The 144,179-nt window shown below is 41.3% G+C and overlaps 2 protein-coding genes and 1 pseudogene across 2 annotated transcripts; 2 read left to right on the forward strand and 1 right to left on the reverse strand.

Moving 5' to 3' along the window:
- Positions 1-31,851: 31,851 nt before the first annotated feature.
- Positions 31,852-99,306, reverse strand: LOC147904711 (G-type lectin S-receptor-like serine/threonine-protein kinase SD2-5; annotated as a pseudogene).
- Positions 98,959-101,668, forward strand: LOC147904712 (putative galacturonosyltransferase-like 7). Its single transcript, XM_087388039.1, has one exon. It carries the CDS (start codon positions 99,685-99,687, stop codon positions 101,188-101,190), a length of 1,506 nt encoding a protein of 501 aa, XP_087244165.1. The 5' UTR covers positions 98,959-99,684; the 3' UTR covers positions 101,191-101,668.
- A 40,844-nt stretch (positions 101,669-142,512) lies between these two features.
- G4 (UbiA prenyltransferase family protein) lies at positions 142,513-144,079 on the forward strand. Its single transcript, XM_087395238.1, has one exon. It carries the CDS (start codon positions 142,524-142,526, stop codon positions 143,679-143,681), a length of 1,158 nt encoding a protein of 385 aa, XP_087251364.1. The 5' UTR covers positions 142,513-142,523; the 3' UTR covers positions 143,682-144,079.
- Positions 144,080-144,179: the final 100 nt, after the last annotated feature.

Here is a 144,179-nt window from a genome sequence, read left to right on the forward strand (position 1 = left end):
AGGAAACTCCTTTGGCTTTCACAAAAAGAGTATGTTACAAAAGTATTACAGCGTTTCAATATGGAGGGGGGGAAGGCAGTGAGTACTCCATTGCCTCCATATGTGAAACTGAGTCATACAGATAGTCCCAAATCAGATGAGGAGAGGGCCATGATGGCCAAGGTTCCTTATGCATCAGCAGTTGGGAGTCTTATGTATGCTATGATAGCTACTAGACCAGACATTGCATTTGCAGTGGGAGTTGTTAGCCGGTACATGGCTAATCCAGGAAAGAGGCATTGGGAGGCAGTTAAGTGCATCATGAGGTACATGAAGGGTACCAAGGAGATGTGCATTTGCTTTGGTAAAGGAGACATGCGTGTACTTGGGTACACAGATTCAGACTATGCAGGGCATGTGGATAGTAGGAGATCCACTTCTGGTTATGTGTTCACCTTTGCAGGTGGTGCAGTGTCGTGGATGTCTCGCGCACAGAAGTGCGTTGCTTTGTCTACCACAGAGGCTGAGTATGTTGCAGCCACAGAGGGTTGCAAGGAGGCTATATGGCTTGATCGACTAGTGGGAGATTTGAGGATTCATACAGGTGTACCGACATTGCATAGTGATTCCATGAGTGCTATTCAGCTAGCACGGAATCCGGTCTTTCATGCAAAGACCAAACACATTGAGGTCAGGTACCATTTCATCAGGGAGGTACTTGAGGACAAGCGCATAGAGCTTGTCAAGGTTCATACAGATGATAACCCTGTAGATATGCTGACGGAAGAGTCTACCTAGTCAGCGGTTTGAGTATTGTCGTGTATTGATGGGCATTGGATAGTATGCTCACTAGTTGTTCTCCCTTAAAGGCACATTGTCCTTTAAGTGGGAGGTTGTGGGGGTTAAAGGTCACTGTGCCTTAACCCTGGTTATGTACAATACTCAAACACATATATAAATGAATGAAAAAGAAGATTAGGGTGGTTCTGCACCCACTAAAACTTGTGTGGCTCTCTGTCTCCCTCTCTATCTCTCTCTCTCCTTCTTCCATTCTTGCTTCCGTTGTGAGCACTCTCACCTTCGGGACCAGCCCCTAGACTTGGACCCTCTTCTTCAACGCGCACAGTACGATCAATACCCCATTGGATGCCTATGAGGGTTGCTGACACTCCACCACCTCTGCGAGGCACCTCGAACCATTCTTAGTTACAGGTAGGTGATATTCCTACAGGTGTAGATGTGGTTGCCCTAGTCCCCCCACCTGGCATATTTGGCAGAGTTTGAGATAGAGGAGGAGTTTGTACCCTCTACCTTGGGGGAGTTGGTTATTGGGATTCCGTTGGACGAGAGTTCCCCTCTGCTGGAGTGGGTTTTCTTTCACCAGTTGATTTCCCTCCACTTGACAAGAGGACGCTTTCATAGGAGAGGATTTTCTCCACCACCAGGTTGGGTAGGGCCTTTCACCCGCTGTAGGTAGCTGATTCACAACCAACTCCATCCAGGTGTTTCAGGTGGCCCCATTGATATCCTTATGCTCCAAGAGCATAAGCTAGATGGTAAATATTGTGCCAAGTCAGGTAAGCTTCTTTCTGGCCATAATTTTTGGTCACCTGCCTTGGGCAACAGGGGAGGCACTTGCATTTCTATCTCTTCTTCAATGCTCCCCTTGGTCATTGGACACGGAGTCATAGTCCCCTCTAGAGCACAGTGGGTTATTTTGATGATTGGTGGGTGTAAGGTTGGCTTGCGGGGGGATCGTGTCCTCCTTTGGAAGGAGTTCCTCTCTTGGTCACATATTGCAAATTGTTGGATTATTGGGGGTGATTTCAACATGGTTGAGATGCCTTCAAACAAAAGAGGGGGTAGGGAAGGTGGCATTCACTCCCTGGAGAGGGCAGCATGGGATGCCTTCCTTTTTCATTTCAGTGGTAGAGATGTCTACTATGTTGATGCTTTTCACACTCAGCCACAGTCTCTTCTATTTTCTTGGTCGAATAGGAGAGTAAGGATGCCTATCCACGTGGATTGATAGATTTTATGTGGATGATTGGGCACTGGACAGAGGTGGGATAGTATGCATCAGTGCTGGGGTGTCCACTTCAGATCATATTCCGATTGTTTTGGTGGTTTCAGAGCCTCGAGCGAGAGGCCTCTCTGCCAGTATCAGAATTCCAAATGCCTTCTATGCAGAGGAGCGCCTCACAGAGGCAGTGCTAAGGATTTGGGTTTCCACCTACAGGGTGGGCAGTCGTCCCCGTCAGATGTGGCTGTAGCCCTCACTAACATTAGCAGCTTTTATCATTCTGTTGCTAGTATTAGGAGAGATGAGATTCACAGGAGAGAGATTGCCATTCGACAGCAACTGGTAGCTCTTCAAAGAGAAGAGCAGAAACGTCCACAGGGGACATTGACGATAGACGGTTCACTACTGACTATTGCTTCTCATTGGGTTCATCTTGTATCTCATGGCTCAGTAAGAAGCAAGAGTGAGTTTCTCTTTTCTCCAATGGAGAACTGTACAGAGCTACAAATTCAACCACTACAGAGTTACTGTGGTTAAGGAAGCTTTTGCATGAAATTGAAAAATAGTTTTAAGGCCATGACAGTAAAAGCAGCAGTCTATATTACTGAACTGACATCAAAATCTCCAAGCTTGCCACCAACTAATATAGAAGCAAACCTAAGGCCATGAGCGTTGTGTTGATTTATATCCTATGCAAGGAGAAAAGTCTATCATTTCTAATCATCCAAATAGCCCCTCCATCAAAATATACATTAATTAGATGACTCTTGAGGTGTGATGTGTCGTGATGAGTTGAAGTGGGCAACCGTGTTAATTGGCTGGCTGTTGGTGCTTCAGTTGGCTGATTGTTTGTGATCTCTATATGAAGAGATTTTGACAATAGCCCAATCCTTATTTCCTAGCGTACCAGTCTATTCCAGCTTCTGGCCATCGCTACAGGTCTTCTGTGGCAAAGCGATTGAGATCTCACCTGTTGATATCAACCAGCATCAGTCATATCCAGCCTCTGTCTTCATATCTTGCCTATAAGTACTTACCATGTTGTATGTGCTTGTCGCATCAGCAGATGGGTAGACCCCCCTTGTGTATGCGTTGTCAGCTTGCAGAGGAATCTAGCAAGCATTGTTTATGGAGCTGCCCCAGCTCTAGAGTGGTTTGGACAGGTATCTTCAGGTTGTTCTCACATGTTACATCCGAGTCCACATCCGAGTCCTTTTTTATGACATGGGGCGCTGCCCTTTGGGGGAGAGGATCTGGAGCCTTTACTCTCTTTGAGTCAAAGCCAGGAGACCACGGTTTCTTCATGCAGCGTCGCTAGAGACGGGGTCCCACAGAGGCCAGCATCATGGAGCCGCAGGATTTGCTTTTGGTACCTGTACCGACTCAGGATTCCCTGCCTACTTCAGCTGCAGGGTCAGCCTGGGAGGTGATTTCCAGCATTACCCTATGTCGGATATGGTGTTCGCGATGTTCTTTTGTCCTTGGGGGCCATTTATGCACAGAAGCTGACACTCTCGCTTCCATTTGGGTGGAGATTATCTTCACTCTCAGGAGTCAGTGGGAGCGGTGTATAGGCACCTCTTTGGCAGCTCGTGGGAGACTTGTATCCTTCATGAGGACATGGGACTGCTCATTTTTTTTTCATTTGACCCCTTTTGGGATGTGGTGGCATTTTAAACCACCACCATGGCTTTTTTGCCACATTGTTGAGGCGAGGGATAGAGTACTTTCTCTTCCACCTGTTGTATGATTTGTTTTGATGAATGGAATATATCACTCTTCTTATTTTAAAAAAAACACCGTCACACTGGATATCATGCTCTGGAGTGCCTAGTGCACCCACACCTTGGGCTCATCATTTCCCACTGAGACCCTGCAAAAAAACATTCATAAGCTCGAAGAGTTTTTTACATCAGAGTAGATTCTTTTTATAAAAGGGTGCTCACAGATCCCAAGATTAGAACTATTTGACTATGTGCAAGGCTAAGTGCCTAGCCGCAAGCATGCAACAAGTGACAAACGTATTTACATTTTTAGTCACACAATGGATTTCTTAAAAAGGCATTGGAGAAGCTAGGATCAATTGTTTTGAATACAAAGAAGAATGATTTCTTTAGGACACACTATGTCTACTGAGGGAATTCGAATTGACCCCAAAAAGGTCAAGGGCATGATTGAATGGCCAATACCCAAAATCATACTTGAGTTGAGATCCTTTCTATGCATGTGTAGTTATTACCGAAGATTCACTGAGGACTTTGTACAACCTGATTTCACATATCAACAAGAGAGTTTTGACACAATAAGGAAAGTAGTTGCTCAAGGGCTTGCAAAGCTGTAAAAACAAGAATGGAGAAGAGTTGTGAACACAAGAGAACATGAAGTGTACACAAGTAAACTCCAACTGTTCAACCAAATGAAAAACAAGTACTTGGTATATATAGTCCAAGTACTAGAGCACACAAAAACTCTAAAATAGACTAATAAGTCCTAGTCTATCGTACACCACCATATCATTGTATGTATCTCTACAAATCCCCCCTCAATGATATGGCTGAAATGATTTGGAAGCACCTACAGTACCTAAAGTACCATGGTTGCACAAATTCATCCACATGTGGATATAGCAACCTGTAACCGGCTTTAGAACACTAAGGGCAATGTATTGTCTCTACTATCTCAATAAGATGAGAATATAGCCAACTTAATTGATTGCCTTTGTTCACAAACCAAACTCAAAGCATAGAACTTCATTGCATAGCATCAAGGAACCGAAGACAAGGGAGGCTAGAATGCCCCTACTCAGAAACATAGAGAGTGACACCTGTTGGCCCCAACACTTGGCACCCCTTGCGATATTTATTTAAACTAGTTAGCTCAAAGATACAAAGGGACTCCCTTCAAGAGCTTAACCGTAGGTGCAACCCAGTACAACGCCAACCCGTGTTTGTGCTAGTGACCAACTCCCAGTGCTATTACCTTGGTTCCTTTCAGTAGACATGCATAATCACAAGTAGACCAGTCTGACAGCATCCCAAGCAATGCATTACCCATTTCCAAGCCATTATCGAGACCAAGGCCAACCACTGCACCCCCAGGGAGAGAGTATCACAACCAGTGCCCCAATCCTCTCCCAGGCCAACGGCAGGGCATCCAACCTAGTAGGAACTCAATAGGAATGGCTGTAGCAAAGAGTGTAGAAGGAAGATGAGAATTCAGCCAATAGAAAGAGCCTGTTTCAGCCTGAAACAACTCCAGAAGTAGGATGAGAAGCAGACAGCAAACTCTAGTAGGAGAGAGCTGCCTAGGAGTGTCTTCCAACACCGAAAAGATTAGAGAGAAGTGCATCCAACAAGCTGTAGCAAATCAGCCAAGAATGCATCCACCAAAATAGTGTTTTCAACCCACAAACAGCCCCATTTTCACTGCGCCTTGCACCAAGCAGGAGCAAGAAGAGAGGCGCCCATGAATATGGCTTCAGATGTAGAAAAGAAGAACTTTTGTCACAAAGAACCTCGAAAGCAGCCTCAAAAGTGACCCAGAATGAAGGCGTCCAGGTCCCGGAAGCATGCCAGTGACAGAGGGCACCAAGGGGAGGAGAACTGTCGCAAAGGAAGCATGAAATTTCAGTTCAGCAAGGACAGGGAGAGCTGCAGAAATTTGCCACGAAGAGAATGAGGCTGGCCTGGTAGGGGTGAAGCCTCAAAACAGAAAGGAAAGCCAAGGAAGGGATCCAGAGCCTTCCAGGGGCTTCCAGAGGTGACACAAGGCAAGATAGGCCACCAACAAACACCTAGACAAAATGAGGCGTGGGATTTTTAATGCCCCTAGGGGGTCAGATGGCACACCATGACCCTAATTCAAAGGAACCAATGACCCTATTTTGAAGGATCTCTAGGGGGTCCATTTTTAAAGGATGACCCCATTGAACCAAACCAATGACCTTAGAAAATGAAACCACTCTAATATAGCAATGCAACTTTGGCTATCACAAAAGATCTGAGTTGCATCACCATCCTATGCATGATGCAAATCATGCAAAAGCTTCCTTAACCACACACATTCCATAGTGGATGAATTTTCTGAAAGATCTTAGTGGTAGGGAGAGAAGCAAGCTAACACTAGGAATGGAAAGGAAAGATAACAAGCATAATGGAAATTAAATGGAAAGAAAATGAAAGCAATGGACAAGTACTCACATGCTACCAAAAGAGCTTGATGTTGACTGATATGAAAAGACTCAAGACAAGTACAACACTATATGGTGTGACACTAGACTCTAGAAAGCCATACCACAATACATCCCCCCTGGCTTCATAACTGGACTTGGTAGGAAGCCACACACTCATAAAGGACATAACACATCATTTGAGGAGGACTATCCAAGGCTAAGAACCTTTATTGATTGAAGGATACAAGACTCATTATTACAAGCATTTTTGGGGGACTACCCAGGGCAGAGTACCCAAGCGCACACAGAAATAGATTAGAAACAAAAGTCCCGATCATCAGGTACATAGACCTTTGAATAGAGAAAGAGAGATCTGATGTTGACAGTAAGAGCATGAGTCTGTGTCAAAGCATCATCTTCTTCTTTGTCTTCACTTGTTGCAGCCCCAACCAAGTTGACATGATCCTTGTGTTGTTGCTTGGCAAGCTTCTGGAAGTAGTGATCCTCGGTGTCACCAAGTGTCACGAGGACGTGAAATTATGGGACTTTTGATTTGCGACTCCTGTAATTTGTGCGTGACTACCTTGAGCCTCTGGGGCGTAAGGGTCTGGCCATGGAGTGGGACATGGGAAATTAAAATTCCTAGTGGGCCCTTGGAAATAGTGAATGTGCACCCAATTACTAGGCAATTGATTCCTAGGGCCAAAGTGTGCAACAGGGGGGCCAAAGAGTGGTGCAATTAAAAAACACTGCTTTTTGGAGCATAGGGCTTTAAAAGGGGGGAGGGAGCCCTTCTTTTAGAGGTAGTTGGCCAAATCAGTTCCAAAGGAGCCAGATCATTAGTTGGAGCTGCCAAAGCCTTCCAGGTGCTACTAGGGAAATTTGTTTTCACATAGGGGCCAGTTCTAGGTGATCACAATTGATCCAGGAGTCTGTTGCAGGTGGCGATTTTCGCCAGGGTGTCTCTTCCAGTTTGCAATTTGCTTTTGGGCTCTTCCAGGTTGTTCCAGGTGCCTGCAATTGATTCTAGGGCTATTCCGAGAGCTCTGGACTTGACCAAGCTGCTCCGGGTGAGCTACAACTTGCTTTTTTAGGATTTCAGGATCTGCAAGAGATTTCGACTTGATTTTCTAGAGCTTTCTAAGCGTTGTGGCTGGTTTTAGTATCTTTCCAAGCGTGGGTGTTCTATTTTAGGCTGCTTCTAGGTAGAATCAACTTATCTCCACATGATCTAGGGTTTTCCAACCCAGGTGACCTTTCTTCTGTGGATTCTGCATAGAAGAAGGCTTGTCTTTGCTTGCTTTTGCTGTTCCCTGATTGGTTGCTGGCTAGTTATTGCATTTGGGTTTCTTTCCTCATGAAGAAGGGTTGATTTATGCTGTTGGCCAGTGGGCAGGGAGGATATAGATTGAGGCAACCCGCTAGGAAGTGTTTGGTTGTTTGATTGCACCAAAGTTTAGTTGTTGAGGGCTTTGTCTTGCAATTGTTCAGTCATGTTTGGCTGGTTGGGCACTTGGTTGTGCGATTGCTGGTGTGGGGCAGACAGTGGATGCTATTGGGGTCTCTGTTGCATACTTTGGTTGGCTGAGGATATTGGATTGTCTAGTGATTGGATGCCATTTACCGTTTGAAGTTGAGCAGGAAATTATAGGGTGGGCCGAAGGAGGAGTCTGCGGGCATTGCTTTGCCTATGGTGCAGCTTCCTAGAGACCTTTGTAATCAGCCGCTTGGTTTCAAATGAATGTTAAATAAATACCGCAAGGGGCACCAATGTTTGGGGCCAATCGGTGTCCTTGTTTCTGAGTAGGAGCGCTCTAGCTCCCCTGTGATTTGTTTTGTGGTGCATATTTACTTGTCTATTTACTGTGTATGCTATAATTAAGTGGATCCTACCACCCTTTACATTGTTTTGAGGCTGGTTTCACCAAGCTTCCCACAGTGATTGCATTTGAGAGGCTTGAGTTTGCCTTTGCCCTTGGAGTACAGTACAGTGGAGTCCGGAGTGTTTGCATACCATCTTTCATGATCAATAAGCATAGAAGCCATATCATGATAATCCATTTGTGTCACACGCAATGCTGGTATGATCTCCCAGTACTTAAGATTTTCCTCAATGCTCGAGAGGAGCACAGCAACTTGATCATCTTCCCCTACAGGGGTCTTCAGACTAGCAAGCTGAGTGACAAGGGATTCCATATGATTCAAGTGAGCAAGAAGAGAGTCTTCATGCTTCGTTTGTAGCTTGAGGAATTCATGTCTGAGGAATACCTATGAATTGATGATTTTGTTGCCGAACAATTCTTCAAACTTAGCCCATAAGTCGTGAGCAGTGGAGTCAAATCCGAAATGATGAATAGCATCATCACCCAATTTCAAACCAATGAGAGAAAGAGCTTTGTCATTTAGATTCTCCCAATGTGCAATTTTCTTTTCATCTGATTGTGGCCTTTTCTCCTTGCCACGCACAACATGCCACACTCCATCTTTCATAAGTACAAGATGCATCTTTGCTTGCCATGTAGGGAAATTCTTACCATTAAACTTCTCGAACGAAATGGTAGTTGATTTGGAAGACTCTATGGCTGAAAAAAAGTAGAAATGCAAGTGTAACTATGGAAAGAGCACCTTGATAAGTTCTTCATGATCTGGAGCAAGTCTAGAACTTCTTCATGGCAGACAGAAGTAGAAGGACAAAAACTGTAACGTCAACAGAGCAGCTCCAAGAGAATGATAGGCACCAAGTTGCAGGCAGCAGCTCCAAGAGAATGTTGGGTAGAAGGAGCAAATGCAGCGCTGCAATCGAGGTTGGAGCAGCTACTGTTGGTGATAATCCCAAGACAAAATGGTGAGGGCAGGAGCGTGTCTAGCGGGTAGGCTATACGGATAGGCGGGACTGCACGAAAATAGTTCATATGGATTGTACAGCCTGTACGGCCTACTTACAGTGGGCTGTACGGCCTGCTTATAGTGGGTTGTATGGCCTGCTTGCAGCGGGCTGGAGCAGTTGGAGGCGAAGCTACCAAGATGGCTAATGGCGAGGCAAATGAAGAGACCATTGGCGAGGCATTTTGGGTTGAAGAAGGGGTAGTTGCTCGCAAGGTAAATCAGCTCCAAGTTAGCTCCCATTGATGAGGCTTGGGTAGGAGGAGAAGAGAGCTCAAGGAAGAAGAGAAGAGGGCAACCTTCCAAGGAGGATGAGATAGAGTAGCTTCATTGGCCTCCCTCACCTCAACCTCTTGGAAGGGAAATGGAAAGAGAGAGCAGGGCTAGGAACATGGCTCTGATACCACATGAAAGATCATAGCAGTAGGGAGAGAAGCAAGCTAACAGTAGGAATGGAAAGGAAAGATAACAAGCATAATGAAAATGAAAGCAATGGACAAGTACTCACATGATACCAAAAGAGCTTGATGTTCACTGATATGAAAAAACTCAAGTACAACACTATATAGTGTGACACTAGACTCTAGAAAGCTAGTGTATATGGGATAACTCCCAATATGACACATGGCATGTCTAGAACTCACTAGACTATAAAACACCCCCTATACACTTAGAACACTCATTTTTTACTCACTTTGGCTTCGTATTCCAACATTTGCAACTTTTTATTCTGCTTCCCTGGAGGAGAGAGACATGCAGTCTTGCTTCTTACTGAGCCATGAGATGCACGCTGAGTCTAATGAGAAGCAATAGCCAGAAGTGGACCTGCAATCATCAATGTCCCCTAACCAATCTGAGTCAATGAAGCCAGTCCATAATTCAGTCCATAGGAAAGTGTACCCTGTACATATCTGAGAACCCTCTTCATTGCATTCCAATGTGTGACTATCGGACAGCCCTATGGCATAGGCAATGTCTGGCTGTGTGGAGCATAAGAACTTCACCTACCGGGCTGTTACGCTCAAGTTGAGGCAACATGACCTCGAAAGGGTCAATCGACATTTTCCTTTATAAAGGATCAATGTTTGTATTATATTTATTTGGGCTTCATCTAAATGGTCAAAGGGGTTAATGTCAAGGTCGTTGATGAGGGTGACAAGGCACTAACTAGATGGATCTAAGGCTATGGGTCTTAAATGCATTAAGTGTGGAAATGTGCCTAGGGGCAAGTGAATAAATTGATATCCCAAGAGAGGGGTAGTAAAGATGCATTTAAGAGGTACCCTAGAATGAAGACATGTGGCATACTAGATCCATCTAGGGAATTGGGGCTTGGTGGAATATGCAAGCAGGAGCTTTCACATAAGAGTGTGTTCTGATGAGTTTGCTACCAGGCTTGGAGGATTTCTGAGTGCCTGCCTCGTGATTGATCCAATAGATTGGCGTAATGGAACAAGGTTATAGCTTAGGGACTGTGTCATTTAGTATCAGAGCGTTAGGTCACAAAGGTGCAGGAAGGCTTGGCTAGCAAGCTCTCTATGTATGAACGTGTGAATGTTCTCCAACTTCCAAGCTCAAGCGATTTAGAACACTCATGGAAAACGGGTATGCAAATATTGGTTCGGAAGGTTTGAACGATGAATTAAATCTTTGATATGGCGATAGATGAAGGCACCTGCATTGGGAAGCCAGAGGGGTGATGTCGAGATTAGCTTGAAAGGGAGATGATCGTAATATACACGGCTGCAAGCAGGAAAATCCAGACGTGAAAGCTTTGTCCGCTTTAAAGGAGGGTGCGATGGGTAAAGCGTATCAAGTGGTTGGAATTGTTACCTCAAATATGCACGATGCCTGCGTAGTGTGCATCTGAAAAAGAAGCTCTCTATCATTATCCACCTTAAGCTTGAGCAAACGTTGAAAGGTGCAGACCTTTGTGATCTTGTGTTAAAGGATGGAATTAGCCCTTCGTTGACAAGCCCATTCATTTTGTTGATGTCACGATTGATGGCTGAGAGTAACCAAGGTATTGCGTTTAAAAAAAAATTACGTGTGCCTCAAAGTTACCTGTTTCAGGTTGAGAGCCTTGTGGAGAGCCTCTCAGACCATAGAGATTGCATGGGTGCAGGAGTTCACGACGTCATTATAGTAATATATTAGTGGTGGTTGGTAAACTCATTCGTGATCGTCGTGATTAACGGATGCTATGCCCACATGGCTGTTCATCGCTTCATTGTACAACTCAATGCACTAGCCTTAGTCTGTTGGGAGCCTCATGTGCAGTAATAAAAGACAAGGGGAGTGGCTTATAGGGGAATGGTTTCTAAGATTGCAGATATTTCCCTAGTATAGGGAAAATATATTCATTTTGGTTCTTAGCTATTTTCAGTTGATGGTTACGCCTGTTTAGACACCTTTTGTGGTTGTGAGATTGAAAAGCAGTTTGTAAATACACTTTATTGTGGTGTTTTATTTATTTATTTATTGTTTAAAAAAAACACACATCGACCTAAATGGAAGTAGAAGAAGAAGCTTCTAGGGTGGATCCCGTAGAGTCGAGAATCCAGCCAACCCCGCAAGTGTCACGCCCACCAGGCCATACACTATTTAGTAGAATTGCATTATTAAAGGATGCCTTGCAATAGATTTTAGCTCAACGATTGCAAGCAAATGTAGGGCAATCCGAGCTTAGAAAAATGGTTTAGAGTATGTCTGATAGACCATCTCGTGAAGAGAAGGGTAAAGCTTCAATGGAGCTTGAATCTAGTGTTCATACGGTCGAGCCTAGGAGGGCTAAGGTGCCTAATATTGCCAATTATAGGCCAAAAAATTATTATGGTCAGATGTCTGACCGTAGTTCCGATATCATAGAGACCTGGTTACACAAATGGAATGAGGCCTTCGCCATTTGTGAAATCAGGAATGATATGAAGAAAATCCGCAAGGCCACCCATATGTTTAATGAGGCAGTGGATAGGTGGTGGATAAAAAAGCAGAAAGATGGAGTAGCATCCACTGCTTGGGAGGGGTTTAAAAAAGAATTTAGAAAACACTTCTTACCTCCTGACAAAGCATCCCGAGCTTGGGATCAGTATCGAAACCTTCGTCAGAGACATTTATCAGTGGTGGAATACACTGATAAGTTCAGAGAAAGTGTAATGAAAGTTTATGAACCTCTACCTCAGTCAGTCCAGGTAAAATATTTTATCTTTGGACTGAATGATCGGATCAAGAAGCAAGTTTGGGCTAAGAATGCGAACACGCTTGATGAAGCGATTGCCATAGCCCTAAACTATGAGGATGCAAAAGGGAACAGACCAAGTGGGTTTGTGCAGGTTGGGACTCAATATGAGTACCCAAAGAAAATTGGGATTAAGAAGAAGTGGATTAGCAAAGGGAGTGCCTCACATTGGAGTGAAAAGAAAAGTAACACCAATGGCAGCCTGGGTTTGCTCGAAGTCTTCTTTGAACCCAAAGCAAAGAGAAAAAGCGAGGAGAGAAGACTTGTGTTTTCGATGCCTTTAGCCTTATCAGTGGAAAGATTGTCCATGAAACAAGGATCGTCGAATGGCTGAGATGGTGATCTCAGAATGCGACGTGGAAATGGAGGAGAGTCCCAAAGCAAAACAGATGCAGGTTCAGCTAGTGGGATCTTCTCAAAGGTCAGTACTTGTTTTCTTATATGTGTTTATTGCTAAGCTTGTAAAAAGTGCACCTGATAATATCATATCAAAGCCCACAACAACAGGTATACAACCTTTAACGATATGGAGTTAATTAAGATGAAAGGGCAAGTAGCCAATCATGACGTCATTGTGTTGTTTGACTCAGCGTCAACGCACAATGTAATTAACTCCAAGCTTGTAAAGAGGCTGAAATTAAAGACTAACCCATTTGACTATGCATATACAGTCAGAATGGCAGATGGAAGTTCAACTGAAGTATGGGACAAAAGGGTTACCCAGTTGGAACTTCGAATTCAGGACTATGCTGAGAAGCTTGATTTTGAAATGACAAAGCTTGCTCACGCAAACATAGCCCTGGGTAAGGCTTGGCATTCTAGGAAGAATCTAGCTATAGATTGGAAAAAGCACATTTATCAATTCAAGATGAATGATGTGCTGTATGTCTTGTGAGGTGAAAAAGATATACCTCAAGGACTATTGGTTTCCGTAATGGAAGTTCGAAAAGCTCAAGAAGAGTTTTGGTTTCTTTTTACAGCATCGGTAGAGCTGATTGATGGTCCTTCATCTAGCACTGATGTTACCCAAAATCGAGAGATGGCTAAGTTGGCTGATCAAATAGCAAAGTAGTTTCTGATTGTTTTAGGGATGAGTTACCTTATGGGTTACCTCCAGAGCGGAATGTTCAGCATAAGATTAAAGAAATCCTAGGGGCAGAACCTGTAAATAGACCTCCCTATAGGTTAAGTTTTATCGAAGAAGCGGAGGTACGAAGACAACTGGAAGAATACCTCAAGCTGGGGCAGATTCAACCCAGTTTCTCACCTTTTGCTTCGCCAGTGATATTTTTAAAAAAGAATCTGTAGAAGCTGTACCCACTAAAAACAAGTGCCCAAAATAGCCTCAAGCTATGTAACACTGCAAATGAATAATGTACCTTGCAGTGCACTTGCAATATGGGCAAGAGAAGGTCCTAAAACTATCCTGGAACTTAAAAGAGTCCAGCTCTGAGCAAAAACGCCGAAAAAAAGCCAAAAAAAGCTCGGAATCTCCTTTTGACAAGTCGTATGGACTTGGAGTCGCCTCCTAACAAGTCGTACAGACTCCTGGCACTGTCGCACAACTATCCATATAGAGTCATACAGCCGTACAGATGTCTGTACAGCTATATGGATAAATATTTGCACGATTTTTTCCCCGCTCGAAATGGTGTGGACAGGTTTGTTTGTTTGCAGGCGGTGATAGGACAAAATCTGTATCAAGTTTTTTTAGCACTGTATATAACTGTGAGTAGGCACATAGTTGTACACATCTAGGGTAGGTGTGGGCTTTTGGCATTTGTAGATTTTTCTTTCACAAGCATGATGGAATGATGTATATTTTTTTGAGATAATAAAGTATGTTTTGCAGGGACTTCATGGGAAATGATGGCATGCAATGTGGTTGTACCAGACTTCTAGAGCAAGGGTGTCCAATGTGTGGTCAAGTGAAATGTTTTTGGGGTCATGAAAATCAAGTCATGAAGGGTTTTTTAATTATATTTTCCTAAGTCAATGTGCACCTGCATGTTACGGGAATTTGATATGCTTTGGTGTCCATGTCAAGGGGCTTTTCATGTGTGTGTACGGGGGTGCATGCAAGCTTTAATGTGCATGCTAATGTGTGTGGGAATTGTGTGACTAAAGGTCCAAAATGTGCATTTAATGTGATTTGGGAGAAATGTCTTGAGAGTGGTAAAATGTCACTAATGAGGTGTTAAATTAGGCTGAGGTGGCTGGACTGATTAGGAAGGCACCCTGCTCATGGAAAGGTGGCTACGTGATGGATGAAGGGAGGCTTCTAGTCAACGAGCTGGATGTAGATGAAGGTGATAGCTTGCAAGAGGATTCGAGAAGGAGTTCATGGGCACCTGGAGGATGATCACGTAAAGAAGGGGAGGAGAACGAGGCTCGTATGAGAGAGAGGCTACTAGGCAGTGAGCAGAAGAGCTTGGTAATAGTGGAGGCATCACCACATAAGAAGCGAGAGGACCTTGGAAGAGAAGGGAGCTTCATGAGCTCTAAGATCAAGGGTAGCCTTGCATCGGGTGACGTGCGTGGGTTGAGGGCTGGAAAGAGCCGTACGAGCTTTGTACGGGGTACGAAGGAGGTTGGTATGGGCTGATGCAGGGGATCGTGTATCGGAGGAGCAATTGAATGCCAGCTAATACTGCTGATACAACGATGTATAGACGGACATTAAATTCTGTATGGGCTGGTATGAAATCTCAAGTGTGGGCTTTGTATGGGCTGCAGTACGAGGGTGTACGGGCCCTAATTGCTTATTGGTACAAGCTGGTAGTACGGTGCCTTGATTGTAGGCTGAACGGGCATGTACGGGTCATTAAAGATGTCTTCTATGAGCTATACGGATGATGGTCGTCATTAAATGTAGACTATATGGATTACTGTGCATGGTTGTACGGGGTGTAAGTACCTACTGTCGTATGTATGATTGTACGACTGCTTGTACGGTGAATTTACCTGCAGATTTACAGATGATTGTACCCGCCAGTTCTTCTTTTGAACAGCTTGTGGGCTTGGGGGTCTTGCTGGCCATTGAGTAGTGGGATGTGGGTTCATAGTATTCTGAGGCTGACTATTTTCTGAGTTTCTTTTTGGGGGGAAGTTCAGTTCTAAGTTCAGTCTATTTTCGGGCTGGTTGTCTTTCCCCTCTTTCAAAGAGTCTGTGTGTGCTCTAGTCAGATTGTGTGGGAGATTGACTTGTTATTTGTGTGCTCTAGATATCTACTCTGGAACCTGGTTCATAAGCTCATCATCTACGAGCCCACATTGCAGTTGATCCCTATGAAGTCTCTCACCTATCTGATGTGGTGAAGTACATAATTCCTAGTTAGCTTTCCATATTTTTCCTTATCATCTTTTTTGGCGATCCTGCTAGGGACAGGAGGAGTTTTGAATTGAGATTGGGTACTCAAGACAAAACGGCCCAAAAGAATTGGCTGGGGAATGTTGCTTGAATTTCTGTGTGGTTAGGGATTGAAACTATGAAGACAAAGCCTCGTATGAGAGTGATTCATTGTGAGTTATGTGGGGAGTGTGGACACGAGAGAGATAGATGCCTTGATGTTGAAGTTTGGGTGATACGTCTCCGTTCTAAGGTTTGAAAGGCTTTGAAAAAGAGTTCTTCCCAGTCAGATGCACGGTAACATTCTTCCCAGAAGAGGTTGGGTGGTATTTCTGGTTGGAAGTGTGTTTGAGAGAAGTCAATTAAGAGGAGAGATGGCTCATGAATTTCCTCGATTTCGCGGGTTGCCCAATGAAGACCCAGAGAGATTTTTAGAGTTCTTGGAGTTTATAGCTCTTATTAAAGGCAGGAATGCTCCAAAAGTTCTTCTTCAGATTCTATCCTTTTGTTTGTTAGGAGAAGCGAGAACTTGGCTGCAGACTTTCTCTACAAGGATGCGTGATGATCAGGGTGCTCACAGAAACCCGACTTATCTAGAGGTGAGGACAGCTTTCTTGGACAGGTTTATGTGTGTTAGAGATCCTGATGGCATTTGTAGGGAGCTATGTTTATTGCAGCAACAGCTGACTCAGATAGTGGATGAGTATGTTGGTAAGTTCACTGTGTTGTGGAATAAATGGCAGGTGGCCTTATTACCTGAAGTTCCTCCCAAAGTTATAAAAAAGGATAGGTTTGTTGCTAGTCTGAAGTCAAAGATTAGGATAAAGATTGAATGTAAAGAGCTGGTCACTTATGAGGATGCTCTCAGGGTAGCAAAAGAGAAGGAGAGGAAGCAGATAAGATTGTCACAAATGATGCAAGAGATGTCAATGGTTCAGCATGTGCCTGAAATTATATCTCATGTGAAGCCAGAAATACGGAAGCCTGAAGTCAAGAAGGAGGAGAATATGAAAGAAGAAATTCATGAAATGTCGAAGCTTATGAAGAGTTTGAGTTTGAACTTGATGAATGGTAGGGGAAGAGGTAGATCATCAGGTGGTTATGGTAGAGGTAGCATGCCTTCTTCAAATAATTCTGGTCCGTGGCATGCAGGACGAGGTTAAGGGTCATTTGCACCTTATGTCCAGTGCTTTAACTGTGGAGAGTGGGGACATTACAGCACACACTGTGATAAGCCTCCTCATGCTGGAGGTGATGTTTATCCATTGCCAACAGGGTTGAATAATAGGGTGAATGATCATAGTGTAGAAGTAAAAGATGCAGGTCAACCTAGTACCTTTGGAATCTGTAAAGCCACTATAGAAGAGAAAGGGAAAGGTAAGGCAGTTACATTTGGCTTGTTGGAGTTCGAGAGATGTCATGCCATTAGGGAAGAGAGATAGAGAAGAGGAGGTTGGTCCGAGTGCAAAGAAGGGGAAGCAATCTGAGGAGATGATGACCTACCAAAAGAAGAAGAGCAGGAAGCCTAGAAGGAAGTACAGAACTGCAGATTATCCCATGGGGAAGGAGCAAGGAGATTATGATTTGGTGGAAGATCTTTCAGTGAGGAAACCGAACATTACATTTTCTCAAATGATTAGTCTATGCCCAAAGCTTAAAAAAGAATGGAGGTGGGCTATAAATCCAGCAAAGAAGAACTCTCATAAAGGTACAATTAAGCTGATGTCTGTCTCAGAGTTGCTGGATCTTTTACCTGCTGTAGAAGCCTGGCATAAAGGAAAGGGTTTTGGAGAGGCCTATATAGATGGAGGTGCATAGATTTGTGTGATTACCCAAGCTTGTGTGGAAAGATTAGGATTGAAGATATCCCGCATCTCTAGTTATCGCATCAAAATGGCAAACCACTCCAAGGTGAAGACTTTAGGGATAGTACCTGGTCTAGAGGTTGAGGCATTCAGTGTTTCATGTCGAGTGGATTGTCATGTAATGCCTGCAAGGTTGGGAGCCTATCCTTTGATTCTTGGAAGGCCGTGCTTGAGGAAGGCAGGTGCAATTCAGAATTGGCAAAAAGGAATCTTTTCAGTACATACGAATGGGAATAAATTGAATTTTGATATGGTAAGCAGGGCTGAAGTTCCAGATTCAACAAGTGAAGAGGAAGAGAGAAGTGAAACCAGTAGTGAGGATGAGAGTTCAGTGACTTTAGAAAGTGATGAAGGAACAATAGCATTGGTGGATTTGGTAGATGAGGAATCACAGGTGGATTTTGTGGGAGCAACAGGGTTCAGTGAGGAAGAAGTGGATAGGTTTGAGGTTATCGAGGATCTAATACAGCCCAAATATTCTCAAGAATCAACCCAGTTGTTGATTGAGCAATCATTGAATCCTGATCTCAATGTTGAGGAGAAAGAGGGATACTTGAAGATGTTGCAAAAATACCCCAATTTGTTTATCACTTCTTATGAGGAGATTAGGGGATTTAAAGAAAAGCCTCTGAGGATTGAGCTGAAGGAAGGTGCCAAACCTATTTTTTAAAAAATAAGGAGATTAAGAGAGATGTGCTGAAGGAAGAAGTGGATAAGCTTCTCAAGGCAGGAATAATTTATCATGTAGTTCACTCTGATTGGATAAGTCCTGTGGTCATAGTGCCAAAAGGTGTAGACAAATGGAGAGTCTGTGTTGATTACAAACCTCTGAATGCACTGACAGAGAAATCACTATCCTCTTCCTTTTCTGGATGATATTCTTGAAAAGTGGCGGGTCATGAAATGTACAGCTTGTGTGATGGATATTCAAGGTACTTCCAGATAGCCATAGCCCAGGAAGATCAAATCAAGACTAATTTCATTACCCCCTGGGGCTGTTTTTGTTATAGGAAAATGCCTTTTGGAGTTACCAATGGCCCCTCACACTATCAGGAGAATTCAGATCTAATTTTATCACCCTTCCTGGATAAATTTTGTAAAGTGTTTATTGATGACATCTATGTGTACAGTGGAAGAAGGGAGCACTGTGGAAAGCTGGATCAAGTATTCTATGAGATTGATAATAATGGTGGTCAATTAAATCCTGAGAAAACTCAGTTAGCTCAGACCAGCATTAAAATATTGGGGCATATTGTATCTGAGAATGGATTGAGCCAGGTAAAGTAAAAGCTTTAGTTATGCTATCCTCTCCTGAGAATACCAAGCAGTTGCATACCTTTCTCCAGAAGGTGAAGTATCTGTTGAGATTTATTCATATGTTATCTGAGATTTTGTATCCCCTTCAGTAGGTGGTAAAATCTGAGCCTCTGAAATGGATGGTTGAGAGTGAAGAGGTGTTTGAGGCAGTTAAGGAATCCTTGACTCATATTTCAAGTGTAAAGCCACCAGATTATTCCAAGACTTTTTATGTGAATCCGTCTGTGGGACCAGATGCTATTGGTGCTATTCTTTTGCAACAAGGAGAGGGTTCCAGATATATGAGGCCAATCTACTATTCTAGTAGGGTGAAGAGTGAAGTAGAAAGAAAGTATTCAATGGCTGAATTCGTCTTGGCTAGCCTCTTATATGCCTGTAGGAGATCTCGGTCTTATCTATTGTCCAGGCCTTTTGTGGTTCTCACCTCATGTTCACTACTGCCTCATATGTTGAATAGTACAAACATCTCCAGGAGCATGATTAAATGGATGTTACAGGAGTACTCTTTTACCTTCTTGGTTGAGAACTCTACCAGATCTTCCTTGGCTGATCTCCTCACCTATAAAGAAGGACCTATTTTAGTTGAAGATGTGGAGAATAATACTGACATGAATGAAGAAAAAGTGTTAGAGTCTGCATTTGTTTTACACTTTGATGGATCTTACAAAAAAAGTTTAAATAAAAGTACATGAGGAATTGTCATTTATGATCCTAGAGGAAATGAGATTCGAAAAATGGGAATTCAGCTTAAGCCAATAGTAATAATGAAGCTGAATATGCAGCCCTCTTCGAAGGTTTGAAAGTATGCATTAGTCTGGGTATTAAGAGACTCATGACTAAGGAGATGCTCTGTTGGTTGTGAAGCAAATTTTAGGTGTCTGGAAGGTTAAGCATGTTCATCTGAAGAGATGGATAAGTGCAGTGAAGAAACGGTTAAATCAATTGCTTGGACACTCCAACATATTGCAAGAGGTAAGAATGTAAATGCACATGATGCTGCGCAGGAAATTACAGCAGCCTATGTTGATGTAGTAGGAGTGCAGGAACCCTTATACAAAGGAAGGGAGACATTAGCTTGTGAGGAAAGCTTCCTGTTAACTAGTAAAGTGCCTAAAGAAGTTCCGAAACAAAGAAAATACAGATTTATTAAAAGATGTACTTCTTATTTTCTGATAGATGATGTTCTTTACATGAAAGGGGTTGTGCTCAGAAGAATTCCCTGGCATGAGGAAGTTTTTCATATTTTACAAGCTAATCATGAGGGAGTATGTAGAGGACATTTTTCTTTCAAAATCATGCTAAGGAAAATACTTACGGAAGGATATGTGTGGCCATCCCTCCAGAGGGACATAAGACATTGGTGCAAGTCATGCCTATAGTGTCAGCAAATAAGTAAGAGGATCTTACATCCAGAACTCAGAAATATCATGCTTGCTTATAATATTTTTGAGAAATGGGGAATAGATGCCATCGGTCCTCTACCCATGACAGCCAGGGGAAATTGTTATATCCTGACAGTTGTGGATTATTTGACGAGATGGGCTAAAGCACGAGTAGTATGGGCTGTCAATGCAAAATCTGTATGTAAGTTTGTGTATGAGGATATCTGATGTAGATTTGGTGTACCATTGGAGTTGCTTTCTAATAGAGGTCCAGGTTTCAGGAGTGAACTAATGGATTTATTATGTGGTAAGCTGAGGATTAAACACAGATATGCAAGTCCATATGACCCTCAATGTAATGGGATGAATGAAAAATTTAATGGTTTGTGTACTAATATCATGGGAAAGATCATGAGAACCTATGAAAAGGAGTGGGATCTTGCTTTGCACTGGGCTTTATGGGGTTACAGAGTTGCAGTAGAAGAAGGCACCCAATTTTCACCATTTCATCTTGTTTACGGGAAAGAAGCTCTGTTGCCCTTGGAAGTAGAAATTCCTGCATTACAGATGTTAATGAAGATAAATGAGGATTCAAATTCTACTTTTTAGAACCGGTTATTGGATTTGCAGGAAGTACAACTAGATAGACAAAAGGCGGTGGAACATTATGCTTTAGTTCAAGAGGAGAATCAGAAGAGAGCAAACAAAAAATTCAGGGATAAGAAAATCAAGGAGGGTGATCTAGTTTTAAGATACATCAGTAGTCTAGAATCTACCTTCAAGAAGAAATTTGTGACCAAATGGGATAAACCTTTTCGTGTGACGAAGAAATTCAAAAATGGATCATATCAACTTGAGGATTTGGATGGTCAGTAGCATAAGAATAGAGTTAATGGTTTCAGATTAAAGAAATAATTTCATAGGATCATGAGTGTGGGCAGCTGTGGACCTGCTGTGATGAAACCAGATAAGCTGGAAGACCTCATGGATGAGGATATCTCTGAAGAAATGCAAATCTTATATCCCTCTATCTGCAAGACATGAATGTCTGCAGACTTGGGGATGGGCAAAATGATAGGACAAAATCTGTATCAAGTTTTTTTAGCACTGTATATAGCTGTGGGTAGGCACATAGTTGTACACATCTAGGGTAGGTGTGGGCTTTTGGCATTTGTGGATTTTTCTTTCACAAGCATGATGGACTGATGTATATTTTTTTGAGATAATAAAGTATGTTTTGTAGGGACTTCATGGGAAATGATGAAATGCAATGTGGTTGTACCAGACTTCCAGAGCAAGGGTGTCCAGTGTGTGGTCAAGTGAAATGTTTTTGGGGTCATGAAAATCAAGTCATGAAGGGTTTTTTAATTATATTTTCCTAAGTCAATGTGCACCTGCATGTTACGGGAATTTGATATGTTTTGGTGCCCATGTCAAGGGACTTTTCATGTGTGTATACGGGGGTGCATGCAAGCTTTAATGTGCATGCTAATGTGTGTGGGAATTGTGTGACTATAGGTCCAAAATGTGCATTTAACGTGATTTGGGAGAAATGTCTTGAGAGTGGTAAAATGTCACTGATGAGGGCAAATTAGGCTGAGGTGGCTGGACTGATTAGGAAGGCACCCTGCTCATGCAAAGGTGGCTACGTGATGGGTGAAGGGAGGCTTCTAGTCGATGAGCTAGATGTAGATGAAGGTGATAGCTTGCAGGAGGATTCGGGAAGGAGTTCGTGGGCACCTGGAGGATGATCACGTAAAGAAGGGGAGGAGAACGAGGCTCGTATGAGAGAGAGGCTACTAGGCAGTGAGCAAAAGAGCTTGGTAATAGTGGAGGCATCGCCACAGAAGAAGCGGGAGGAACTTGGAAGAGAAGGGAGCTTCATGAGCTCTAAGAACAAGGGTAGCCTTGCATTAGGTGACGTGCATGGGTTGAGGGCTGGAAAGAGCCATACGCGCTTTGTACGGGCTGCAAAGGAGGTTTTTACGGGCTGATGCAGGGGATCATGTATAGGAGGAGTAATTGAATGCCAGCTAATGCTATTGATACAGCGACATACAGACGGACATTAAATTCCGTATGGGCTGGTACGGAATCTCAAGCGTGGGCTTTGTACTGGCTACAGTACGAGGTTGTACAGGCCTTAATTGCTGATTGGTATGGGCTGGTAGACGGTGCCTTGATTGCAGGCTGAACGGGCACGTACGGGTCATTAAAGATGTCTTCTACGAGCTATAGGGAGGATGGTCATCATTAAATGTAGACTGTATGGATTACTATGCATGGCTGTACGGGGTGTAAGTACCTGCTGTTGTACGTACGGCTGCTTGTACAGTGAATGTACCTGCAGGTTTACAGATGATTGTACCCGCTAGTTCTTCTTTTGAATAGCTTGTGTGCTTGAGGGTCCTGGTGGCCATTGAGCAGTGGGGTGTGGGTTCATAGTATTCTGAGGTTGACTGTTTTCTGAGTCTTTTTTTGGGGGGAAGTTCAGTTCTAATTTCAGTTTGTTTTCAAGCTAGTTGTCTTTCCCCTCTTTCAAAGAGTCTATGTGTGTTCTAGTCAGATTGTGTGGGAGATTGACTTGTTATTTGTGTGCTCTGGATATCAGCTCTGGAACTTGGTTCATAAGCTCATCATCTACGAGCCCACATTGCAACTGATCCCTGTGAAGTCTCACCTATGTGATGTGGTTGTAACTAAATCAAGGTGGTATGAGTGGTGTCAATGTGTGAGGCTGTTGTGGTGGCATAAACTTTGTGACCGTTGGCAGCTATCAACAGGTGTAGCCCACAGCAATCTCCAGGGTGTAACCTTGTGATGAATAAGTGCCACAGTCACTCTTATGAGTTGTGCATTGGGTCTACTGAGCATGGAAGGAAGGTCCCCTTATGTGATATGTGCCTCAATACATTGATGAGTCTAGAGTGTCTTGACTCTAGCTCGGGTCCTTGCAGCCACTGCCTCCTTGAGTCCTATTGTTCTGTGCTGTCTGGAAGGACTCAATGATCATGCTCTGAGTGGAGTCTGGTTGTGTGTCATGATCTCCCCTATAGTCCCCAACCAACCACTCCTTGTGTCATACGACCTCATGGAGGAAGGCTGCCAAGCATCTCTAGTCTGGTAAGGACAGAAAGCTGGGTAGGGATCCGAAACTGTCTTTGAAAAGACAATGATACTAACCTCTAATCTCGTAGTACATAGGGCATCTAAAAGAAAAGAGAGAGAGAGAGAGAGAGAGAGAGAGAGAGAGAGAGAGAGAGAAGGTGCAACAGATTAGGGAGAACGAGTAGATGTAGTAGAGCAAGAACCTTGTAGTATAGTAGCTATAGTAGAGCAAGGAGAGTAATGGGTGTAGAAGATCAGGTGTAGTGGAGCAAGAATCTTGTAGTATAGTAGCTATAGTAGAGCATGGAGAGTAGTGGGTGTAGAAATCTAAAGAGCAGGTGTAGTGGAGCAAGGATCTTCCAATAGTGCAGTGATCAAGGATCTTGCAATGGACATTTTACATTAAAGCAACTAAAATAGAACAAGAAGCTTGCATAAGAGTAGCATGTGTAGTAGAAAAGAAAGAAAGAGTTATTAATGTCTATAGAAGGCCTCATGGGCCTATGGGCAAAGTACACATCAAAAGAGAAAAACTACTAAATCTCCAAAGAGAGATAGTGCACAAGGCATCTCCTAGAGAATGCATAAAGCAACTCACAACTATTATAGTGCATACCTATATTTTAATACTAGCATAGTGTGACCTTCATTACATCAGTGTAAGACTGAGTCTCCTTGGGCTTAAATTTGAATTCTCTAATCAATGCTTGTCCTTCATGGTAGACCACTCATTCTCTTGCTTTCCTAGTGTCTTTCAATTTACTGAGTTCAATAGATCTTTTCTTGAGCTGAGTGGCAGTGAGCTCCTCAGATATCCATATCTCTATGCCCCTTAGATTATTTGTTCGTTGGAGAATCTTGACCATTTCTGCCTTGTATCTAAAAGAAAATTTGTCCCTTTTTGCTGAATATTTCCACTTATGGTATCTTCTCCTTAAGGTAGTCGATTTTGTCTTCTATGTAGGTCCCTACAACTAGGCAGCCTAGCAACCCTCCCACATGCAAGATCAGTTTGTTGGCTTCTCTGGTTTTCTGCTCTTTCACTTCCCTATAAAGATCAACTTTATTTACTTTGCTGTTTACATCTGCCGTCATCTCTTGTTTCAAGGACTTCACCTAAGTGTTGACCATTTTCGGCGATTTAAAACCAACTGTGGTGTTGGTGGAGAGGCATTATACTAATGCAGCACCTCCTCGATGACCTCTTGCTTTCCATTTCCCCCATGTCGTCGACTTTCCTTTCCAAAGCTGCAAGCCAAAGATTGAGCTCTCCAACTTCAAACTCCAAGTAGTAGAAACTCTTGTGGATCGAGGGGCTTCAATTTCTTGATATGTTTTCGCATATGGGCTTGTGGACGGGGCAAACATTTGACATATGAGTACAAGGGCCTCACAGGGGTGAACATCTTGATTTTGGGCATCTTGGGTGTCGCCATATTGGCGTGTGTAGACTAGATACCCCCTCCTTGCTATAATCAACCCTCGAGATGGGCTGGGAGGTTTTAGCCCAACCCAAAGTTTCCCCCCCCTGACTTATGCACTTGAAACTAGCCCTCTCTACTAGCTGTTAGTTGTTCTCCCCTGCCCATGATGTGACATACTGGTGGTTTGTCTGACCCTAAACCCGGACCTAGAGATGTGCCTCGACTAGAGCTGCACTGAGACCTAGGCCTGTTGGAGGTTCCGTGACCTGAGATCCGGGTCTGCTAATGCATGTCACACTAAGCGACGCTTCTGTGCACCATGCACACTAGGAGAAGCAAGAGGGAGGGAGATGGGAGGGAGAAGGAAGACAAGGAGGTAGGGAGGGAGCTTGCAAAAGAGTATCTAGTAGAGTAAATGTAGCAAGTTGTTAAAAAGAAGGTACAATAATATAGATGCAGCACCTTGTAGTAGAGAAGATGCAACAAGTAGAAGCAAAGCATGTGTAAGGAGTTACAGTAGTGCTACAAGTTTAATGGAGAAAGGAGATGATGGACCAGAGCAGAAGAGCGAGGAGGGGCCAAAAGTATAGCACGCCAAAGTAGGAGTAGCCTAGAGAGGATCTCGTCCAAAGAGGCCCACGAGGCTTTAAAGGAGAGGGTGGAGCTACTCTAGGACAGATGCAAGTGGGAGAGGGCTTGTGGAGTATCAACATGGGTTAAGGAGGAGGCAAGATGGGTTGGGTTGCGCCTTGTGTAAGAGGTGTAGCTAATGGGCACTCTCCTCATGAATGCCTATGTGCCATCTCAACATGTCATTGGCCCACAAAAAGAAGCATTCCCATTGGTCCACCTCAAATCCCTCCCTAGTCCCTAAAGACTAAGAAACACTGATTTGAGGCCCTTTTGAGATCCCAAATCTCCCCTGATGAATACATTTAGTATAAAGTTACATATCATGTGCGCTCCTCTCTCCCCTATTTCCTCAACATGGCATCAGAGCCCACAGTTTCTTGTACTTGCAAGATTTGCACTAGATCTTGTGCAATCTTGTAGCTTAGGCAAAGTGCTATACTTTTGCTTTTACAACACCTTGATCTAAGCTTCCTAGTTCAAGATATCCCAATTTGAAGCATTCAGCTTCTTGTGCTATGAGATTTCATCAATTTGACAGTCAGAGAGTTCCTTTTTTCGTATTTTGCAGGAGACCTCAAGTGGAGGATCCCTCATGCACTCTGAGTATAGTTCCTTGAGCTTTGAAGCCTTCAGAGATTTCTTGTAAAGTTCAAGCACTCCAACTACTAGCCCTCTTTCAATTTTGACCTTCTGCAAGCTTTCCATTGACAATTCTCAAATGATAAATTGAATTGCATATCAATGCTTGTAATTCAAAGTCCTCAAACACACTCAGTTTCAACTTTGAATGCATGCAAATATCATAAGAAACACCCATCTCCTAGACACCCCATAGACTAAGACCTAGCTTGCATTTATAGGCTTAGCTCTAGCTCTCTTTGGCATTTGATTCTAACTTTAGAAGCCATGCCTATAGCCTGTTTTTTTATGTTTTTCCTAATTGTTGGAATGTAAAATTAGGTGCCCAGTTTTAGGCCAAAAGTGTCTAGCTTATGGAAGGTGATTCCTTCCTATTTGACCACCATGAGGTGCTCTAGTTCTCCACCCAATAGTCCAGCACACTCACAGCCATTTGTGCTCTCCCATATCGCTGATTTTTCTAGGCCAACTCCCCTAGCCTCTCCGCCCCCTCCCGTATCCTCTCCGCCCCCCCTCCCATAGCCTCTCTGTAGCCTCTCCGCCCCCTCGCCGTAGCCTCTCTGCCCCCTCCCGTAGCCTCTCCACCCCTCCTCTCCCGTAGCCTCTCTCTCTCCACCCCTCCCCTCCCATAGCCTCTCCGCCCCTCCCCTCCTATAGAATCTCCGCCCCCCCTCCCGTAGCCTCTCCGCCCGCCCCCCCCTTCTTGCCCTCCGCCCCCCTTCCCGTAGCCTCTCCGCCCCTTCTCCCATAGCCTCTCCTAGCTGGGCTGAACCCCCAGCCCAACTAGGGGGTTAGCTCAGCCAGGGGGTAACAGGAAATATGGCCAGCAACGCATGGCCCAGCCTACCTTCCTCCTCTTCACATTCCCTCTAACCCCGAGTTGGGCTAAACCCCCAACCCAACCCAGGGGTTAGGTTAAGCCAGGGGTTCATCATACAACCAACTATGGATTGGCCTACCCTCTCCTCCAAGGCCCCCTCAACCCCCTCAACTCCTTCAACATCCACCAGGACTCGATACTCTATAGTTGCAGCCATGACACCCTCTCCATACGCACAATCCTACCCTCTCCTCCAAGGCCCCCTCAACCCCCTCAACTCCTTCAACATCCACCAGGACTCGATACTCTATAGTTGCAGCCATGACACCCTCTCCATACGCACGGAATTACCAACAAGAAGGCTCAAAATAGCCCATCCTCGGGCAACAGGATCAGATTTTTTATCTGTAGCAGGTAGTGAGAGAGCTACGATTGGAGCTAGCAGAAGTAAAGGCCCGACTTCACATTGTGGAAGGGCCTAGTAAGCAGGCAGTAATTGATGAGGCTGTAAAATCTTGTAAGGATTCCCCCCCTACCCCGCAGCTAGTCTCTACAGTCAAAGATCTTGTTCACTAAAGTACAAACTGCTAGGAAGGAAGTGTTTGTGGAAGTGGACAACAAAGAAAGTAAGTCTGATATCCAAGCAAAGATTAGAGAACACAAAGCTAGATGTGATAATGCGCTAAAGATTAGAATAGGGGGGCTCCCAAAAGATTGGTACAAAGAGGAGGATACATATAGTGAAATATTGACAAAGATCAAATCAAGTTTGCCCAACATCGAATGGGTGAATGATGATGAGCAAGATGATGACGAGCTTCTATTTTACACTATAGAGGTCATGCAATCCTTACACTGAAGTCAAAAGATATGCGGATCAAGCTTCTTCGACAATCTTACAAGCTGAAGGGCACCAAGAGGAGTTTTTCTGTTGCCATTGTTACATAGCTATCTGGCAAGTACTTCACGAGCCTCCACATTCTTGCTGTCACCTCTTTTTTCTCAACCTTTGACTTTTGTGATAGTAACAAAGGACCTTCATAAGTAACCTCACCCTTCTTGTATGCACTGCAAACTGCCACAACTTGCTTAAACACCTCATTAGGTCGAAAAATTATACTTGTGTAGTCAGCATATCCATCTCTCGCTACCTTGAAGCTTGTGAGAGATTCTTTCTGTCTTGACTTCCCTTTAGTACAACTGCACTTAAACATGTATAAAAGTTGACTAATGTGTCTGCATCCGCTTTTGTGGTAGTTCTTTTCAAATGTGTTGCTGGAGAACCAAGTGTAGTCCATAGATTCCTCGCTTTCATTAGGATTTCAGATGTTGAGGTTATCTTACGTTTTGTAAAAATATTATGATTGAGCCTTTCGGACTCAATCAAATATTTTGTTTGACGCTTAAAAATGCATATTGTGGCCATATAAAAATTGAAGGGAAGAACCTTTGACATTTGCTCTGTAGTGAGCCTTCTTGAGTCCCTTCCTTGTCTAGCAAGTTCATTACAGGCATATGCATATTGTTGACCATCAATTGGCTCAAATTTACAATGCAGCAAGTATGGATAGCAGAGTAGCTTACACAAACCCAACTCAAGATTAAGGCAACTGAATTAGCTAAAGTCAGGGCTACCAGAAAGGATGGAAAATGGGTAGTTTACCGTGAAGGGGTAGCACTAATCAGAGAGTTTAAATCAAAACCAAAAGACTCTCAGTCTTAAACTGATGTATGGTTGTTTACTCTCCAGAATATCATGTAGGTACTCTAAAATAATTGGGATTGCTTTTTGTACTTCTTGGGAGCAACCATGTGCCCTCCCTAAAGCAGATGTACTAGAGGGTTTCTTGCTATCCCATAGACCTTTTGGTTTGACTAGTTTAATATACCCAAAAGTTTTTAGCTAGGATTCTCATCAGGACAATCCAAGGCATGTACAAGTTATTCCAATCTAATCTATCTATTTTCTAGAAAGGTATGATCAAGAAGAAGTTGCCTTCCTTGCCATTGTTAGCAACACTAAATAAATATTTGCACTCCAAGGGATTAACACAACTCAATGAATAGGCTTGCATGCACATCTAATTCTTAATAGAACACAACTTGAATCATTGCAAAGACGAGCAACATTTGCAATACAATCCTACAAAGAGTACATAGTAGGAGGTCATCACATCACGAATTGGGAGACTAGTTGACTTAAATCTTTATCTTTATGATTGTTGTACCGAATATGATCTACTTTATGATTAATGATGTATTGCATATGATCTATTTTATGTAAATTTATACCTCGATAGTGCATTGCACTTGTCTATGTAAGAATGTATGCATTGCGTGAGCAAAGTATCACATCATGATTTTATTAGCATGGTGATCTGTACAAGTAAAATCTTCAGTTGACCAACCTATAGATGTGTATGAATAATCTATCATAAGTAATTCCTAACTTATGTATAAGAAGAATCTTGAAACCTTGACAATATAAACATCCATGGGTATTATGAATGTCATGTATGTTACACATTGAGGCTCTTTTGCTTTCACAAGAGTAACCTTTTAATACTAGTTGGAAAATCCAAATTTGAATGTGCAAATTGTCATTATCATTACCAATATCTCCTTTGAGGCACTTCCACTACAAACAAGTATAGGCTTTGAGCTTGGTTAGCATGTCCTCATGGAGAGCTCCATTCTAAGGAGTCTCTTCTTCTCGGTCGACTCGTCGGGCTCTTGGCTCTCCCATGAGAGTCGATGGAGATGACCCTTGGAAATAGCATATGGACATAGAGAAGGCAACATCGTGTTTATGGGTCTCTACAATTGATTGGACCTAAGCTGCTAGTTGTCCTGTGAAGAGGCGCAATCCCTAGTCAATGGAAGATGATAATATAGTTTCGGTTTAGTGTACGTGTTTCTTTTATGATGTTTGTATTAGCCTTTGTGGCTTATCTGCAATCTTGTAAGAGCAACAAGCCTGGTTGGGTTGGAGCTCCTTTTAGTGAGAATAATATCGTCTTTTGTGTGAGAGTTCTTGAGTCATTTTTTTTTTCATTTTGGTTCTACAGAATTAACATGCACTAAGTCTTTTAAGGTAAATTAGCCATTAGTGGTCTCAGAGCGGAGAAAGAATCTTTGGAAGACTTACACATGTCAAGATACTTGAGCCTGAAGGTGATCACTACTCCGAAAAAGGTGAGGAAGCTCAGGTTGAAGAGATTCTCGAAGTCGGCACTTGATATCTTGGCAGAGGTGTGCTTTCCAGTTCGATTGAATCCATTGTGTTTGTGAGATGGATATGTCATATAAAGAGAAGTCTAGACTGGTATGGCTTTGCTTACCTTCAATGGTAAGAATTTTCCATCATGGCAGCTTGCCACCCGCCTACTACTCATGCAAAAGGAGCTTTGGGAGTCGTTGCTAGAACAGAGAAGAAGCCTATGGGAAATGCATCAGAAGTAGAGAAGAGTACATGGGAGATAAAGAATGAGAAGGCAATTGGCTACATGGGACGAGAGCTCTAGGTCCCAAGTTTTTTCACCACCTCGATGTGAAACTGGCAAACGTTGGAGACTCTATTTGGGTCCGTATGAAGCAGTCAAAAGCTAACTTGAAACAAGGTCTCTTCGATCTAAAGATGCTCATGGGAGAGAACTTGGGTATGTTTCTGAATAGGATGCAAGCCTTGCTCAGGTAACTAAACGAACTAAACAGAATAGTTTTCTTGTATCCATGGTCTCCTCATTTTGGCCGAGGGGGGGTATGTAGGCTTTGAGCTTGGTTAGCACGTCCTTATGGTGGGGAGCTTTAAATCAGTTGAAGGGGTCAAAAATGAGGTGACGATATGTGACACGTGTTAAGTTTTCATGCAAACTTCTACGTAGTTCTACGAGGTGTTCTATTGTCATTCTGAGGAGTCTCTTCTTCTCAGTCGGCTCGTGGGCTCTTGCTTCTTCGATGAGAGTTGCTGAAGATGACCCTTGGCAGTAGCATATGGACACAAAGAAGGCAACATTGTGTTTGTGGATCTCTACAATTGATTGGACCTGAGCTACTGGCTATCATGTGAAGAGGCACGATCCCTAGTCAGTGGAAGATGATCATATAGTTTTGGTTCAGTGTACGCATTTCTCTTATGATGTTTGTATTAGCATTTGTGGCTTATCTGCTATCTTGTAAGAGCAACAAGCCTGGTCGTGCTGAGCTCCTATTAGTGAGGATAATATCATCTTTTGTGTGAGAGTTATAGAGTCATTGTTTTTTTCGTTTTGGTTCTACATAGTTAAGTCTTTGCATGCACTAGTTAAGTGTTTTAAAGTAAATTAGCCATCAACAAGAACAAATAAACTTGAAGGCACTTGAAACCCACCTAGTAGTGACTTTATTTCAATGGTGGAGTATTGCTTCAAACATCACTTAGCATAAATATTGTTATCATCAATGGCAAGGTGTGAATTATTTGAGTGGATTATTGATTTAATTGAAGCTCTTGTGTTTATAAATTGCCACATCCCTTTAGTATGCCTCATCATGATTCACCATGCACTTATCACTTTCCATATGCATGTGCATGCTTACATTATATTTATCACACGTCTCATTGTTCATCCCCACAAGACAGGGATTGACTACATGTCTTGACGGGTTTTTCTTTTGTGGAAAAGAAAGTATTTATATTGATTTGCTTGAGAAAAGCAATGCACCCTTAGGTTATAGCCTCAACAAAAGTTGGTACCAAAAAAAACAATTAAATTTTGACTAATGCATCATGTGCCATTTTAAGGGGTTCTTAACCTTTGTAATCCATTCATGTGATGTGGGTCAACCTCGCACAACGAGACATGTTAAAGAGTTATGAGGCTATGATTGAAGTTTTGACCTAAAAAATGGGAAGCATAGATAAAACCACAACATCATGTAGTGCATGAAAAAAGGTATCTGCTATGCATGATGGAGAAGAAGTGAATGCATTTGCATATTCCCGGATTTAGAGATCCCTTGTTACTCCTTGGGTAGCAAGTCACCTTGCAGACGGGTGAAGAGACATCACTCCAGCTCTAGCTTGTAAGGCTACTTTTAATGAAGAGAGAGTAATGATGGGGGTGAGAGCTTCCTCAATTTGGGTTTGGGCCAAATGGGGAGTAGGTACTCTGAGAGCAAACTAGAGGCCTTGAAACAAATTGGACAAGTGAATTGGGGCACTCGGCCCTCTAGCATGTGGATCACTGTTTCCATTGAGGGCCTGTGTTTTGGATTCTCAAGAACACACAAGAAAGTTGTCTTCATCACCAATCTGGCTTGCCCCATCTCCTCTTCAGTCTCTACCCATGCTATGTTCCTTAAACTAGCCACTTGGCCCTCTTGTGCCATTTGATGATAGAGCCAAGATGGAAAGTAGAGCTACTCTGTCTATGTGAATGAGGCCCCCATGTTCCTACTGCCTGCGAGTATTTCCAACAGCTGCTTCCCATAGCTAAAAACATTGCATTTCTCAAATATTACACCTCCTTGCATCAGCCACTTTGGGGTCAGGTAACTTGGTGTGCCTCTGATGGTGGTCACCACATGGGTTTCCTCTCTTCTCATGAGCCTACAAAGCCCAAAGTCGAAAACTTTGGCCACAAAATCTTCATCTAAGAGAATTTTTTGAGGCTTTATATCCATATGGATGACAGTATCATTACATGTAAGTAGGCAAAACTTCGTGCTGCTCCGAGGGCTATTTTGAATCTGCACTGCCAATTCATTGCATTTTCCGATGTGTAGAGCCACTCAATAAGGGAGCCATTTGCCATGTATTTGTACACTAGAAGCCTCCGTGAGCCTTGAGCACAAAACCCAATCAAATCAACCACCTCCCATGATCACCACTTCTGCTTGGAATTCCTTTATGCCTTGCCACAAGCTCTCTAAGTGCTTCACTGCCACTCTGGTTCCATATTGCAGAACGCCCTCATACATAGTGCCAAACCCACACAAGGAACTTTTGACCAATCTCTATATAGTGGACTCTTAACAAACTAGGAAATTAATGGATTTTCACTAGATAGAATTACTCATTTTATCCTCTTTATATAGAGAATTTTATTTCCCATATAGTTATCTAGGAAATGCGAGTTCTTATATAGAGAATGAAGTTGATTTTTCCTTTCTTATATAGGGAATTTGATAACCTATATAGTCCCGTCTAGGAAATTTGTGTTCCTATATGGAGAATGAGGTGAATTTCAAGTTTGCTATATAGGGAATTGTGTTTCCTATATAGCCCACGTATATTGCTATCCAAGAAATGTGAGTTCCTATATAGATAATGAAGTGGATTTCAAGTTTGTTGTGTAGAGAATTGCATTTCCTATATACCCCATGTATATTGCTATCTAGGGAATGTGAGTTCCTATAAGGAAAATGTACTTTCTACAATTCCTATATAGGAAATGAGTTCTTTATCTTGAAAATTAGCAAGAATTTATATTTTCCTATGTATTAAATTTGATTATCTATATGAAATGAGCTGTTTATCTAGAAAATAAGAAAGAACATTGTATTCTTCATGTAAGAAATTGTTTAAATTTTTTAATTAAAAATGAGCATTAAAAAATAGGAATATGTTTAGCATCTCTATCTGTATATTCTTAAAATAAAAGGTGCCACATGGAGAGCAACGGATAGACTTCTCCTTGTCCCTCCATGGGGCATGCAAATTTCCATCATCCACTAAGCCATCTATGTGCTGCGCATCCAAACTACCATCGTAAAATGAGTCTATTACCGAGAGCCAAGGCAACATTGTCCTGGGTTCTTAGAGTGATATTCTTTGTGTTTCTTGGCATAAAAAATTATATGCTCTCGAGCTCTTGATAGATGCATTCACCTCATCCACCATTCTCTCTATTTGTAAACATCCATTCCTAGACTTCCCCCGACTCACATCTAAATCGAATAGTGTCTTCGACTTGAAATCCCATTTCCCTTTTCACCATTTTTGCTATCGGTCATTAGCACATTTTCTAAATGTACTAAAGGCTAGAATGCAAATTCATGATAAACGTTGAAGATGCATGAATCCTATTTAGAGTATGTAGAAGCTGAATTGAAGGGAATATACATTGTCACTGATCCATGGCCTTGAGCTCAATAGAAAGTACTAGGGACATCAACTTTGTATTGGATGGTGGAGAAGCCACAAGTAATGAAACAATGATCATGCACTTCTTTCAAGAAAAATGGCTCAACCACACCCATGTCCTAGGAAAAGAGATGTTGAAAAAGTTGAATTGTTTAGTTTTATTCCATTCATCCTCCAGCACAATTTAAGCTATGGCTCATGCACAAATGTGGAGATTGTAAGGGACATTTTTCCAATATTTCAAAGCTATGTGTAGTAGATATAGGAACTCACTGCATCCTTAGGTAAGCTAATTGGAGCAACGAAGGGAGGTTCAAAGGTAACTCAAGATGTAGCACTCAATATTTTGTCTTCTCAAACAAGCTTGGGTTGCCGGTAGTAGGCGAATCTCAATCGATGAGGGATTGATAAAGTCTTCAACACCAAGGTCCCTTGAGAGACCAAGCAGTTCATCACTGCCCTTACCTGGGATGGGTGTGTAGCAGTGAGGAGAAGTGTGGCAAAAATGTCACTATTCATATCCAAACCAAAGGATAGTGGATATAAGCAATAAAGCATAAAACATTATCTAGGCTATTGATTTGGTTGCGAGTTTCTATCCTCACCATTTTGGATCTCATTGGCTCTTGAAGGGCACCCACATAAGAAGAAAGGTACCATGGATCTCACAACTTCGAGTGCCCCATGAAAAGAGAGAAAGGTACCATGAGCTCATTTGGTGGTTTAAGCAAATGTTATCGATATCCTTGGTATTTGTTTTCCTTGCACTGCCAATTTACCTTCATATACAATAGATCTTGAAGGTGGTTTTGTATTGAAATCTGCAAGGTACTTTGAAGGTCTCAAATCATAGGTGTTGTTTTATGCTTGCAAGGTACTTCCAGATTTTTGCATTAAAAGAGATGTGAAGAATGTATATGTGGTTTCCTAGAGAAAATTAGGTGATGTACTCAAATCTGCAAGGTACTTTAAAGGATCTCGAATTGCCATAGTGTTGTTTTGAAGCTTGCAAGGTACTTCCAAATTTTTGCATCACAAGAGACGTGAAGAATATATCTCTAGCTTCTAGGAGAGAATTAAGAAGCATAGTAGAAGCTCTAGTATCGCCAACATGCCCTCTCCCTTTTCCTTCACCATGCCCACTATCTCCATTTCCTTTACATCATCCTTTTGCCTCCTCCCTTGATCTCCATCACCTCAAGTGTAACCTCAAAGAAAATGATGTTGCTTCCACCTTGACTCAAGCCCTCTCCATGAGCGGGTAGTAAATAAAATGATGCACTAATTTTGCATGTACTTGAAAAGTTCCAATGTCCACCAAACACCAAATATGTGGCTAGGAAGGTAGAATATCCAAAACTTACATGTGCATCCTATTATGTGAACAAAAAATATATTGCAATCTTCAACAATGATATCGGTATCCAATCATCCCCCAATCATTTTATTGGTAATAAAATTTGCATAGGTCTTGAGTAGTTTCCATATCCCTCCAAAGTTTTGATTTTGTTGATGGCGCTTTTTGCATTCGAGAGTACATCCTTGGAGATGGTGTATATGCACTTACAATGTGGTTCATTAGTATATATGATACTCCTAGCATAGACATGAAATGCAAGTTCAACTTCTATCTATCCTCCACCTAAATTGTTGTGGAGCATGCATTCGGCCGATTGAGAGGCCAGTGGCAATACCTCAATAAGAAGTTCCTAGACCCAAAGCCCAAGCTGGAGTAACGAGTATAGTGGCATGTTGCATTTTGCACAATATTCTACCAACAACAGTTGGGGATGTGCCATAAGATGAAGATTGCTTTGACCGACCAGATGATAAGGATGTATGCTAGCGATTAGTTGAACCTATTGCTCATTCTTGCAAGGCTGCATCAACTTGGGCAAGCGCACAACTAGTTGCTCTTGCTTGGTATGTTGTGGCACTACATCGAAACTTCTAATGCCACTTTGAGATACCTTGTCATGTTTTGGGAATGCAAAGGCTACATCAGCTTGGGCAAGCACACAACCTGATGCTCTTGCTTGGAATGTTGTGGCACTACATCGAAACTTGTAATTACACTTTGAGATGTCATGTTTTAGGAATGCAAAGGGGATCATTATTATATATGCACTTGTGCAATTGAGGGGAAACTTTACATGTATGCATTGTGTAGTGGTTTTTCAATTGCAATTTGTACTCCTTGAAGGAGAACTTTACTTTAGTTTATGGTGGCCTATGAAGCATATGAGCACACATATTAATCCGATCAACCATTATGAACATGATAATAAGCCAACAAATAAATGCAAGTGACACATGATTCCATAAGCCAAGGTGACTCCATATGCTTCCATGAGGCAAGGAGCTTAATTGATCTTATCAAATGAAACATATTGAATAGAACTCATCAAATGAACTTTTTGAATAATCCCACTTTGGGAAGTCAATGATCTTATCAAGTCATTCCAAATGACCTTATCGAATGATCCCCCATCAAGATGGGTGTATGCATGCAAGGAATGCATGCAACTCACCAAATGATTCCACTATGGTGGATGCATGGAATGATTCCACTATAGTGGATTCCACTGCATGCAAGGACAAAATACATGCAAGTTAGCAAATGATTCCCATGGTGGGTCTGTGCAAGGAAATCTAGGTGTATGGATCAGTGACATGAAGGTAAGTTCTACATGAACTTATCAAAAGATCCCACTACGGTGGACGCATGCAAGGAAGATGGGATACATGAACTTATCAAATGATCCCACATTTTGGTGGGTCTATGCAAGGGAAATTTGAGTGTATGGATCGGCGACATGAAGCTAAGTTATGCATGGACTTATCAAATGATCCCACTATGGTGGATGCATGCAAGGAAGCTATAATACATGAACTTATCAAATGATCCCACATTTTGGTGGGTCTACGCACATCTACGCATGGCAAGGCTGGGTGTATGGATCGGTGACATGAAGGTAAGTATAGCAAGTGGATAATGAAGGTAAGTATAGCAAGTGGATAATTTTTAAGAATGAGAATATAGAGGCAATAAATAAAACCCAAGAATATGTATGTTGTTGATGTGACACATTCTAAAACACTCTTGTAGTTTCTGCAATGATGATGAATGATTGTCCTACTTAGCATAGATGTAGCATATGAAGATGCAATGCCATGTTAGAAGATCTATGTAAAAAGTTGGCTAAAGATGCACCCCCCGCCCACCCATTTCACCCCAACAAACACCATTTTCCGAATTATTGTATATTCAAGCTCAAAGCCTCTACCAAATAGTCACCACATGCACTTGCAAACATCCCGCCATCTCCCTAAACTTGATCCAACCTTGGATCACCCAGTACAACTTCATTCTCTGTGGCTGCTTTGACTCTTCTTTAGACTCTAAGGTCTTCCAATCAGCTAGGTTAGTTGTTTAGGAGAGGGGAAGAAAGCTAGTCTCTCCCCTTCACATGCTACATGACTAGGCTTTACCATACACTGACATGGGCACACAAGTAAGCTCAAGGGCACATATGGATCTTGTAGGTTGTTTTAGTTCTCTTTGCACTTAATGGATGTCAGAAGTTCTTTAGTACTTGTTGAACTAGCACCCTTTAGTCATGCTACTTTGCCCTTGTTTGGGGTGCCTCTTATTTCCATCTCCTCTTATTTTGAGCTCAAATTTGTAATTTCAAATTGATGTTTCAAATAAAATTGTCAATTAAAAGTAAACGCACAATGTGCAAATGATATTTAGATGAAAGTCTCAATTGTCTAAGGTTTTCAAAGCAAAGTTTTGCCAATAATGGGTAAATAATTCCTTGAGCCATGAAATGAACAATGTGTGTGATGTAAAATGAAATGTTTTGGTGTAAAAATTAATTATCTCATGTTAATCCAAATGATAAAATTTCATGTTGATATCCTCTAGTACACAAAATTTCAATCAGGTACGCAAACTTTTATGTTGTGATGTCAACGATCAATGCATCTTCACTCCATCGATTTTTTGATACCCTAAAATTCCATGTACATTTGTAAATAAATATGACAGAATAGACCTCTAGGTTGCTTGCTATATTGTCCATCCAAGAGGCATTCATCTAATTGAAATAAAGTTTGCTAATCTCCCATTGTTTTCCCTTACATTTTTGTATTTTGTTCATAGTACACATTATACATTTTTGTATTTTGTTCATAGTCTATGTATGCCTATCTATGCTTTATGTAAATGCTTTTTCTTGTAACTTAAGAGCACACTGAAGGATGTATATCTTTTGCATCTCTCATTTGTAAAGCTTAAATTATACTTTTTCACATCTTTATGTTTCATATGAACTGAAAGTGGTGCTTGGTTAGCCACCTCATTGTTTTAGTAATTGTAAGCGCAATTCTGTGGATGATGATGCATGGCAAAGTATTGATAGTCCTTGAAAACCATTTCATACCTCAGATTTCAAAGGACAAAAATGTCTCTAAAGGGCAAAATGCCACTTCATACCTCTGATTTCGAAAGACATAAGTGCCTATGGAGGGAAAATTTGGCTTGGCTAAGTGATATATTGGTAGACAAAATAGTGATTCTAGTAAAGCTCCCAAAGACTTTGGCAAGCTTGCATTCGAGCACACATTCAATAAGATCCTCACTATGGGGATATCTTTGAGTGACTCAAGTGTCATGTTGTCAAAATCATATTTAACATAGGCCATTCGACTTAGACAAGAATAGAAGTTAAGAAGCATGGAAGGTGCAAGCATGGAGCATGGAAGGTGCAAGGCCCAAAATTTTGAGAGGGGAGAGGGCCCAAAAACTTGAGAGGGAAGAGGAAAGAGGGAAGTGGCAAAATAGGGGAAAAGAGATTTCCCCCAAACCTATCTCTGACTCCCAAACGGCTCATTCTACAACGGCAGTCTTGTGGTACATGATATCCTCTGCTCACCACTCACAACCCTAATAGCTAACCCCTACCTGCTCACGACTCGAGGTTCCCATATCCCTTACCTCTTCATTCCCTATACCTTCCTGAGCCACCTCATCTCCTGCATCAACTACAAGGTCCTCGATCAAAGGAGTGAACCTGCAGTTTCGGAGTGATCACTGCAAGGTCCTCAATCAAAGCAGTACTGAATCTGTAGTCTCAAACTTCAAAGATCTGTACTGCACCTATGTCCTCCTTCATTCTCTCCTCGAATCTGTGAACGCCCTCCTGCATATGCTCAGCCTATTACGCTATTGCCTCTCCTCGCATCTGTGCACCTCCTACACATATATTTGCTAATGTCTGCTTGAGATACACACTCGATTGGAGGCTTTGAACGTAACAAGTATATATCTAGATTTGCATTCGGCGTACGTCGGTCCCTACTCAGTCGTTTTTCATCCACTAAGGCTAGTATACGTACTATATCTGCTTCGATCAGGGTGCCCCAGCAGCTCTGATTTTTTGGCCAGCAGCTGCTACACTAGCTAGTACACTGTGCCCAACTAGTACACCACGCCCAAGCAGTTCTGATCCATTTGCCCTGCAGTTGTAGGCTGCAATAAAAGGGTGATATATCTGTACATGTGTACTAGCTACTACGCACCATTCGAAGCAGCTCGCGGCCGGGGCATACATTCGTATACGTAGTAACATAAGGAGGAGATCCAACCCGTTGCCCTTGACTCTGTGAGTAGCTGTAGCTCCCATGAGGATCGATTGCGACATAAATTCACTAGGAGGATCGAGGCATTAGGGTACATTCTCAGGTCAACTCCCAATAGGCCGATGGCGACACACCTTGGGCAGCAATTTCCAGGTTAGTACTAATTCGATCCATTTACCAAGGAATGTTCCAGCATTAACCCCCATTTTCTATCCTAAAGTAATCCTATCTCTTAATATATATGCCTCCCATGCCACAAATCCTATCAAAGATGTTGCCATAAATTTGTATATGCCTACGCATGTTTTGCCTATGTGTATGCTTCTATATTTCCATAATATGCTTGTACATTTTTATTCTTCTATATTTATATAATTCTATATGCTTCTATATCTTTGCTTTATGTTTCTATATTTCTATAGGCTTCTATATCTTTATGTTTCTATTTAATGAATGCCATTGCGTGCCTTATTTTATGCTTGATGTTTATGCCTTATGCTTCTATGCTTTATGTGAATGCTAGTATATGCTTTATTCTTATTTAATGAATGTCTATCCTTCTATATGCCTATGTGAATGCCTATGCCTATTTGCCTATTTGCCTATGCCTATGCCAATTTGCCTATGCATATTTTCTTTATGCCTATTCTTTAAGTTTATGTATGCCTATGTCTATGCTTCTATATGTCTATACGCTTATGTGAATGCCTACTTTATGCTTTATGCCTATTTGCCTATGCTTCTATATGTCTATATGCTTTATGTGAATGCCTATTTGCCTATGCTTCTTTTGCTTTATGCTTTATGTGAATGCCTATTTGCCTATGCTTCTTTAGTCTATTTAATAAATGCCATTGCGTGCCTTATTTTATGCTTGATGTTTACACCTTATGCTTCTATGCATGCCTATGCCTATACTTCTACACTTGCCTATGCTTGCGTATGTTTCTATATGTGTAGTCTACGCTTGCTTATGTCTCTACATGCTTTATGTGAATGCTAGTATATGATTTATGTGAATGCCTCTTTGCCTATGCTTCTTTAGTCTATGCTTCTATGCCTATTTAATGAATGCTTTATGTGAATGTCTATGTCTATGCATCTATGTTTATGTATGCCTATTTTATGCTTTATGCTTTATGGATCTACTCTTTAAATGTTTATGGATGCCTTCTTTATGCTTAATGCCTATGATTTAAGTTTATATATGTCTATGCATCTATGTTCATGTATGCCTGTGTCGATGCTTCTATATGTCTATATGCCAATGTGAATGCTTATATGCCTATGCTTGTCTGGAAATTATGCTTATGTGTAGGCATGCCTATGCTTCTATGCCTATCATGCTAAAGTAAACCTTTGCAATTACATGCGTGCCTTTACTTTTCCTTAATTTTAAAATAATTTTAAAATAGGCATGTATGCTAAGATCAGAAGAGTAGATTGGAACAAATTTAGTTTTAAAATGAATATAAATATAAAGCTCATGTTTAATTCTATGATTGTTACAATGCTTTTATTTTTAAATGTATAATATAAAGCTCATGTATAAAATCTTTATGCTTTTATTTATGCTTCTATGTGTTTTTATTTTAAATGTGTTTATACATGTTTATAAATGCTATGTCTCTATGCTTGTGATGGACTTTGTTGAGCTTATGTAAGTGTTTCTTCTCTAGGGCGTTTTATTTATGATTTCATGTGCCTTATTCTAGATGGCAACATATGATAGCCTGCGGAGATGTAGATGCAATTATAGGTGTAGGCATTCACCTCTTGGCTATCAAGATGTGAGCCGGAGGATGTATTATGTGCATTTGCAACAAGACTCCATTGGAAACTTACACGCATCAATTTTGAGGAATGTGAATGAGGAGAACTCTATTGACAATGATACTGTAGTGAATGAAGAAGTCATTGAATCATCTAATCGATGGAGGCGGGTATGGTGTATATGTGAAACTTATTACCACAGTGGCCGCTTGGTCGCTCCATCAACTTATGCAAGGCATATGCAAATTGATGAGCCATTTGAAACTATTGCAAAAAATCTTGGTTTGCATGCTCCACATGTTAGCTTTTTTGGACCTGAAGAAGAGAAGAACAATGAGCCTATGCATCAGATGGAAGGGAATGATGAATTTACTGATATGCATGAACAGGATAGGTTGGATGATGAAGAGGATAACATGGATGCTTTAGGAGAGGATAGCCATTTATCTCTCAGTGATAAAATCATACAAAGATTGATTGAGTTGCAAGCTCTTTGGGATGGACATCAAGCTTCAGTGGAGTTTCAAGATAGTATGCTTAAAATTCTATTTGGAGATATGGTTGGTCCTAGGTCTACAACACATGAAGGTGCAAAAAGATCGAGTCTGAGTAAACTATTGGTCCAACTTCTAGAAACATGGATGGAAGTCTAAATGGAATAATTGTTCCCACATGTTGGGAGCAATTAACTACTATGTTGACAAGGCTTAGAATGGATGGTTGAATCAAAGAGATATAGAATATGTCAAGGAAAAGAGGATTCCATACATGCTCCAATACTCTATTTACCAAGCAAAGAGGACGCTTATAGTGGTAACACTATTGAATACCAATGCAATAGAAATGTCACTGGAAAGAGAAAATTAAAGCGCGATTGTTTAACATGTTGTGAGAAGTGTGAAAAATGTGAAGTGCCTAGAAAGGAAATGTTATGTTTTGACTACATTTCCATTGGTGAACAATTGAAACTACTTACTAAAAGTAGACCTTTATGCCACAAATTATTGAAAATGTGGCGAAATAAAGACAAATGGTTGGTATCGAACAATTCTAATGAAAATATTAGAATTGATGAGTTTTGGGATGGCAATAAATGTAAAAGTGTTAAAGAGTTTTGGGATCCAGAATCAGAGTTTGAGTTGCCATTGGTATGTGAGAAGGGGTATTGCAAACAAGCTTATACAGCATGGCCATCTTCACTTAAATTAGAAGCACTTTTGGAGGGTTGGAAAGAACGTGAGAAAATTTACAAATTTGTTTGTAAGGCTTGTCGAGCTCTGATACAAGGTCCCCAAAGACGTCTCTTGATCATAGATATTGCTCATGCCTTTTATAATTATACTAGAAGTAATGGCTGGTCTCAAGAAGACATAAACACTCTGAGGGTATTGCTTGCTTCTTGGAGAGTAAGATCAGAAGAGTGGATTGGAAGAAACTCAGCTACATTAGAGCATGTTGCAGGTTTTAGAGAATTTCTTGATGATATTTTGCGACATGGCAGCCACAATGGGTTTTGGTGCTACATATATGAGCGTATGGTCTCAACATATGCTAGCATGAAAACAAACAATAAGGACAATGAGATTTCATATGCAAACTATCATCGAAGGAGATTTTTCACATGGGTCTTTCTACATATTCAAGAAGATACTGATAGGTTGTTCGAAATCGGATTTGGTACGTATTTGTATTTGATTTCCTTTTACATCTATTTCTATTTTGTGTGTTTTTATTTGATACTAACAATAACTATACTCTTTTATACTTATGTTGTGCATGATTAAGATGGCTAGCAACAACATGGACATGGTAGTGCTACTAAAAAAATTGATGAGTGAAGATGCAAGTTTCCTTGGACTCATGGATTCCATGGTTAGTTCAATTAAAGGTATGTCATTTTTTGTTGGATTTATGTTATGCATTTTGAGAAAGAAGGGGTTGTTCAACATGTATGTTATGCTGATTTTGTAAGCATATATGTTATGCATTTGGAGAAAAAAGGTGGCTGAATTTATAGCATGTATGTTTTTGCCTTTGGATGTAAGGGAGGGGGTTGAATATATGGGAGAAGGGGGCTGAATATATGGGAGAAGGGGGCTGAATTTATGGCATGTATGTTTATGCTTTTGGATGTAAGGGAGGGGGCTGAATTTATGCATTTGGATTTAAGGGAGAAGGCTGAATTTTTGGGTGAAGAGAACTGTTTTATGAATTTATGGGCTGTACTCATTGCATTTAGAGAAAGAAGGGGCTGATTTGTAAGCATGTATGTTATGCACTTGGAGAATCTAGGTGGCTAAATTTATATCATGTTTGTTTTTGCCTTTGGATGCAAGGGAGGGGGCTGAATTTATGGGAGCAAGAGGCTGAATTTATGGCATGTATGTTTATGCATTTGGATGTAAGGGAGGGTGCTGAATTTATGGGAGAAGGGGGTTTAATTTATGGCATGTGTGTTTTCCATTTGGACAATGCATGTGGCTGACTTTATGGCACATATGTTATGCACTTAGAGAAAGAAGGTGGCTGAATTTCTGGCATTTATGTTTTTGCATTTTGATGTAAGAGGGGGGGCTGAATTTATGGCATGTATGTTTTTGCATTTAGATATGAGAGAGGGGGCTAAATATATGGCATGTATGTTTTTTATATAGGGAAAATGCCTATGGGAGATGCATCAAAGGATGTGTCCTTCAAAGAGAACAAGGAGCATCTCTCTTTGCAAGATAAATCTCAAGTTTCTATTCCTCCGATCTCAAGGGCAAGTTTTACACCTACATATGATGAGGTGTTTAAACCACCCAAAATGAATAGTAGGGATAAGAACAAGCTCTATGTGAAAGAGCTCCTAGAAAAGTGCTTTAGAGACTAGCATTCTCTATTGTTAGAAAACTACCATCGTGTACGAAGGTGGTTCGAGGGAATAGAGACTATTATAGATCTACGGCATAAAAAGGAAGAACAATAGCATATTAAAAGCATCATCCATGAGCGTCATCATGAGATAGTGCCTCTAAAGTTTAGTGGAGTTGAATATAGCTGGAGAGAGAAAGATATATACAGGTGGTGGATCTCCTCAAAGCAGTCTAGTAGGAAATACTTGAAGAAGAGGACCCTTGTGAATAATGTGAGTTGGCCTTTCAATTATGTGATAGTTTATAAAACTGTATATTTGTAATATAGATATGATCTAGTCAATGTATTCTATTGTGTTTCAAAGGACGAAATGAGCAAAGTTCAGAGAAATCTAGAGCTTGAAGCAACTAGTCCCTGTATTGACAAGTCTCCACATAATTCAATTTCAAAGAAGATATGTTCAATACATTTAATGGTTCTCTAGCATGAAGAAAAATTTTGTATTTATTTGCATAATTTGTGCCACTTCTTACTTGGATTTATTTAACTCTTTAGCAGTCTATTAGAGATTCTATTTCTATTAGAGGGAAATTTCATTAACAAGGATATTCAACATCTCAGGTTGTTGACGCATTTGGAAGATATGTTTTTTCAAGAAAAATTAAGAATATCGTATACCAATTGAGCTAAGTTCTCATTCCTTTGGATTTCAAAGTGATATATAAGAGTTTAATAAAATTTTGTATGTCTATTTGAAACTTTTTAGAAATATATTGAGTCTCAAGCAACTACTCCTTGTATTGACGAGTCTCCACGTAATCCAATTTCAGAGAAGGTATGTTTATATTAATACCTTGAATGGTTCTCTACTTTTAGTAAAAAATTATACTTTTTTGTGTAATTTATGTGACATCTTACTTGGATTATTTAATTCATTAGCAATCTATTGGAAATTCAGATTCTATTGGAGGAGAATTTTATGGACAAGGATGTCCAACATCTGAGGTTGTTGAAGCATTTCCAATAAAAGATATGTTTTTAATTTTATAAAGAATATAAAATGTTTTCTTTGATAAAATCATATGTTCTTTTGTGTAGATAAATAAGTTCATGGCGAAGAGATTCGAAGGGTTTGAGTATTATCACTCTGATCAGGTGTGTAAGTTTCAATCATGAGTTTTCTTCTATTTTGAAAAAGTATTATTAACCATTCAGTTATTCACAATTCATCTATCTTGAATATTTTATATCAGGATTCTTATGGTGAAGCGAATGCTGATATGAATGAGATGACATTTTCTAAGATGCTTTATGGTGACATCACTACAAATGAAGATAAGGTATGAATTGCCTTTATCTTTTAGATATGCTTATGATTGAAGCTATTTTCTTTGATTCAATTGTGATCAGCATCATCTTCTTTTTAGACAAGTTTTAATTTAATTTTGTCATATTTTTAGGATCCAATATCAAATGTGATTGATTCTACGAATGAAATGTCTAGAAAAAGTGAATGAAAGAGAAAGGTAAAAGTTTTCGTTTATGCAATACCCTTTAAAAGTAAAGCAAGTACTTTGTATGCTTGTATTCTTTACATAATTCTTTCCAATGGCATTAACACTACTTGTTGTTTATCATTCATAGGTGAGTGAAAAAATGAGAGATCACTTAGAACAGAAGACCGTGCAAAGAAGTGATAAATCCCAAGGAAAGAGATGCAAGGTATTCTTATATTTAGAATTTATTTTCTATGATTTGAAGTCTTTATACCTTGATTTTAATCTCAATTTTTTATTTGAATTAGAACTTAAAAGATATTCAAGGTACAGACATAGAGGTGACTACGATTTCAAGTGAGTATAAAAGAGTATGTAATAGCCTTTTACATTAGGCTTGATTATTTAAATCATTTGCTTTGAATTTGTTAATATATTGTCACTTGTTTTGTTATTATGCCCTCAGGTGGATGACATTTCAGAAGAAAATATGGAGATGATACTTTTGAAATACATGGGAGTCCACACAATTCATGATATGTACTTTTTCTTAAAAAGTACATATGTGAAGCTTAAAAAGATGGAGAGTAGCTTCAAACAGTACTCTACAGACATCAAGAAACCAACCAGTAACATTATGATAAGGGACATTGTGCATTGGCTTATTGAAAGTCAAAAAGTTAGATTCATGGAAAAATCTGATGTACTTAGTTTAAAAGATATAGAGATTTTGATATGACATTTAGCTTGATTCAAATAAGTCTTCAAGGATGTTATGTAGAGCTCTTTTAGCTCTCTTTGATTGTCTTATATTTCTTATAATAGAAGTTTTTCGCTTTTTCTTTTGAATATTGTAATAACGAATGGACTTTTTACCTTCTTATTATTTATAGAAATATTAAAGAGAACTCCATAATCTTTTTGATGGTTTTGTTGAATCTTAGTGTAGATAATGTGAGTTAAGGTAATTATAGTAACAATTGCTTATTGCTCTAGGTACTTTAAAAGTTCAAATTGCTACATATAAAAATGTGAAACATATGAGTGCTTCATTTCTTAAATGATATAACTTACACAAAATCACTTATTTCGCATTCTCCCTATATAGGGAAATAGAAGATTCTCAATATTGTTTACTAGTTCATAACCAAGAAGTTTGCAAACTATGAAAAATGGGGCATTTCCTAGTTTGTATTACAAAGAAAAAGAGGATTCTCTATATCATTTATAAGACTATAACTAGGAAGTGTGCAAACTAGGGAAAATGGAACATTTCCTAGTTACACTATGTAGGGAATTACTAATGAATTTCACTATCTAAGAAAATTTTCCTATATGGTGAAATTCTCTAATGATTCCCTGCATTGACTTACATAGGGAATTTTTTGATTGATTCTCTAGATAAGGTAACTAGGAAGTGTTCCATTTTCTCTAGTTTGCACACTTACTAGTTATGTTCATTTCAAACTAGTAAATGATATAGAGAATCCTCTTCTTTTCCTATACAGAGAACTTCTCAAAGTTCCTTGTGTGCATATATACATATATGTATATATATGCATATACACATGTATATGTATATATATACATATATGTATACATACATATATATACATATATACATATACGCATATATGTGTATATATACATATGTACATATATATGTGTATATGTATATATAGCGAGCGCCGGCCACCTCGGCCCAATATTTTGCTGAACCCGTTCGTTATGGAGTCGAGATCTCTGTACGAATACCTCACGGGCAACCCTGGTATGGAGTTTCAGAATGGGTCGTCTTCCTCCAATTCTGGATCCACAAATAGTTTCCTGTAGATGAGAACTGCCAAACGATACAAGATCAGTAGAGCAACTACATCAGAAACCACTTCAGTTACGAGTCGTCTACTAGCGTTTGGTTTCGGTTGACTGACATCTTGCACCTTAAGAAAAGCTAGATAGCTATTGTTCAAGGAGCCCTGGAGGCTAGCCATTTGATCGACGAGGAAGCAAGAATTTGTGTGTACATGCCAAAAAGCGGCAAGACAGGTGTAGTTTTGCAAGCAGGCATCTGTACAGGTCTCCTGTGTCGAGAAATTTAATGGGGATGAGTACGTGTTAGCAAAATAGTCAACCCCGCTCAACTGCAAGAATTTCTGTTTGCTTGTGGGTTGATCATGGCATGTGAAATTGTAAGTTGGCGGGCAGCCCTGAGAGCTGTTGCTGGAAGGAAACGTCTGTGGAAAAGAACCATCGGAGTTGGGAGGGCATGCACAATTTGAAGGTGCTGAGCAGATTCCATAAGGTCCACACTCGTTGGGCAGAATACAACGATCAGCGGCGAACAAATCCATCTCTAGAGTCCAGGGAGAACCCAATGCATAGGCGAGCAAATTTCCGTCGTGTTGCAGCATCAAGAAGGTGACATGGCCGATGTCTTTCAATCCGTAGTCGTCAAAGTAAATTTCATGGTTGTAGCTCTTGTTGTGCACAAAGCAGAAGTCCGTCGAAAAGGTCGAATTGGGCGGGGCAAGTGGACTATGGCGCTTAGTCGTAAGAGTAAGGCCACCGTAGAGATCCACGAGTGCCCAGACCTCATTGCTGCAGGTATGGGCGACTCCAAAGTTGTCATTGAGATCGTAGTAGCTCCAAATCCAGTAGGCTTGCGGCATGGAAAAAGCATTGTAGTAGAGAGCCAAACGACCCATCTCCATCACCAGACTGTACAGACCTTGGGAAGGATCAGAGGGGGATGCCCAACTGCTGAGCTTCATGCCTGGTTTCAAAATCTGGCCAGGCATGAGAGTGTGAGTGGGACTATCAGAGCTTTGCCACAGCAACAAAGAGCACCAGAGTCCCGAATGGCAATGGAGAACTGGCAGGATCTGTGATCATCTCCATGGACACAGACGCCCCTGCTGGCCTGTTGCTGCTGTCGTAGAGTGAGAACCAGGCCCGTGATCTATCCCCATCCAACAACACCAGAGTGCCAGAGCTTTGTCAAGGGTGAGGGAGAAATTGCCAGACACAGGGTGATCTCTGTTTGCCATCCACAGCACAGCGCCCCTTTCTCCATACCATGAGAAAACGTAGGTGCAGAGGATGTAGGAGGTGTTTGAAGGGGTGGGAATGAACAGCAACAATGGTACTGCATAAATTGAAGGTAGTTTATCTACCCCGAAAGCAACATACGCCGCATCTAGAGCCGGAAGACTGAGTTGCCCCTTGGCTTAGCTGGCCCAGCACACCTACAACAACAACGGTGCAGACCAAGAGCAGCAGGAAAGGTGCAGCCATAGAATACCAAAATGATAGGTGCCAATTGATAGACACGCTGTGTTGGAAGGTCTATTGTAGGGGGAGATGATCATTAATGTACAACAGAGAACACTGTCAATGCACTTTACAAAAGTGTGAGCAGGCAACCAAAAGCACAAGTTCTGGGGGAGCCAGAAGCACAAGTTTCACCTCAAGCACGTGTATAGCCTCATTCAGGTAGACTATGTGTGCGGGTGGGATTTTGCATGATTGGACCCTTTGGTGGTCCCCATCATTTGGGTGGCCAAATGTTCCCAAAGAAAGGAAGAGAAACTTTGGGCTCCAGTTAGGATCATGTGGGGGCATTTGCAACTTTGGTTGTGGAACCAGTGCGTAACGGATTTTCATGTGGGTGTCCTTTACTCAGGATTGTTCAGAAAAAAGACTTAGGCTTCCACCCTAGTGTGTAAACACGCTAACTCGTCTGGCCTAAATTGGAGATTGCAAATCTCAAAATGGTAGATGAAAGATGTATCTCTACCTACTCATGCCGGTAGCACCCACTTGATGTGTGCCACACAAGTGTATAGCCCAACCCATTGTAATGTGGGGATGTTTAGAAGTCCTATAAGATGGCCATGCTTTTTAAAGGTCTTAAAAGGAACTTAGAGATGGTGCGTGTGTGAGTTAGCCTAGTGTGGTAGCTTAAGGTTCCCATTCTAACGACATTAATTCAAGTCCCTAGCCAAGGTGTGTGATTTTTTTAAAGAAAAGAGAGCACCTAGTCCTCCTTGGAGGGTGGATGCATGGTTAGGTGGCCCAAATAGTATTGATTTGGAAATGAGGGGTTTAGTGCTAGAAAGTAGTCCAAAATTACTTGGTTGGAGCAAGAATTAATCATAGTTGTGTTAAATGGGTAATTAGTACAAGCAGGTAGACTAGAGGTAGACTAAGAGCCACGTTTCTTGGTTGTTAATTAGAGAACTAGTCAGAAAATAGGATTGAATCAATTGAAGCCAATGGGTTAGCTTCAACTCCTAGAGGCCATGGTGAGGATCCTTGGAAATCCTGTCCTAGAAAAACAACAACTCATCAAGGCACAAGACTTGGTATAAGAGTGCCAAGATAAATTTGAACAAAGACTCAGAGATAGTAGAGGCTAAGACATTGTCTACCCCAGGCATGGTACACAATCCAAAAACTCTAGACCGCTACGTATGCCTGAGAGAGTAGATGAGGAGCATGCTGAGAGCTCCTCAGAGGAAGGATCCACCCTAATGCAACAAATGTCTAAAAGTGAGAATGCAATTGCAGCTTTACTCAGAGGTAACCGAACTCTTTGGAGGGACCTCGTAGATTGGAACTATGGGCAAATATAAAAGAATCCTTAGAGCAAGACCTACTTGAATCCCCATGAAACTCTCAAGGCCTATCAAAGATACCTATGGATAAATTGGGTGAATAGAGACTTCTCTAAAAGTGAAATTGGCCGATGGGACTTGGCTTCACCTATAGGGTATGGTTTGTGGTGATGGATTTCCCAAAGAAGCTTGACTATAAGATCATCAGACCATTCATGCACATAGTAAGATTGGTCCACAGGCATTTGTGCATGTGAAGTCCTAAGGGTAGTACCAGAAGTGATATTCAGTGCCTAGGGCACCAACTCCCATTAGTAAGAATACCTATAAATTTTTTGAGTATGAGATGAATTTAACAACGTGCCATGAGTAAAAGTCAGTCAAATTAGCATGATTGTGTTCTACACTAAAAGGGCTTCAAATATGTCTTTACACCTTGAATTGGGTAACATATGAAAAGGTTACATGATTTTGAGATGAGTTGGATTTTTATATTTTAGTGTATTTTTCGTTTCAACTGCCCTCATCCAAAAGATCCTCCCCCTTGGGTGTCACAAATTATGAAAAATATGTACAAATCTTAAAATTTTTCATATTTTTGGAAGTATATCTTTTACACTTTATGGTAGGCTTGAGGACTCGAGATTGTCAAAATTTTCCCTTGCATATTTAAAATTTTGTTAGGAAATCCATGCATATTATATATGGACCTTGTCCCCCCCATACCCTAGATTTTGGATGAGGGTAGTAACATAGTACATATTGAGTTGGTACCCTAGGATTTGCTGTTGAGTCTTGGTACTTTAGGATTCAGTGTTGAGTTTTAGTGCAATGGCGTGTTTGGTTGGTATGAGTATATGTGGTGTAATGACTTATTGGCCCCATATTGGGTGGATTGATGCGCAAGACAGTGTGCCTAAGGATGTGGAAATGATTGTGTGTGACTAGTGGACCCTATAGACACAACTGTGTGGATGAATTATGACCAAAATGATTGTGGAAGCCCCCGTGTTAATGGTCGGCATGTGAGTGGGCTTGACACATCAAATGATGAATCCATTATATGGTATGCCCATTGAAATTTCATGAAGGTGACATAACTAGAAGACACCCAAATTGAATAGGATTGAATAGGCTCAACTATCTATATCAAATTTGGTTGGTGTCACACCGATGGATGTAGGTAGCAAAACAGTTGGATATCATCTAAAGCATCCTCCTTGGTAGGTTTTTGTGTAACTACATTTTTAGGAGAGCAAAGGGCATGTGGTTCTACCAAGTCACATGCTTTGAAGTGCCACTAACCCTTGGACTTCTGGGAAAGTCATGAGCTTTGATTGAAGTGCCATTAACCCTTGGACTTCTAGCAGGTTCATGTGGTTCTAACACCTTTTTAGGGTTAGGTCCTTTTGGTTTTGCCTTGGTGCATGAGCCTTCACATGTGTTGTTTTGCAAGATGTAGCTTTGTTGCCTTGAACATTTTGCAATAGGATCTGATGGCATAACTTTTGCTCTTGTCTTTTTGAACATACTACTATGGTGAAGAGTTGATGCGAGGAGGTTCTTGTGTGACTGACTTCTTTTAGTAGTTAGGTTCTTCTATCACTTCTCATATCTTAGGTCTCCACACTTGTGTTGGAGATTCTGCTTTCCTTGGGTACAATGGTGTAGGAGGTGATGTCTTAAGTAACCACACTTGGCCATTACCGTCATGATATACTTGAGCAACTAGGAGTCTTGGGCACCCAACGATGATGAGTCTCGTGGGAGCATTGTTGATTGCACTTATGTCATTTATGAGGAGAGATTCAAATTAATGTATCACACACTTGAATGCCCACAAGCATTGAAGGGTCTAGAAGTGCTACCACATCTCCTTTAAATGGGTCTCGAGCGGATCCATTGTAGACATGTTGCCATGCATCTCAGATCCGTGGTAGAAATGTTGGGACATTCACTGAGTATGTCATTTTGTGGCACACCACAAAGCAGCTATCGAGAAAACCAAGATCTAGGCATGGCATAGATGGCTCAAATTCAATATCAGCATTGAGAATGTTTGATGTTCCTTGGGATTGGCCACAGCTTTGGCCCCCTTTTGAATTTCAAAGGACACAAAACACAACCTTAAAGATCCTTAAGGATCTCATTGACACAAATGTGGATCTCAAATTGCACAAAAACGGCATCTACTTCTTAGAAATCTAGAGGCCAAAATACATCAAGCTAGCAAGAGCCTTGCCCCTCCTTTTGAGCTTAAGTAGATGGACCACCTTGCATAGATCGCAACCTTCCTACAAGATAAGCTCTTCAATAAGCAGGATACAAACTAGGCATTGTAGACCAAGTTGTGAAGCTTTTGGGCAAGGATGTTTTGGTAGAGACATCCTAGGAGGGATGATGGACAACAAGAAGGATAGCAAGAAGGACATGTAGAAGGGATGAAGGACAACGAGAAGGATAGCAGTGAAAAGGTGGTAGAGTCAAGTCTCATAGAATGGGGGATAGTGTTTTAGCAAACGGGTTTAGTGCAAGCATTTCTTTCAACAAGTCTATTGGCAACTCCATAATTCTCTGCATCACATCTTGCCAGTTTGTAGGCAATGGATCAGGCAGCATAAATCTAATAATATTTTCAGCATCAACCATTTCACCATAGCTTCTAGAAAGTTCTCTAATGAACAACCGAAATGGGTGCTGACTAGAATCATATGCTATGGCATCAATGACATGGCCCTCATAGGGAAACCTTAAAAAATACTATGCGATAGTTCTTTTGGAATTTGCGATCTAGACCAAGTATGGCAACAAGAATTTACATAGCTCCTCATCATTAGGATCTCCATCATATTGGGATGGAGTGATGCATGTTCCAAGTGGGTTCAGCACTACGTTTAGAGACGTGTCCTCTATGAGCACACTATGTGCTATGGATCAAACTCGATGCCATGCCTACATATTGTGGTAAAGGGCTTCAGGTAACACAAGTCATCCGATCGTGTTTAATGGCGGTATTCTTTGAAAGTGTTGCATTCTTCTTGCAAAAAAATAAACTTAAACTTGAAAAAACTCAATCCACCATCCCATGCCATGTTTCTCTCTATCAAAGCCACCAAGGGCTCTACATTCCTCTTGGTCATGCTACTCCGCGGAGCGATCTCAAAGCGGGTCCACAAAGCTACCAAAAACTTTGTCAAGCTGGGCCGCAAAGACACAATGTGTGATCCCAGCTGGTGAATGTCACCCCCTTCGGCCACTGGAGGAGGATTCTTCCACCACCTCTTTATTAAGATTCCATTCATATCAGCTTCTTTGGAGGGGTGACATTTTTAGTATCACCTATAAGGAAGGACAAAAACACAAAGCTAAATACATGGCAAACTAAGAAAAAACAATATTGCCGAGTGTAGATAAGTTCATGAAATAACAAGTTTAAATACAAGAAAGGTAACAAGTTTAAATACATGAGAAGTAACAAAAGACAATAAGAGGGGTGTGTAGATAAAAATGGATTGTGCACAATAAGCACAAAACTAGTTCAAAGAGCATTTCATTCAAAATAGGAGAAGCAACTCAAATACAATGTATCACTACTTTGAGGATTTGTTCTACAAAATAGGGTTGGGCATTTTGCATTCTTAGTCACAAAATCCCTAGGATTCTTTAGGAAATTATATTTTCGTTTCATTGAGCTGGCTGGGAGAAAGCTATAGAGCGGCATGTCATCTAGCATGTTTTTATCTTCATAGGTCGAGCCTGAAATAACAAAAATAACAAATCAATTTCATTTATTTATGTTGTTTGTGTGTGTGTGTGTGCACGTGCGTGCACAATTTTTTTATAGTGTTGCAGTATCAAGTACCATTTTTTTATTTTGGTGAGAGATTTGCACAAGGGTTGTAAATATTTTGTGTTGTATTCGCAACGTGCTTTAGGTGTTATGTGGATTGTGCTTTGTTATGATGGAAATTATATCAACTAAACCAAACTATTTCTAAGAATGGTGAGGTTGTATACTCTTTGCAATTGCTTTAGAGTGTGCTCTGTATTTTGCTTGTCCCTTTGGATTGAAGAAACTAAAAAAAGGAGAGAGAAAGGAGGGGAGTTATACGAAAACAACTAGTTGTATTCCCGGGTGTAAAGAGGAACCATTAAGGCAGTATAGTGACTTCATAAGATAAGGAAGAGGAACAATCCAAGCAGTAATGCAAGCACCCAAGAACTTGTCATAGCCTTCAACTTCATTGAGGTGCAAAACTTTCCTTTTGCTTACACAAAGCCAGTTTCACAAAAGGCAAAAATAAAAACTATGTAATGTTTGTCAATGTGTTTGTCAATATAGTCCTTGAGGTCTCCCCTTTAGTGGCAAGGGGACCGTGTTTGACAAGGGGACAAACACAATTTTGAATCTCGCACTCAAAATTGTGAAGAGTCAAAAGTCACCCCCTTCCCTTGATTGATGGAGGGAGTTTTGAAAGAGGATAAAGGAGGTGCCTTCTTGGATGAGGGAAAAGCACCATCCCCTTGAAATTTTGCAAATACTATGCTAGAGAATGCGTCTCATGGTAAGCATGACCAAAAATGACATCATCTGAACAAATGCTAAGATGGGCAAAGAAGTTGGTGGATTAAGCATAGGCCATTGACAAGGACATGAAGCCTAGAAGACTAAAAATAGTTTTTAGGTGTGTGGCACAAGACAAAAGAGCATTTTAGCTTCCAATTTCATTTGAATCCAAGGGAACGGGTGATGCCATGGAAAAAGCATATAATGGCATTCTTAAAATGAAGCTTTAAAGAGCTCCCGAGAGTCAATAGCTCCCTGTCATACTACCTCCCTCCCCTTTAGCTCCTTCCTCAAGTAGCTTTCTCCTTTAGGGATCTACCTACATCCACCCTCTATCCTTGCCGCTGCATTTTGCCATTTTTGCTTCTATCTATTAGCCTTGGAAATCACACAATCACACTCTACTTCAAATTGCTTCAACCTACTACACTTTTGCCTACTCCAAAACCAAGGATAACTACTACATTTTTGCATGCAAGCTACCCTCAAGTTGATGCTACATTTCACCTTGAAGCTACCCTTAAAGTTGCACATATTCAAATGAATCACTATTCTCCCCTATAGCCTGTGCCTTGGTTTTGCTCAAATTCTTTCAATTTTTGGGGCCAAGAAAGCTGCACTTTGGTTTGTATAGATTCTATGATTGGGGATTTGAGCTCCAATCTTTTGCTATCCTAAATATCTCATGTGGATAGCTGCTACATTTTTACATGCAAAGTGTTGAGATATCGAGCTCCACTCGCGATATGCCAGGGTGACTGTTGTGCATTTATGTCACCGACTTGTTAGCTAGAGATGTGGTTGGTACACCGCCCACGAATAATAGCTGGATGACAGCTATCCTTATCTACTCTAGTTTGTGGCTCAGTTAGTATGCCACCTTAGTTAGTTGAGTTTGGTTTGAGACCAACATATAGGGTTCTTCTATTTCTTTGTACTAGAGTTCTTTTGGCTTTCACAACTAAGAAGAGGAAACTGTTTTCAGCCTCCACCTTTGTGTGTATTCCCCCATTTGTGCATGTGAGAAAGCCACAAGTGAGACTCCTTCCCTCTCTCCCACTATCTTCACATGGTATCAGAGCCTTGTTCGTGGTAAGGAGCTCAAGAAAGCAAGCCAAGTTCATGGTGTCCTGGTAAGAGGACCAGTGTTGCTTTCCTATTTCGAGTTTGGGAGCAAATCTCTGCAGGTAGCACAGCCAGAAGTGCAGGAGTGCACTGTTTCAGATTGAGACGCCCTTCGTGGGATAGGGCGAAGCCCTTAGTGACTTTATTTTTCTGATTTGAGGCCGTTTCGGGGCCCATTTTGAAGGCGGAAGTTCTTCGCAGGCACTCAGAAAAAGGCCATGTTTTTTGCTGTGCAACCACTACGCGACTGGTCGGTGGAAAGGTGCCACAGAAATTGCATCGTATGCCTTTGTGCAGAGATATTGGGAGTTGCAGATTCATGCTTGTTGCCTGTTGATGCAAAATCGTCACTAGGAAGTGACTGTGTGGTGAAATACCACTTTCGTCAGTTTTGCAGTTCTGCCCGTGTGAGGCAAAAGCTGTGTTTTTTGCAGTGACAGAATATTTTGCAGTGTTCTGTAATGGCATCTGATTCTCTTTCACAGATTGTCACTGAAAAGCTTGACAAGAACAACTTCCAGGCATGGAAGTTTAGAATGACGAATTTCTTGATGGGAAAAGGCTATTGGGAGTTCATTACAGGAAATGAAGAAGAACCTGTTCTTCCTAATGTTCCCAGTCAACATGCAGGCATTCAAAGGATGGCATGAGAGAGCCAGGAAAGTTATGTATTGGCTGTCTATCAGTATTTCGGACTCCATGATTGTGCATATTCAGGATGCAAATACGCCAAAGGAGGCATGGGATACTTTGGCAAAAATGTATAGCACAAATATGCAAGCCAGGAAAATGCAACTCAAACAGGAGTTGCATAATGTGCAGAGAGAAAATTTGAGCATAAATGACTACCACATGAAAGTGAAGAAAATTGCAGATGCACTTGCTTCCATTGGGTCGCCAGTGGATGATGATGATTTGGTTTCTGTGACCTTGAATGGTCTAGGAAAGGATTATGCACAGTTCCGGACATCCATTGCCGTCCGTGAAAAATTTCCTGATTTTGAGGAGCTGATTGCTCTTCTAATTTCTGAAGAGCAGAGAAATGGTGGTGCATCTTCTTCAGTAGGAACTTCAAAAGAAACTGTCTTCTACTCAAATGCTGGCAGAGGTAGAGGCAGAGGTAGAGGAGGCCGATCTGCAGGTCGTGGTAGAAATCGAAATATGCAGCAAACGCAAGAAAACCAGTCCTATGCAGGAGGACGTGGTAACTTTAGAGGTGGGGGGAGCAAAAGAGGCCGTGGTGGATGGCAGAGAAGCCAAAATGCAAACAGCAATGTTGAATGCTACTATTGTGGCAAAATGGGTCATATGGCTAAGGATTGCTACAAAAAGCAGAATGACATTATGAATGGAAAATTGTAGCAAGGCAATTATGCATCTTCTAGCAGGCAGGGTGATGACAGAAATGAGCATCTATTTATGGTGCAGCATATGACCAATTCTGTGACAAGTGCAGAAGAACAAAATGATGTGTGGTATGTTGACTCAGGTGCGTCAAACCACATGACAGGTCATGCAGAATGGATGCAAGATGCAAGGAAAATGGAAAAACCAGGATTTGTGGAGACTGGTGATGATACTGCACATCCTATTGTGCAGATTGGCAAAATTCCTTTGTCTATGCAGGATGGGAAAAAGAAATACTTGTCTGATGTATTTCATGTCCCGAACATCACCAAGAACCTAGTTTCTGTTGGTCAAATGGTTGAGCAAGGCTTGCAGGTCAGATTTAATGCTCATGGATGCTTTGTTGAGGATATGAAAAATAATGGTCGCTTGATAGCAAAAGGAAAGAAGAAGGGCAAGATGTTTACGTTGGATGCGGACATGCCTGAATTGAGTGCAGCAATGTTTGCACATGGGACCAGTGTAGTTGCAGATATTGATATCTGGCACAAACGCATTGGTTATGTTAATATACAAAGACTTAAATCAATGCAAGCCCAAAATATTGTTGCAGGATTGCCTAAATTCAAGGTTGCAGAAATGCACAAGGTTTGTGAAGCCTGTCAATTTGGGAAACAGGCAAGGAAACCTTTTCCTAGGCATGTTCAAGAGAGTAAAAAGCCATTGGAATTAATACACTCTGATGTGTGGACTACAAAAGCTGCATCTATTGGAGGCTGTCACTATTTTGTCACATTTATTGATGACTTCAGCAGAAAACTGTGGGTGTATTTTATGAAAAAGAAAAGTGAAGTGTTTGGGAACTTCAAAGCTTTCAAAGCTATGGTTGAAAAAGAAACAGGCCTGCAAATAAAATGCCTAAGGTCAGATGGAGGGGGAGAGTACCTCTCAAATGAGTTTACAAGGTTCTTGCAGGAGCATGGTATAAAGCAGCAATATTCATGCAGTCATACCCCACAGCAAAATGGAATTGCAGAAAGAAAAAACAGGCATATTGAACAGGTATCTCGGGCTATGCTAAATGAAAAAGATCTACCAGATTATTATTGGACTGAAGCAGTTGCTACAGCAGTCTATATAATGAACAGGACCCCCACTGCAGCAATACATGGCATGACGCCAGAGGAAATGTATACTGGTAGGAAACTAGATATTTCTCATTTGAAGATTTTTGGTTGCATTGCCTATGTCCATGTGCCAGATGAGTTGAGGTCCAAGTTGGATCCAAAAGCTGAGAAGTGCGTCTTTATTGGTTATTCTCTGCAGCAGAAAGGGTATAGATGCTATAACCCTTCTACACGTAAGTTCACAGTGAGCAGAGATGTTGTTTTTTATGAGATGAGCAGCTGGTATAAACCAGTAAATGTGATGATTGATGTAGATGCACAAAATGGTAATGCTGCATAGAATGCACAGCAGCAATCACAAAATATCAGTGGACCTGGAGTGTCCTCTACCAGTGGTTCACATACTTCGCCATGGACAGGCAGATTGAGATCAGGAGAATCCCCTCAAAGCAATGTAGAGAGTGGTATGCAGGTATCACAAAAAGGAAAAGAGAAGGTAGATCAGCCCATGTTTGATGTGAATGCAGGTCACTCTTGTGTGGATGGTGAATCCAGTGGCTCAGAACAGAGCATTGATGATGAGTTGGGTATTCCTTCTGTTGTTACACCTGGAGTAAGGAAGACCATGGATGTTTTGAGAGCACCTGGAAGTGAGCCTATTTTGCACAGGTCTACCAGGGTCAGGTATCCTGTGGATAGGCTGAAATATGATGGATTTACAGCCATTCACTATGCCTATATGGTCAAAGTGATACAGGAACCAGAACCCACTTCTTTTGAGCAAGCCATGGGAAATGAAAAATGGGAGAAAGCCATGGATGAAGAAATGGATGCCTTGGATGCTAATGCTACATGGGAATTGGTGCCTTTGCCTAAAGGCAAGAATGCAATTGGTTGTAAGTGGGTTTATAAGATCAAGCACAATGCAGATGGTTCTGTGAATAGATACAAGGCAAGATTAGTTGTCAAGGGGTATGCACAGACATATGGCATTGATTATGAAGAAACTTTCAGCCCGGTTGCAAGGATGGCAACCGTAAGAGCAGCCATTGCTATGGCTGCATCAAAGGGATGGTCTTTACATCAGATGGATGTAAAGAATGCCTTCTTGCATGGTGATTTACAAGAAGAGGTCTTTATGGAGCAACCAGCAGGTTATGTTCATGCTATTCATCCCGAGTTTGTTTGCAGGTTGAAGAAAGCCTTGTATGGCTTGAAGCAAGCACCTAGAGCATGGTCTGACAAGATAGGACAGTATCTTGTCACTATTGGCTTTCAGATTTCCAAGGCAAATTTCTCACTCTATGTGAGAAAAACAGAGAAAGGGATTATGCTGCTGGTCATTTATGTTGATTATTTGATCATCACAGGTGATAGTGATGAAGATATCCTTCATGTGAAAATGCTATTGAGGCAGAAGTTTGAGATGAAGGATTTGGGAGAGCTGCGTTATTTCTTGGGCATTGAGGTGATTAGATCACCAAGTGGGATACAGCTCTTGCAGAGGCAGTATGGATTGGACATGCTGTCCAAATATGGGATGACAGGCTGTAAGCCTATTTCAGTTCCTTTGGAGCAGAATGTGAAGCTGAAGCGCAGATGCAGGTGAGCTTCTGGAAGACCCTACTATGTACAGACGCATAGTAGGAAGTTTGATTTACATGACTATTACTAGGCCAGATTTGAGCTATGCTGTTGGGTTGGTAAGTCAGTTTAAGCAGGCTCCAAGGAAACCGCATTTGGATGCGGCTAGAGGCATACTCAGGTATGTGAAGTCCACATTGCAGTATGGACTATTTTATGAGGCTGGGGTTCAGATACAGTTGCATGGATACACTGATGCTGATTGGGCTGGTAGTATTTCTGATAGACGATCTACCAGTGGGTATGTGTTCTCTTTTGGGAGTGCTGCAGTCACTTGGAGCAGTAAGAAACAGCCTACAGTTGCCTTGTCGAGCACAGAGGCTGAGTACAGGGGTGCAGCAATGGCTGCATGTGAGGTAGCTTGGTTGCATAAGCTACTCTATGATATGCATCAGTCTACAGATGGGCCGGTTGTCATTTATTGTGACAACATGAGCAGTATACACTTGGCAAAGAACCCAGTCTTTCATGCCAGAACAAAGCACATTGAGGTGCATTATCACTATGTGCGAGAGAAGGTTTTACTAGGTCTTATTGATCTAGTTTATGTCAGCACAGAGGATCAGGTAGCTGACATATTCACGAAAGCATTGGGCGCAGAGAAGCTGCGCAAGTTCAGAGACCTGCTTGGTGTGCAGGAATTGGGATTGAGCTCGAGGGGGAGTGTTGAGATATCGAGCTCCACTCGCGATATGCCAAGGTGACTGTTGTGCATTTATGTCACCGACTTGTTAGCTAGAGATGCGATTGGTACACCGCCCACGAATAATAGCTGGATGACAGCTATCCTTATCTACTCTAGTTTGTGGCTCAGTTAGTATGCCACCTTAGTTAGTTGAGTTTGGTTTGAGACCCACATATAGGGTTCTTCTATTTCTTTGTACTAGAGTTCTTTTGGCTTTCACAACTAAGAAGAGGAAAACTGTTTTCAGCCTCCACCTTTGTGTGTATTCCCCCATTTGTGCATGTGAGAAAGCCGCAAGTGAGACTCCTTCCCTCTCTCCCACTATCTTCACACAAAGTACCCTCAAGTTGCTACTACCTTGAAGCTGCCCTTAAAGTCGCATATATTCCAATCCACAATGAATCACTTTTCTCCCCTATACCTTGTGCCTTGGTTTTGCTCAAATTCTTTCATTTTTTGAAGCTGAGAAAGCTACACTTTAGTTCATACAAATTTACAGTGCTTATGCTTGGGTATTACAGCTCCAATTTGAGGTCTTTTGCTATCCATTTTTCAATAAGACCATCTTTAAATATCTCAAGTTGATAGCAGCAAGTCTTAACACCAAGTTTTCCTAGCAACAAGTGTAGCACACCCTCCCTCTCTCCATGCTCAGCCCCCCCTCCTAACCTCTCCTACTACCCTCCCCTTGGCACACGGCCCCCTCCCCCTTAGCTCTTCTATCTCCTCCCTTCACCCTTAGCCTTCCCTTAAGACCTCAACCTCTCCACTCTCATCTCCTTCCCCTTCCTTTCCTTTGGCTTTTAGATCTATCCTTGCTCCTCAACCCTTTCCAAATAATGGTGAGATCTTCTCTCATTCCTTGATTGACAAATGGTGACCCATCCGGTCAATCATCATCCAATTCCTCTACTCACAAGAACATGCATTTTTTCACAAGATGAACTTCTATAGTTGCAAAAGTTTGTGGCGCTTGAGAGTTCCACACAAGCTAGAGACTACTAATGCTTGCAACCTTACATTTGGACCTTACCCTACGCCTTACCGATACTTGACTTTTGGGATGAGGACTCTTTCAAGTGGCTTTTGACAATCCAAGAGCATCGTGCCCAAAGCTAGCCCCTTAGCACTCAATTCCAGGAAGATCTTCCTCAAGATCTTCTCTCTGAGATTGGACCCAGTAGAGGAGGATAGGCAGATGATGTCTCTTTTCATCAAATCTCAAAGTCTACCCTAGCTATACCATTGACTCCTTGACATGATTGGAGCAACATTAGAGCCTACCCAAAGAAGAAGAAAAGACATAAGAAAGTTTCTCATGCAATCCCCTCTCGTACTCTACAGAGTATACCTTCCACACCACCATCTTGTCCAACACCAGTTGGATATTCTATACCTGTTGCCCCATTTTGGATTTTGGTTAGAGTGAGAGTGGATCCTCCACTCCTAACGGCCCCTCATCCACCTTGGACTCAATCTCTATCGTGCCTTGTTACATTCCTGATCCTATCAAGAATGATCATGCTCATGACTCCTCTTAGGTTGTGGCTTAGGTTGCAGTCAATGCTTTACTAGATGCAATCTTGGATAAGACCAGTGATGGTTCTCATGCATATCCTATTTGACCCACATTTTGTTGATTTCTTCTACTCATGCTAGGTATCATATCATCAATGTTCCACATTTTGTGGATGTCTGCAAATTTGTGTCTCTAGCATTTTCAACCTCTTATTTGTCTCTGCTATTCCATTTGAATCCCCACAATGATGATGGCAAGTAGCTTAATTTACTTTCTCGTTAAACACCATATCTTATGAAGAAAACATTCTATGACTTGCAAGATTGTATAGCTTATAAGCTTGTGTTCCTCTACATGTGCAACTTTGGAATTCAACTTACCTCTTATACTTTGACACATGAGAATAAGCAATCGATCCAAAATCCTTGAGATACTAGCAATTCATTTTATGTCCGCTCCATGCTTCTTCTAGTGTCATATCACATAAAGCATTAGTAGGTGGATCGACTCCATTATACAAATTGCTTCTACCCCATACTTGTCAAGCATATCCTTAGTTGCATCATGCTTCTTGTACACTCAAATATGGTGCATTATTTTGGGTACTTACTCCATTTGGTTATTGTGTCTTAGGCAAGGAAAACGTCTACATGTTTTCCATTATTTACAAAACCAATAAAATCTTTGGAGACATTCTCTCCCCCATTTGGTTCAACAGCGAGCATTTCAAGAAGCTTAGATCGTGTAGACAAATACCTTTCTGGTGCATTCAACAACAAATGTGACAAAGTAATTGATATTACCAAGTGATGGCAAGTTAGTCATGTATCTTGCAATGTCGCTATGCACTAGTTCCATTGGCTCTAGTTTCCTAAACTTTGGAAAAAGAATCTTTGTGCTATTTGTTATGAGAATTAGAATTATTTATAATTAATTCCATCCTTCGTTATTTAGATTTGACTACATGGTTGAGGCATTTGTGCTCATCGAATGGTAGTGATGCATATGTGCTCCTACATGGTTGAATATATGGCTACGGCTGCATGAGTGTGTGGCATTAATTGCACCACTTTCACGATGAGTGTGTGGCATCGTGTGCACCACTTATGTGATGGTGCTATGTGTAGCATCTGTGCACCATCCCCATCCGTGTGATATTATGATGTGTTGCATTTGTGCACCGTCCATCTGTGATTGATATTATTTCATGTGCAATTATTATTGTAATAATTGATTTGATGAATCAATTAATTGATCGCTACTAACAGGGTCATATGCTTGAGTTCAGGTGACGAGAACACATGATGAGGATGGACGGCTATGCGAGGATACTGCTAGAGACATCGCATGATTTTGTGCTATGGCTACATGCCAAGTTTTCTATTAAATTGACTTCATAAGCGGTGGACAATAATTAGAAGTAGAAGGCTTTATAATTTGAATAGCAAAAGGCTATATGCTCATACCATTGTCAGACAAGGGATAATTTTGTATATGCTATTTTTGGCTCAAGTAGCGTTAATAGAAGTTGTTAAATACTCTAGGTGAGGGAGGGGTTTTGGCCTAACCCACCTAGGGGGGGAAGGTTGCACCATTTTCACTCTTGTGCTTGCAATATTTTTTGGTCTTTTGGTAGCTTGTGGCTTTTAATCATCATATCAGTGGTATTAGAGCTTTGGTATGCATCAAGAGGCCTGTGGGTACTTGCAAGAATTCCTTGGATTTCATCCAAAAAGGACAAGAAGAAGGGAAGAATCGGGGTCAAAAAATAAAATAGTGGCAGTAGTGTTGTTGCTGTTGCAAAAGCAACGCCTGACTCGCGAAACGGACAGGCTGCAACATCATCCAAGTTCAAAAAATAAAAATAAAAAATCATTCCTACTGTGCCACTACTGCATCCATACTAGCCTCTACAGTTTTGCTTTGCTGCGTGTTGCGTGCCGCGATGTACCTTTGTTGCATCCTATCTCTGTCGTGACGTATCTGTATCCCTTGTGGGGAAACATGCATGCTGCGTTGCCATTAATGAAGTCTCTGCCGCCTATGGGGAACCGTGAAATGGGAGCATGACAGCTGACTGCAAAGCAAGGCAACTTCCTCATCGAAGGCGTTCAGCGTGGCATCAGATTAGCGCAGCTCAACATTAATGGCTTGCCCTCTTAAGGGTACTGTCTTTACATTATGCTCGAAGTTCACGTGATTGCAAGGCAAGTATTGCAGTCCACATAGCCACCAAGCGAGAATTATTCGCAAGCCACAAGGTGTGAACATGGGACGAATCAGCGTGCAACTAAGCTCTTCTAGTGGGAGTTTCTTGAGATAAGAGTATATTTCTTTCCTTTTTCTTTTTGCTTTCTTTTCACAAGACAACTTTCATTAGTATTTCGCCATGTCTGGTGACCGGATTTTTTCTAAAGTATTTCACAATGATGAGGAGCTCCATGATGACCAACATCGTGACACAGATACAACCCCTCGCCATGAAGATCCTATACAAACTGTTGAATCACTCTACGCATGGAAACAACATGCAGAGGATCTTGAGAAGGAACTTGAGTATATGCGCAGCATGTGTGATAAATGAAGAACATGCAGCTCAAGTATTAAAAGAATTGACTGCTGTCACCAAGAAGAGGCGAAAGGATCGAGATCATCATGACAATGATAGTGGTGACTCATCAGTGTCCACTGATAGTGAGCATGGAAGAAGCAGAACAAAATATCAATGAAAGAGAAGGCATCATGAGAGGTCTACATCAGGGTGACACCACAATAGTACCCCTTTATCTGATTCTACTAATGGTGAAGGCAACATGGGGAAAGCCATCCTTAAGGCACTCAAGCTACGCAACAAGAAGAAGTTAGGTAAAATCAATCGCAAACTTTTACTTTTCCAAAGTATGATGGTAAACACGATGTGCTACTTGCGTGGATTAGCTGTTTCAATCAATACTTCCTGGGGGAATGCTACAAAGAGATCGAGAAAGTGAGGCTCGCGGCAAGTCACCTGACTAGCAGGGCACAACTATGGGGGGTGTGTTGGTGGAAAGCATGTGAATTCCAAAAACATGGGAGGCATTCAAAGATAAATTGAAAAAGTGTTTCCTCCCTATACAGCTCGAAGAGGACACACGAAGGCAATGGCATCGAATGAGGCAACTAGACAATGAGAGTGTGGATGTTTATATTAAAAAATATCTTTCTGCACTACGTCAATTGCAGACCATTGAAAAAGTGTCATGTATGAAGCAATGTCGCACCTTTATTGAGGGTTTATGCCCTACTATCCGATCCGATGTGCGCATGCTTCGGCCATCTATAGCTACTGATGCTATGGACCTAGCATTAGAGTCGAAAAGAAAATAGGTAAGAAGCTTTGCTACCCGCACCCCAAGATCCAAGAAGCATACCCCATTCTTCAAAAAAGAGGGTACAGGTAAAGCTAGTGGTTCTAATGGTAAGTCGACTTGGAAACCTACTAAGTCACGTTTAAATCAAAGAGCAAATGTACTTGTGACTTGTTATCACTATAAGGAGAAGGCACACTACTCCTATGAGTGTCCCAAGAATCCACTCACTTCGCGTAAGTTGGAAACACAAGCGACAAATACCACTAACAACAACCACGGCAATGGTGGGCATACTAGTGGTAGAACCAATGGCAATGGTCAACATAACAACTATCCTTGGATCAATTATGTTGATGATCTTGCTGTAGGATCCCAGGACACATCATTCAAGCAAGAGGGTGGCACTAGCGGCAACGAATCAGATAATTCTGACTACAACCCTTCAGGTAATTTTTCTTCCGGTAAAAGTGCATGTCTTTTTCGTACTTCTCTTTTACACATGACTGCATGATTGCATGGAAAATGTCATAATGTATTATTTGACAATGGAAGCAAACATGATTTTATTTCACAACGTTTAGTTGACACTCTTGGACTATCCACTGTCAAAACAACATATAAGGTTAAATCAGCTTTCCAGGGAACACATTATAATTGTTGCCAGAAGGTCAAATATCTCGAGGTTACTCTCGGGCCATTGACTGAAAAACATGATTTCCTAGTTGCTCCTTTACGAGAGCAAGATCTGATTTAGGAATGCCCTGGCATGTTGATAACGATGCCAAACTTGACTACCTTGAGTGAACTATTACTATAACTTAGGGTACCGAGACCATGATGGTAGAATGTGACAAGAGCCTTCCCTCTTGGCCTATATTGTTGCATACCCAAGCTAAAAGAGCTTTGCGCAAACGTGAAAAGACATTCTTTATTATGGTCAATAAGATAGAGGCTGTCCCTAATACTGACAAGAAGAATTGATAACCTCTAGATTCATTCCTAAATTCTTATGCTGATTGTTTCATGGATGATTTACCCCCAAGTCTTCCTCAATCTTGACTAGAAAATCATCAGATTGACCTTATTCCAGGTAACACACTACTGTGTAAGCACCGTATAGACAAACCCTATTGAATAATGAGAAATTCAATCCCAAATCGAGGATCTTTTGGCCCATGGACTGATATGACCTAGCAATTCACCGTTTGGGGCACCTGTTCTTCTCGTCAAGAAGAAAAATGGTACTTTTAGAATGTGCAGCGATTATCGAGCATTAAATAAAATTACAATGAAGAATTAATACCCCATTCTAAGAGTTGATGATCTTCTTGACAAGCTGAAAGGCGCCACAATCTTTAGTAAGATTGATCTTAAGTCAGGATATCATCAAGTATGAGTGGCCGAACCTGATATATTTTAAACTACCTTTCGAACTCAAACATGCCACTATGAATTCCTTGTTATGCCATTTGGATTGACCAATGCATCTGCCACGTTTAGTCGTATGATGAATCATATCTTCCAACCTCATCAGGACATCATGGTAGTTTTCTTTGATGACATCATGGTTTATAGTAGAAGCTGAGAGGGACACGAAAAACACTTAGATCTCATCTTCTCCCTCTTACGTGAAAACCAACTTTATGCCAATCCTAACAAAAGTTCATTTTTCCGGACTGAAATTGAATACCTTGGTCACATTATTTTAGCTGAAGGTATTTGAGTAGATCCTAGGAAAGTAGAGATGATAGTGAACTAGCCACTGCCTAAAGATATCCATGAGTTATGTTTATTTTTGGGTTTGTGTAGTTTCTACTATAGGTTTGTCAAGAACTTTGCACATAAAGCACATCCTTTGACTAAACTCCTATGAAAATCTAAAATTTTCTCTTGGGGCGGTCAACACACTTTAGCATTTTAGCATCTAAAAAGGGCAATGACCCAAACACTAGTCTTGACCATGCCAGATTTCAAGAGACCTTTCTTTGTCATGGTCTCATTGATAGCGGACGGGCTTTTGGGGCTATGCTTATGCAAGATGACCATCCCATTGCATTTGAATCTCGCAAATTGAAACCATCATAATTAAATTACTCTATATATGATAAAGAATTGGCTGCCATGGTCCACACCCTCAAACTTTGAAAGCATTATCTTATGGGATCTGAATTACTCATTAAGACTGATCATCATAGTCTTTGACATCTTCTTACACAGCCAATTATTTTTTATCACCATATTAAATGGGTTGCATTAATTGATATCTTCAAACCGATGATTCAATATCAACTAGGCAAAGACAATGTAGTTGCCGATGCACTAAGCCGATGCCCAAGCATTAAGAATATTTGTGTTATCGAGGGCGATCATTTTGAAGCTATGCAGGGAACTTATGCCACTGATCGAGAATTTTCCAAAATTTGGCATAAAATTAAACAAGCCAATGGTACTCCTATTGCTTTGTATTCCATTCATGATGACTACCTATTCTATGAAAAGCGTTTGTGCATTACTGCACCTTTCTGTTGCCTGGTATTAGAAGCAGTACATCAACCCCCATATATGGGCCATTGAGACATTGCTGCAATATATCAAACTGTAATTCAAGACTTCTTCTGGCCTAAACTTAAAATCAATGTTGCATCTTTCATTGCACAATACCTTATCTGCCAAAAATCCAAAAGCTACAAAGGAAAATATCAAGGCTTGCTTATGCCCTTACTGATTCCTGACAGTCCGTGGGAACAAATCTCTATGGATTTCATTACTGGCTTTCCTACAACTAGTTCAGGTTTTGATATGATTTGGACTATTATCAAGCACTTAAGTAAACAAGTGTATTTCATCCCTTGTAAGAAGACTTTGACTACCATTCAGGCTGCTCATATATTTATCAAGTACATTTTTGTACATCATGGTCTTCCAAAAGTAATTATCTCCGATAGGGATAGTACATTTTTTAGTAACTTCTGGACTGCACTATTTAATAATCTTGGTACCAAATTGGATTTCTCTACTGCTTTTCATCTTGAATCCAATGGTCAGACTAAGTTTACACAAAATACCATCTGCGACATGTTACGTTGTTATGTTTCGGGTCCAGCCTGGCAAATGGGATAAATATTTACACATTCTACAATTTGCCTATAACAACATTATGCATTCTACCACAGGGAAATATCCATTCCAAATTGTATATGGAAAAACGATCCCTACTCCTCTAACTCATTTAAAGCATTAAGTTGAATCTACTGAGTGCTTTACAAATGATTTTTCTACTATTTTAACTACTATTTATAAAAACATTGAGCATGCTCAAGCTGTCTACAGTGCACGAGCCAACAAACATCGTAAACCAATGGTATTTAATGTAGGTGATCTTGTGTTACTCTATATTAAAAAACGTCAACTCAAAAGTGTTGACACTCATCCAATTGTTAAGCTTGCCAATAAATAATATGGTCCCTTTAAAATTACTAAACATATTAATGATAATGCTTATCGGCTTGAATTACCTCTTAGTTGGAATATTCATAATTCTTTCCATGTGCATTTGTTGAGACCTTTTCGTGGCAAAATACCGACTCTCCCATTATCGAAGAAGCCCCATTGCTTCCAGGTGAGATTGAGCTATTGGAGCCCGATCGTATTATCGATACCCAAATTACTCAAACACGCCGAGGCAATTCTTATCCAACTTATCTTGTTACCTTCAAAAACCATCCCCTTGAGGATGTTAAGTGGAAGCCTGAGCGCTATTTTTGCCAATTTCGTGATTTATTGGCTACCTTTCTGTCATGGAGGCCAATTGCAATTTCAAGCAAGAGGGATGCTATGAGAATTAGAATTATTTATAATTAATTCCATCCTTCGTTATTCGGATTTGATTATATGGTTGAGACATTTGTGCTCACCAAATGAAAGTGATGCATATGTGCTCCTACATGGTTGGATATATATGGTTGCGGCTGTATGAGTGTGTGGCATTCAGTGCACCACTTTCATGCGATAAATGTGGCATCGTGTGCACCACTTATGTGATGGTGGTATGTGTAGCATCTGTGCACCATCCCCATCCATGTGATATTATGATGTGTTGCGCATCTGTGCACCATCCATCCATGATTGATATTATTTCATGTGCAATTATTATTGTAATAATTGATTTGATGAATCAATTAATTGATCGCTACTAACAGGGTCATATGCTTGAGTTTAGGTGACGAGAAGGCATGATGAGGATGGATGGCTATGCAAGGATACTGCTCGAGATGTTGCATGACTTTGTGCTATGGCTGCATGCCAAGTTTTCTATTAAATTGACATCATAAGTGGTGGACACTAATTAGAAGTAAAAGGCTTTATAATTTGAATAGCAAAAGGCTATATGCTCATTTTATTGTCAAACAAGGGATAATTTTGTATATGCTATTTTTGGCTCAAGGAACGTTAATAGAAGTTGTTAAATACTCTAGGTGAGGGAGCCAGTTTTGGGGAGCCGCTAACTCACCTAGGGGGGGAAAATTTGCACCCAATCTATGTCGCCATCTTCACTCTTGTGCTTGCAATATTTTTTGGTCTTTTGGTAGCTTGTGGCTTGTAATCTTCCTGTTATCATATCACTATTTCTAGTACAAGAATCCTTGACACAATATACCTCTTTGATGAATCGGAGTCCACCATGTTCTTGCATTCAATGAGTTGGACGGACCTAAAATGAAGATGTCCATAACTTTTGTTCCAAAATTTAGAGTCACTATTGCAATCATGCATGCTCTCTATCTAGGGGTGTGATGGTGGCACAATCTTTGGCAATATTACGTAACTTGACACAATCGTAACACTTTGTTTTGCTCTTTGTAGATGGATTTTCTTGGCATAAGGTTTGTATCTTTGTTGAATTTGATTGTCCTTATTTTTTCCAGGGACTGGACAAGGAACTTTCATATGTTGTGCATTTTTTGAGGCTTCTTGCCTTTAAACTGCATCTAATGCATCTTTGCCACAAGTGTGCCTTCAGCATGTCTTCCCCTAATCCTTTTCTATGATACTCCTCTTGGATCAATAGGCTTATCAGTCCATTAGACTTGATAACCATGCCTATGACAATCACTGCCACCCTAAGGATCTCCAAGAATGGGGATAGACTCTAGAGTAAACAAACTCTGGGTCTTCTATTACAAAGACATTCTAAGCTAGCCTATCTTTAAGGACCTTCAACTTGTTTAGATAGTCCATCATTGCATCACCATCTCTCATTTAGAGATTTACAATTGTGTCTTCAAATTGAGATCTCTAATGCATCTTGCCCTCATACAATGTAGTCCATACTTCAAATGCTTTTGTGTTGATTACATCACTTGGGAAAACACCATATTCTTTAGACATGCTATAAAAATGTCTATTGCTTTGGCATTTCATCTCATCATAGGCATCCTTCTCTACTTGTGTGGCATTATGTGCTAGAGCAAGCACTATCATGTCAACAAGTGCCCATAGCTTCCATCCCATGGAGAGACTCTTTATCTAGAATTTCTAGATGTGAAAGCTATCCTATCAAACACCAAAACATCTAGCACACAAAATTCTACCACATTGATATCATCTTAGCAATGACTCAAACACTTGGATTATACAAGTATATGCTTATAGTAGGTCTTCTGATGCCATTTCCCTCCAAGTTACTCAAAAGTGCTAGTTGAAGTAATGCACATTGAAGAGCAAGATGTGCTTCTTGATATGGTTAAGAAAACTCTAAGCTCCGAGTTGAGAGAAAAAAGTTATGCCCCTCCAAATATTGATGCCTTTTTATCCAAAGATGAGGCAAAATGCTATTTGGACCTTTGATTTTGCAAAAGGACAAAAAATAAGAAATATTTGCCTAGAAGAGAAAGTGCTCAGCTTAAAAACCTCTTGGTTGGAATCACAAATTTTGGGTTTTTGCCAAGTGATAATCAATTTTTTGTGATGGAGAGTTGTGAATTAAGGCTTTACATTGAACTAGAAAAATGTTCTTCTTAAGTGCATTATGGGGACATGAACTCATTCCCTCTTATGCACGGGATGGGCACTTACCTCTAGGCTACACAGGCCCATGCAAGGATTGGTGGATATGTTAATCATAAGGCAATAATGCCTTCTCTCTAAGAGAACACATGGAGAACCAATGGAATGTAGTGGAGTGTCCTACATTTTGAGATCAGGATGAAACTCTTGCATTTATACAAACCTTTTGTTCATGCATCGACACCTTGTTCCCCTTCATGCATTATTACCTTCTGCTCTTTTTTTCTTCTCTTTTCACATTGTGCCTTCTTCCTTCTCAAGATCCTTCTATGCCATAGTCTTCACAAAAGTAGGCCTTCAACTCTACTCTACTGTAGGCTACCTATGCTAAGTGGTTAATGATGCTTCTGAACAGCATCTATAATAGAGGCTACAATAAAAGAAGAAAATCGCACGACCTATCAGCCTTCTTCCCTACTTCTCCTATATTTTTTTGGAAGTCATGATTCATCTTCGTCTCTTTCCCCTATAGGATTCTTTGCTTCTCACAGGCAACCTAATACATGAGTTTCCTTCTTTGTTTAGCTTGTGTCTGCTGCTATTCTAGGCCACAATGCGGCCCAAGCTACTCTCTTTTGCTTGCTTGCACAAACCATGCAAAATGCAATTGGCTTCCTTCTTTAAAGATCTGTTAGAAATCCTCTACTATGTGTCATGGTGCCATACCTCTTGATCTAAGCTCTCTATAGCAATCTTCAAATAGTTCTTGTTTGACACGTGTCACTCAAGCCTTTGCAACAAGCTTCTTGTGACTTTCAGCTGGTTGATGTTCTTCAAGCAATATCTAAATTGCTACTATAGCCCATGATCACTTGCACCTCTCCTTAATACGAGCTTCTCTCATGAGCTCATTTTGATGTAGACAACAATTGCCTCTTTGTTCCAAACAGTTCACGGCTTTGTTATGGTCAATTGTCAAGACTTCTCGTCAAGCTTCTTCAATTTGCCCCTCCTTCTACTATTGTACACATCGATTTCGAAGCCCTTGTGAGTACTATGCTGCTTGTATGGCGTTGTGCTTTAAGTAAGGCAACGCTTGTAGATGACTACTATGATTTCTTATAGATGATTTGATTTCAACTTTGAGTGCAATTCTAGAGGCCTCTCATGCACCCTTGAGTGCAATTCCAGAGGTATTTCTTGCAATCCTATCAGTTCTAAATGTGGATCTAGGGTTATTAAACCACAAGCTACTTTGAACAAATCATCCTATCCTCCTTTCCACTACTTGTGTTGGGTTTTGAAAGATACAACAATTAAATGACCATTCTTGTTCTTGTTGTACTACTAATGAAGATTACAAAAATTCCAAAATCCTCACACTCCAATTGTGACCTTGGGGTTGTTTCATCAATGTCTTATTTTTTTGATGTTTAGAGTGAGGAAGTCATCTATCCAAGGCCTTTTCATATGCTCAAGTCTAGTTAACCTTCGCAAAGTCATGCTCATTTTCAACATTTACTAAGTTTGAGCCTCTACGAGGGGTTGGGTTTTGTTAAAGACATGCCTAGATCACTTGCATTCATTTTGCATCCACATGGAATCCAATTCACTAAGTCTGTAAAGTTAACACTTGTATCATACTGAGCTGGAGGAGAATTCTGAAGAGCATAATCCACGCTCTAGCATGATATAGTTCATTTTGAAACATGTCTCACCAAGTTTTAGAAACTCGAGTGGGTTGGATAAAGGTATTTTGTCTCTAAAAATGCCTAATGATTAACAACATACAGATCCTCATCCATAGCTATTTTAATGAATTGGTTCTTTGGGTTCTTGTACCAATCTTTGGGAATAAGATCAAAACAATGACCAGTGAAGCCCAAATTGTGGGATATTTTGCATTTGAAAATTCTTTAGCTTTTCAACAAACCTTTGCATTATCAATGATGACTCGGATGATTATGAGGTCCCAAGTCCTCAATTGTTGTATTGTTATGGATAAATTTGACCAAGGTAAAAGGCATAAATATGTGTGTGCTTGTATATGTGGCAATAGTATAATAAAATATGGTATGCATAGGGCCCAGGGCTGCTGAGGTGGCACGGCATGACCATGTGCCACCCTTCCATGTAAGAGGACCCATAAGGTGTGTTGTACATAATCCATGGTAGTAATATTATAAAATGTTAAGGTGGCATGGTTCCTCCATGTGCCATCCCTCCACCTAGGCAGTCCCATGCCTGCATTTAGTGAGACATGGCCCAAGGACCATGGGAGAAGTAATATAAAATAGGTGGAGATGGATATTATATTGGATTATTCCCTCCATGTAGAATAGGCCCATGTGGGGGGGGGTGTAGATAGTCCAAGAATGCAAGTTAAATAATGGGGAAAAAAAGATGAGGTGGCAACCCTCCACTTGTCCTCCTAGATGTTTGAATGTATTATAAAATTGGAAAGAGACCAAGGGAGTATCTTAGACTTGGGATATGGGGTTTGATTTATGTGGAAAAATGAGGCAAAGGGTTGTCACACACAATTGAGAGTGCATACCCACCTAGCCCACTTGGGAGACTCTTTGGAAAATTGCAGCAAGGGAATTATGCATCTTCTAGTAGACAAGTTGATGATAGAAATGAGCATCTATTTATGGTGCAGCACATGACCAATTCTGTGACAAGTGCAGAAGAAATCAATGATGTGTGGTATGTTGACTCAGGTGCGTCAAACCACATGACATGTCATGCAGAATGGATGAAGGATGCAAGGAAAATGGAAAAACCAGGATTTGTGGAGACTGGTGATGATACTGCACATCCTATTGTGCAGATTGGTAAAATTCCTTTGTCTATGCAGGATGGGAAAAAGAAATACCTGTCTGATGTATTTCATGTCCTGAACATCACCAAGAACCTGGTGTCTGTTGGTCAAATGGTTGAGCAGGGCTTGCAGGTCAGATTTATTCCTCATGGATGCTTTGTTGAGGATATGAAAAATAACGGTCGCTTGATAGCAAAAGGAAAGAAGAAGGGCAGGATGTTTACGTTGGATGCGGACATGCCTAAATTGAGTGTAGCAATGTTTGCACATGGGATCGGTGTAGTTACAAATATTGATATCTGGCATAAATGCATTGGTCATATTAATGTACAGTGACTTAAATCAATGCAGGCCCAAAATATTATTGCAGGATTGCCTAAATTCAAGGTTGCAGAAATGCATACTTGATGTGCAGATGGTTCGTTGGCAGCAGTATGAGTACTGTACCTTGACATTAGATGGTGGTGCATAGTCGAGGAGGTTGCAGCTTGTGGGGAAGGAGACACCACATGTTGTATTCATTGACAGTTTTCGAGGGAAGCTGTACCGCTACATACGCCACTCGCACACTGCGAAATGGGAGGATCGTCAGTTCCGTGCATGTTTGAGGACATTTCCTATAGGGGTGGTTGTCTCAGTGGTGGACTTTGCGGAGAATTACACCTTTGCACCACAGCATGAGATCCAATCGGAGTATTATTTCTCCGAACAGGTGACGTGTGATTGAGTATTGATTTTTTCCCCGCCTCATTATATTGAATTATTTCAATAGTCATATTTTTTTTCAATGCCATATTGCAGGTTGCTATATTTGTGCACACTAGCTATCGTCATGCACAGGCTCATGTGGATGGCGTTGATAGCACCATGGACTCACGCGTCATTGTGCGAGAGTATCACTTCTACATTAGTGATGATCGATCGCATGATGCCCATTTTGTGTAGCATTGCTTCACTTTGCATGATAGTTTCTTGAGGGATCATGGTGTCACATGGCAGCGGTGCTGGATCTGGTCAGACGGCTGCGGTGGTCAGTTCAAATCCACTAGATAGTTTTATTGGTTCTGCAGATGGCACCGTGAGACAGGCATTCCGATCACATGGAGCTACTTCGAGACAGGGCATGGTAAGGGAGAGCACGATGGTGCAGGTGCTTGCGTGAAGCGTGCTTTGCATCGATAGCAGTTGTGTCACAGTGCCGATCGCTTCAAGGATGCACATGATGTGGTGCGGTGGTGTAGCCAGCACTTATCCACTAGTGCTACCTCCTCGTTTCAGTCGCGTGATGATAGGGTGGTGAGCCGGTATTTTTGGTGTGTGGACATTGGGAGTCTTGATCGGTCTAGGCATTTTGATTGTCGTTCTGTGCCTGGCACTCTTGATTTCCATTCCATTAGGAGCATAGGTGAGTCTCACCCCACGATCTTTTCTCGACGGTTTGCATGTTTTTGCTCTGCATGCATTGATGATGATTGGGGAGGGTGCTCCATGATACCATGGGCCGATCCATGGGTATGGCGAGTGCTTTCTCCCTTCTAGCCTTGGGAGGATGATGATCAGGATGTGGGACTCAGTTCCTCTAGAGATTATGACCAGCTTACATATATTTTGCATATTGGTGATATCTTCGCGGTTATTGCTTCGGAGGGCAATGAGGAGGGTGTGGATTATTACTTGTTGCGATGCTCTATGCTGAAGAGTGTGCTGAATGAGGATACAGTGGATGGGCATGGGATGCACTTCAATGCTCATAGCATGATCGTAGGTGGCCACTATTTTCAGCAGATACAGAGGCGTGGTCGCTATATTGAGTTCCAGGAGTACATGGTGGATCAGGAGGCATACATGTATTCTCATCTTGTTGTTGGGATCAAGATTACTTTGAGTCGTGTTCACACTCGCAAGGCGACGTCCACTCCACGATGGCGCCTTGCAATGGCAGATCACGAGAGCATACTTGCAACTATTGGCATGAGAGCTGATCCTGAGAAGTAGCACATTACATATCATATTTTTTGGGATCATCAGTTGATCAGATTGATTTTTATTGGGTATCACTAGTTGATTACACTTTTTTGTATTCGATATGTATAGGCTCACTGTGTGACCGTACCATTGTAATTTTCATGGACTCATATTTTGTATTTCACTATGATGGCTCTATACACTTTCATACACATCATTGTATTAGATTCTATTTTATACATGATGTCCGATGTCTTCTCAATGGGATTTGTTGTGTTTGTAGAACAAAAAATTGTTTATTAGTAGTAATGTTGTAATTTGTTTTGTGCTTTAGGACATTTTAAAAACGTGACTAAGAAAATTTGCGCACGTACTAACGAAATACGCGTGTGGACTTACTTGTTGGGGATGAAACTTCGCACGACTCTTAGGCCACCCTAGACATACATCCACACGAGATTTGGTCTGAACTGATTTGGTATGCACCACGTGGAAGGTACAATGTGTACATTTTTACAATCCCTACTAGCACGACTGCGGCAAAGCTATGGCGCATGTACTAACGAAATACACGTGTGGACTTATCTGTTGGGAATAAAACTTCGCATGACTCTTAGGCCACCCTAGACATACATCCACGCAAGATTGGGTCTCCAACTTATTTGGTATGCGCCACATGGAAGGTATAATGCGTACATTTTTACAATCCCTACTAGCATGACTACGTGTGAAAAATGGTGCACGTACTAACGAAATATGCATGTGGACTTATCTGTTGGAGATTAAACTTTGCACAGCTCTTAGGCTACTGTAGACGTACATCCATGCAAGATTTGGTGCCCAACTGATTTGGTATGCGCCATGTGGAAGGACAAATGCGTACATTTTTACAATCCCTACTAGCACGACTACATATGAAAAATGGCACACATACTAATGAAATATGCACATGGGCTTATCTGTTGGGGATGAAACTTCACACGGCTCTTAGGCTACCCTAGACATACATCCATGCAAGATTTGGTCTCTAACTGATTTGGTTTGCGCCACGTGGAAGGTATAATGCGTACATTTTTACAATCCCTACTAGCACGACTATGTGTGAAAAATGGTGCACGTACTAACGAAATATGCATGTGGACTTATCTGTTGGAGATTAAACTTTGCACGGTTTTTAGGCTACCGTAGACGTACATCCACACAAGATTTGGTGCCCAACTGATTTGGTATGTGCCACGTGGAAGGACAAATGCGTACATTTTTACAATCCCTACTAGCATGACTACGTATGAAAAATGGCACATACTAATGAAATATGCACGTGGACTTATCTGTTGGGGATGAAACTTCACACGGCTCTTAGGCTACCCTAGATGTACATCCACACAAGATTTGGTCTCCAACTGATTTGGTTTGCGCCACGTGGAAGGTATAATGCGTACATTTTTACAATCCCTACTAGCACGACTATGTGTGAAAAATGGCGCACGTACTAACGAAATATGCATGTGGACTTATCTATTGGAGATTAAAATTTGCACGGCTTTTAGGCTACCATAGACGTACATCCACGCAAGATTTGGTGCCCAACTAATTTGGTATGCGCCACGTGGAAGGACAAATGCGTACATTTTTACAATCCCTACTAGCACGACTACGTATGAAAAATGGCACACATACTAATGAAATATGCACGTGGACTTATCTGTTGGGGATGAAACTTCACACGGCTCTTAGGCTACCCTAGATTTACATCCACGCAAGATTTGGTCTCCAACTGATTTGGTTTGCGCCACGTGGAAGGTATAATGCGTACATTTTTACAATCCCTACTAGCACGACTATGTGTGAAAAATGGCGCACGTACTAACGAAATATGCATGTGGACTTATCTGGTGGAGATTAAACTTTGCACGGCTCTTAGGCTGCTGTAGACGTACATCCATGCAAGATTTGGTGCCCAATTGATTTGGTATGCGCCACGTGGAAGGACAAATGCGTACATTTTTACAATCCCTACTAGCACGACTACGTATGAAAAATGGTGCACGTACTAATGAAATACACACGTGGACTTATCTATTGAGGATGAAACTTCACACGGCTCTTAGGCTACCCTGGATGTACATCCATGCAAGATTTGGTCTCCAACTGATTTGGTATGCGCCACGTGGAAGGACAAATGCATACATTTTTACAATCCCTACTAGCATGACTAAACCCTAAATCCTAAACCCTGAACCCTAAATCCTAAACCCTGTTGGGGACGAAACTTTACACGGCTCTTAGGCTACCCTAGACATACATCCACGCAAGATTTGGTCTCCAACTGATTTGGTTTGCGCCATGTAGAAGGTATAATGCGTACATTTTTACAATCCCTACTAGCACGACTAAACCCTAAACTCTAAACCCTGGACCCTAAATCCTAAACCCTGTTGGGGATGAAACTTCACACGGCTCTTAGGCTACCCTAGACGTACATCCACGCAAGATTTGGTCTCCAATTAATTTGGTATGCGTCACGTGGAAGGTATAATGTATACATTTTACAATCCCTACTAGCACGACTAAACCCTAAACCCTAAACCCTGAACCCTAAATCCTAAACCTTGTTGGGGACGAAACTTCACACAGCTCTTAGGCTCCCTAGACGTACATCCACGCAAGATTTGGTCTCCAACTGATTTGGTTTGTGCCACGTAGAAGGTATAATGCGTACATTTTTACAATCCCTACTAGCATGACTAAACCCTAAACCCTAAACCCTAAACCCTAAATCCTAAACCCTGTTGAGGATGAAACTTCACACGGCTCTTAGGCTACCCTAGACGTACATCCACGCAAGATTTGTGCGAAAGTCCTCGCAAGCTACTAGTGGCCAACACTTTGGGTAGATGCCTATGAATATGTCAAAGTTGTGATGTATGCCAATGGACCAATAAACCCCAACACAAAGGCTTCAATCCCCTAACAATAGTTGTTGCACAAAAACCATTTGAAAAGTGGGGGATTAATTATGTAGGTCCCATCCATCCAACAGCAAAGGGGACACAGGCACACTACATCATTGTGGCCATTGATTACTTTACCAAATGGGCTGAAGCTAAAGCAGTTAGAAGGGCAGATGGCAGAAGCACAGCAAGATTCTTATACAAGAATGTGATCACCCGATTTAGATGCCCCATTAAAATTGTGTCAAATAGAGGCACGCATTTTGTCAATGAGGTAATCCAAGAGCTCTTATTTGGCTTTATGGTAATACATGGAAAAAGCACACCCTACTACCCCCCCAAGGGAACGGACAGGCAGAATCCACCAACAAAATATTATGCATTATCCTCACCAAGGTAGTAGAACCACAACATTCTGATTGGGCAAAGAAACTAAATGCAACCTTACGGGTATACCGAACCACACTCAAGGTTAGTACAGGAAACCTTATATGCATACTAAACCACACTCAAGGTCACTTATGGGTCTTGAAGCTATGGTCCCACTAGAATTTGTAATACCAAGCCTATGCATAGTAGTATAGGAATACATGGGAGATCATGCGTCCTTGAAAGAAAGACTCTATCAATTGAAGAAATGACAATAGAAAAACACAGAAGAAAGGCATGGTTTGATAGGAATCTTAAAGTCAAAGACATCAAGGAAGGTGACTTGGTCTTGCTATATAGCACACAAGGGAAAACTCAAGTATCTAGGTCAAGGACCCTATCGAGTAAGAAAAATGAATCCCATCGGAGAAGTGTTGCTAGAAACATTGGATGAAGTCCAATTCAACACAACCATATACGGGAGCCGACTGAAGCACTACTACTTCAACATGCAAGCCATCCCCGACAATAATGAAGATTTGGGAAACCCAAGTCTTCCTTAGTTAGTATTAAATTATATCATGAGCACTCACTTGCATATGTACATCTTCACACATATAGGATAGGTAGCATCAACCAATTTCAACCTAGGGCTCAGAAGTGATGCCTGAGTCCTAGCTGTCCTATGAAATCCCAGCAACAAAAAAAAAAAAATCATATAATTAGTCCCTACCTAGTTACTAGGTCACGTGCATTCACACACTTTTGCTTAGACACATAGTTGATTGCATGAATAATTGTGCCACACACTTTCATTCCACACTCTCAACGCATGTGTAAAAATAAGATCTCTCACAATACACACACAAATGGCATACATGCATGCCAACTAATCTAATGATCAATGGTACACCATATGAACATGGATGCAGCTTTAGAAACAATGCTGCCACCACTAAAGAGGATGTGAAGAAAGAGCCCACCGCCTTAGCCACGAGACCCCCTCAAGAGTTCATAGCCATCTACCTTCTCTCAATTTCTCAAAGTATAGCTCTCCTCTCGCCGAGGGCATAATGTTCCATAGGGATGGCATATTTCTTCCCACCATCTTTAACCCTCGCCTCAAGGAAGTAGCACAATTCCTATCCACAATTCTAGGGGTTAAGCGTGGCAAGAATCGATCCCTTCCACTCTGCACATTTATTTTGTTGAGTAGGAAGCTAAAGCAAGATTGGATCCATCACTTAGTCATCTTCTTCACAAAAAAGATAGATGGTTCATTAGGCCAAAAATATAAAATTCCACACTTATTGGCTGTAATCATCAATAAAAAACTACAGGAATGAGAAATGACTCTGCCCCAGTTACCAAGACCTATTGAGGAGTTGGACATTCCCTTCTCACCAGCATGGGAGCTGTCACCAACTTCTCCTACTATCACATTGGTAAATGCGGATACCTTCGAAGAAATGCCTATTCTGGAGGTTGAAATTGAGGAATTGCCCCACGAGGTGCTACAACTCAGTGCACAATTGCAACCAATATATCTCCAACAACCCTAGCAACCAGGGCTTGAGGCTACATCGACACCAGAGCCTGAGGCTACATCGGCACCAGCACCACCCATTAATGCCATGCCAATCCATGACTCACAAGGGGAGCTAGTGTGAGAACAACAGTATGACTATTGTACCCAAGTGACTGACTTACCATTGGAACAACCCCCAACAAGTACTATAGAATCATCAGGATGGCTACATGGGCACCAATTGTATCAGCAATATTGCCAGTCCTCATCACCATCTATCATTCTCCATCACATGAGATCATGCCAATCCTGAGTGAAGTCCATGAAGGCATTACAGGAGGACACTTCCAAGGGCAAATGCCAGAACTATTCACTAGCTTGGCCAAGGAGGAACATGCGTGAGAATTGGAAAGACAGACTGTAGAGGCAACAATTAAAGACCAATTCCAGGGAATCGCCACAGGAGAAGGCAGTGAGGGATGTGACCTCCAACCTCCACCAAAGCCAAATATAGCTAACAGCAGTAGTACAAGCTACGGCAATCATACATACCTCCTATAACTACTTGACCTCCGCACATGCTCAACAGACAGACGCACTGGCACAAGCTTGAGTCACTCTAATCCACAAAGAAGAAGAGCTCCACTTGAAGACATGCAACAGTCTTTGGCATTACGCACATTCAGCATTGAAGAGCTTACAAGGGACTGTAGAATCTTAAAGGAACAACTTGCTACTACTAAACAGGCCAGCACTTCACAAGCACAAGTCTTGGACCAATGGTCCAATATCACTGAAGTCATTCCTTAACAAGCACAGGTCACCTTGAAAATGAGAAAGCTTAAGGAGGCATATACATCATCTACCATAAATAAAAAGAAAAAATGGATGAGATGCAATCCCAAACGATAATCATCTCCAAACTTGAACTCCAATTGCTAGTGCACAAGAATGAGGCAATGGAAGACAACACCAATGAAGTCCCACTACAATGCACAATGGTGGTGTACCAAGAGCTTGTGGCTGCTCTATAAGCAGAATATCACCTCAATGCACGAGTGCTTATCCAATGGAAGCAACTCCAAATCAGGATCATATATGCTCATCCAACAATCAAATGGGAACGTTCCATAGGGACCAAAACTCTGCCCATAATTTTCCAGGACTTGTCCGAAGATGAGAAAAATATTTTTTGCCTGTCTACACATGTTGGGTTTATAGCACTCTGGATGTCTTCTGCCTATCTACACATGCTAGGTTTATAGCACTTTGGACGGATTCTTTCATCTCATATGTATGCCTCATGGGTCCTCCCCTCAGGTTATTGCTGGTTTGTTGTCATTGCTACAAAGGCCATCACTATTATTTGCAAGGCATGACATAACCGACATCCCACCCTTGCAGCAGCTGATGATCCCATTGCACCAGCAAAAAGAAGTGTCGGAAGATGATAGGGCCTATCTCACATTCAACTTCCCATATCTAACCACTCTCTATGCCAACCTCATAACCTTACTTACCCTTGCTGCTACCACCCTCTTTACCTTCCTTGAGCTCTAGCCTAAATCTACTCCCTTCATTGTCTCTTTGCTCATCCTCTCACCACTTTCAACTAACCCAACAGCCACAAACTTACGAGACCCTCACACCTAGCTTCTTCCCTTCCCTTGCTAATCCTACCCTCGAGGATTACCAAGCTACTCAAACCATTTGCCCAGTTCTTCCCCCTCCCCTCTGATCCCCTTTCCATAACTAATGCTCTTCCATATTTCTCACCCATGTCCCTAGTTATTCTCCCTGTCCCGTCATCACCTCCAACACTACTTGTGCTACCATCAGCAAAAAATGACCTAGTGTTTGATTTTGAATATCAGGATTCGGATAATCCAATTCGCACTCCCATGCCAAATTCCAATGATGGGCATGATTTTGATGTGATACCACTTTCGAGTAACCTCATTAAGGAATTTTGGAGCAAATATCCTGATATGAAAACTCGAGGTGGATGGACCCTAGATAACTTCCCTACCAACCTTCATCAGTACCAAATTAGTGAAGATTAGGTTATCCCCAACCTGATTGGTGTCGTCCCAAGCTCTTTGATGTAATCTTCTTTAAAGAGTACCTGCATGCACCTCCATGTCTCAAAACCCATCCAAAGTTCTATGCAGTTCCATGACATCACAAATAGGAAGCCAACATACACACTCTGGGTGAAGATCGCACCATAAATTGGCCAATGATCGAGCCATACTCTGGTATAGAATGGAATATCCAAGGCACACTGATCCAAGCACTTCAACATCATGAGAATAATGCACTTTAACATTGACCGCTTCCTTCGCCAAAGTGCTATCTTCTGCAAAACATTGGAATACATTCTCGAGGTCCCTAGCCACATTGACCGCCATTTGCCTCCACTTAGTTTCAATCCCAATGAACAGATCGATGCTCAGATTACAAGCTGACTCTATCAAAGAGTCATCTTTTAAGAAGCACGCCACATATCTCTATTCGATAAAATGGTGGATACAAGTTCCACAACCATTAGATTACACGCATGGCATCCCAACTTCGTGATCACAGTAAGCCATAACCCGAGGATGGGTTAAAAAATGGATCTAGGAGTATGTTGTCTCTATGCCAACATGGACTTAGGTAGTACAAAATGCATGTAGAGTAGCAGTAAAGCTCCTCTTGTACTTGCATAAGGCTAATAATAATCTCTCTTAGGAATCCTCAACATGCAAGTTCTACTTCCAACTCCTACATGCATGTTCGACATGCAAATCCTACGTGTGATTCCTACATGTGAGTTCTACATGCAACTCCTACATGCAACTTCTATATGCAAGTTCTACATGTAGAGAGAGAATGGCTTATAATTCCTACATGCAAAGAGAGAAGCTCTCCAACTTGTATAAATGCCCCATAATGGAATGAAGCCCACACTCTTTGGGGCATTGTGTTGAGTTCTACTTTGGTATTCCAAACAATTGTCTCTAAGTGTCCATGCTTCCTTGCACTCCACGTCCAAAAGCATGTCCTAACCTTGCAACTCCTCCTCCCCTCTCCTCCAACCTTGCAACTCATCCTCCTCCTCCTCCTACACCTCCTTCCCCCTCTCCACCTCCCTCCTCCTCCTCCTCTTCTCTCCTCCTCCTCCCTTCTCCTCTCTCCCTTCCCCCCCATGCTCTTACACCTTCTTCCTCTCCAACTCCTATATGCTCCCCCTAAACCCTTAGACCCTCAACCCTTGACTTGCATGATTTACGAGGGAGACGAGTTCTCTGCCATGTACTCTACCCTAAAACTTGGATTCTCCTTCTGAAGCATGAACCTCTTCTAAACTCTGGAACTCCTTCTAAACCTTGAAACCTTTTTCTAAACCCTAAACCTCCCTCAAACTCCCCCTAAACCCTTCAACCCCCAATGAAGGCAAAAGCCTTCATTACCCTAATCATGATGATGCACGTCCCTTCACACATGCATGCACTATGTTTGCTTACAACACTTAAGCCTATGTCTCTCTCCGAAATATGACCCGAGTTCCTAAGCTACACGTATACTACAAACGACAACACCAAAATATCTATAGGTGACAAAAAGCCTCGGAACCCTGCATACTGAGAATAGCTTGCTCTTCCTACGAAAGCCGTGCGAAAGAGCCAACAATCGACCCCACAAGTGGATGATCTACTTGATGTTTTAAAAGGTGCCAAAGTATTCAGTCCATGAGGATGAAGGAAGATGACATACATAAGGCTACTTTTTGTACACTATTAAGCCATTATGAGTCCTTTGTAATGAGTTTTGGTCTTACAAATGCTTCTTTACAGATTTATGAGGAGGGATTTGTTGGAATATGGGCCAACCCTGTGTGGTGTGAAAGAAATTCAAGGGGTTTGGGCACGTCGAATTTGGGCTTAACTAAAACCATATAGAAAATGAGGATCGTCGTTGTGGGCCTTGGTATCATAAGGGATCATAAACCCTCTCTCTCATCTCTCCCGAGGGCCGGGACCTTTTGGGAGAAAGAGAGGCTATAGTGTAGCTATGGGGGGTGGGAGAGGGATCTTCACACCCAACGCTCCCCTTGATGGACATGTGGCATCCTCTGCGACCTAAAGTGGTATCAGAGCCAGCTATTCTGGTGGACTATTTGCTGGCGGATGTCGCATGGCCAACACATGGCGGCTATCCTTGCTCTTGTTTGACATGGGAAGTGAGGACCCATGCAGGCTACTCGACGGTGGATTGTGCAGAGTTGTCGTGATCTGCACGATGGCTAGTTGCCATGAAGGGCTGTGATTCATGGCGGATTTAAGTGCGGCTTATTTAGCATTGGGTGGTGCTCTGCACTGGTCATTGTTTGCCCATGATATAATAAAACTCAAGAAGGAAGTGAGAGTTCAAGAACAAATAATAATAAATGATATAAGACTATAACTCAAATAAATGATGGTCAAGTAAGATAGATAGAGCTACATAAGAAACATAAACTAATCAAGAAAATCTCTTAGATGAAGAGATCCTTATATTCTAAAAGGAAGATGCTTCTTTGACTGCCTCCTCTGAGAATTTGTAGATGATTCTTCACCATGTTCAATGTATCCTTTTTGTTTTAGCTAGAGTGGGATGATAGTAGGCTAGGTTCAAGGTAGTTTAGAATCTTTGGCAAAATTATTTGGATGCATCATTAGCTGTAAAGGAGTTGAAGCACGTTCTAGATGTTACAAGATCATTTGGCAATCTTGTGGGGCATTCGCTCCAAATAAGGTTGTCCCCAACACTTGGGGAAGATGGTCTTCCAAGAGAATTTTACAATATCTTTTGGTGATCTTGTGGGGCCATCTGTCCTTTTGCTTTGGAAGGAAGGTCTCTTTGCATCAAAGTTGCCATCACACATTTATGTTGGAATCTTGGCCACATTGGACTATTTGGATGCCTTCTATTCAATTGTCATTAATCATATCAAAATAGGCTATTGAAATCTAATTGCTTAAGCTCATTCATTTTGGCTCAAAAGGTTGTACAAGATTTACAAAAAGGAAGGAATTTAGGCTCCTTGGCATCACTGTGGGATTTGAAGTTACAATGAAAGATAGGTGGGACTGCAAAAATTGTTGGATAAGTGAAGAGGATACCAAACCAACTTGGTAGGAAGGAAACTCTATCTTTACTACTATCTCCTTCTCTTGCTAGTTTGGAAAATGTCACCAAATTATGTAGCAATTTTTTGGGGAGATTCTACTAATAGAAGGAAGATCTCCTTGGTTAAGTGGATATTTTGCACCATGCCAAAGGATGAAGGAGTGTTGCATATAATTGGTATATAGCATTGAATGGCATACAACCTGTGAGGCTCTTAAATTATTAAATCTATCCTTAGCCCTATCACCTCTTGGGCTCTATTATTTTTTAGGATTTCCCCAAAACGAGGGCTAGAAGGCTCTAGAATGGAAGGTTTATGTATTGTTGCTAGCACTTTGCAATTCAATGCCTTGCAATGTAAAGGGTAGTCTCTAATCAAAATCTCTTTGGACCTTCCTTGGGTCTATTAAGAATCAAATAGTGTTCTTAGGAAAAGGGGATTTTATGTGCAATTACTCTATTTGGGTCATTGATATCTTAAAAAACAAGACTCTTAATGAATTTGACTTAACTAGAGGTAGCCTCCTATTTAAGAAAGCGATTCAAACTTAGGAAAAACTTTGGAGTACAAGGGACTTTAGATGGGAAAGGAGAGAGACGTCTTGTGTATAAAAAAGACTTCAAATGGGTAGAATTTAGCTGTAAAGGGGGGAGATGCTTTATGTATAGTAAACAATGCCTCAACCCTTCATATAAAACCAGTAAAGTACTAAACAAGAGGTGGAAAGTAACAAATACCCCCCCAAAAAAAGGAAAATAGGTACTCAAGGATATGGCACAACGATATCCAAGAGAAAATGTTAGTGATGTTATATCTAATCCTCCACAAAGCAACTTGGACTAACATTGGAGGTGAAAAGATGGGCAAGGGGGATGGGATGTTAGAAGATGCCAAGGTTATAAGAAATATATATTTCACTTGTTCATGACTTGTACCCATGCTAGAAAGATATGGAACATGGTCCATATTCAAATGGGGGAATTTATTGATTGGAAATCTATTTTTTTGGAGAATCACTCAAAATAAAAAGTGATCTTTGCTCCATACTCAAAGCTCATTCCTTATGGTTTATATTGAGATCTAGGAATAACATGTCAATGAGACTGCTAACACTAAAGCTCTCTTTTTGGAATGGTTTAAAACAAGAAAAAATAGGTATAATGCAAGAAATCAAAGACTTCAATGAGAACATTGCACTATTGCAAAGGGTAATGTTGTCTCATTACTAGGAAACAACCCAAGCTGAAGGTTGATCTGATGACACAAACTAGGCTTCTAGGTTTTGTGAATCAACAAGAGTATGATATAAAAATAGTAGTACAAAGTTCCTTGAGCTCTTTGTTTCTGCATCCTTTGGATTCTCAATATCTCCAATTTTAGGGTTTTCTCTTTTTGCTCACTAGCTTGACCACTTGTATGATAGATCTCATGTAAAAATGCTTTTATATAAACATATAATTTTCTACAAAAAAAAAGAATTAAATAATTCTTTTATACATACAAACAAACTACATACGTATAAATAATGCTTTTATACATACAAACAAGCTTCCTGCTAAAAAAAAGAATCAATTAATGCTTTGGTCTATTGCAAAGTTGGACATAGATGCAAGAATAATGTGCCACTTAAAAGATTGGGAGTGATTATAACTCAAGCATTTAGAGCTAGCAAAGAGATCAATATATGAGTACATACACAAAGTTTTTTTCTGAAGCCAATTGGATGTGACTATAACAAACACTCAATGACATGTGTTAAAAATGTCACCATGGGTCTAACCTTTAGGGTCAATTTGGTGACCAAAATGCAACGAGGGCAAAACTTGGGTAAATATTGGGTGTGTGTATCATTGCTATTGAATTGAGGGTTATGAAACTATAGGTGATCGTGTATAAGATAGAAATGTTCAAAAACTTCTTACTATAGCCACATGTGAGTATATGTCCTAGATTTATTTCTAGAAAAATGCTAGGTATTGTCATGGAGAAGAAGATTTTAAAAGCCAAAGCGTAGAGTCTTCATGGTGGTAGATGAAGAACAGGATAGTTGGAGGTCCATAAGGAAAGTCTATAATGGCGGCCCCATTGGTAGCAAAGTATGGTACAGCACAAAAGGAAGTGTCGACAATGGGAAAAAGCACCCTCTTGTGAGCTGGAAACTGAAGAATGAAAGAAGCTACAATGTTGGTGGACATTAGGCCATCCAATAGAGGAGGAGATCCCAAGGATCAAAACTTGGCTTGCTTGGTGGAATGCTAGGATATTACACCATAGAGAACTTGTAGTGAAGGTAATTATTACACTCAAGTTATATTTCAAATTTATATGTATGCTATGTAAAGTGCAAAGAAATGTCATTTCAAATACTAAACACTTTAACACATTTAGGGAGCAAAGGATAGATATGGCATTCCCATAACAAACCTTACAAAATCAATTCAACTAGGTGCTAAGAATTAAAAGATTAAAATTGGGATACATGCACGTCTATTGAAATGGCAATTGCTCTGCTGAAATCATCTTGATATACCTCATTCTTGTCAAGGAAGTATTAGGGTGAAGGTCCTCAGATAGAAGGTCTTCAAAGATGAGCAATCGAAGAACATAAGTAGCCTTCAAAATCAACAAATGTAACACGAGAAACTAATCTTGTTCTATATGAGATAGGTGGAGGAATTAGGAGAAAATATATTCATGGAGAAGTGAAAACCAGTTTTTGAAAAAGAGGTGCTTCCTCTAGTGCATTGGTTGGGGACATTGACGGCCATCATCTAGAGTATGTGGAGCAATGCATTGGCAATTCATGACTTGGAGACCACAAGAGCTATAGTTCCATCCTTGAGATTCATTTGGGTATTGCTCGAGCAGGTGGGGGTAGTTAACGCTCCCCCATGTAAGTGGATTCACATGTATCTCAAGTCCTGATGGTAGAATGGGTGGTGTAGGAAAGGGGTAGGTGCCCCAGATTGTGAATAAGTGTCTCAGAAGTGTTGAATAGTCCTCAAGGTCTTACGAAACCCAGTTGTGTGCTCAAGAAGAAGGGTATCCTTGAGGGTATTGATGATATCCTTGAGGAGCTCAAGGTAGCACTTGGAAACCTAGATTTGGAGTTGGGTTGAAAGGCTTTATTCAGTTGTCCTAGAGGATTGTTTTATCACAAAACTATCATATCTTGCTTGCCTGTTGAAAATTTTAAATGAAATAAATGTGTCCTTTGATGATTCAATCTCAAAAGATCAAAAATTGAAGCTCGCTAAACTAATAACCTAAATTTTTATTAATCAAAGAACTACCATATGTTTTGATATGCTAGCAACACATATCTCTTGTTGATGAAATACCATATCTTTCTTGGAAATCCATATTGATTCAAATTGAAGAATCCTTTCCTCACCTTCTTTAGAGAAACAAGGCTTAGGGAATCAAGGACTTCCATTTTTTTAATATCAATAAGTGTATTGTTCTTACACAAATGCAATTTTTGAAATGTGCTACTACAATGATATCGACGATTATTGAAGTAATCCTATTGGGAAAATATTACTTTATACTACTACATGCATTTTAATCTACTAGCAACATGATGAACTACCATATCTTTCTTGGAAATACATATTGATTCAAACATGGCATAAATTTAGAGTGTATGGTCCCCCTTCTACATACAACAAAGTGGTATAAATTTAGAGTGTATGGTCCCCCTTCTACATACAACAAAAGCTAGGGAGTGATAGAATTTGACATTTAGAGGGTTGCTCCAAATTGGTGTAATTCCTTACAAGCCAATATGTATGTAAAAGTAATATCCCACATAGGAAACTAATCTATCACTCATGGGTTCCTCATTGACCACAACAAAAGAGAAAATATTGAAGAGGACAAATGAAAAGGGGATTGACACATATACAAGAGAAGTCTCATTCAAAAACGCTAGGAAAAAAGGAAGCATTACTATTTTCATCTTTAAGCATTCTCAAAAACATTGCTTCAGTAAAATTTTCTCACTCTTTTGTCACCTTTATAGTTGAAAAACACCATAAATAATCATGTAAAATTTTGGGTACCGTTTTTTTTGCGGGACGATGAAATTTTTCCCATTGAAAATTCAGCCCCTATCTTATTGAAAGATCCAATGGTAGTAGCAAAAGCGTTTACCCATGGAAGCATCCATGATTGCTTACAAATGGATGAAAATGCAAATTCTTTAAAAGATTTTGAGCTCATTTTTAATGATGACATGATTGTTGTTATGAGTGTAGAGAGGGACAGAGAGAGAGAGAGAGGGGGGGGGGGAGAGGGGGAGAGAGAGTGGAGAGAGGAGGCAGAGAGAGGGAGAAAGAGAGGGGAAAATAGAGAGGGGGGGAGGGAGGGAGAGAGAGAGAGAGAGAGAGAGAGAGAGAGAGAGAGAGAGAGAGATTTATTATAGTATATACAAAATACATAGTAAGCAATGAGAGCAATGTGTTTTGGGGAACATTGAAGCACACACAACACTTTGGCCATTGTAAAACTAAAATGAGTCATGATATACTCCAAAATAAAATTTGTATGAAGCCCTTCAATTGATTTAAGTATCATGAACAATACACATTCACAAGTCCTTGAGTGTTTATCACTCTAAAATGCCAAAATTTCACTAAGTGGTTAGCATATATGATGAATCCATTGCTCAAAAGTGTCACTTAAATGATGCCAAATATAAGGCTTACCTCAGAGGGTGTCACCTTTGTCTGGACAAGTGCTACAATCATTGACTAGTCTATTTCAAAGGAATAAACAGATAAACTTGCAACACGAGAAGGAATTTCATGCTAAATGGAATATTGCAATTTAGATGTGATGCAATTGGAAATGGGACAATGTGGAATTTAAAGAAACAAAAAAGTATTTCATACTATTATGGATGAGAACATTTGCCACATTAGAGATGAGCTCTTACTTTATGGCCATGATTTTGAAAATGAATTAATGACTAAAAGCGATGCCTAAGCTATAGGACATTATCAATGGATTTTATACATACAATTATCTCAACCAAGGAGATGTGCTTTGATTCGCGTTCCATGTAGTATTTCTAAATGATTTCAATCTACCTCTATGGTGGTTGAAAAACCAAATTTAAATGCATGTATGGTTTAAACTACACACATGTCATATCTCAGGGGGGTCACTATGTATAAACCCTTTATATCACGTGCATTCAAGGCCTATTTCTAAAATCCCTTATTTGTAAATTTTTCATTAATAAAATGTACCCTTTTTCTATACAAATCTATAAATTTTTTCCAAAATTGTTTTAAATACTCCCTTATGTACATTAACTTTTGTATAATTTAGATATTAAAAATGTCTTCTGTTGAACTCACGTGATAGGGTTACATATGATGAGTAACCCCCCCGAGTGTCATATACACAAACCTTGAGAGAAATACATTGTTTAAATGTCAAAAATCTTTTGACACATTGCATGGCCATTGGTTCAATTTCATATGCATCCAGTGGTACATTTTGGCTTATTGATCACAATAAAAGGGAAATGAAAAGAGGGTTTTACATCCATGAAAAGTCTCATAATTGTTAGTAAAAAAGGGAGTGTTGCTTTTTCATTTTCAAGCATTGTCCAAAACATGACTTCACTATTCTTGTCTCTCTTTTGTTACCTTTTTAACCATCGTAAATAAGGATGTAAAATTTTGGAGACTTTTCATTTTCAAAAGGCAATTGAAAATTTTAGCCTGCCCCATATCTCACTAAAAGATCTAATGGAAGTAGTGGTAAATGTTATGTCCCATGATTCCATAATACCCAAAATTAAAAAAGACTTTTCAAGTCATTTTTAATACTACCACCATTGACATGATTTAAATTTCATTGTGAATGTATCATACTAACCTCGCATACAAGAATGTATCATATGACAATAACATCCAACATAGTGCCCTTTCCCCTTAAATGTTGAACCATGGTGTGTGTGTGTGTGTGTGTGTGTGTGAGAGAGAGAGAGAGAGAGAGAGAGAGAGAGAGAGAGAGTGTGTGTGAGTTTATGAGAGTACATCATGAATACATGAAAATCTCTTGATTTGGTCACTATGGAGCATTAGCAACACTTTGGGATTGACCAACTATAGTGAGTCATAAAAGTTGTATAAAGGAGCTCATTTGAGTCAAGTACAATTTATGTTCAAGAACGATACACATTCACAATACGTGTCCAATAGACGTTGACTGCTTTGAAAGGGAAAATTTTCATTAAGGGTTTGAATCAACTACTCAAAAGTGTAATTAAGCATGTTAAATATTACCTCAATAGCATGTCACTTTTGTATGGACAGATTAAAAATAAAGTTGCAACACGAGAAGGGGTTCATACTTCAAGTGAAAAGAGCATCTTTCAATAAAGTGCTCGACTAAATCTGTGCTTGAAGGACTTTCCTTGCTGTTAGCTCTCCATGGAAGTGTCATTGGGTGACTCCTATACGTGCTTATGTAAGCACAATAGCTCGTTCATGCGGCAACACCCTCTTTCGAAGGATCCCATCTATGCCTTATTGGTAGAGTTTTATATTAAAAAATGATAATATCTTCTTGTTCTTTTTTTCCAAAAGAAAGGTTATATATATTGCAAAATGGCTGGTCAGGCCGAAAAGGACTACATACAAAAATTGGCCATCTTTTTGGGATTAACCCGCGGCCTACGCTAATAGAGCAAAGCCACCACTGGTAGTTACATGTGGAAACCAATACTAACAAGATTGTGGCTTATGATCAGGGTTTTTTCTCCTAGCGTCCACCTTAGATCTCTAAGGTTTGACTTAACCATGGCGATAGATAGCAAATTCCCTATGGCCCAACCCGATTTGCACTTTGAATGCTAGATGGTTTCTCATTTCCCATAGTGATAAGAATATAGCTATGCGAACATACGGCCAGCATGTAGTGAGGGTGGAGGGAAGTCTTGTCACTTCCCCCAGCAACACCAATCTCCATTGGCCTTTGAAGTGGAATTTGGCCATTAAGCCCGCCTTTCTGATTGCCAATTCGAATTGTACCAGATTTCCCTAAAACGTGGCATGACCAAAAGACATGCTTCAAGGCTTCCATAGCCTTCCCATGCAGTGGACACACTGGCGAGATGGGTATCCGCTTAATCAGTGAACCTCTAACTGGGAGCCAGTGATTCATGACTTTCCACATAAGGAAGCTTGCTTTTCTTGCCGAGCATTGTTTACAAACTTTCCTAAATCGGTTTTGCCACCAAACGGGTCCTCTTCTCACTTGCCATTTCTTATTGAGGAAGGTAAACTGCGATTCTTAAGCTGCCAGGTTCTTGTAGATTGTTTTGGCAGAAAGAAATATGGGTGAGTCAAGGGTCCATTGGTTCTGACGACCATCCACCATAAGGATGCAATTGGTCGGCCAATTGTCCGGTATTTATTCCAGCACTATTGCTAGCAAGTCGGGCTCTCCCTATTCAGGGTAAAATTGGGTCAGAGGAGCTCAAGAGTGCACCACTCGGCTGCACTAGCACTCCATAGATCCTTCCAGGTTCTAACCCCCTTCTTGAATGAACTTTTGGCTCTCGGGTGGTCATGGAGGGCAAACGGCTCTTGCCTGAACATTAGACTCCACCAAATAGACTCCGCCAAGCTGGTGTCACCTTTCAACCCTTGTTAGCCCTTCCATCTCAAGGTTCCACTGAATTCCTTCTAGGCTCCACCAAACCTGAGATGAGGTCCGAGGCAACAATCTTTAGCGGAAACCTTGAAATTAGTCTTTGGTACCAAGCCTCTACCAACCCTAAAATCTAACAACTCTACTAAGCCTTATCAGTAGAGTTGTTTGTTTATTAGGATGTACTTCCAAGTCTTCAATGCTAGTTGCCTTTGTCTTTCTTGGGGCATATTTCAAGAAAAAAAGCCCATGCAGGTACTGGAGCATATCTTCATACTCATTCACGAGGATGTTTACTGCAAGAGACATGCATCTAGTAGCTCGTTGCAAACTCGTCATTTATCTCCCAATGCTCATAGTCTTGAAACACAAACTTGTCATTCATCTCCCAGTGCTCACAGTCTTGAAATGCAATCCAATCCAACATATGATTTCCCTAGCTTGTGTATTATACAAAAGTTGGTCCCAAATAGGAATATAAATGAGGCATAAATTCTAAGACACTATTAGTCGATTATGTACACAAAAGTATTTTAACCAAGGAGAAGAGCTTTCAAACGGCTTGAATTAGCCTCCATGTTGATTAAAAAAATTACACTTCAATACCTGTATTTTACTACACACTAATCATAAACACAACCTTTGAGAGAAACATACACAAATTTTGAGAGAAATAAACAGGATTCTTGAGATAAATATGCTATTTGAATGTTGAAATTTATGAAAAGGTTCAAGAAGGAACTTGCTATTGTATGTTTTTACTTCCTATGATATACAAGATAAATGTAGCTGATACGTTGTAAAACAAATATACAAAAATTGTAAAAACCATTGTAATCTAATATTCAAAGCAATAAGGTTTATGCTTTGCTAAGAAAAATGGGTGAAATATATTTAAAAGTGAGAGGTGTCACACCTTGGAGAGTTAAAAGAAAAGTTGAATTTGCAATAATAGAAGAGTTCTCTCTTGTGCAGAATGCTTTAAGAAATAAGAATGAAGATATAAAGAAGCCTCTACAATTTATGCCACAATTTTCATAATGGTTCACGATGAATACTATGTCCCATTACTACACGTCATTGAAGACGATTGCATGAAGATTTTTTGAAAGGGCAGATTTATTTCATGCTAGTTTTGCTATTAAGATATTTGGGAAACATAACTCCCAGTGTAATGGTTCTAGCCACTCCTTACATGGAGAGATAATTGCCTTTGGTGCCATTTTAGCATGCAATCACCACATTGGTTTACTTTTATAGAAAATTGCCATTTAATTGTGTTATTTCTTGTAGATGACATTGAGTTGCAACAAGGAAACACATATTACAACAAATAGTGCTCGGAGAAAAATGACATAGCTATTGTTTATATAGTCAAAGCTGAAGTGTAGACAACAATGCCATCCAAAAGGAAAACTTGTCGTTGAGATCATACATGATGGTACAAATTTGAAAGCTAGCTGTGCAAGTTGCATGGCAGAGATGACCTTGAAGGAAGGCAACTAAAACATATAAAATCTCCTCATTGTGCAAGACACTCTCTTGGCTTACAAGGGAAGGTATCCTTTTAAAGGAAAATATTATTGTTTTACAAAGAAGAGAAATAATAATACTTAAGAAACCTTGGAAGGGGCATACCATAATATTAATCCACATTAGAGCCTCAAAAACCTCAACTCCTAGCATGAGGCATTTTTTAGAAGAACGTTTCAAAAGGGGATGAAATAGTTGGGTTGGAGGGGGATCTTACCAATCAAACAAGGTATGGAACTATTCTTTACACTTATTAAAGGGAGAGAAAAGGGGAGGGACGTAGGGCCAAAGTATGACAATAGTGAGAGTGTCATAACATAAATTTAAGTAGTCAATTTCGACCAAAGAAAAGTCCATCCCTAATTAAATATCTTACTAGGAGAGAGATGGACCACCCTCCATTATAAGGAACTTGAGAGGTGAAAGACCATAGCTCTCCTCATCATGAGGGATTCTTTGTTACAAGTTGTGAGTTGTAAGCCAACTTTCCTTGTTATCAGGGACACATTGCCTTATGGGCCAAGTTGCTTTATGGGCAACATAGTAATAGCACTTTGCAAGCTTTTGTGATTCTTCATGAGGGACACTTTGTTAAGGTTCATTGCGTTATGGGCAGTGTTATAATATAATAGCAATGTGCAAAGTTTTTGTGATTTTCCACCGGGCCATTGATTGTTTTGCATTGTTTCAAACACTTTAAAAGTGTTTCCCCCCATAATTGCACGCTTTTCTTTGTTGAGCTAGCCTGAATGCCTTCTCGAGTCCTAGCTTCAAGGCTTGTTCCTCGTAAATATCGTAAATAGGCCATAGAAGAAGTGAAACAATGCTTGAAAATTCCTAAATTCTAGGTGAAAACAATTGAGCACATTGAGATAATGACATTACCTAAGTAGAAGCTCAACCAATGTTCATGGAGAAGTTTTTACGTATGTAGATAGAGAACCTTCAACTTTCCATCTCATAGGTATTTCCTAGAGCTTTTCAGGCTTCAAGGCCAAAAAATAACTAAAATATGAACAATTTTATGAATTTTAAAAATGCAAAGACAAAAAACAATTAAAAAATGGAAAATTTTATGAGTTTTAAAGATTATAAAGATAAATCTCCAAGGCAAAATTGAAATCTTGAAGTTTCATTGTTTGCACCACCTGGCGGCATAGGCAAAGTGTGATGAGCCTCCAATAAGATGATAGAAAGTGGCTCAAATGGTCTAGCACCTCTCTTGTGTCCAACTTGAGTTGGAGATATAGCTCATAGCCAAGGTAGGATGACTCTAGTTTGAGTTGCCAAGTGTGCCCACCTGACCTGATCCACCAATAGGGAACTGCGGTTGATAGATGGACATTAATTAATTAACTTTGTTTGGGAGAGGGGGGCGATTAACCTAAGGTTTTGGGAACTCTTTGAATCGTTCCACGTGTAAAAGTGTGAATTCCATAGTGTTCTAGTTTGTTTCCTTCACTGCCTTTCGCCAGGTATGAAGGGGGAGCAAGGCAAATCGTATTGCAACGCTTCCGCTTGTAAGCTGAGCCGAATGCCAATTGCGTGGAGCTTCTCAGCTGAACTGAGGCGAGGAAGAGAGGAAAGGGGGGGGATAGCCGCTGAAGGGAGTGGAGGGTGAGAAAGGGAAGAGACATTGAGGCAAGGGAGAGAGAGGAGTGGAGATGGGAGGGGGGTGGGAGGGGAGGTGAGAAGGCTCAGAGTGGTGAGGATGGGAGGGGAGGAGGAGCGGTGGGGGAGGGAGAGAGCCGCGACGGAGGATGTTGAGCGGTGAGGCAGGGAGAGAACCCGGCAACTTACGTTAATTGAGCAATAGATTAATTATAGCACCTTAGCTTAGATTATCGAGAATTAGGGGGCACTAATTAATCGTTTTGGAGCTAGGAGCGATTGGGAGCCCCTTATTATTATTTTGGAGGGCTGGCTTACTCACCCAACTTCGCCAGAAAACCGTGTGAACTACTGAGGGGGTGGGCGGTTTGTTCGAATTGCTGAGTGCCCAGAGCAACATTGGTTGCTGAGGCGGGCAAGTAGGCAGACAAGCATGGGCGACGGCACAGTTGGGTTGGCGAACCTAGAGCTACAGGTTGCCGCATTGGTGCGCTAGCTGTTTCAAGACGAAGACCTATTGAGGGAGAACTTGTTGGGAAGGAGAGGGGCTTAGAGCTCATTCCTGTGTTGGGCTAGGCTAGCAAAAATGCTAGGAGTCTGGCAAATGCAAGCAAACCATTGGAAAGTGTTCCCACGAGGTTGCAGTAGCATGTGACGGAAGCAAGGCAGCATGTAAGGCGTTGGGGAGAGCTATACTGAGACTTGGCCCGGTAATGCTAGGGAGATTTGCTCTCCACGTTGGCGTAAAAATGCTAAGTTCTGGCATCGAGATTCGCGCTGCTCCTCATGGAAATAGAGCAAGCATGAGCAGGCGTTGGCAACGCGGGAACTTGCTCTTAGAGGGAGGGGCTTAATTTTTGGGAGGGGAAAGTGAAAAGGGGAGTAATAAGGCAATTATTGAAGTGTGTGTGTTTGGGGGGGGAGGGGGGGGGGGCAGGGTGTAAAAAGGGCATAAATGGGGGACGTGCCGTTATATAGGAATCCAGGCTGGAAGGGGGAGGGGGCGGGCGAGGACCAGAGGGGTCAGCGCTTATTAAAAGGGGCCGAATTTCAAAAAAAGAAAACCTTGCTGACCGGGCCACTGTCAGCCAGCCTGGACCTTCCACGTAAATGTCTTGCCTCTGAGGTGTCCCCAAATTCCCGTACGGCGGCCCCCCGCTGGCCGGCCACGTCGGCCCCCATTGACCCTGTCGCTCTACCCGGCCTCCACGGGTCGCTGGTGCGTTCTTTTCCCGTGGGGCCTACGTGGCCGCCAGCTGGACCGTCGTCTTCCTCGTTGCGCCCATTTCCCTTCGTCCTTTCCTCTTTGCTTTTTCTTCTTCTTCTTCACAGCTTTTTGCTGTGGATCGAGCTTTTCATCGCCATAGCCACGAAGCTTCAGAGCTCCATCGCCATAGCCGCCAAGCTCCAATCTCCATAGCCTCCAAACTCGTTCTCCCCTCACATTTTCCTCCTCGGAAGAAGTCCAAGCGCCCCCCCCGGGAGCCCCCCCGAAGCTTCGGCGCGGCGATTTTTCATCGGATCTCGCAGCGAAACGTTCAAACGCCCTCCCTCGAGAGCTCCATCGCCATAGCCAGGTTTCTTGATTCTTTCTTTCCTCTGCCGTTAAGGCCCTCAAGCATCACCCCTGGCATTGCAGATCAATCAATCGTCATCCTTCCGGTTGCTGCATTCCCAATCCTAGATCTCTCCCCTTGCTTAATCCGGTTGCCTTCGTCTTCATCATCGCCTTCCATCCATCCCTGCCTGCCTGCCTCCACTTTGCCTGCCGAGCTCCTCAGATTACTCTTGGCAGCATTACGACACCTTGCAGACGTCGTCTTGCCTGATCGATACGGTAAGCAATCTGTCCGTTCGTCATTCGTCCCATTTTCGGTCCTTCCATCCATTTTTCCATGCCTTTTCGTGATCCGTTCCATTGCATTGTCCTGTGTAACCGTCGGTGCTTCAGCCTTCAGCCTTCTTTCCCAATTTCTCCCCATTCACCTGCCTTCCCTATCCCCTCTTCACGTGTCGTCCCACCTTTGCACCATCCTCTGCAGCCTTGTGCATCACGGAGTAGCCATCTCCTGCCCCACCGAACTCCCTGTTGTGCCTTTTCCGCATTGCTCCTACCGAATCCTTATAGCTTCTGCTTCACATCCCCCGTGCCGACTTTTCCCGAAGGGCCGCAGGCTCTCCGGTCTCATTAACTCTTCACGCTGTAAGTAGTCGTAGCAGAAGCGGCGAGGGCACGGCTTCCCTCTCCATCTATTCGCTTCCTGCTGCGGCTGCTTTCGTCTTGCGCACACAGCATTGCTCTTCCTCCAGACTCTCAGGATTTCGGCCCGAATGCCGAACGCTACACGACAGCATTGTTCATGGGGAAGGGAGCCAGCGACCTTGAGGCCACATTCCCCCGCTGCACTTCTTTCCTGCCCAAAAACGATCTCTGCAATGTGAAAAGGGAGGAATCATTCAGGTTGTGGCTTCATTCCGAGGAGGAGTGCAGATTGGAACCCAGGAACAGCGATTTGGTGGGGGAAGGTGCCTCGCTCGCTTCTAATCTGGCCAGTTTCGTTGTGAGGAGAAAGTCTGCAGCCCTGGCTGAAGTAAAGGAACTCGTTCTCTTAGCTTCTATCTTGTTAAGCTCTCGCTTTTGTAGCGTCTTCAGTAACGAAGATGTTACGACGACAAAAATCAGAGGACTCTGTCGAAGTAGTTCGGAAAGAATGTTATGGTCCGTCAGAGCATGGGGTGTGGCATCTGTAGCATTCGCTCTACTTCTTCTGTTTCCCTCGCTGCATTCTTGGCCGCCCGCGGAGGCTATCAGACCATTCCAGCCAGGCCTCGGTCATTTCGAATCAGCCTCACAGAATAGCTTGTTCAATCTGGAATTCGATCCTGCACACCCTATTTCCCCGAACGGGTTTGCGACCTCAACGTCCTTTCGGGAAGCCCCTTCTCTGCGCAATGAGAAGAGTTGCCCTTCCTCCATCAACAGTGCTAGCGAGGACGAGTTCGTCTGTGACCCGGCTTCTGTGCACATTGCCATGACTCTAGACGGAGCCTACCTTCGAGGATCCATGGCAGCCGTACTTTCCATTCTTCAGCATGCCACTTGCCCCGAGAATGTTGTATTTCATTTCCTTGTGACCGATAACGACGGCGGGTTTGAGGCTCTTATACGATCCACTTTTCCTTTCTTGAAGTTCAGAATCTACCACTTCGAGGAGAGCCTCGTGAGGGATCTGATCTCTTCGTCGGTCAGGCAAGCACTGGAGCAGCCCTTAAACTATGCTCGCAATTATTTGGCAGATTTGCTTGAGCCTTGTGTCCGGAGGGTGATTTATCTCGACTCTGACCTTGTGGTGGTCGATGACATAGCCAAATTGTGGGGCACCAGGCTAGGGTCGCACACAGTTGGTGCGCCCGAATACTGCCACGCAAATTTCAGCAAGTATTTCTCATCTTCTTTCTGGGCTGATAGGGAGCTTTCAAGTACTTTCGATGGAAGAACGCCGTGCTACTTCAACACAGGCGTGATGATCATAGACCTTGTAAAATGGCGTGAGCAGAATTTCACCAGAAGGATCGAACAGTGGATGGAAGTCCAAAAGGAACGAAGGATCTACGACCTGGGGTCTTTACCTCCCTTCTTATTGGTGTTTGCGGGCTCTGTGGAGCCAGTAGAGCACCGTTGGAACCAGCATGGCTTAGGGGGGGATAATGTGAAAGGCAGTTGTCGTCCACTACATCCGGGACCTGTAAGTCTTCTTCATTGGAGCGGGAAAGGCAAACCGTGGGTTCGGCTGGATTCTCGACAACCATGTCCCCTCGATAGCTTGTGGGCACCTTACGACCTGTATGTGAACTCAGATTATTGAGACGGCTACGTGTGGGAAGAGCAAGTGTTTTTACAAGGCGGAATGCATTCCTCAGGTCAGGGCGCGTACACACTTTCTGTGAAAGACTTCTTTCAAAGCTGTTCATTCCGAACACTTAAGAAACCCCGAGCAGGGCGATGCGTGGTAATCTGAGCCGTCTTCAGTCCGGTTGCCGGTTAGCTGTCGGGGTGCCTGTACCACAAAGTTTCAATTTTAAAAGCAGCCTGTGGCTGATGCATACTCCAGGCAACAAGGTGAACCATATGCCTGGGTGTGTGATTCTAGCCTTCCATATTACGGGAAGCAGTACCATAAATTTGTTTAAGCAGGAGCTTATTTCATTTGCCAGCTCAAATTGATGATAGCCTCTGTAGATAGCCAATTTTGTAATAAATGGTGTAGGATTCTTTCTCGAGCTGGAATCCTCAAAGGTAGCCTCACAGCTTTTGCGAGGCTTTTTTTTCTTGGTTGCTATCTCTGAAACATTAATTTTTTGTTATTCTAATTCTAATGGCAATTGGCCCATTCGCTCTTTTGATGGTAATAATTGTTTTTGTATTTCGAGAAAAGCATGTTGACTCTGGAATGCCAGTGGGAAACGTCAGTGACAATAGTAGTAAATATCAGTATTGCTGTGCTGTTGTGGAGTGATTGTACATTGTGGTAGTTCCTGTTGTACAGACGTGTATCTGCTAGATTCTTCTATCCATTTTGTTCTCAAGGTACGCAAATAGTGCAGAGGTTATATTTACTTCATCGAGATGAGGCACTGTTTTTTATGTGCTTTAAGGGAGTGCTTCCAACATTTATTCAAGTTTTGTTATTAATACAGAGCAGTATCTTGTTTTGACCTTTGCCTTCCAAGCTTAAGAGCAACTATTGAACTGCAGCAATGGGTTTAGGTATGTTTCCTATCACAAGCTTGCATAATTCTACTATCTACAGCAGAGTTAATAGTTATGTTCCCTACCATGAATTCGTTTGCTCTACCATTTTGCAGCAATGTCGGTCTTGCTTGCTCTACTGTGTCCAAGATGGTGGGAAATGTATTGAGTATCCTTTGCTTATGTAACTGGCACGAGTACACTTTTATCACCCTGTTTGTGCCGTTTAGTGCTATCTGAACAAGAGAAACACCATGTATGTGCATAAAGATCCACGACGTTGATATAACTCACAGCGGAAGACTTGAGTTATGCTAACTATCTATGTAATCACTTGTGGCCTTGCAATCACTGAGTGCTCAAAGAATACAACTGTAATCCTCCCGGTACTAGGATTGAAGAGATGTTGGGATCATAGGGCCTAACAATACCGTCCACTCTTGTGAGCACCCTAATGGGACCAGGACAGCTGCAACAAGTTATGGGCTGAGAGATATGCCATGTGGGCACAATGAGAAGGTGTGATGAAGAACTAGATGCTATTTCCTCCAGTCATGAGATCCAATTATTAGTAGTACAACCAGGTAGGCTGGATATGTGGACAAGCCACATGGGCTAGTGTGACCGTATGGATCGGCCAGGGTAAGAAAGGGGCCCGGTTGGCAGGCCAGTCGGGCTGACCTACGTACGGGTTGGCAGGCAGGAGGCAAATATCAGGCTAGCTGCTCACCCCAACCAGGGCAGAGCCACTCATGGTCTAGCAGGGACAGCAGTAGGAGCAGCATACCAGACAAAGCAGCACTTTGCTGCAGTTTAAGGTACATGGTGGGTGCCTTTTGTACTAAGATGATATGATTGATGACATCTACAGATATATTTGTATCACTAGTTTGGCTACCAAGATCTACAACAGCATGTGGAGGTCCTTACCGAATGACTCGTCTAGAATTGGAGGAAGTTGAGTGTCAGATTACAGAACTATTGGAAAAAGGATTGATTCAGCCCAATAGTTCTCCATTTGGTGGACCTGTCCTACTAGTTTGAAAGAAAGACAGCTGTTTCAGAATGTGGATTGTCTATAGAGCTCTAAATAAACTGACTATTAAGAACTGGTATCCGACCGCACAAGTGGATGACCTACTTGATTGATGTTCTACGGGGTGCCAAAGTATTCAGTTGGTGGGAATGAAGGAAGATGACATACACAAGACTGCCTTTTGTACGCTATTAAGCCATTGTGAGTCCTTTGTAATGACTTTTGGTTTTACAAATGCTCCAGCTATCTTCTTGCAGATTTATGAGGAGGATTTGTTGGAATATGGGCCAACCCCCTTGTGTGGTGTGAAAGAAATTGAAGGGGTTTGGGTGCTGAACGGCACGTGGAACTTGGGCTTGACGAATCCCATATACAAATGAGGATCATTGTGGGCCTCGGATATAACAAGGGATTATAAACCCTCTCTTTCATCCCTCCGGGGACCTTTTGGGGGAGAGAGAGGCTATAGTGTGGCTATGGGGCGGGAAGAGGGGCCCCTGCACCGGGCGCTCCCCTTGGTGGACATGTGGCGTCCTCTACGACCTAACATGATTTGTGACCCTATCTCAAAAAATTTGTGGTGGTCTTCTTTGATTTCATCTTGGTGTTTAGTAAGACCATGGAGGAGCACAAGGATCATCTAGATAATAAAGTCGTGGATATACTTCAGGAAAATCAGCTTTTTTTGTAATGCCAAAAGAGTGAGTCTTTCAAGAAAAAGAGAGAGGTTATGATGACTGAATTACATTCTAGTCCCTATGCATGTCATACAGATAATGTGGAAAAGTATATTACTACCTTTGTTAAACAATGCGTAGTATGTCAAAAGATAAAAAGTGATTTGGGTGAGATACCAGGATTACTTAACCTGATACAAAATCCATTGTGATATGCTCTCCTCTTGCTATTCCTTTTGGAAAGGGGAGCATATCACAATGGATTTTGTATCAGGGTTCCCAATGAGTGGAGGTTATGATTAAATCTTCAATGTGGTGAAGACAAATTGAGTAAGCAAGCCCTCTTTATTCCTTGTAGATGTGAAGAACCAGACTTACAGGTGCAATGCATTCAGAATTTCAACATTGATTTGGCTCTCCAATGGGGGAGCGGATGAATGCAAGATGGAACAAAGAATGCTACGCGAGATCACAGTGAAAGAATACCCTTATACTGATGTCCCTTGAGTCATGCACCTACCATTCAATGCACTCTTCCTTGACACGTGGGTGCACATCTTTATCGATAAAGTGTGCACATATTTATTAATAAAGCATGGCTCCAGCTTGATGGTTCCTATCCACCTAGATGATCCACCACCATAACAATATCAGTTGTTATCCATCATGAATACAAACTCATGTCACACTATCAAACTAGTGTTTCATGTAGTAATTGTTCTAATGTCTATTAATGACAAAAAAGTAATTTCTCTTGTCATGACACTCCCTCTTGCTTGAATGAGCACAAGTCCTCTTCTAGATTCTCTCTTATCTCTTTCTCTTGCATATGCTTTCTCTTTTACTTCTGCATGTGCATTGCCTCTTCATAATCTGCAAGTATTCATCTCTTGAATTTACACCATCTCTTTTAAATCAGAACTTCAATCTTATCTTCAAGTTCCAGATCCTCTTGATGCTGAATGCCCAAAGAAATTTCTCAACTCTTATGCTCGGAACCTCTCTTTTGAACATCATGGTGCTGAAATCTTTTTAACCTGCTCACATATCCTCAACAACTTGGTCAGTAACAAAAAGATTCTGAAACTTTGGCCATCGATGATTTTCAAATGGAGAATCGCTTAGGTGAATTGGTCTTCTCTTCTATAGATCATCAATATATTTCTCTAACTCTTCCATTTTTGTCCTATTCATCCTATAAGGAGCTCTACTGGAAGAAAGACTCCTTCCTTCTCTATCCATTCTCTACAAGGAGTACAATCATTCTCTATCCAGTCACGAGGTCATACATCGGGAAAAGGTCATGAGGTCCAAGAGGTGTTGGTTGAATGGACAGCATTCACTCATGGCTTGATAGTCATGGTAGATTTTTGGGATGAGGAGGTAGAAGCCTCACCCTCTTGCTTGGATGCTTTAGCTTTCCCTTTGACTGAAATTTTCTTGGCAATTTTGGCCAAGAGAATGGGACATTCATGCCATGCATGCCTTGGCTTATGTTTTTTATATCCAAAACGTTTAATTTTCCTAATCAGCCTCTTCTTTTCTTCATCAATCATTTTACGATGATTCAACCTTCTCTCAGCTATTTCAGCCAATTTAGTGAGGTCTCTTAGGGTGCTTGGGTTGAACATTTCAACCTCATACCTCACTGTCGGGCATAGGGCTGCTAAATACTTCTTTCTTCCATCTTTCTCTAACACCCTAAAGAGGGTTTATAAAACCTGGTTGTAAATTCATCATGGCTCTCATTGTCAAATTGCCTATCTTTCCCAATGTAAGGTCAAGTCGGCATGAAAGTGGGTTTCACCTGCTCAACAAACCTAGCCTATTTAAGGATAGGCTCTCTTCTTGTTTGTAACAAAGATCGCCACATTAAAGCATCCTGTAGTAGATGCAATGTGGCAAGAGCAAGCTTCTCTTGATCGGTCTTGTCTTGATGGGCAAAGTACAACTCAAAATGGCGAATCCAATCAAGGATTGTCTTAGCCTCCTTCGCTCCATGATATTTAGGGAATTCAATTCTCTCGTGGTTGGAACTTGACTAACTTCAAAGGAGTATTCAAATCTTCATCCCTTAATTTAGAAACTCTCTCAGCCCCTAATTTTGTCATTATGGACTGCTCAATCATATCGCTAAGCAGAGAAATCAGCTTATCAACGTGAGATACTCCTCGCATTTGGATTATAATCCATGCGTGCGGGGTTTTGAGCTAAAGGTGTATTCTCATCACCTTGCTCTTGGGTAGATTCATTTCTCCTCTCATTTCCAAAGGAGAACTCTCTGGGTACATTCATCGGGAGGGCCGGGGGGGGGTGGGGTGTCAGGGAATCCATCACATTCTGTTCCCCGTTAAGGGGCAACCTTCCCTGACAACCTTCAAATTGCAAGGATGCAGACCGCAAAAGCTGAGTGGGATTCAAATCTCAAGCATGCAAAGCAGGAGCAGAAATCAAAGCGTTTTGAGATTAATTTCGTATTTTCAGATTTCAGATTCTGAGTTAGGGTAGGGCTAAGGAGCAACCTTCCCTGACAACCTCCAAATTGCAAGGATGCAGACCCAGTGGGATTCAAATCTCAAGCATGCAAGCAGGAGCAGAAATCAAAGCGTTTTGAGATTAATTTCGTATTTTCAAATTTCAGATTCTGAGTTAGGGTAGGGCTTCCTTTCTGTTGCCCAAATTTGAAACGTCTCTTCCTTGGGGTCGCTTCCTTCAGCTAGATATATGCTTCTACTATATTAGCAAACTTGCAAATTTTACGTTGTGAAGTTTTCGTCCATGTTGCAGCCTGCTGGTATTGCGATAATTCTTTTTATGTTAAGTGGTGTGTTGCCTTTATCAGCTAGGTGTGTTGCCCTATCAGCTAGATTTAGATGCTCGTTTGGGAGAGACTAAAATGAAACCGTTTAGTCTTCACAAGCAGTTGTAGTTTGAATGAAGAGATTTTGGAGTACTTTTTGATTAGCACTTCTTCTATAGTGCTAGCCTTCGTCATGGCTGAGTCTGCCCTTCATCTCTGTAGTGTTGACAGAAACTTAGTATAAAGGCTTTATATCAATGGATGCTCAAGTATGTGTGGGTGTGTGGATTTGTATGTGTGAGAACATATGTTTATACTATGGTATACACCCACATAGTAGCTAGTCCTTGCCATACTTGATGGAGTTTATGGTTTTCAACCTTATGAGTGACTATCATGTGATTGAAACTGCACACTGTCGTGTTTTTAGAGGATGAGTTTGGGTATGTTCTTGGATTCATCTAGATATACACTTCCTTCTTGCGCCTTTCGTGCACACATAAGGCGATCTTGTTGTGTAGCCTGCTCATATGATGTTCCTGCTGCCCGACTAGTTGTCATCGTCTTCCGGTACAGCCTTTAGTGGTGGTTCACCTCTTTTTCCCTTCTCTTACCCGACAGATCTTCTCATCTCTTTCTCTTCTCGTCCTCGTGTATCATCACGGCTTTGATACCAAATGTGAAGAAGAATGCAAATGGGTGCAATGCATGCAGAATTTTGAAGTTGATTGGGTCCTCGAATGGGGGAAGAGCACCATTGTGAGAGTACTTGTTCTATTGGACCTACATGCAAGGTGAGAGAGAGATTGCGGATGAATGCAAGATGGTAGAGAGAATGTTATGTGAGATCATAGCAGAAGGGAATACCTTTCACTAATGTCTCTTGAGATCACTCAAGGTCCATCTTCCCATTTAGGACTACCCTTGGCGTATGACTCATGCACCTCCCATTTAATGCACTCTAATGCACCCCGCACCCTTCTCTTTCCTATTGCCCCTAGGACCTAGACACATGGGTGCAATTCTTTATTAATAAAATAGGTGTTACATGTTCCTATTTGGTGCTCCTTGAAGTAGTGGCTCCATCTCGATGGTTCCAATTTACTCAATACGATCCACTCCCATAACGATATCGGTCGGTGTCCATTATAAATACAAGCACATGTCACACCATCAAATTCGCGCTTCATGTAATAATGTTCTCTCTCTCTCTCTCTCTCTCTCTCTCTCTCTCTCCACACACACACACACATACACACATTAATGTGACATGTGTATTAATGACAAAATAGCCATTTCGTTTGTCATGATAGTAGAAAGGATATGAAAGCCCCTCAAAGTGCTAAACTCTACAGTCAGAGATCTTTTGACTTCATGGCTTACCTCCAACCATTACATCAGATAATGACCCAAAGTTTTTGATCCATTTTTGGACTGCTTTGTTCGAATACTTGGAACTAAGTGACAGTTTTCCAACGTTTTTCATCCCCAAACTGAAGGTTAAGTGAAAGGGCTAATAAAACTATCATTAGCATGCTACGAGTCTATGTCCATGATCAGCCTAGCACAATACCCATACATCCATGAAAACTCTCCATTCAAAGTTATGTATGGGCAAACTCTCCTAAGTCCACTCACAGCCTTTGATCAATTTGCTGATAATATGTCATAGGTACTAGAGCAGGTTAAAGGACACATTGAGATTGCTCAATCCCAACACATGAGAGCAGCCCTCTCTTTCACATTGCATTCATGCATATCCTTAGAAATAAATGGATGCTCAAGTATGTGTGGGTGTGTGGATTTGTATGTGTGAGAGCATACTTTTATACTATGGTCTACACCCACTCTTGGGTGCTGATGACATCAGTGGGGATGTCATAGTAGCTAGTCCCTGCTATGGGTGATGGAGTTCATGGTTTTCAATCTTATGAGTGACTCTCGTGAGATTGAAACTGCACTGTGTTGTGTTTTTAGAGGATGAGTTTGGGAATGTTCCTGGATTCATCTAGGTATATGCTTTTGCCGTATTAGCGGACATGCAAATTTCACCTTGTGAAGTTTTCGTCTAAGTTGTGGCGTGCTGGTATCGCGATAATTCTTTCTATCTTAAATGGTGCGTTGCCCTATTAGCTAGATTTAGATTTAGATGCTCGTTTGGGAGAGACCTAAACCTTGGAACTCCATCTAACCCTTAAGCTCCTTGTAAACCCTGCAACCCCCAATGAAGGCGAAAGCCTTCATGACCTCAACCATGATGATACATGTTCCTTTTACACATGCATGCACTATGTTTGCTTACTGCACTTAAGCCTACGTCTCTCATCAGAACACGACTCGAGGTCCTAAGCTACACGTATACTACAAATGACCACGTATACTACAAACGACAACCCCAATATATCTGTAGGTGACAAAAAGCCTCGAAACCCTGAATAGAGAGAATACCCTGCTCTTCCTGCAAAAGCCGTGGGAAAGAGCAAACAAGGACATTGATGGAATGAAATCGTTTAGACTTCACAAGCAGTTGTAGCTTGAATGAAGAGATTTGGACTAATTTTTGATTAGCCTTCTCCTTTAGTGCTAGCCTTCATCATGGCTGAGTTTGTCCTTCACCTCCCGAGTGCCGACAGAAACTCAGTACGAAGACTTTGTATAAATAGATGCTTAAGTATGTGTGGGTGTGTGGATTTGTATGTGTGAGAGCATACTTTTATACTATGGTCTACACCCACTGTTGGGCGCTGATGATGTCAGTGGGGATGTCATAGTAGCTAGTCCTTGCTATGCGTGATGGAGTTTATGGTTTTCAATCTTATGAGCGACTCTCGTGAGATTGAAACTGCACTATGTTGTGTTTTTAGAGGATGAGTTTGGGAATGTTCCTGGATTCATCTAGGTATATCCTTAGAAATAAATTTTCTCATGAGGGTGCGCTTCAAGACCAATGCTGTGTCATCGCACACTAGAGTTTTCAGATTCATAACAAAAGGTGTGTGCTCTTGACTTTGAATCAGGGCACGGGCGCAGGAGATTGGCATCAAGGATGTGCTCCGACAAACATGGAAGATGGCCTTTGCTTGAAGAGAGAAAGGTGACTTCAGGTCAGCCAGAAAAGCAGCTTGTCAAGTTGCTTGTAGTGTATTGTGGTGGAAATCTCTTTCATGTTATCTACAAAAGCCATGGTGTCCTGCATACCGATTCCAAATTTTGGCGAACTAGGAATGTTCCATGGAAAACAACTATTTGATCTAGAGAAAGATTTGGAGCCATTTGGTGGCAAGGGCAATATGAGAAAGTATTGAAGGAGTGGAACCTAAGGCCAAGGACCTGGGAAAACCACGGGCAAGGTGGTGAATGCTGCAGATCATGGGAATATGAGAGAGTGGGTGCCCAGAGATGTTGGTGTACTGTTAATGACTATCGGGACAGCTGCAGATTCTGTGCTGTATATGCAGGCTAGATGATGTTAAAGGATCTGTTCGAGACGGCACAGTGCGGTATGGATGTAATACCCCAGACATCATTCATGTTGATGATGGACGAGGGAGAGTCAATGGGTGAAAGTGAAGATTCTTAGAGATCGATTGGTAGCAACTGATTGGACACCAATCAGTTGGCCATGCTCATGTCTGTAAAATCAAGTAGCTACACTGAGTTAGTAATGACCCGAAAAATCAAGAACGTTGAGGGAGGGCTAGATCCCTCAAAGGTGAGTGATGGAGAGGCTGTGGAGGCTGAGGGGAGGGGAGGTGCTTCTGAGAGATGGCTAACGCTATACAATGAGGGAAGGCCTGCCTTTCATGGGCTCATAGACCCTTTAAAACCGACTTGACCAGAAGGCCTGTAAACAGGCTGGTGTGGTCTGTACGTGACCTGTTTGTCAAGGCAACCTGCTCCTGGGGGCCCAACCTACTGATATCAGCATATGCTGACAAGAGTCATGACTGCTGACACAGCCTGCTGACTGATGTGGCTGCTGCTGCAGCCTGTCCTGCCTGTGCTGTCTTGTCTGTCCTCCCACATGGCAGTACAGCTGTTAGAACTATTGCCTGGATCTATCATAGATCCTGCGCTGACATGTCAGCTATGTGTGGCTTCCACATAGACCTGCATGTACCTTTAGTGGTGGAGATTCCCAGAGCCACCTCTTGCTGATGTAGATCCACCTGCACAAGACCCTATTCTGCCTGTGCAAGATCCTGATCTAGGTATGTCTGTGACTGATGTGTGTCTTTAGAGCTGATATTGGAAGAGGTAGATGGCTTATATAACTATCTATGTAGTATGCATGCAGCTGACGCATAAACCGTTGGTAGAGACCAGCTATGCGTGACCACTGACAAGGAGCAACATATTTTATTTTGTAAAATGAATACATCCAAAGAGGCAAGATATCACGAGCGTCTATACGGCTACCAGTCTACAGATCCAGGGCAGCCACACTAGCTGTCATACAGCCAGGAGACACCTTTGATATTGCTTGATTTTGTGTGGAAGGAGCTTATTGGCTTCTTGGTTATCTGCCTTTTTGACATTGTATGGTTTGATACTGTTGCTCCTTTGATGTTGATTTAAAACCCATATAGAATCAAGGTGAATTCTCTATCAAGTTATCGAGCTGAAAATTTGTACATAGACCTCATAATCATGAGGTCAATAAGGGATTGCGTCTTGCAAGCGAGTTGAATGTGTCTTGTGAGATTGAATGAAGAGATTTGACTATAAGTATGGGAAGATATAGAGATCTCCCCCCGGACCATCCAAAAGGAACAGGCAAGTTACTCTCCTGAAGATTTTGTCGAATTGTCAAATGCTGGTTTCTGATGACTCGTCTATGCCTAGCTGTTAATTTCCCCAATCACCTTCCTTGTGCAAGTCTCTCTCCTAAACGTTGTTTCAAGTGAGCATGCAAGAGTGAAGGGAATGTCCACAATAGTTATGGTCAAATGAGGCTGCAAATGTGTGAGCTTTAAATGATTTTCATACTGCCATCCAAAAAGAAAAGCTACGGGCCAGTATTTCCTCCTGAAACTTTCATCCACGGTGCAGGTGTGCAGGCATATGCCAACCCTTTATATCAGGCTGTAATTTTCTTCGTACCACATCTATAGCTTTATAATGGGCAGTAATGAAAATTTTAACCATCGATTCACCAGTGTCGTCCAGTACTAGCATTGAGGTTGGCAGGTACAGCACTCTGCAGATCCTTGCTATCCTCAGCGGTTCAATGTACCTGCCAGCCTTGATAATGAAAGGTTCTCAAGGACGACTGTGATGGAATGAGATTGTAATTAGAGTTTAATTCGCTGTGTTGTGTAGTGTTAATCTTCAACACAGCGATAAAAGCAATAAATACGTCACAGTCCCTTCTACCATGTGAAGACTGTGTTGCAGCCCATGTCATGCTTCTGTAGAAATTGGGGAAGGTTGCATCTGGTAGTGTTGCAACCCATGACATGCCTCTACAAATTGGGGAAGGTTGCATCCTTTATTTATATGAAGCCCCTGCTAGAGTACCCTTCTGCTACCGTGGAAGGCTATGCTACCTGCACATGCATACTTCTTGTAGTTATCGAGGTGGAGCAGCAGATCTGTTGCACCGTGAAACGGGCTTTGGAGCTGGACAAAGGGTGATTGGAGCTTTAGCGAGATAAGGGAAGGGAAGCTTCTTGAATAACAATGTTCCCGAGGGGTGAAACTATACATGCCTGTCAATTAAAAATTCCACCTGGAAGCAGGTTTTACAACTGGTCACACACCCGCCTTCCTACAGTGGCTACTGCTACAGATAACTGCAACTAGCATGCAAGGGGGAGTCGTGCACACCCACATTCTCATCCCCTCTTCCTGGACCACTCTGTTTTCTTTTCTCCATCGTGCTAATGACTTTCTCAACCTCCAGCCCGAGCTCATGCTCCCGCCCCTATCTTTTGTCGCTCCTCCTGAACAAGTTTCTTTGACTGCCACTAATAACGAGGTGAATGATAATGAATCATTCATAATACCTGCCCTAAATCTAAAATACCAAAAGAGAAGACGAATAGGATTTGTAGCGGGTTGAGAGGTGATGAATTGAAAGCTCATGAGAGAGGGGGGGGGGATGGAGAGAGAGAGGGGCTAAAAGTATGGAGGATTTGTAGAGAAGAAACTAGATTTGCGGCAGGAAGTCTTTCCATCAAAGCTGAATAGTGGACATGAGACGCGACACAGGGTTTATGAGGACCTGATCTTCCCTGCAAATGTTAGGGGTGGTGATTTATTATTGATTTTGTGATGTCCATATTTTGAAAGATGAAGTCTAACAAATACATGAATAAGGCGATACAATAATTGATCTTCGTTGCATATTGTCACATGGAATACAACCATATGAATAAATGTGTAGTCATCCTTCAATCTTACATTCATCTTGGATTTCCTTGCTCCCTCGCATCGATAACATGCATTAAATGAGAGGTATGTTGTAAGAATTTAGATTGAAAATAAAATTTTTTAAATGGATCAGTAATTGAAAATATTTATATTATAATATATAATATATAATTATTATAACCACATAGTGGGGGCGGGGAGGTGGCATGCTTCTTTCACCAAAGAGTTATAATCCGAGGGAACGGGTCCTTCTTGGGTGTTGAGATAACGTCATGAATATTAGTGTCGAGGATAAGTCTTGCGAATGAATAAAAAATTGGTATATTACTTGAATGTTAATGGTCGTAATCGTAATTGAATGTCGAGAGACAATATCAGAGAAACTTGTCAATGTGACCCTGAGAGGATTTGCGTGTGTCCTTGAGCGGGGTGATTCCAACATTCTTAGATCGTTTAGTAAACTCTGGACAACACAAAAAGACAACTAGAGGGGGTCCGAGGTAGAGAACGCAACATTCTCACTCTTCACTTAGCCTCTTCACTTAGCCAACGTTACGTGTCTCTCCAACTTTGGAAAATGGGAGTTTGATCACTATATTAAGTCGAGCTTTTAGGCTTGTGAGTAAGGTCATCGCGAGGCTCTCCAAAGCTATACATGTCAATAAGTCCAAACTTGCAAATCAAGTAGACTATCTCTTTAAATGGAATAGGTTTAAAACATTTATATAGTCTTTTTATTGTGAAAAGCACCTATATGCTTTTAGTGCTTTAGTCAAAAGCTTAGCTTTTACATCAAACAAAATCAAGGGAGATCAAGAGCTGACATGTGGCTCAAGGGGGTGTGAGAAAACCCAAACATCTCCTTAGGTTGCCTGTCGTAAATAGCAAGTGGATCATAAAATAAATCATGACATCGAAAAGGGCGATTTTTAGCTTCTTTCGAATTCCTTTCACTTAGACCTACCTCACGGCAGTCCAAAAAGACCTACAAGCTAATCATTGTTCTAGTGGTGGGAATGCTACATAGAATGTAGGATTGGAAGCATCCATGAACTTTCCATATGTTATAGATGATAAAACACAAAGTAGATACTAAGGGCAAAGTTGTAATAAACCATATGCATCAACTCTGCACTACGAAATTTAAACAAGTAATGATGGGTTGGCGACAACACTTGGCAATCATGCAATGATCCAAAGGAAATAAACAAATAACAATAATAATTGTTTCCTTGTGCTCGAGTTGGTGTTTAATTTGTTGTCTTATATGTAAGTTGGTTAATCTTTGTTTCCTTGTGTTAGCACATTAGTTGTTGTTTCTTTCAGCTTCTTTAACAATTTAAAAAAATTCATGGTTAGGTTGGGTTGTGATGGAGATTTGACCTAATTTAATTCTCTCTCTCTCTCTCTCTCTCTCTCTCTCTCTCTCTCTCTCTCTTCTTTTTTCTTCTTTTAATTTTTCGTTCGTTTCTTCCTTTTTGCTTTCCAAGTTCTTGTTATTTGGTTGCGATTTCAAAGCTTAGTAAGCATTGGGTTTACCCAACACATTGTAGAATCTTTCAAAACCCAGATGGCAACTTATGATTACATAATTGTAGCTTTGCTTACTAACTTTTTTTTCCTTTTTTTTTTCTCATTTTTTCAATTCTTAAAAAAAAATTCCTTTGTTATTTTTGTTTGTTCTATACAAAAATTTAATTTGTAAGATTGGATACATTCTAGTCTTATGAAGGTATATATATATGATCCAAAGGAGACACTACCAAGTCCTTACATTACACGATGGCTCCATAAGCATTAAGAGATCGTCTTTTTATGCTTCTCTCTATAAAAGTACCATTCTTAGCTAAGAAGTTTGCATTGAGGAGTCTATACGCACTACTAGTGAAATGTACGAGCACTTCCATGGTAAAAAAGGTTGGGGTGTTGAGTGAGAACTAAACCTTATGAGCACCTCATATGGTAGATATTGCTTTAGATAGAGGCTCGCTTGTGATTGGGCCTAAGGGGATGCGACTATTTGAAGATGTATGCCAATGTCGGTGGTGTATGAGAAAAGATAACGTAGATTGTCCTTGTGAATTGCTTTGTTTGGGCAAGCATAAACCGATATTTAAATATGTGGCCCAATGTATCTCCCTAAGAGGGCAACCCTCCCAAAGGCAAAGTTTGTAGTGGGCATACTCCTCTCTGAACAATTTGGGGGTCAATGGCTTAGCACTTCCCTAAACTCTTAACCACTCTAATCCTCTACCATTCCATTGAAGTAAGTAGTTGCTCATTCAAGGGGTCCATGAGGGTTGTTAAGGGCTTAGCTTGATCCTATGTTTGTAGAAGAAATTGGTGAGAACATAGTATGCAAGCTCCCATTCTCACACCATCTGTAGTAGCGGTAGGCCATAAAATAGATGTGAGAGGGACTCTTGTTTGGGAGAACTATCCCATCCAATGAACATTTGAAGTCTCCTCTTTCATCACAAGCTTTCTCTCCATGACTTTAAAATGTTTGCACCTATCTCCTTGATCCTATATCCTATCCCCCTCATGTGCTAGCAAAACTAAGTTGCTCGTCTAAATTGCTTAAGGTGATTGCTTCGAGGTCCAATGGCTAGTTTGGGCAGTATCCCACTTTGCATAACCAATGTAAGTCATGTGTCCTGGGGCATGGAGCCCTTTGGGTCTCAAAGTTTATAAGTGAATCATCCTTAATTTGCTTTGTATTTTAGGGGTTGAACCTATTGAGACATGTCATGAGGTGTTCCCAATCCCTCATTGAACTCATTATAAGTGGAAAGCCCTTCTCATTATTACTGGAAACCCTCATCGAACTCGTTATTAGTGGGAAGTCCTGCTCAATGAGGAGAGCCTCTCTATGAGCATCCAACTAATCTCTTTCCCTTAGGATATTCTTGAATGCTCTATTCCATGGATCCAAACATAGGATAAAGTTGCACACCAAAGGCTTGTCTAGAAGGTCTTGGCAATGCATCTTTGGGACTATATCCTAGTCCTATGTGAGAATGAGGTAGGAGATCTGTTTTCCAAGCCACTCTACCTTTCGTATCTTGTATGCCGTTCGATCTTTCCCAAAGAAAAATGCTCACAATTAATTAAGCACCCTCTATGAAACCAATAGCAAGATGCAATGTACGAGGCCATGGTAAGTAAAAGTGGGTTGATGAATAATGCTCTATCTGCAAGGAAAAGCTTGGTGGATCTCCAATACCAAAGCTTCCAGCACACAATCTCTAGGACTAAGGCCACTTATGTCAATCCCAATTCAAAAATTTGGATATTATGTCATCTCACCCCTAGTTTCGTTTACTCCTTAAAGTTGAAGGCGTTTTGGTTTTCTAATTGTAGCCACTCCTATCCAAGCACTCTCTTTACAGAAGGCAGCCTAAAGAGATGTTTGGGTTTTCTCACATCTCCTCGCACCATGTGTCATGAATAGATGCCTTTGATTTAAATTGATCTAAACGGTTGATCTTTGACAAAAGCTTTTCATGTGAGCTTTTCCATGTTATGATTTTCTAAAAAGGCTTTATAAGTGAGCTTTTCATATTGTGCTTTTGAACGAGTAAAGATCTCAAGAAGCTTATGCATATATATGTGTATGTTCTTGTTGAGAGTTCACGCTTAACATCATGTGATCACGTGTGCATAGCACCATCATGTGATCATATGTGCAAAGCACTAACCTTATAGAGTGCTATAAAGGAAAGGGTTAGATCCCCTAACCCTAACCCTAAATGGTTTTGTATATATTCTATTTTTCCAACTAAATCTAGTGTACAATTAGTCATTTGTGGTGTGCTCTCTAGCAGTGCCCTCTCTCCTCATTTCCACTCTTCTCCTCTCCCCTCTTCATATTTTGTCAACCATTTCCTACACGCACATCAGCGTCTACATCGACGCATCTGACCCAGCACTTAAAAAGAACAAAAGAAAAGGAATTAGTTGCTGTTCTTTCAGCGATCGACGGTTGGTATAGATCTAGGTCAGAGTAGAATAGATTGCCATAGAGGAGATGCTTTGAATTTCCCCAAGTTGCCAATCTAAGCCATGCCCGAAATTCTCGACTAGTACCTACTCGGAGTCAGCAGTCCATATGCTCACATACGGTTTCACATCATTACATTACCTAAAACTTGACCTTCATTAGTTCAGTGAGCAGACTTCAGAGTTCATAGGCATTGCATATTGTTCAGTGGGCAGATAGCATTTGATTTCATACACACATGCCACCATTGTAAAGCCTATACGGCTATTTCACAGCATCGTGCACATCATTTCAACCTTGTAAAGCCTCTTGGCTATTCCCAGCATCATTTACCACAAGCCTTGTAACAAATCAAATTTTATATATTGCAGTTCTTTACCGGACAGTTCATAGATTTCACTTGGCACAATCAATGTTTTTGCAATTGATTTATACAGAGATTTTCACGACACTTTGAGTACATTTTTTGCACAATGTCTACGACTAGCAACCTCAATCTAAAGGCATCTACTAATTTAGATAACTCCGATTTTGGTACATGGAAATACCGAATGGAGACCATTCTTGTACTTTAAGACAAATGGGAGTATGTCGATGGGTCTACACCTAGACCATTGGACGATCCAGCCAGCGGTAGCTCTACTCCGCCTGTTGTCACAGCACCAATAATGGGATCTACAACGGCATCTATAGCTACACAAACAATTTCCGCACCTGTAGCAGATCATGCCATTGCCCAAGCTCAGGTAGAATGGGATAAGAAAGACAAGTATGCCTATCATTTGATCAAGCAGAATGTGCAAGATGTCATGCTAGGATAGCTCAACACAGTTAAGACATCTAAAGAAGCATGGGATATGTTTGTAGCTCTCTACGAGTCCAAGAACACATCCAGGATTCTCACACTGAGAAATCGGATCAACCAAAGTTTCCGCAATAGCAGTGAAACCGGTCATGCTTATGTACTTCGCATAAAAGACTACAACAATCAACTTGCAACAGCAGGAGAGACTATGAAACCCGCAGAAATGGTTCAAGTAATTTTGAATGGACTAGGAGAGGGATACGAGAATCTAGTTTAGAGTATTGCCATCCAACGGCAAATTTCGACACTGGAAGAACTTCAGTGAGTCCCACTTGGTGAAGAATTCAGGACACAAGTCATCCAAGCACGTAAAGGTCATTCTAGTGATCAAACTTTCACAACTTCAGACAGAAGCAGAGGCAGAGGTAGATCATATTAGAGAAGTGGTCATCATCAACAACAAAATCAGCAAAGTCAGCATCAACATCATCCTCAACAACATCAGAATCAGCAAAGAGTTTCATTCCAATCAAGGAAGATTCCAAGGACGAGGGAATGCATCCACCAATGTGTCAAACATTCAGTGCAACTACTGTCACAAGTTTGGACACTATGAAAGAGATTGCCACAAGAAGCAGTAGGACCAAGGCGGTCAATCCAGTAGTAATTGAGGGAATTTTCGAGGTAGAGGAAACCATCGTGGTGGACATTCTAGTCACAGTCATTTTTCAAATGAACACGGGAACATGTTTCTTGCAAGCGAGGAAATGCAGCAAATTGATACAGTGTACCTAGACACTAACTACAATCTCAAAGAGGATTCAGCTAGCAAGTCGGCCAAGTGGAACAGGATCCTTGGTACATCGATAGTGGTGCATCATCTCACATGACAAATCATCAGGAATGGTTCATAGAAATGAAGCCATTAGAAGGACATAAGAATGTCATCTACACAATAGACAATACACCGAATCAAGGGACATGTGTTATCCCTATGAACAATTTCATTGGTGCGAAAGGATTGGTGAAAGATGTGCTCTATGTTCCAAAGCTCTGCAAGAAACTTTTGCTAGTAGGTCAAATGATGGAACACAATTATCGAGTCATCTTCGACAGAGATGAATGCACTATCAAAGACAAATCCAGAAGATGTCAGCTATAGTAGCAAAAGTTGTCAAGGAAGGATGCTTATATAGAATGCTAGCTACAGTACCATATAAACATGCCATGTTAGCTCAACTGCAACAGATGCCACTATCTGCAAAATGGAACAAGAGATATGGTCATGTCAACTTCAAGTACTTGTTAGATCTCAGGAATCAGAATATGGCAATTGGGATTCCAAAGCTACAGTTTCTTGGAAAGGTTTGCGAAGTATGCTACTTCGGCAAACAAAAGCAAATGAACTTTGTCAGAAGTACCTCTCATGCACGAGGTATTCTTGATTTGATTCATACATATATATGGGGTTATGCCCAGACCCGTAGCATCAATGGTTCACTTTACTACTTGACTTTCATCAACGACTACAGCAGATATTGTTGGGTCTACTTTCTAAAAGAGAAATCTGAAGTGTTTTTCAGATTTCAAGAATTCAAAGCCATGGTAGAAAGCCAGACAGGCAAAAAGATCAAAGTCATGAGATCAGATAGAGAAGGTGAATACATGTCTTTAGCATTCATGAACTTTTGTAGAAATCACGGCGTTCGGAGACAATTCATATGTGTAGATACTCCTTAGCAGAATGCAAGAGCTGAAAGGAAGAATGGGACTTTAGCAAACAGTGCTAGAGCAATGCTTAGTGAAAAGCATCTTCCGAATCAGTATTGGGCAGAAGCAATAGCTACAACAAACTACCTGCTTAATTGACTTCCTACTGAACCGATACAGGGTATGACTCCTTATGAATCATTCACTCGACATAAGCCACACATTGGGCATCACCGCATATTTGGTTGCATAGCATATGCCCACATACATGATGATCATCATAGGAAATTGGATGCGAAGTCACACAAATGCATCATGGTTGGCTACAGTGAAGAAGCAAAGCATATAAATTGTATGATCCCATCAACTGCAAGGTCATTATCTCTAGAGATGTAATCTTTGATGAGGAATCAGAATGGAAAACCTCACCTACACAGGAGATAGAAGCATCGACTTCACAGTCATCTATAGAAAAGGTTGATTAAGAAGAGCAAGAATTGCCAACAACACCCCAAGCAGAGCCACAGCAGCTCTCAGACGGTCTATTAGGGAAAGTAGACCTTTAGCTAGATTGACATATGCTCAGAAAGTCAAAGCAATTCAGGTTGAAATGACCAACTATGCACTTATGACTACCATCATGGCTACAGAAGAGCCAGTGTACTTCGAAGATGCAGTTAGACTAGCCAGAATGGCAAACTGCTATGAATGAAGAAATGGATGCTTTGTATAAGAATAATACTTAGAAATTATGCGATCTTCCAACAGGAAAGAAGGCCATAACAAATAAATGGGTATACAAAGTGAAGTATAATCCAGATGGTAGTATTCAAAGATACAAAGCCAGACCAGTTGCAAAAGGATTTGCACAGCAATATGGTCAGGACTATGATGAGATTTATGCTCCATTAGCAAATATGGATTACTCAAAGATAAAGCACATTGATGTGAGAGAGCACTTCATTAGAGAAAGAGTGTTACTTGGTGACATCACACTGCAGCATTGTGATAGCAAAGAGAATGTTGCAGACATCTTTAGCAAACCACTCGGTAAAGAGCTATTCGAGAAACACCGACTAGCTCTTGGTTTGATGTAGAGGAAGGACATTCCCATTCAAGGGGTGTGATGGAATGTAATGCTCAGTCCTTCTACGATTCCCCAGAATCATCATCTTGAGGGAAGGCCTACTTCACGATGTTGATCTCTTCGATTCCCCAGAATCATAATCTTGAGGGAAGGCCTACTTTATGATGTTGATCTTGAGGGAAGGTGTTGAGAGTTCACGCTCAACATCATGTGATCATGTGTGCATAGCACCATCATGTGATCATATGTGCATAGCACTAACCTTATAGAGTGCTATAAAGGAAACCTTAACCCTAACCCTAACCCTAAATGGATTTGTATATATTCTATTTTTTCAACTAAATCAATGTACACTTAGTCATTTGTGGTGTGCTCTATAGCTATTCCCTCTCTCCTTATGTCCACTCTTCTCCTCTTCCCTCTTCATATTTTGCTAGTTCTGTCCAATCTTTGCCAGATTGGGGATTGCGTTGGAGTTTAATTCTGCATATACCCGTTCTTTGTGAATTTAGTCTTTACTCCTATTTACCATTGATTGACGACCAAATTGTTTGATCCAAGTAATTTTTTAGAGATCTCTCTCTCAATTTGTGTTCTCCTGTGTTGTTTGGCGCTGTAGATTTTCACTTCATATGTTACTTCGAAATTGGCTTGAACAGTGCACGAGAGGAGTTCACTGTGTTATTGGCGCTTCGCAAGCCTATAGAATTGAATATTTTTTAACGCTGTAATGGATGATTACGGTATGATTCGATTATGAGATGGCCTCAATGTAGATCGTGATGCCCTTAGAATTCATTCCTGCTTGTTCTTCCGATTGCTTTCCCTCCAATACAACGTCAATAGAATTGAATCTGCATCGACTGGCAAGCTACCGGGTGGTCTCTCGGTGTTTGGTAGACTGTCCCTCCGTCGATTCTTCCGTTCCTTTTCCCAAGCTTTTCGATACATGATCCTTCACTGTTGTTGAGAGAGGTTCACCAACGATAGTCGCCAGGGTCCGAACAATTCTTGGAGGCGAAGCACTTCATTCCCACCATTGACCTTGTGGGTGACACCATCGCCAGACTCAAGGACAATTCCTAAGCAACAATAGAGCAGTAGGCTTTCGAATTAGTGCTAGTATACTTTTGCTCTAATGTCTCTCCGAGCACCCAGGCTGATATGGGTGAGTCATGGATTTTGATATCAACTCTGTGCTAGAATACGTTTACTCTAATGCCTCTTCAAACGCAGCAAGGTCCCCAGTCTGGAAATTCAGTTTATTGGTGTCAACATAGCTAGAAGCAGTGCCAGTAGAATTGGTAACACAGCCGGAAGGAATGTAAGCTGAATTATTGCTGAGCCCAATAAAATCTCTAGCGTTGAACATTGCTAATTTGTCCTTGTGGAGGATATAGCTAGAAGCAGAGCGAGCTCTACCTTCACATATGATAGAAATCTCCCAAAGCCACATCACATCTCTGTTAGGGTGGCAAATATGCCAGGTGAGGAAGAGGCAGAGACAAGCGAGACGAATGAACACCAGTATCCTGCAATGCAGAGAGCCATTAGCCACAGAGACTTCGACCTAAGGAAAATTAATTCTGGCGTTTGATTGCTTTAATCTTATTGTGCTTTCATACCTATATGGACTCAGAATCCCTACTGAGATGCGCTTCTTGCGGGAGAGAGGACGTCTTCGGCCTTTGTCGAAATCAGGAGCAGCGCTTCCATTGAAGCCTCCCTCCAGATATGCTCCGTCTTTTGGCCAAACTGCATTTCCATGGCCGTAAGTGCCCTTGGTCTCGAACAGCCAGCATGTATGATCAAACTAGAGATCTCTGCTGCAATGCCTCCGTCCTAAGTCAAGCCGTCGTGAAGATATCCTCCTCTCTATAGATGATGGAGTCCAGATTTATGAGGCTTGAGCTGCTCCTCCTCCTCCTCCCCAGGAGCATGGCCCTAGCTCCAATAGCACGGCAACAAATGCCTCTTGGAGGGAGAAGGTCTTGTCTTGGGGTGCCTGTTCAAGTCAGCAGGTGAAGATCTCGAACATGAGAGCAACTATTGAGCACTGTCAATGGAATCACCTTTGACCACTATGTAATCCGAAAGCATATGCCGATGGGCGATGCAGAGTGCTTTTTATTCTTCGGACGACCAACACCAACAGGCACGTTCCGAAGAGAACCTCTCGCTGTCCAATAACATTAACAGTTATTGCAAAAATGGCGAGGTTGGTTCACGTTGTAACTGTTAGTAGTAAAATTTAGTGGCGAGGCTGTTTGTAACGAGGATATGGGATGAGCTTGTCTAGCTTTTTGGGAGTGTCATTGTGAGATTCGTCCCCTTGATGTTCTCCCTTCCCCATATGCGTACCTCCGTCATTGACTTGGCACAAATCAACTTACACATCCAACTCCATAGCTAACAACTGCTTGCAAAAGAGTGCAACGGCAATGTTATGCTGACAATTTAATGGTCCGCTTATATAGGATTGTGGCATTTAAAATGAAGGCTCTCTACTTTGAGGTCGTAGAGGTAATCTTTTTAACTATTCACATGAATTGCGCCCTTGTGACTATCACCCCCTCGAACATTGAATCTATGCCCTTGTAGATGAAGCATAGTTCATATAGGACGTTTTAATTTGCGCATTTGTAGGTATGGACAATACTTAATTTTTAATTGACTTATTGTAGGTGTGAATGGAATTGGATGATCTCTGAGATAAGCTGCAACCTCTAAAAATGGAGCAATAGAAAAAGAAAGAAAGAGTTAACGAGATAAGGTACCTCAAATAGAAGAGAGAGAAGCTCTTATTACGATAAGCAGCCTAAGGGCATGTTTGATTTTCTTGAGCCATGGTTGAGCCACTTGTGTAATTCTAAGCCGTTGATTTTGGAATGATCTTTATAGATCTAAGGGTCTGAATTTTGCTTTATTTTTTAATTGCTTTTTTTGATTTCTAGTATCAGTTTATTGGTTTTACTCAAAGGTTTGACGTCGAATTGTTGAATTCAATTGATGGATTGTAGAAGAATCTTGTGAGCCGAATCTCCTGAAAGAAACGTGCTCCAGTCTTCATAGGGAACGAATAAAGCAACATTGAATGAGCGTCTAAAACGAGAAGATCGATTGGAAACTCGAGCTCAAAGCTCAACAAAGAGATGGGAGGAAGAGAACTTGCAATGGACTTACCATGTTCGACTACGATTATGACTATTGACACTCAGGTAATATGCCAACACTTTAAAGATCCATTCGTGAGACTTATTCTCGGCGTTAATCTTCTTGGCGGTTATATTATTGGTGCTTATATTCTCGACGCACGGGGAGGGGCCCTTTCCCTCGAATTATAACTCTTTAAGGAAGGAAGTACGCCGCCTCCCCACCCACACTATGTGTGGTTATAATAACTATATATTATATATTATCATACAAATATTTTAAATTACTAGTCCATTCAAAATTGCTTCTTTTCAATCTAAATTCTTACAACATTCCTCTCTTTTGATGCATGTTTTCAATGCAAGGGCGCAAGGAAATCCAAGCTAGATGCAAGATCGAAAGATATGGACACCTTTATTCATATGATTGTAGTCCATGTGACAATATTGCAATGAGAATAAGTTATGAGCTCTTGTGAGTCACCTTATTCATGTATTTGTTGGGCTTCAACTCCTAAGATGGACAAACAATATGGCTAAGTCAATAAAAAATCACCACCCCTGACATTTGCAGGGAGGATCGCGTCCTAACGGACCCTGCGTTGTGTCTCATGTACACATTTTTACTCATTCACCTTTTTCCTTTAAAAAGCTGATAAAAAGTAAGGATTCAAGTTCAATTTTGAATTACCAGTAATGTGCTCCATGACGGAGAGGTTGCCTACTGCAACCTAGTTTGCGAAATGAAGCATGCTTTTGGGCCTTCCTTCCCAAGCAATTCTATTTTAGGATAATACATAGTACTAAGACTACTTGTATATTAGGCTCAAGAGAGAATAGTTGATGCAGGCCTATTAGTGTAGTCATACATACACATACACACACACACAATCCTCTTTTTTCCTTTAGACCATACTAATTTCTTTTCTTCCCTTTATAATCCTTTGAAAACCATTTTAAACTTCCTGTCCCCCTTTCTCTCTCTAGAAAATTTCCGTGACTCTCTCTTTACCCTTTTAAACTTCTTGTCCCCTCTATTTCTCCTAAATTCCCCTAAAACCTCTCAATTTATCCCACTCTAGCACCTTTTTCGTTTTCATAGTTTTCTCCTAATTTTTTCTATTCTCCCCTATTTTTTCATTTTTTTTCTTTTATTTTTTCATAATTTCCTTATTCCACTAATTATTTCCTAATTTTCCCTATTATATCCATTATTTCTAATTTTCTTTACTTTAAAAATTTCCTAAATAAATTTCTCTAATTCGCTTAAATTTTACCTATTTTTGTCTCTACATTCTCTCTTTGCCTCCCTCCCTCCTTACTTTTTTAAATTCTTTAAATAAAATTTTAATTATTTACCCTCCAACTTGTAACTTAGTTCTCCTTATCCTAAAAACTTGTTTATTATTTTTTCTTTATTTGCCAAAAATTTCCATTATTGTATCTTATTTTCGTAATTTATTCCTACTACATCTAATTTTCCCTTAATTTCCCCTTTGCTTTCCACTAAATGTTCCTTTTTATTTCTCTTTTTCATAATTTAAACCTTTTTAAAAATTTCCCTTTTTCCTAGTTTTCCTATACTTTTTCTTTTACTCTCTATTCTCTTCAATTTTAATTTGTCTTTCCTTATGAATACTTCCTTAAATTTCCATTTTCAATTTTGTCTTTAATTTATTTACTTTTTTCTAACTTCGCTCTCGCTAACTAAACCTCCCTTCTCTCCCTAACTAACACTCACTCTAACCTTTCCCTAACTACCCCAAACTAATTCCTATCCCGGCAACTTATGTAACCCCTCTTAAAATTTAATTTCCTCCCTTAACTTTTTAATTAACCCCCACCCTCGGTCTAATGACTCACTTTTTTCCACACTTACCTCTCCGGCTCCCCCGACCTTTGGTTTCCATGCCTCTCTTTAACTTCTCCCCCGACCGCTCGCTTCCTTATCCCACAATTTTTCGTCTACTCCCTCTCATTAAACTAGACTGCCTTGTGTACTATAAAAATCCCCTTCCACCTACACCCCCTCCTAACTCGACCCTATTGTGCCTTTCTCATAGTTCTCTGCCCTCACAGTCACAGTGTATTGGCAGCCCCCGTGTAGCACTGACGCCTGCTTACCCGCTCCCCTGCAACAAATTTTCACCATCCTTATCACCTCCTTGACTACTGTGCTCCACCTCAAACCCCTCCACACCATTATCTCCCCCTCTCCACATTAAACTTCCCCTCTCCCCGTACCATTGAACACTTTCTCCTCCTCTGTCTCTTGCGCTCTTGCAAACTTTGCCTCCTTTACTACGGTGCCATGATCACATGTGCCTTTCGTGCATAATCAGTGAGACTGCCCCCCCTCCTTCTTTGATCCCGTGGTCTTCCACCTTTGTTAACCCTCACATGTCACTTATGATTCATAGGTTCCTCGTCATTTTTCATTCCATTATATTAAACCTCCCCCCCTCTTCTCTTAGTATATGAGGATGAATTTTCAGATTAATACCTGTTTCCTTACATGCAAGTGATGCATAGGGAAATGGAAAGTGTCGAAGTGAATCCCCTAGGATTCCTACTAATGCCTAGGTTTGTGCTATCTATCTCCTCGCTTTCCAAATTGAATAGGGTTGTATTTTTTAAAGAACATAGAATTAGGGAAATATGAGTTTGTGTGCGTGTGTGTGTGCGCGGGTGTGTGTGTGTGTGTGAGAGAGAGAGAGAGAGAGAGAGAAAGAGAGAGAGAGAGAGAGAGATTTCTTACAATATTCTACTTGCCATTTTCTCTTGACACGTGCAAAGCAAAAGAAAATGGGTAAGACGTTGTTATTAGTGTCAATTATTCCTCTATTGTCACTCACTCTGTCCTCTTAGGCACTCTTTGTGTGTGATGCATTATGCATGCATTTCATTCTCTTTGCATGATGCACAACATTCCCATGTTTTTCTTCTCTCCTTTGGATGGGCATGACACTATCATGTAGCAGGGGTACTATGCATTTACAAGTGTTATATTTATTAAAAAATAATTTTCACAGGCCTTGAATTCTCTATCTTATGGCTAGAGTAGAGCAACACATAGTTGCGGTTGTGGCTTGATTGATTGTTTGAGACTTGGAGCAGTCACGTGCTTTAAAGCATATTCTTAAGAATATATTATATCTAATGATAGGGCTTTTTACACCATCACGTAGGGCATGCTAAGAGGTACACTTTTCCTTTTAAAGAAATCCTGATACAAGATTAGATGTGAGAGATGTGGTGGGATTTGGCATTGTGGCACGTTGTGGCATTTCATGCAATTTTGATAGCATATTTCATGCCATGGTGTCTCCTAGTGCTCTTAAAGACTTTATGCATGCATCTTGTAAGCTTGAACACTTGCAACATACATAGATCTCCGTTGAGACTTTCTTTGAGTATGCATCCAATTTACCCAATCTCAATGAGAGAGTCATGGCCATGAAGCCCTTAGGTGCCTCAATAATTTTCCTTATATTTACCTTATTGATGCTCCTATAGCATACGTCTTGGAAAGATGGTTGGAGATGAATTTCTTTATGAGCTTGCTATATACATATCGTCAGGTGTGCAACAATGCAAGTTTAATTTGTCCTAATGTGTTATTTTTCACCATTTTGGCCTATGTTTGGTTGTACATTGCATGTACTTTGCCTTGGGTATACTTGGGTATTTGGAAAGATGAAAATATAAAATGTAGGGCTTGCAGTTGTTAAATGTGTACAATGTGATTTCATGTTGCATTTGCATAAGGGACGAAAGGGAAAATTTACTTTGTCCCAATGTGTTATTTTGCACCATTTTGGCCTATATTTGGTCGTACTTTGCCTTGGATATTTGGGGGGGGGGGGCGTACTTTCATCCATCTTCACATCTTATCCCTAGATTGGAGATTGCATAAGAAGAGCTAATTAGACGTATTAGTATGCCATTCCTTGGCACATCTCTTATATCAAACTTCGTCCTTGCTATCTCCATTTGCTTTTTGTTTTTGTGATGATGCTTGAGCAATCTCTTATGGTCCACTCACTTGGGCTTGGTCTTTTGGAGCAATTTTCCTTTGTAACTGATCCACCCTTGTAGCTATATAGCTCATTTTAGGTTGTGGCCTTTTAAGCTTGAAGATTGGACAAGTGGTTGATGATTTCAAATTGAAGGGGATCTTAAAGAAGATGACATGTATTCAAGGCCAGAATGCAGAGATTGTTTTCCTTTTCTCCAAGAACAAAAAAACAGTATCCAACAATCACTCCTTCCATGTATGATGGATTGAATCTTAAAGTCATTAATATTTCTTTTTGTTAGTGCTAAAACCTTTGTATATTAGCATTATTTTGGCTTTCAAACCAATTCCTAAGAGCATATACTTAAATAGGAAATATGGTAGCATTGGCTCTACCTTTATGCCCTATTTGCATAGGTGTTTTCTTTTACTAAGTCAACAAAGCAAGTTGATTAAGCCTGTTACATACCTTAGCTTGAAGGTCAAGGCAACAAAAATGTATGATGTACTCATGTGGGGCAAGAAGAGTGGCAATTTTGAAAAGAAGGGTGGGGATTTCCATCAAATTCAAAATGAAAAATAGGTTCTTCTAATCGTTTTCCTTGAGTTTTGTAGACAACATAGATTTTTGAGAGTTTTCTTTTAACATTCCCTTCCTTTCTTTTCCTCTTCTTCCTCCTTTCCATGTCACACAATGCTTGTGGCTGATTATCTTGATCCCTTTTGCACTACAAAGTCTCCTTATCTTTGCAAATTTTCTACTCTATTCTCTACTTTTTCCTCTTGCTCAATTCAAGCAATTGGGTGGTGTGCTACCCTTTTGGAACATTTGCAACGTTCTGCCTCACCATCTTGGGTTCAAAGTGATTCATATTCCATGGTTATTGGTGTCCTAGCCTAATGGTTTGAACAGACCCATGAAATCCAAGCCCCACTTTTAAAACGGTTCTAAGGGCAGAATTGGATTCAGTGGCATAAGACCACTATGGCTAACCATCCCTTTAATAGTACCAACAAATGTTTGGCAAACTCATGTGCATGTTTGATCACTGTCAGCCACACCAAAATATGGCCTAAATGATTTTATTTGCCACAATCTCTCCTGAAAAGTGACCGCCAGCTACATCTTTGTGAGCATCTATAAAGATATCATTTTATTTATGATAGTACACATCATCCCTTCAATTGATTGCTCTTCAATATGATCCACTTCTCTTATCCAAAGGCATGTCCTTTGGAAACACACCATCAGTTAAGGATTGTACCATTTGTTCATACCAGTATGTACCATGGATTGGATAAGGTTGTATCTAGAAAAAAAATCAAGAATGCACTCCACTGGGATCTCATCTGCTTCTAATTGGCTTAAGTTGATCCACTACCAAATGCTCCCGGTGTATGAGCTGATGTGTATTCAAATTTCTGCAGGAGCGGTATCCATCTAGCCAAGATCTACCTATCGGTTGTGCTTTGTTTACCAAAAATATCATAGCTTGATGATCCACATAAAACACCACTTTGTTACCCAACAGATAGTGATAAAACTTCCAATTAATAAATCATGGTGAGACACACCTATTTTGTTATTTAATAATTATGCTCTACTCTAGTGAGTGTGCAACTTGCATAGTACATTGGCTGGTACCAACCTTTTTTCCCTTTTGGCATCAGTTTTGCACCAATATGTGAAAACCAGCCTCCAATCAAGTGGTTGCAATATTGGGGATACTAATAGTATTTTCTTGAGTAGTTGGAATACTGGGGATACCAGTATCCCTAGTAGTATTTTCTTGAGTAGTTGGAATACTTGGGATACCAGGGATACTAGTAGTATTTTCTTGAGTAGTTGGAGTGCTTGTTCTTGCTCCACGTCCCAGACAAATAGAAAATCCTTCCTAGTTAGTTAGGTGAGTGGTTGGCAAATGTATGATAGAACCGGTGGTCCCAATTCACTTGATCCATAAAACCTTACAACTCCTTAGCATTCCATGAACCTTGCTATTTTTTAAACAACTTCAATTTTATGGGGGTCAATGGCCATTCCCTCTTTGGATATGATATTCTCCAATAATACACGCCATTTTATAGCATATTGCACACTTGGTCGAATTTAGACTTAAACAGGCTATTCAACATTTGTCAACACACAATGGCAATTGGTACAAATGCTCACTCTTCTTCCTAAAAACATTGAAATCATCTAGGAAAACTAGCATAAAACTAGTGAGGTATGGTGCAATTACCTACTGTTTCCATGATTGAAATGTTGGTGGTGCATTCTTCAGCCTAAAGGTCATCACATCGCTTGCAAACACAACCCATTTTATTACAAATGCCATCTTGTCTTTGCCCTCATGTGCCACTTAATTTGATTATAGCCCCACTGAATCCATCTAGGAAACTATACATTTCATGAATCGTAGTAGCATCTAACAAAGTGTTTTAAAACAAGAGGAAAACATGTATGTGACTATTGTAGCATTCAACTTACAACAATGCACACAAATTTGGAGCTTGCCGTTTGTTTTTAGGAGAATGACAATGGGAGACACCCCGTTTTACATTATCAGTTAGGTAAATGAACCCTACCTATACCCTGCCCATAGCAGCTTATCAATCTCCATTTCAATAGCTTAGCATAGTTTGAATTCTTTTTTGGAGAAAAAAAAAACATAGTTTAGATTCAAATGGTAACATTGCTAGATTATCAGTTTAGCATTCTTCTTCAAGTTATTTTGGTACATACGAAGACTTGGATTGAACCCCCTCATATCCATGTACTCCCATGCAAAAATTTCGCGATACTCTTTCAACGGAGCCACCAAGTCCTCCTGAAATTCTCCCATAGCTTGAATTTTGATTTTACCAGCTTTGGGTCCTCTTCAATTTTGAGATTCAATTCCTTAGGAGCATCTTCTTTTACTTAAGAGGTCCATCGCATCTATTCTTTGTCAGTCGATTCCTCTTTGAGAACTAACCCTTCTCCATATTTTTGATCCAGGTAGACTTTCCCCTCATCCAGTTTTGGGTTCAAATCCATGAATTGTAATCCTACTAGGATGTTTGCTTCTTTTGGCATTATATCCATGGCAGGCACCATGCATATAGTTGGTGGACCATTTGTGAAACATCCAGTTAAAATATTGGAATGATAAACAGTCTGGCATCCAATAATTTTTGCTCTTCATAATCATCTAATTCAGTCCCCATGTTAATTCCTTATGCCATGACTCATCTTTTTTCTTTCAGGTCATAGCTAGAATCATTTGCATCTTTAGTTTTCCCACTTCTTACTGTTATGGTGGGATGAGCCCCAATCCTACTTTACTCTAGTTGCCTTGAACCATGGCTACCCCAATAGAATCGGGTACCGAACACCCTTCTCCTCTATTTGTAGGATGACAAAGTTAACCTAGAATACCATACTTGAATATGGATCAGCTGGTGGAGTTATGTGATTGTCCTGAACCAATGTGGTTGAATAGAAAATAAATAGAAATACATTTCGCAATTGAAAAAATATAATTGAAGGAAACCACTATGCTGGTGGCAATTAATTGTAGACAATGTATCATGTGCAACCAATCACCATGTTGGTTGTGATCCTAAAACATCTTGTATAAATGCAGTTGTTGATGTGGCCCTTGAGGGGTATCCTTTAGGGGAAAGGGCCATACCGACATGCTATTGGACATATAGGGCATGTTGATATGACCCTTATCCCTAAAGGCGACCCCTCAAGGTCCCATAGATCATATGTGACCAACCACTATGCTGATGACCACGTATCCCCATACTACCATCGTGCTAGTTTCAATCCTAAATTGTGAGACCACTTATCGCGTACTACCACCATGCTAGTTGTGATCCTAAAACAGCTTGTTTATATAAAGGAAGATCCTAAAACAGCTTGTTTGTATAAAAGAAACTTGTATTCAAATGGCAACAAACATTCGATAACTCTGGCAATAATGAGAGAGTGTGTTTTATTAATAATTGAAGTGATAAATCTCATACATTGAGGTTTTTTAGCTACATTTGGTCACTTGGAAGTATTTTAGGTACATCCGGTCACTTGGAGGATGGGACCTTCTCACTCCTTCCCTTCAAGGGGTCGATTCCACATTTTACTTTCTTCTTTGAGCTCCCTTCATCTGGTCACTTTGAGCTCTTTGGTGTATGTCTACTCCCTGATGCGAGGATCTAGCCCTGATGGGGGCATCGGCCCTTCTTTTTGTGGCTTGAGCTTGGGCTTCTTCCCTTTAGGATCCCTTCTTTTAGGGACTAGTTCTTCCCTTCAAGACCCTTTCTTTTTTCTTGGTAGGCCCACCTGGTGATTTCTACTATAGCATCTCGTCTCTCGCTATGGATAGATACAATAGGTAGGCATGATTGATGTTTCTAAGACGTGGGCATTGGCATTCCACAATCAAGTTCTCTGCAAAGTGAGTTTGCATCCATAAACACCCTAAAGCAAAACACATGCAGAGTGTGGTTGCACTCTTATGAACTCATCTATGATGTGCAGACGGCGGACCGTGCACTTCTTACCCTGCCACATATGAAGAGGATAGTCATCCGCTTTAACTATTGCGGTTATCAATACCATAGTCTGACCATGTGCACCAATAAGTTGTTTCTTGATTCCTTCCTGCCTCATCATGAGGGTGCAAAGATTCTTCTGCAACACCTCCACTTGCTGCTTACTCATTGCAAGAACTCTATCTGATTTTATTAGCTACTATTAAACCTCATAAAATCGTTTAGTAACTTCTTCGTAGGCCTCTTCCAAGAGATCCACTCCATATTCGGTTCTAGTCACGAACGGAAGACTGTTTATCAAAAATTTCATCAGCCATTGCAAGCTTGTCTAGAGCCCTAATGTAATTCAATCGTAGGGAATTGTGCAAATCCTATCAAAATTGCACATTCTCTTCATCTTCTCCACCATGGCTGCTATGTGCCCGATCTACATCCTTCGTTGACTTGAAGCTCTCTTGCAGCTCCTACATCAAAGCTCAAATTTTGCATTCTCCCTTTTCAGTTGCTCTATCATTTCATCTTTATCAATGGTCAATGCATTTTGCATGTTGTAGAGCCATTGGTAAAGAGCCTCCTTGTCGGCTCTCTCATCTTCAAGAACTTCTTTTATCCTTGCTAGCTCTTGCTCCTCTTTGTCCCCATCCATTCCCATGTCGTCAAACTGCTGAGTGATAAAGAAGCTTGATGCACTTCTCCACTTCTTCTCTTCTATGCCTTTCCATCTCATCCATTTTTTCAATGCCTTAGCTTGCTCTCGTGCCTGCAAGGCCTTCGCTTCTGCCTCCTCCACCTTGGATTTTGCACCCTCCGTGAGCATTCTTTCATGTAGCACTGTCTTTGCTGCATCGGTGGCTTTCATATGTAGAAAATTCATCTTCCTATCGTATTGCTCAAAATTTGATTTGAGGGAAGTCTTCATCAGGTGCATAACAACTCCAATTGAGTGAGATGACAATTTGGATTGCCATCCTTGCAATTCTTCAAGTAAGTCATCATGCTCTTAGAGATCGCCTTTGAGAAAGAGATTGTGCATCTGCTCAATTGCTCTAATGTTGCTTGAACATGCTAGAACTTCATAGTTTCTCTCGTATCAGGAAAGTACTCCCTTGTGTGTTTCAACACATCTTGAAAATTATTTGGCAATCTCAAAACCTTAACTCCACCATCTGCACTAATCTAAGCATTCGGTTATAAATCTAAAATATATAATCTCTTCCATGACTTATTCAAGAATTGTGCTTGAAAATAGCCTCTAGTAATGCCTGGTGCCTTTCTAATCTTGCTTTCACTTATGCTAATCTTTTGACTTTGATAAACAATGTGTATCCATCCTTCATGTTCACTTCATCTATTAACTTGGTGATGTTGGAGAGAGATTCCAAATAGGTCTTTCAAAGACTATGTGAGGAGCTCTCATATGTCGTGATTTGAAGATTAGGGTCCAAGGAACGATTGTGTGAGGAGCTCTCGCATGTCACGATTTCAAGACTGGGGAGGAAAGATTGTGCAAGACGCTCCCGCACTGTGTAGAGGGGGAGGAAAATTGTGTGAAACGCTAAAGGACTGTGCAGAGATGTAGGAACAAGATGTTGGGAGGGGAGGGGATCCATTGTGAGAGGGGATAGAAGTTGCAGGACGAGTATAACAGACAAAGGTCGAGAGGTAATGGTGAAGGGAGTCGGAAATAGTGAAAGATAAATTAGACAAAATAGTGAAAGGAGTCGAAAATGGTGAATGAAATGGAATACTGGAGCCTTAAGTAGAGTGAAGGACACCACAGTGGTCTCAAGCGAGAGCCACCGTAGTGGTTGTTCGAGGTTGAATTGGTAGCTAAATTGTTAACCTTTTTCTACAAAAACAGATTGACATGCATGTAGTTAGGTAGAGTGTAGCCTTGGATGGGTGGCATGTGAATAATTGATGGCTTGAATTTTTGACCAAGCGTGCATGCAATTTAGTTTACCACTTAATTACCAATCACAAGCATGGTAGCTTCTTCATGATGATTTGGACTGCTGATTACATTTAATGCAATTAATTACTAGTCACCATGGTGGCATGTGATTAACTAGCAGCTCATGATTCTATAATTTGATGGGCTTGCATGATGATTATTTTGGGGTAAAACATTGTTATTTTAGTGCAATTAATTACCAATCACTGTGGTGGCATGAGATTAAATAGCGGCTCATGATTCTATAATTGGACGAGCTTGCATGCCAGCAATTATCTTTGGGGCAAAACAAGGAATATAGTCCCAGTCACCATGGTGCCCTCACCTTTAATGAGAAGACCAAACTTTACTATTTTTAAAGGCCTTTTGATGAAGCTTTGCATGGTAAAGAATGTCTACAAAATACAGTACTGTATGGGTGGCAATGCATGTGATTAATTAGCGGCTAGAATTTTGATTGATCAAAGATGGTTCATGATTATTTGGAAGGCACCACCGGGCCTTTAGTCTCATCGCGGTCGCTCAGATTTTGATTAATTTAAGATAGATTATGAAGATGGATCATGATTATTTGGATGGCATTACCAAGCCTCCAGTCACTGTGGTGGCTCGGATTTTGATTAATTTAAGGTGGCTTATTAAGATTGTTCATGATTATTTACATGGCACTACCGGGCCTCCAGTCACTGCAGTGGCTCATTAATATTATAGTGCCACTGCTACTATTTAACCATGGCCCTGAACATGGAGAATGCTATTTGGCTACTTTGCTCTCATGCACCCTTGCTCTACTACTTTGCTCCACACTCCCTCCTCCAGCTCTCATCCACCCCTACTCTGCTACTTTGCTCCCTGCTCCCTTCTCTAGTTATCATCCGCCCTTGATCTACTACTTTGATCCATGCTCCCTCCTCCGGCTCTCATCCGCTCATCTTCTCCCCAACTCATCTGCTCTGCTACTCAACATAGCCAACAATACTACCCCACCTCGATACAATGCGATCCAAATCTTGTCTTCTTTCTCTTACAAGGTCATTGTGTTGCACTCACCATGACACGAAATTTCTTCTCTTGTAGAATGCCTTCGTAATATCCCATTGATTCCCCAGGCATCTCCATGTCAGCACATTGGATGGCATGTACACAACTGGCCTCTTTATGGATGTGCTCTATGGATTCCCTGGAGACGTTGAGATGAAGGGCTAAGGATTTTTAGGCCAAAGTTTTCTTGTGTTGATGGGGGGTGGATTCTCAGTCTTGCATTTGTGCATGGCCTTCGTCCTCTCAACATACTCTCCCAGGTACTATTTCTTGGTGGTTGTGCATAACACTTGGTGAAAAACGGTGTTTGTGGCACGTTTGACCATCCAAATCATATCTGATGGGCATGATATTTTGCACATGCCTCAACATAAGTTGTATTGATGTGTGTGCAAAGTATCATGACCATTGAGTATGAGCACATTTGAATGACATACATTAGATACTATTTTTTTGTGGTTGTGCATAACACTTGCTGAAAAACGAGTTTGTGGTGACTTTGGCCATCCAGAACATATTCGATGGGCATGATACTTTGTAGACAGCTCAAAATAGGTTAGATTTATACACATGCAAAGTATCGTGCCCATCAGGTATGTGCACATTTGAATAACACACCTCAGAGCATGTTTTTTTGTGGTTGTGCATAACACTTGGTGAAAAATGGGGTTTGTGGCAAGTTTAACCATCGAAAGCATATCCGATAGGCATGATACTTTGTACAGGCCTGAACATAGGTTGGATTGACATAAGTGAAGATTATTGTGCCCATTGGGTATGTGTGCGTATGAATAACACACTGCATAACACTTGATGAAAACTGGGGTTTGACCATCCCCAAAGCATATACGATGGGTATGATAATTTGTACGTGCATTAACATAGGTTGGATTCACGTGTGTAGAGAGTATCATGCCCATCGGTTATTTGCACATTCGAATGACACACCTCAAATTCTATTTTTTGATGCTTGTGCATAACACTTGGTGAAAAACAAGATTTGCGGGGACTTTGATCATCAAAAGCATATCCGATGGACATGATACTTTGCACGTGCTTTAACATAGATTTGATTGACGCATGTGCAAAGGATCATGCCCATCAGTTATGTGCATGGTCAAATAACACACCTCAAATACTACTTTTTAGCTTAAGGTTTAGGATATAAGGTATAGGGTTTAGGGTTTAGAATATATGATTTAGGGTATAGGTTTTAGGGTTTAAGTTACAGAAAATAGTATTTACAATATAGGAATTTGGGTTTAGGCTATAGGGATCAGGGTTTGAGATTTAGGGTATAATGTTGAGTTACAAATATTAGCCATGCTACCATTTTTAAAGCTTCAATGGGTTTAAGTATAATTAAACTTCATTCACAGGTTTTTAATAAGCTGAAATTTGAAAGTTCTAACCCTATAGATGACTTAAGATGGCTTATGCCGATCGATTTGAGTACTTTGAGTACTTGGAGAGCTAAGTTTGGACCTCATACGAGAAAGTTGTGTTTAAATTTTGGGCGAATTTATCAAATTTCAAGATTGAAATATCAGCCACACTAGTTTGGAGAAGCTCCTAAATTCGTATTTGGGAAAATATTCGCCCTTAAAAGTTTATCTTGGGGAGGGTAGGAAACAAGTTAAATGACTTTTGTCATTCAAATGGCTTGCCATATGGGTGAAATAGTAAGTTGGGAGTCCTGTTGAGATATGGTGCCATGAGCACATAATTAAAGGGCTAAGGTATGGTATAGGAATGTATTAAAGTAGCCACCCTAGGATGTGGACTACATGATGTGGAGATGTGGATTGAGGATATCCACAAGGAGAGATGTGGATCAGAGGATCCCACAAGTGTTGACTATTCAAAGGGCACTCTCTATATATAAGAAGCCTATCATGTATTGTTGAGAATATATATATTGCAAGAGATATAGATTTTCAATCTCCCTCTTATGTCTTATTTAGTGTGCTTTGAGCCTCCTTAGTTCTTCTACTAATCTTGAGTGCACTAGGTTTAGCATGATCTTACATTCTTTTGACAAGTCCACCAATAGTTGAGAGAGGAACAGTAGGGAGCGAAATAGTAAGTTGGGTCTGGAGGTGGAGATCACGTGGAAATTGGGGGATTGGATTAAAAAAAGATTGGAAGTTAGTTCCGCTTCTCCAAGCTGGGCCGCTATCAATTAGGCTTCCCCATGAGATGTGGTAGGCCAAAAAGGGAATTAATGGAATGAGGAGAGGAAAGGGGGGGGAGGAGGGGAGGAAAGGGGGAGGAAGGAGAAAAAGTGGGAGAGGGGGGGGGAGGGAGGGGAGAGAGAGGGGGGGGAAGGGGGAGGGGAGAGAAGGGCGGGGGGGGGCGGGGGGGGAGAAGGGGGAGGGGAGGGGGAAAGGGGGGAGGGAGGGGAGGGTGGGGGAGATAGAGATAGATAGATAGAGAGAGAGAGAGAGAGAGAGAGAGAGAGAGAGAGAGAGAGAGAGAGAGAGAGAGAGAGGGCAGGGGGGGAGAGAAGGAGGAGCGGGAAGTTTGAATTCTAGAGTGGGAAGTTTGAATTCCTTGAGGGCATTATATTGACTCTCACCTCTCCCATAACTCATTTTCAATCACATCCTTCCTTCTACTCTTGCCCCCATCGTAGTCCCCTCCCTTCCTCTCCCTCTCCCTCACGTTGCCCTCCCTCCCTCTCCCTCTCCCTTGCGTTGCGCTCTATTCCCCCTCTCCCTCTTCCTCTCCTTTCTCCTCCCTTCTCTCCCTCTCTCTTCCCATTCTCCTCCCTCTCTCCCTCTCTCTTCCCCTTCTCCTCTCATCCCTCCCTTCCTTGCTTCCCCACCCTTTTCTACTTTTCTCCAATGCCTCCCCACCCTCATTTTGCTGCTGCAGTAGCACAAGGGGCCGCAGCAACAATTTTTTTTTGCTGGCATGGTAGCGCGACTCCCCCCGTTTCCCTCTTCTCTTATCTAATTAAATTTGTTTTTAAAAAATGATTTCTCCTCTCCCCTTTCCTCTTGCTATTGCGGTAGCACAAGAGACCTCTCCTCCCCTTTCCTCTCCTCCTTTCCCTTTCCTCTCCTCTCTCTTCCCCTTCCTCTCCCCCACCCCTCCTTCTCTCTCTCTCTCTTGCTCTCTCTCTCTCTCTCTCTCTCTCTCTCTCTCTCTCTCTCCCCCCCCCTCTCCCTCTCTCTCTCTTTCCCTTCCTTTCGTGAGAGCTACCCTGCCCTCGCTTCCCTCTCCCCTTTCCCCCCTCCTCTCTCTCTCTCTCTCTCTCTTTCTCTCTCTCTCTCTCTCTCTTCCCCTTCTCTTCTTTCCTTCCCCACGGCAATGCAAGGGGTTGTGCAAAAAAAAAAAAGTTTTATTTTTTTTTCTACCGTAGTAGCGAGAGAGCTACCCTACCCTCCCTTCCCTCTCCCCTCCCCTCCCCTCCCCTCTCTCTCTCTCTCTCTCTCTCTCTCTCTCTCTCTCTCTCTCTCTCTCTCTCTCTCTCCCCCCCCCCTCGCTCTTCCCTTACCTTCTTTCCTTCCCTGAGGCTTTCCCCTCTCTTTTCCTCTATTTCCCTCTCCATTCCATGTCTCTCCCCCTTCCCTTCCCTTTTCCTTCTTTCGCTCTCTTTCGCCCTCCATCAAGATGCGTGATTTGAAAATGTGTGCTTCACTCAATGCAAACACATCTTAACGGTTACAAGGTGTTTATAAATTTCTTCGAGATTATACCGATGTTGCTTTTTGAAACTTTGAAAGGTGTTTATTGACACCATTATTAAGTCTTGGGAATTTGAGAGTTCCAAAACTCTAAAAGGTGTTTATTAACACCTTTATTAAGTCTTGGAGATTTTAGAAGACTAACGGTAAATTAATCTCATGCATGGACCTTAACTGTATAAATATAAAAATAAAATATAATAAATATACTAAATAATTAACTTATATATATATATATATATAATATTTTCATCTCTCTCTCTCTCTCTCTTTCTCTCTCTCTCTCTCTCTCACTCGCTCGCTCGCTCTCCCTCTCCCCCTCCCTCCCTCCCTCTCTCTCTCTCTCTCTCTCTCTCTCTCTCTCTCTCTCTCTCTCTCTCCCCCCCTTTCCCTTCCTTTCACGAGAGCTACCCTACCCTCCCTTCCCTCTCCTATCCCTCTCCCCTTTCTCTCTTTGTCTGTCTGTCTGTCTCTCTCTCTCTGTCCTCTCGCTCTTCCCCTTCTCTTCTTTCCTTCCCCACGGCAATGCAAGGGGCTGCATTTAAAAAAAAAAAGTTTAAAAATATTATTTTTTATCGTTGTAGCGAGAGGCCTACCCTACCCTCCCTTCCCTCTCCCCTCCCCGCCCCCCTCTCTCTCTCTCTCTCTCTCCCTCTCTCTCCCTCTCCCCCCCCTCAATCTTCCCTTACCTTCTTTCCTTCCTCGAGGCTTCCCCCTTTCTTTTCCTCTCTTTCCCTCTCCATTTCATGCCTCTCCCCCTTCCCTTCCCTTTTTCTTCTTTCCCTCTCTTTTGCCCTCCATCAAGATGCGTGATTTGAAAACGTGTGCTTCACTCAGTGCAAACACATCTTAAAAAACCGTTGTAGCTATTGCAAGGTGTTTATAAATTTCTTTGAGATTATACCGATGTTGCTTTCTAAAACTTTGAAAGGTGTTTATTGACACTATTATTAAGTCTTGGCGATTTTAGAGTTCCAAAACTCTAAAAGGTGTTTATTAACACTGTTATTAAGTCTTGGAGATTTTAGAAGACTCTAATGGTAAATTAATCTCATGCATGGACCTTAACTGTATAAATATAAATATAATATAATAAATAAATAAATAATATTTTCATGGTTTTTTGTATATTTAAATTATTAATAAGTTAAGAAAAAGTTAGATCTTAAAAGAGGATTGAATTTCTTTAAAATAAATATTTCTACTAGGATTTTTGCAAAATAGAGTAAGGTACGAATTATGTTCCCTAGTTTTTGCATTATTAGTCCAAAATAATAGTGTGAGTAAATATAATTTTTATTGAGAAAGGATAGTGTCAAAAAATAAAATTTTGATTTGGGAGGGGTAATCAAAACTTGCCCAAGATGGGCCACCTCCTCTTGAATGCCATTTGGGGCTAATGTGGGGAAGGTGCACATGGGACGAGGGTTAAGCATGGGTTAAGGGGGGATGGAGGGGGTTGGATGGTTTGGGTGGTCCTTACTGTAAGGGGAACAACGAAAAAGGGCTCTTTCTAGGCCTTCCCACCCTCCATCTCATTAACATACCATTGTCCCACACCTTGGAGCACTCTCATCGGTATACCTTAACAAATCCCTCCCTTATATCCTTGAAATTAGGAAACACTAATTGAAAGCCCTTTTTAGACACCATTTCACCCCTAATGATTATAGAGAGATGTTGTGAAATTTATTATGTGGAAATGATAGTGCCAAAAAGTAAACTTTTCATTTGGGAAGGATTTTTAGGATTAGTCCAAATGTAGACATATGAGTCTAAAATTAATGATATAAGTGTTCTTAGATAAGTATTCTTAAAACCCTCCTGTCCGTATATGGCCCTTAAAAAATTCAATTCCATTAATAAACCTACTACCTTACGTGTTGTGTAGAGTGATGACCCCAAGGCTTTTTTGTAAAAGTTGTAAGCACTTCAAGATGAAAAAGAGATGGTTTTTAGTACTTTTAATTTCAGTAAAATCAAAACCAAATGCGATACTACTTTTTGAAAACTTTAACTTGAAGAATCGAGAATTTTTCAAAACAACACTACTATTTAAAGGAGTTTAAGGGAAATCTTTAAAAGATTATTGTGTGCCTATTTGTGAGTAATAGTTCTCTAGGTAGAGAGGCCATGCATTTTTCTAGCATGATCCGGGAGTGATCCGGGAGTCAGGCCTACTCTTCTCCGTTTTGGCCCTGTTTTGGCATAATGGGTTGGTTGTTGCTCTACCAACAGTTCGTGCAAGGCCTTTAACACAGCTATTCCAAGGGCCTTGCCTTCCTAAGGTTTTGTGGAAGGTGCTTCTCGAACCCAATTCCCATGCCTTTCCTTGCTCCCAATTCATCTCTCTTGAGCTGCCTTTCTTGCTCCCAGTTCATGTAAGGCCTTTAGCACAATTATTGCAAGAGCCTTGCCTTCCTAAAGGGTTTGTGGAAGGGGCTTCTTGAACCTAGCTCCCATCCCTTTTCTTGCTCCCAAATCATCTCTCTTGAGAGCTACCTTTCAATGCTCCTCATCTTGAAGAGCGTTGCTCCTCCAATGGTTTTATCATTGAAAGGAACATCCTCCAACAAATCTTACGATTTTGGAGGGTGTTCCTTGCCTCTCTCCCATAAGTAATAAATTCCTCTGTTCTATGAGCTTCACCTCCGTTTTCAGGCTGAGTTCACATGCACTCATTCCATCGATCAACCGCGTCCAGTCAGACGAAAGCAGCTAAACTATGGCATTCACACCATCCAATAGACATGCGTAGCCCCGATTGAGGTGAAGAGATAGCTCATGGTAAAGATCTATTGAAACTCATTCAACATGGCATCTGGGCCCAGCCCTGCGGCATTGTGATACAGATAACTATAGACCTACAAACGTACGAGCATATTGTGCCATAAACGTGCAATTGGGTGGCGCGGTGCTTTGTTTGAACACCATCTTTAACCTATTAACCACTGACACCAAAAACAAAAAGAGGGGACACGTGGCAGCTTGGAGGAGAAGAGCTTGCCACATGTCACAAAGAAGGAGCTCTTGGATGGAGGCTTGGAAGGGGGAGGAGATGGAAAGACAAGAGGCAGGCTTTGGGGAGGAGGTGGAAAGACAAGAGGCAACTTTAGGGGCAAGGAGGAGATAGAAGGTCAATGGAATGGAGGAGATGGAAGGTCATCTTTGGGAGGAAGGAGGAGATGGAAGGTCTCAAAGCCATGGGTTAAGACCTTTGGGAGGAAGGAGGAGATGGAAGGTCTCAGAGCCATGGGTTAAGACTTGTCCAAAATTTAAGAATCAAAGATCCACCTTCATATGGGGAGTGGTTGAGGATGGTCATGCATGCATCTTTGCTCGTGTAAAGCACGGGTTCAGTACTCGTTACATGATCGAGGGGACATGGGTTCAGTATTCGTAGGTTACACAGGTGTTACATGATCCGAGGGGACAAGACACCACGTGCTGGTGTGAAGAGAGCCTCAATCTCATCTCATCTCATCTCATCAATAATATGATAAGAAGAAGAAGAAGACATGCCCAATACTCTAGAGCATAGAAAACACAAGCTCTTCATGGCTATTATGGCTACCAGCTCCCTCCTCCATCTCCAACAGCATTCTCCTGCAGCTCCTGCTTGGACTCTCCCCCGCCGTATTCACCACCATCGCCTTTCCCTCCGTCCCCTTACTTCCCCTCAGCGCTCTGTTCAACGTTGCTTTAGAATCAGAGCAGCTGATGTTGGCGCAGATGAAGTCAAAACAAAGGCTCCCGATACCGCTCCCGGAAAAAGTGATGGCTCAGGGGCCCTGAATCAACTACTTGGAATCAAGGGAGCGGCAGCTGAGACGAATAAGTGGAAAATCAGGCTTCAGCTCACGAAACCTGTCACTTGGGCACCCTTGATTTGGGGAGTGGTTTGTGGTGCTGCGGCTTCTGGGAATTTCCAGTGGACTATTGAGGATGTTGCAAAGTCCGTGGTTTGCATGCTTATGTCAGGACCTTGCCTGACGGGTTACACTCAGACTATGAATGACTGGTACGATCGCGAAATTGATGCTATCAATGAACCTTATCGGCCAATTCCGTCAGGGGCTATTTCTGAGACCGAAGTAATCGTGCAGATTTGGGCGCTTTTTCTCCTTGGACTCGGCTTGGCCTACGGTTTGGATGTTTGGGCTGGACATTCTTTTCCGTCGGTTCTTTGTATTGCTATTGGAGGGTCCTTTCTGTCATATATTTATTCAGCCCCTCCCTTGAAGCTTAAGCAGAACGGATGGATAGGGAATTTCGCTCTTGGATCAAGCTACATCTGTCTGCCATGGTGGGCTGGTCAGTCCTTATTTGGAACACTCAGGCCAGATGTCATGGTTTTAACTGTGTTGTATAGCATCGCCGGGCTGGGTATAGCTATTGTAAATGACTTCAAGAGCATTGAAGGAGATCGGGCCATGGGATTGCAATCATTACCAGTTGCATTTGGTGTTGACACTGCGAAGTGGATATGTGCTGGCTCTATCGATATAACTCAGCTATCAGTGGCAGCTTATCTTTTCGCAACAGGCAAATTCTACTATGGGCTTGTTTTGCTTGGGCTTATTTTTCCGCAGGTGTTTTTCCAATTTCAATACTTCCTCAAGGACCCACTTAAAAATGATGTGAAGTATCAGGCAAGTGCACAGCCTTTTCTTGTGCTAGGCATTTTTGTTACGGCACTTGCCACTAGCCATTGAAATTTGTGGAATTGTTGCTAAGGAGATCATCAAGCTTCGGTAGTATATTTGTTCGATTTTTGACACTCGATACTGTTAGCACTTGATGGTGCAGCAAATTTTGATGCACTTTGCTTGGAGAAGCATCTGAGACATATGACTCTACATCACAGTGGGCGACCATGATGATATTTGAAGGTTTGGGGTTACTAACATCAGACATGTTGCGCCTTTAAGTGATGGCACATAGTAGCAGGCATCCAGGTTCCTCTATCAGACAAAATATTAGAATGGTGGCAAATGTGTTGCTATCAGTTTATGTGTATTACCTTCTACCGAGGAATTTACTTGGGGAACCTGTAAAAAAGTCCACTTCTAATTTTGTTTCACATTATGAGATTCACAAGCTCTTCATCATTTGTTGGAGTAAATTTTTTTAATTCTACCACACAAGCTGATAATGTGGAGCTTCATACTTGATGTTTTTAAAGCACAATCGCTTAACTTTTGTTGGGGCAT

The sequence above is a fragment of the Dipteris shenzhenensis genome, chromosome 2 (genome assembly GCF_047967505.1).
Source record: "Dipteris shenzhenensis isolate YYH24624 ecotype China chromosome 2, Dip_SZ_1.0, whole genome shotgun sequence".
Taxonomy (NCBI): domain Eukaryota; kingdom Viridiplantae; phylum Streptophyta; class Polypodiopsida; order Gleicheniales; family Dipteridaceae; genus Dipteris; species Dipteris shenzhenensis.

Excerpts from the sequence above, each read along its gene's own strand:
- LOC147904712 (XM_087388039.1), top strand. The coding sequence starts at position 99,685 with ATGGGGAAGGGAGCCAGCGACCTTGAGGCCACATTCCCCCGCTGCACT.
- G4 (XM_087395238.1), top strand. The coding sequence starts at position 142,524 with ATGGCTATTATGGCTACCAGCTCCCTCCTCCATCTCCAACAGCATTCT.